At 49.2% G+C, this 144,179-nt stretch overlaps 2 protein-coding genes across 2 annotated transcripts in view; both read left to right on the top strand.

Moving 5' to 3' along the window:
• Window positions 1-7,449, top strand: part of LOC119965028 (nucleophosmin-like) — a 14,039-nt gene extending 6,590 nt beyond the window's left edge. The window contains exons 6-11 of the mRNA XM_038795236.1: window positions 1,227-1,261; window positions 1,709-1,763; window positions 4,053-4,157; window positions 5,375-5,473; window positions 6,138-6,212; window positions 7,330-7,449. Of these exons, the coding sequence (XP_038651164.1) occupies window positions 1,227-1,261; window positions 1,709-1,763; window positions 4,053-4,157; window positions 5,375-5,473; window positions 6,138-6,212; window positions 7,330-7,377 (417 nt within the window). The 3' untranslated portion in view covers window positions 7,378-7,449. The remainder of the gene's footprint in view (window positions 1-1,226; window positions 1,262-1,708; window positions 1,764-4,052; window positions 4,158-5,374; window positions 5,474-6,137; window positions 6,213-7,329) is intronic.
• A 19,338-nt stretch (window positions 7,450-26,787) lies between these two features.
• LOC119964156 lies at window positions 26,788-114,709 on the top strand. Its single transcript, XM_038793449.1, has 11 exons — window positions 26,788-26,835; window positions 33,790-33,927; window positions 37,474-37,638; window positions 53,429-53,496; window positions 67,633-67,734; window positions 71,169-71,242; window positions 81,235-81,397; window positions 90,066-90,126; window positions 91,064-91,165; window positions 109,424-109,524; window positions 114,187-114,709. The coding sequence occupies exons 2-11, from the start codon at window positions 33,852-33,854 to the stop codon at window positions 114,196-114,198; spliced, it is 924 nt and encodes a 307-aa protein (XP_038649377.1). The 5' UTR covers window positions 26,788-26,835; window positions 33,790-33,851; the 3' UTR covers window positions 114,199-114,709.
• The last annotated feature ends 29,470 nt before the right edge of the window (window positions 114,710-144,179 follow it).

Raw genomic sequence — 144,179 nt, 5'->3', positions numbered from 1 at the left:
GCATTTTTCCTCACAGATCCTTGTTGATCTCTATCACCATCCGCATCTCCTTCCTCACCGAGGTAAGTTGATCACCGTGCTGCAATAATGTCTCCTCCACTTCCTTCAGCGCCTCCCCTTGCTCCTGCACCTCCGCCACTGCGCTTGCCACCGCCGTCGTCACAGGGGAAATTGCCTCCTCCACCAGCACACTCAAAACTTCCCTCATTGTCTCCATGTATTTTGTAAACTGCCTTTCGAATTCCGCAGCCATCACCGTATTCATTTCTTCAGCCGTAAGCAATGCTTACAGTTGGTGCTCCAGCCTCCATTTTCCTTGGTGACCCCGTGATGACCTTTCCACTCCCTGGTGGACCTTCAGCTGTTGTTTACGGCCGTTTATTTGCTCACCATCGACATTTTCCTTTACTGTGCCTACTCCCTGCATTTGCTGCCTCCGTGGACGCTGGGACCGGGCTTAAAGCACCAAAAATGCCATTCCCGAACGGGAATCCTCCATTGTGCGGCTGCCTCCTGCCTGCCGTCACCAGACGTCCGTTATCCCTGTTTCTGCGTTGGTTTCCTCCGGGTGCTCCGGTTCCTCCCACAGTACAAAGATATGTGGGTTAGGTGGATTGGCCATGCTAAATTGCTCTTGCCATCCAAAAAAGATTAAGTGGGTTTACTGGGTTACGGGGATAGGGTGGAGGTGTGGGCTTGAGTAGGGTGCCCTTTCCAAGGGCCGGTGCAGACTCGATGGGCCAAATGGCCTCCTGCACTGTAGATTCTATGATTATGGGTCATTGTGGCTTGTATTTGATACATGAGCGAATGCAAAGCATCATGAACTCGCGTGCTGCCATTTTCTGATCGGCATCAGGAAACTCCAATCGCTCCCAGAGTAATGTAAACTCAGTGCGTCCATTGACATTACCTATACATTTGTGTGGGCGCTGAAGATTTGTACAGAAGTTCTGTCCAGGTTGAAATTACCAGATGATGTTTGCGTGGGTCTCGCCCTCACAACTGCAAAATGCATGTTAGGTGGATTGGCCACACTAAATTGCCCCTTAATTGGAAATAATAATTGGGTACTCTAAATTTATATAAAAAAGATAAATAACCAGATAAGTGCTTTCCTTCCTTGTTATTTTTCTCTCTGCCCCCACCTCCCCCTTCATGGGTTGCAGTTGCAGCAGTAAATATTACAGTCATGCCAACCTAAAACTTCTCTTTTTGCTCAACAGAAAAAAATGAAAGTGGAAGACTCTGACGATGATGAGTGAGTATTTTTGAGTATTGTGGCTTTAGTTGGAAGTATTGTAGAGTCTCTGGTGAAGTACTTGACCTGTCTTGTTCCTGACGTGAACTGACAGCAGCACTGAAGATAAAATAAGAACTGAGGAGGAAAAATTTAACTGATGAAGTTTAGTGAAGAATTTTCAACCCAGCATTCAATTCTTTAGGAATCCTAATGTTTATCTGATGCAGTATTTTAAATGTTTTTTTGTCACATTTTTTTCACATAGATAATAGAATATATTTGAAAGTCTTGACTTTGAAAGCAATATCAATGATGTAGATACTTTGAGACAAAGATTTGCGACAGACCTGTCTGACAACACTGTTAATGCATGGGAATATATCTTTCCAGTGTAAGAACTGTACAGTGCATGAAAATGTGACCTGGGAGTTGACTGTTTCACTAAAGGAGGTTTCTTTATTCTAGTGAGGATGACAACGATGAGGAGGAGGACATGACCCCAGCAAAAAAAGTAAAGCAGGTAAATGACATGGGAACTAAAAACAGTGACCCGTGGAGACTGCACTGGCAGATCCATAGAATCCCTGTAGTGCAGGAGGAGGCCAATTGGCACATTGTGACTGCACCGACCCTCTGAAAGAGCACTCTTAGGTCCACTCGCCCGCCCTATCCCCATAACCCCCATCTAACCTGAACATCTTTGGACATTGTGACTGTCAAAGTATATCATTTAAGGAAGAGCCAACCAGACCATTCTCAAAAGGGTGACAGGAACTGGGGAAAAAGTAGTTTATGCTAGAAATAGCCCTTTGGCCCATCACACCTGCTCTGGTCAAAAACAACCACCTTTTATTCGAATCCCATTTTCCAGCACTTGGCCAATAGCCTTGTATGCCTTGGCATTGCAAGTGTACATCTGAATGCTTAAATGTTCTGGGGTCTGCTATCTGTGCCATCACATCCCTCCTTTCATGTGGATTCCAGAACTGCACGCAATACTCAGCTGTGGCCTAATCAACTTTTTGTACAGTTCCAGCATAACCTCCCAGCTCTTCAAATCTATGCTTTGGCTGATAAAGGCAAGTATACCATATGCCTTCTTAACTACTGTATCCACCTGCTCTGCTACATTAAGGAATTGGTGTACATGCACACCAAGCTCATTCTGGTCCTTGGTGTTTCCCAGAGTCCTACCATTATCATGTTACCCTTGCTTTGTTTGTCGTGCCCAAGTGCATCACCTCATACTTATTCAGGTTGAATTCCATTTGCCACTGATCAGCCCATTTGACCAGCCTGTGTACATCTTCCTGTAATCTAAGCCTATCCTCACTATTTACCACCCCACCAATTTTCGTATCATCCACACACTTAATGATAATCCCTCCTACGTTCATGTCTAAATCATTTATATAAATCACAAACAGCAAGGGCCTCAACACTGATCCGAGCAGGACCCCACTGTGCATATGACTCTAGTCAGAAAAACACCCCTCGACCATCGTCCTCTGCTTCCTGCCACTTGGCTAATTCTGTATCCAATTTTCCAAATTTCCTTGGATCCCATGGGCTCTTATCTTCACTCTGGATCCCATGGGCTCTTCTCTTTGCTATCAGTCTCCCACGTGTGACCTTCTCAAAAGCTTTGCTAAAGTCTAAGTAGACTACATCAAATGCATTGCCCTCATCTACACACCTGGTCACCTCTTTGACATGACCTCTCCATAACAACCACCATGCTAACTGTTCTTGATTAATCCCTGCCTCTCCAAATGCAAATTAATTCTGTATCCCAGAATTGCTTCCAATAGTTTCCCCACCGCTGAGGTTAGACTGACTGGCCTGTATTTTGCTGGTTTATCCCTTCTTCAATAATGGTTATCACATTGGCTATCCTCCAGTCCTCCTGGCACTTCCTGTGGCCAGAGAGGAATTGAAAATTATGCCAGTTGCTGTTTCCTCCCAAGCCTCACCCAACAGCCTGGGATAAATTTCATGTGGCTATGGAGATTTGCCTGCTTTTAAACATTACTGACCACTCAGAACCTCCATGGTCTGCGATAATTTATTTAATTTTATCACAGTCCTTCGCCTGATTTCTATACCCATACTTTCCTTCTCACTGGTGAACTCTGACAAAGTATTCATTTAGAACCCTGGCTATGTCCTCCGGCTCCCCACACAAATTACTGTTGTGGTCCTTAATAGGCCCTACCCTTTCCCTAATTATCCTAAATCAGCATTGATTGTTTTTTCGCTCGACAACGCACTGGGGGCCAAGGTGAATGGCTGGAGTTGAGATGCTGATCCGCCATGATCACATTGAATCGTAGAACAACCTGAAGGTGCTGAATGACCCACTCCTGTTCCTGTCAGGATCCAGTTGGGGAAACTGGAGAAAAATATTCTGGGGTTGAATTAATAATGTGGCCACATTATGATTAACCCCAGGTGTTTTATAACAACCTACATTCATATAGCACCTTGCCATTAAAATAAACTCCAGTTGCTTCGCAGGGGTACAATCTGAAAAATGTTGAGTCCATGGAATGAGCTATTGTGAAAGGATGGAGGTGTGGTGGGGTGGAGTTCATTATTGGTTTTAAAAGGAGACACGGACAATGGGATATATGCAGGGTATTCCATAGCATGGGTCCTCATTGTCATGAGTGGTGAGATGAGGGATACTGAAGAGACGGGAGCTGGAAAATGAGACGGTAGGTCAAACTAACTACTTTCTGGTTTAATAAGATTAAGTCTTCCGGAAAGCTCCAAGGGTAATAGTTCTTTTCTCCAATTGTGTTTTCAGCCTCTTCAGAAAACTCCACTCAAGGCTACCCCTGGACCAAAGGGGAATCCCAGCCAAAACGGCAAAACACCCACCAAATCCACACCAGCTAACAAGCAGTCAAAGGTTAGTGACCGTTACCCACTAGTTTGGAGTGTTGCTTCTTCCATTCGACCTGTCTAACAGATGTTGGATAGCAGTTTTCTGTTGGGAGGTGATTGTACATGGATTTCAGGCAGAATTTAGTTGCATTTCAATTGTTGCTTTACATTGACTTCATTATACTACAAATTTAGCGTTTTGTGCATATTTAACATGCTTTGTGAAGCTATAAGATCAGAGCTGGAAATTCTATGCTTGAGTTCTCACCTCTTGAAGGCCTGGCCACTATCTACAAGGCACAAGTGAGGAGTGTGATGGAATACTCCCCACTTGCTTTTCTGGATGCACCTCCAGCAACCTCCCAAGCTCATCTGCAATCTAGGGCAAAGTCTGTCTGATTGACATCCCATTGACCACCATACTATACAGCAACTCACCAAGGCTCCTGAGACAGCACCATTACCATTGACCACTGCCACCTAGAAATACAAGGGCAGCAGGCATGTAGGAAGACTGCCACCTCCAATTTTCCCACCAAGCCTCACACCATCCTGACTGGACTATATTGGTTTTCCTTCACTGTCAGTGGGTCAAAATCCTGGGATTGTCCTCCCTAGCAGCATCGTGGGTATACCTACACTACAGGGAATTGCAACAGTTCAAGAAGGCGACTCACCACCTCATCTTCAAGGGGCATTTAGGGATGTGCAATGAAAACTGACCTCGTCAGATGGCTCCCACATACCATGAATACAGGAAATAGCTATAGCAGGAAATGTTTTGTGTCTACGGTCCAACGATCACTACTCTGTAGTCTTTTACCATCAAGATTTAAAAAAAAAAAATAAGAGTACCCAATTAATTTTTTCCAATTAAGGGGAAATTTAGCGTGGCCAATTCAACTACCGTGGCTGGGTTGAGGGGTGAAACCCATGCAAACATGGGGTGAATGTGCAAACTCCACACGGACAGTGACCCAGATCCAGAATCGAACCTGGGACTTTGGCGCCATGAGACAGCAATGCTAACCAATGCGCCGCCGGCCATCAAGATAATGTGATGTGGGCTAAAGTACTTGTGTTGCCCTGTGTAAAATTCACTTCCTCTTGTAACCCAAATGCTGAACTGCGAGTGACGAGGACTGAATTCTTTAGCTCTGTGTGTGCCTGTCTGTGTGGAGTAAATGGTAGTGTTATTTGTCCTGAGACCGTGCTGTGCTCATTGTTTGCTTTTCTCTTCAGACACCAGAATCCAGCGGCAAACTCAAGACCCCTAAAACTCCGAAGACCCCAATGACTATTGAAGAAATCAAGACCAAGCTGAAGACTTCAGTGGAGAAAGTGAGTAGAGAAAGCTGCACCAACTCGAGCACTGGCAGCTTTCAATGGGGAATCTGATCTTGTGTAACATCATGTAGAATACAGAAAGCATTGGAAGACACGAGCCTGATCTGCTTTTGTGTTCAACATGGCTTCTCAGGATAACTGGCTCATTAAGATTGGATTTTACATTAACGTCCAGCATAGTGACCATTCCTCATTTAGCTGGGCACTGGCTGCATTACAGCTGGACTCGGGAAAAACCCTTGCACTGTGGGGATTAGAAATGTGTTGATTTCCTTATGGTGAAATGTTTGGGCAGAATAGAATCCAAGTGTTCAACATTGAGTAGTATGATACAAGTGTATAGGGGGAAAGGTTTAATTGGTACATTCAGTAACAAAATGAATCTTAAAAGTAATTGGCAATAGAATCAGTCGGGAGCATAGAATGTTTACAGCGAATAAAGATGTAATATGCAGTGCCTCGACCATAGAGCATTTGCAGAACTATAGAGTGACAGACTAAATGGTGTTCTGTAAGATTCAGCTGCTAAGATATGATCACTGTCCTGTTTCATCACATCACTAATTAAATATAAGGATGGGGAGTAATTGTTTATCCAGAAGTTCAGATTCACTGTTGTGCATGTGCTGAAATCACTCTGCATCTCTTTTCTCCACAGGGTGTTGGTCTGCCCAAACTGGAGCCAAAGTTTATAAACTACCTTAAACATGGCTTCAGGATAGAGGACCCAAAGGTGAGTGTTTGATTTTAGGTTTGTTCATTATTATTTTTCGTTCCATGCTGACATGCTATCCATTTTTAAAAATAAATTTAGAGTACCCAATCATTTTTTTCCAATTAAGGGGCAATTTAGCGTGGCCAATCCACCTACCTGCACATCTTTGAGTTGTGGGGCGAAACCTACGCAAGCACGGGGAGAATGTACAAACTCCACACTGAGTGCCCCAGAGCTGGGATCGAACCCGAGTCCTCAGTGCCGTGAGGCAGCAGGGCTAACCCACTGCGCCACCGTGCTGCCCTCTGACATGCTATCCTTGTAGCAACTTCTTATTGCAGTTTGTTACTCGTTTCTCAGCTATTGTGTTGAACTTGGCTGTTACTGCTCATTGGGATAAATGTGTGAAGTCTGGCAGCAGCATTTCTCATATCCATAGTGCTTTAATCCAAGATTGGGCAGAGCTAGTGCTTTAATCCAAGATTGGGCAGAGCTACACCATTGAAATTGTGCAGATGCTAGAAATGTGGACAAACACAATGCTGGGAATACTCAGCTGTTCAGGCAACATCTGTGGAAAGAAAAAGCAGTTAATGCTTCCGGCCTGAGTCTGCATGAGAACTGAGGAAAGATAGAAAAATTAATATTTTTCAGCAAGCGAGCATGAGCTTCATAGTGGCCAGGATTGGCCAGTGTGAGTATTGCCCAGTGTTAGCTGCTGGGATGGAACTCCTTTTAAAAATAATTTAAAGTACCCAATTCATTTTTTTTCCAATTAAGGGGCAATTTTGTGTGATCAATTTTGCTACCCTTGCACATCTTAGGGTTGTGTGGGTGAGACCTTTACAGTCATGAATTCCATTGCTTTGTAATGGTGGGTGGCACATCAGCTAGCACTGCTGCATCACGGAGCCAGTGACCTGGGCTCAATTCTGGCCTTGGGTGACTGTGTAGAGTTCCCATTTTCTTCTCTTATCTCTGTGGGCAATTTAGTGTGGCCAATCCACCTACCCTGCACATCTTTGGGTTGTGGAGTTGAGACCCATATAAACACCAGCATAGACGTATTGGAGAGTATGCTTTGTTTCTGTGCTGCAAAGCTCTTCAAGGTATTAACTCTATTTTTGTTTTCCAGCTCATCAAAGACCTTTGGGCATGGAGGCAAACAGTGGACGGGAAGTAGGGAGAAGAATTTTATCTGTAGGAATCGGTTTACATGCATTTGTCATTGTAAATAAACCAATTTGTTATACAATTCTGCCTTATTGCACTCCAATGCTTTCCACTCCTAGGGAGATCAGTATACACAGGATGATAGGATTTGGTGCGGGTTAGGGTCCGGGCAGCAAATATTTGAGCTAAAGTTGAACGGGTGGAAGATGGGAGGCCAGGAGCATTAGGATAGTTGAGTCTGGAGTAAAAGAGCATGGCCGAGGTTTCAGCCCAGTTTGGGAGCGACTGAAATATTATAGAGTTGGAAATAGATTATCTTGTTGGGTGACCAGGTAAAAGGTGTGGCTCATTTAGCTGCATAGTGGCCAGGGAGAGGGATGGGATTTGCTGATGGGGGAATGGGAATGAAGTTTCCGTTTATCCCCACCTCAATTGAGAAATATCATTTGATCCAATACTAAATCCCTAACCATCACTGCCACAGCTCCACTATAGATAGTTCTAATATCCCTGGTTATCTCCATTGCATCTTGAAGATATGCAAGATGCAAAATAAAACTAGCTCTGTACCTGTTGCCTTATAGACTATCACATTCAATTATCTCCAGCTTCGATGTTCCCCCTTTTTCACATAGGCAAAGGTGTAGTCAAGAAAGAACAGTAAGAAGTCTTACAACACCAGGTTAAAGTCCAACAGATTTGTTTCAAATCACTAGCTTTTGGAGCACTGCTCCTTCTTCAGGTGAATGAAGAGTTATGTTCCAGAAACATATATGGACAAAGTCAAAGATGCCAGACAATGCTTTGAATGTGAGCATTTGCAGTTAATTAAGTCTTTACAGATCCAGAGAGAGGGGTAATCCCAGGTTAAAGAGGTGTGAATTGTCTCTAGCCGGGACAGTTGGTAGGATTTTGCAAGCCCAGGCCGGATGGTGGGGGATGAATGTAATGCAACATGAATCCCAGGTCCCGATTGAGGCTGCACTCGTGTGCGGAACTTGGCTATCAGTTTCTGCTCGGTGATTCTGCGTGGTCGCGCGTCCTGAAGGCTGTCTTGCAGAAAGCTTACCCGAAGATCAGAGGATGAATGCCCTTGACTGCTGAAGTGTTCCCTGACTGGAAGGGAACATTTCCAACATAAAATTGGACACTAAATTAAAAATTGGACATTTTAAATCCAATCAGCCAGCTTCAGAACTGGTCAGATGGAAATTTGGTCCGATACATAGACAAACTGCCAGAGCATGTCTGGATCTGCCCTGTCAATCATCGATCAGGAGATAATCTATCCTATTCATATGGATCGATTGTTTTGGGTTGCCCAAATAAAGTTAGAAATTCTGGCACCCAGTTTTCCCCATCATTACCGTATATTGATAGAGGTTATGTGCAAACAATGCACCCAGGAATGGAGCTCTGTAGTTTGGTTCCTGGCCTGCAGAGTTGCAATGAACAGCACCATAAGATATTGTCTCCACCTCCTGAGACCTCTGGTTGAGGGCCAGAGAACCTCCTGGTAAGGTGGAATATGGGGTACAAAGATTGACTACCAGGACCCTCCCTAGCCAAGACTTAGAGGGAGCAAAATAGATTAGACAATCGATGGAAGGAAGCAGTATGCGAGACCCACTTTAGCAGATAAAAGGCCTGAGGAATCGAGACTCAATCGGACCTGCAGTGTGACTGCATCCACTGGCTCAGGTAGTATTAAGAATCTTGGGATCATTTTGTGTAAAGAGGTTAGGGAGTTGAGACATGACAGTTCCTGGACGGTCTTGCATGTGGATTCATCTGTTGCTCTCCATGGACCTGATTAGCAAGCCCAGAAAATGGACTTTCCTCAGCCCCAATTTTGGCCGTTACCCTTAATCTAGCCCATTCAATAATTAACAATTTATGTAAAAGTCCTGTAGACAAGCGAGTTGTCTACATTTTGGATAGTTCAAGATTATTATATTCAAACATTGCAGTCCAGCAATAATCCTTGAAACCATTAGTACCAATTCTAATCTGATATTTAACCCACTGCCTTATTATTCAAGCTAATATCTCAACTTTAAATGTTTTTACAAACCGTCTACTCTTTATATATCCATTAAGCTCTCGGGGGCTGCTTGATTTTTAGGTTAATTAGAACTACTTTTAACTTGTAGATTCTCCCCGTGTTTGCATTGGTGGATTGGCCACACTAAATGTTTTTAAAATTTAGAGTACCCAATTCATTTTTTCCAATTAAGGGGCAATTTATTGTGGCCAAATTACCTACCCTGCACATCTTTGGGTTGTGGGGACGAAACCAACGCAAACACGGGGAGAATGTGTAAACTCCACATGGACAGTGACCCAGAGCTGGGATCGAACCTGGGACCTAGGTGCCGTGAGGCAGCAGTGCTAAGCACTATGTCACCGTGTTGTCCTTTGGCCCGCTAAATTGCCCCTTAATTGGATAAAATGAATTGGGTACTGCCAGCGTCCGTAAAACAGGTTTTTTGAAGTTTGCAGAAACACTAAGATAAACAGTGCCAAAACATTGTAATGATTGTTACTCCGAGGCAGTTCGATGCGGAAAACACCGCAGATAAGAGTGGATGGAGTAAAATCATTTGTGCATTCCCGAGGTAACAGTTTAAGCGGGAAGAGCAGCCATTGCAGAAGATTCTCTGACTACAAAGTGCGGAGAAAGTGAAACCAGTCCCATGCACGATGATGGGAGTAGGGTGCTGCGGTCAACAGTATCAGAGGTCGTTCCGGTTGCGGCCATGCTTAGCTAGGTCGCACGTTCGGCAGCTCCTGCCATGAACTGACTTTTGGGCCCTTTTAAGGAGCCCCAGCGGCACTTGTATGACTGTTCCCAGTGTGGGAAGGTGATGGTAAGGTTCCCCAGCACTGTATGGAGTGGAGCGATCAAAAGAGTGGTTTTGGAGCAGCGAAGAGAGCGGGGGAGGAAAAGCAAGATGGTGGCGGATGGAGATCAAGCAGCATGGTTGCAGGAGTTCCTCAAAAACTGCTTTGCGGAGCTGAGAGCAGAAATACTGGCGCCAATGAAGGCGTTGATAGAAAAGCTGGTGGAGACCCAGAAGGCCCAAGGGGCGGCGATTCGAGAGGTGCGGCAGAAGGCCTCCGAGAACAAGGATGAGATTTTGGACCTGGCACGAGGCGCTATACAAGAAGTTTGAGGACCTGGAAAACAGGTCGAGGAGGAAGAATCTTCGGATTCTGGGTCTCCCTGAAGGAGTGGAGGGGTCTGACGCTGGGGCATATGTAGTTACAATGCTCAGCACGCTGATGGGCGCGGGAGCTTTCCCGAGGAACCTGGGGCTGGATGGGGCTCATCGAGTCCTGGCAAGGAGGCCTAAAGCCAATGAGCCGCCAAGGGCTGTAATGGTGAGATTCCACCGCTTTATCGACAGGCAGTGCGTCCTGAGATGGGCGAAGAAAGAACTGAGCAGCAGGTGGGAGAATACGGAGATCTGTATCTACCAGGACTGCAGTGCGGAAGTGGCCAAGAAGAGGGCTGGTTTTAATCGGGCCAAGGCGGTTCTCCATCGGAAGGGGGTGAAGTTTGGACTGCTGCAGCCAGCGCGATTGTGGGTTACGTTTCAGGACCATCACCACTATTTTGAGACGCCAGATGAGGTGTGAACCTTTATTCAGACTGAAAAGTTGGACTCGAACTGAGGGTTTGTTGTGGGGGGGTGTTTACTGTATGGTGGGGGTGTTCTTCTGGTTTCGGGCTGGGAAGAGGGGACATGGGAAGGGGTGAGTGGATATGATGTGGGGCTGTGTTAGAGTGTGGCCGCCGGTTACTGTTGGGGCAGGTCCCTGCTGATGAAGGGGGGAGGGGGGGGGGGGGGGGGGGGCCAGGCCCGGGGAGCTGGGGTGAGGTCGCAGAAAAAGGAGCTGCGCCATTGGGGGTGGGGCTGGCTCGGATGGAAAGCGCAGGCTTTTTCCCGTGCTAAGGGAGGGGCGGGGCCTGGGGAGGAGAGCGCATATTGATCGGCGGGGGATGGCGGGAGTGGCTGGGATCAGCTGGAGTCAGCTGACTTACGGGAGCGTAATGGGGGGAGCAGAATGGCTGGACGGGGGTCTGGCTGGCGGGGGGGGGACCGGGTTGCTGCTGTATTTGCCAAAGGGGAGCTGGAGGTAGAAGAGGGAGTCGGGGAGGGGGTCCGCCGACTGGAGGGTGCGGGAGGCGTGGGCACGTGGCTGGCCTAAAAAAGGGGATGGCTAATTGGCGGCGGGCGGGGGGGGGGGGGGGGGGGGGGTGTGTGACAAGTAGTCCCCTGATCAGGCTGATAACATGGAATGTGAGGGGCCAGTCATGAGGGCCTGGGTGTGTCCAGGTGGCTGGGTGTTGGGGGGCCCTACACAAGCTCGACCTCACAAGGTTGGTGGAGCAGATGGAGGAGGAGTTTAAGAGGTGGGATATGTACTGCTGTAACTGGCGGGGAGAGCGCAGTCCGTTAAGATGATGGTGCTCCCGAGGTTTTTGTTCCTGTTCCAGTGCCTCCCCATCCTTATCCCGAAGGCCTTTTTCAGGAGGGTCAACAGGAGCATCACGGGGTTTGTGTGGGCGCATGGGACTCCGAGGGTGAGAAGGGTGTTCCTGGAACGGGGCAGGGATAGGGGGGGGCTGGCGTTGCCCAACCTCTGTGGGTACTATTGGGCTGCCAACGCAGCGATGGTGTGTAAGTGGGTAATGGATGAGGAAGGGGCAGCATGGAAGAGAATGGAGGCAGCGTCATGTGTGGGCACGAGCCTGGTGGCGCTGGTAACGGCGCCGTTGCCGCTCCCTCCAACGAGGTATACCATGAGCCCGGTGGTGGCGGCTACCCTCAAAATCTGGGGGCAATGGAGACGGCATAGGGGAGAAGTGGGGGGCTCGATGGAGGCCCTGATACGGGGGAGCCATCGGTTTGTCCCAGGGAGCATTGATGGCGGATTTCTGGGCTGGCACAGGGCAGGGGTTAGGAGGTTGAGGGACCTGTTTGTGGAGGGGAGGTTCACGAGATTGGGGGAGTTAGAGGGGAAACTTGGGCTCCCCCCGGGAACATGTTTAGGTACATGCAGGTGAGGGCGTTTGCCAGGCAGCAGGTGGAGGGGTTCCCCTTGCTGCCCCCACGGGGGGGTGCAGGATAGGGTGCTCTCGGGGGTGTGGGTTGGAGGAGGGAGGGTTTCGGACATATACCGGGTGATGCAGGAGGTAGACGAGGCCTCGGTGGAGGAACTGAAGGGTAAATGGGAGGAGGAGCTGGGTGAGGAGATTGAGGAGGGGACGTGGGCGGATGCCCTGGAGAGAGGCCGGTGTTCATAGAATTTATTTACAATGCAGAAGGAGGCCATTCAGCCTATCGAGTCTGCACTGGCTCTTGGAAAGAGCACCCTACCCAAGGTCAACAACTCCACCCTATCCCCATAACCCAGTAACCCCACCCAACACTAAGGGCAATTTTGGACACTAAGGGCAATTTATCATGGCCAATCCACCTAACCTGCACATCTTTGGACTGTGGGAGGAAACCGGAGCACCCGGAGGAAACCCACGCACACACGGGGAGGATGTGCAGTCTCCACACAGACAGTGACCCAAGCTGGAATCGAACCTGGGACCCTAGAGCTGTGAAGCGATTGTGCTATCTACCATGCTACCCCTGTTCTGGCCTTTGCATCCCTAGTAGCCCGGCGGAGGATCTTGCTCTAATGGAAGGATGCGAGGCCCCCAAGTGTGGAGGCCTGGATCAATGATATGGTGGGGTTCATAAAATTGGAGACGGTGAAATTTGCCCTGAGGGGATCAGTACAAGGGTTCTTTAGGCGGTGGCAGCCTTTCCTGGACTTCCTATTGGAACGGTCGGGAAATAGGCCGGCAGCAGCAGCAACCGGTGGGGGGGGGGTTTGGATCGGTGGGAGGGAGAACTGTGTACATGGGTTTGTGGGATGTGGCGGGTGTTATCTCTTTCCCTTTTGATGTTTGGGTGTTCTCTTGTTTTTTTTCTTTTGTTTGTAGTTGCTTTTGAAGTTGGGTGGGTATTGTTCTTGGGGTGTTATCGCGGTTGTTTTGTTAATAGAGTTGAGATGTTTATATTTTGTAAAAATTTCAATAAAAATTATTAAAAAATTTAAAAAAAGAGGGCCTGGGTGTTCGTGCACTTAAAGGGACTGAAGGCAGGTGTGGTCATGCTTCAGGAGACACACTTGAAGGTGGCAGATCGGGTCAGGCTGAGAAAGGGATGGGTAGGGCAGGTCTTTCACTCGGGGCTGGATGCGAAGAATAGAGGGGTTGGATTGGATTGGATTTGTTTATTGTCACGTGTACCGAGGTACAGTGAAAAGTATTTTTCTGCAAGCAGCTCAACAGATCATTCAGTACATGGGAAGAAAAGGGAATTGAACAGAATTCAAGAAAATACATGAGAGTACATAATAGGGCAACACAATATATACAATGTACTACATAAGCATTGGCATCGGGTGAAGCAGACATGGGTGTAGTGTTAATGAGGACAGTCCATAGGAGGGTCATTTAGGAGTCTGGTGACAGTGGGGAAGAAGCTGTTTTTGAGTCTGTTCGTGCGTGTTCTCAGACTTCTGAATCTCCTGCCCGATGGAAGAAGTTGGAAAAGTGAGTAAGCCGGGTGGGAGGGATCCTTGATTATGCTGCCTGCTTTCCCCCGGCAGCGGGAGGTGTAGATGGAGTCAATGGATGGGAGGCAGGTTCGTGTGATGGACTGGGCGGTATTCACGACTCTCTGAAGTTCCTTGCGGTCCTGGGCCGAGCAGTTGCCATACCAGGCTGTGATGCAGCCCGAGAGGATGCTCTCTATAGTGCATCTGTAAAAGTTGGTAAGGGTTAATGTGGACATGCCAAATTTCCTTAGTTTCCTGAGGAAGTAAAGGCGCTGTTGTGCTTTCTTGGTGATAGCGTCGACATGAGTGGACCAGGATAGATTTTTGGTGATGTGCACCCCTAGGAATTTGAAACTGCTCACCATCTCTACCTCTGCTCCGTTGATGCTGACAGGGGTGTGTACAGTACTTTGCTTCCTGAAGTCGATGACCAGCTCTTTAGTTTTGCTGGCATTAAGGGAGAGATTGTTTTCGTTGCACCACTCCACTAGGTTCTCTATCTCCCTCCTGTATTCGGACTCGTCGTTATTCGAGATCCGGTCCACTATGGTCGTATCGTCAGCAAACTTGTAGATGGAGTTGGAACCAAGTTTTGCCATGCAGTCGTGTGTGTACAGGGAGTAGAGTAGGGGGCTAAGTACGCAGCCTTGCGGGGCACCGGTGTTGAGGACTATTGTGGAGGAGGTGTTGGTGTTCATTCTTACTGACTGTGGTCTGTTGGTCAGAAAGTCAAGGATCCAGTTGCAGAGTGGAGAGCCAAGTCCTAGGTTTTGGAGCTTTGATATGAGCTTGGCTGGGATTATGGTGTTGAAGGCGGAGCTGTAGTCAATAAATAGGAGTCTGATGTAGGAGTCCTTGTTTTCGAGATGCTCTAGGGATGAGTGTAGGGCCAGGGAAATGGCGTCTGATGTGGACCGGTTGCGACGGTATGCGAATTGAAGTGGGTCAAGGCGTTCCGGGAGTATGGAGGTGATGCGCTTCATGATCAGCCTCTCGAAGCACTTCATTACAACTGACGTCAGGGCCACCGGGCGGTAGTCATTGAGGCACGTTGCCTGGTTCTTCTTTGGTACCGGTACGATGGTGGTCTTCTTGAAGCAGGTGGGGACCTCGGAGTGGAGTAGGGAAAGGTTAAAGGTGTCTGTGAAAACCTCTGCCAGCTGGTCCGCGCAGGCTCTGAGTGCACGACCAGGGATCCCGTCCGGGCCCATCGCCTTCCGTGGGTTCACTTTCAGGAAGGCCGATCTGACTTCGGAAACTGTGATGGTGGGTATGGATGAATTATGGGTTGCTGGGGCACTTGATAGCGGATTGTTGGTTACCTGCTCAAACCGAGCATAGAATGCATTAAGTTCATCGAGGAGGAGTGCACTGCTGCCAGAGATACTGCTCGGCTTCGCTTTGTAGCCCGTTATGTTGCTTAGTCCTTGCCACAACCGCCGAGAGTCTGCCTGTGACTCTAGCTTAGTTTGATATTCACTCTTGGCATCTCGGATGGCTTTGCGGAGGTCGTACCTGGATTTCCTGTATAGGACAGGGTCATCTGCCTTGAACGCCTCAGATCTGTCCTTCAGTAGGGAGTCAATCTCGCGGTTGAGCCATGGTTTCCGGTTGGGGAATGCACGTACTGCTTTCTTTGGCACGCAGTCGTCCACACATTTGCTGATGAAGTCTGTGACGGTGGTGACATACTCATTTAAGTTAGTCGCTGAGTTCTTAAATATGGACCAGTCCACTGTCTCCAAGCAGTCACGTAAGAGCTCTTCTGTCTCCTCGGACCAGCACAGCACAACCTTCTTAGCTGGATTCTCCCGCTTGAGTTTCTGCTTGTAAGCCGGGAGAAGGAGCACAGTCTTATGTTCTGATTTCCCAAAGTGCGGTCGGGGGATGGAACGGTAGGCGCCCTTGATTTTTGAGTAGCAGTGGTCAAGAGTGTTGTCGCCCCGGGTGGTACAGGAGATGTGCTGGTGGAATTTTGGCAGTACACTCTTGAGGTTGGCTTTGTTGAAGTCTCCGACCACAATGAACAGGGCCTCCGGGTGTTCTGTTTCATAGTTGTTTATGACTGTGTACAGTTCATCCAGCGCCTTCCTCACTTCTGCCTGGGGTGGGATGTAGACCGCTGTGATAATGGCTGAAGTGAACTCACGTGGAAGATAGTATGGGCGGCACTTTACGGTCAGGTATTCCAGGTCTGGGGAGCAGTAGGTCGCCAGGGTCACCACATCCAAGCACCAGGAGGAGTTGATGAGGAGGCAAACCCCTCCACCCTTCACTTTGCCTGAAGATGCCGTGCGGTCCGCCGCGGTTGCGATACTGGTGGGGAAGCGGGTGTCGTTTGAGGCGATGAATATTGTGGCGGATAATGAAGGTCGATATGTGATGGGTTGCAGGGGATGCGGGTGGTACTGGTGAACGTTTGTGCCCCGATTTGGGATGATGCCGGATTTATGAAACGTATGTTGAGTCTGATCCCGGATCTGGAGGCAGGGAGCTTGATAATGGGGGGGGGGGGGGGGGGGGGGAACATCAACACGGTGCTCGACCCAGCACTGGACCGTTCCAGGTTTAGGACGGGTAAGAGGCTGGCTGCGGCCAAGGTGCTCAGGGGGTTTATGGACCAGATGGGGGGAGTGGATCCGTGGAGGTTTGACAGGTCGGTGGCCAGAGAATTTTCTTTTTTCTCCCACGTCCGTAAAGCCTATTCCCGGATCGATTTCTTTATAATGAGTAGGGCACTAATCCCGAAGGTGGAGGGAATGGAATATTCGGCTATAGCCATCTCGGACCACGCCCCGCATTGGGTGGAGCTGGAGTTGGGGGAGGAGAGGGACCAGCGCCCGTTATGGCACCTCGATGTGGGACTGTTGGCAGATGAGGTGGTGTGTGGGCGGATCCGGGGGTGTATTCAAAGATTTATTTTTATTTATTTTTTTCTTTAAATTTAGATTACCCAATTATTTTTTCCAATTAAGGGGCAATTTAGCGTGGCCAATCCACCTACTCTGCACATTTTTGGGTTGTGGGGGCGAAACCCACGCAGACACGGGGAGAATGTGCAAACTCCACACGGACAGTGGCCCAGAGCCGGGATCGAACCTGGGACCTCAGCGCCGTGAGGCGGTTGTGCTGACCACTAGGCCACCGTGCTGCCCTGGGTGTATTCAAAGATACATGGAGGCCAACGATAATGTGGAGGTGCAGGTGGGGTAGTCTGGGAGGCTTTGAAGGCGGTGGTTAGGGGAGAGCTAATTTCCATTAGGGCCCATAGGGAGGAGAGGGAGAGATTGGTGGGGGAGATATTAAGGGTGGACAGGAGCTATGCAGAGGCCCCCGAGGAGGGGCTGCTTAGGGAGCGATGAAACCTCCAAATGGAATTTGATCTATTGACCACGGGAAAAGCAGAGGTGCAGTGGAGGAAAATGCAGGGTGCGGTATATTAGTATGGGGAGAAGGCGTGCCAGATGCTGGCACATCAGCTTCATAAGAGGGAGGCAGCGAGGGAGATGGGTGGAATTAGAGATAGAGGGGGTAATACGGTGCGGAGTGCGGTGAGAATAAACGAGGTATTTAGGGACTTCTATGGGGATCTGTATAGGTCTGAGCCCCGGGGGGGGGGTGGGGGTGGGGGGGGATGCAGCGATTCTTGGATCAACTGAGGTTCCCAAGGGTGGAGGAGGAGCAGGTGGCTGGTTTGGGGGCGCCGATTGGGCTGGCGGAGCTGGTTAAAGGATTGGGGAGCATGCAGGTGTGGAAGGCTCTGGGACCGGATGGGTTCCCGGTTGAATTTGACAGAAAGTATGTGGACCTGCTGGGCCCGTTGCTGGTGAGAACTTTTAATGAGGCGAGGGAGGAGGGGACTCTGCCCCCGACAATGTCCCGGGCACTGATCTCGCTGATTTTGAAGCGGGACAAGGATCCATTGCAATATGGATCGTATAGGCCGATTTCGCTCCTCAATGTAGACGCTAAGTTTTTGGCGAAGGTTCTGGCTACGAGGATTGAGGACTGTGTCCCGGGGGTGATCCATGAGGACCAGATGTGGTTTGTGAAGGGCAAGCAGTTAAACACGAATGTGCGGAGGCTCTTAAATGTGTTCATGATGCCCTCGGTGGAGGGGGAAGCGGAGGTAGTGGCGGCCATGGACGCAGAGAAGGCCTTCGATCGGGTGGAGTAGGCGTATCTCTGGGAAGTGCTCAGGAGGTTTGGGTTTGGGGAAGGGTTCATAAGGTGGGTCAGGCTGTTATATAGGGCCCCAGTGGCGAGTGTGGCTCCGAACCGGCGGAGGTCGGAGTACTTTAGATTGTACCGCGGGACAAGGCAGGGGTGTCCCTTATCCCCCTTGTTCTTTGCACTGGCAATTGAGCCGCTGGCCATGGCACTGAGGGAATCTAGGAACTGGAGGGGATTGTTCCGGGGGGGTGGAACACCGGGTGTCGTTATATGCTGATGACCTGCTGTTATGTGTTGCAGACCCAGTGGAGGGGATGGTGGAGGTTATGCGGATGTTTGGGGACTTTTCGGGTTATAAGCTCAACGTGGGGAAGAGTGAGCTCTTTGTGGACCAGGGAAAGGGGATAGATGAGCTACCGCTGAAGAGGGCGGAGAGGAGCTTTCGATACCTGGGGATTCAGGTAGCTAGGAACTGGGGGGCCCTGCATAAGCTCAATTTGGCACGGTTGGTGGAACAGATGGAGGAGGATTTCAAGAGATGGGACATGCTGCCAATCTCCCTGGCGGGTAGGGTGCAGTCCAGCAAGGTGATGGTCCTCCCGAGGTTCCTGTTTGTGTTCCACTGCCTGCCCATCCTAATCCCCAAGGCTTTTTAAACCGGTAAGCAGGAGCATTAGAACATAGAACATAGAACAGTACAGCACAGAACAGGCCCTTCGGCCCTCAATGTTGTGCCGAGCCATGATCACCCTACTCAAACCCACGTATCCACCCTATACCCGTAACCCAACCCCCCCTTAACCTTACTTTTATTAGGACACTACGGGCAATTTAGCATGGCCAATCCACCTAACCCGCACATCTTTGGACTGTGGGAGGAAACCGGAGCACCCGGAGGAAACCCACGCACACAGGGGGAGGACGTGCAGACTCCACACAGACAGTGACCCAGCCGGGAATCGAACCTGGGACCCTGGAGCTGTGAAGCATTTATGCTAACCACCATGCTACCCTGCTGCCCCAAGCATTATGGGATTTGTATGGGCGAATAAGACCCCGAGGGTGAAGAGGGTGTTTTTGGAGTGTAGCAGGGACAGAGGGGGGCTGGCGCTGCCGAATCTATGTGGCTATTATTGGGCAGCTAATGTGGCGATGATCTGTAAGTGGGTAATGGAGGAAGAGGGGGCAGCATGGAAGAGGCTAGAGGTGGCGTCTTGTGTGGGTACGAGTCTGGGGGCGCTGGTGACGGCACCGTTGCCGCTCCCGCCGACAAGGTACACCACGAGTCCGGTGGTGGCAGCGACTCTGAAGATCTGGGGGCAGTGGAGGCAACATCGGGGCAAGGTGGGGTCTCCGTCTGGTCCCCGATACGAGAGAACCACAGGTTCGTTCCGGGTAGAATGGATGGGGGGTTTCAGAGCTGGCATCGGGCAGGGATTAAAAGAATGGGGGACCTATTCATCGATGGGACTTTTGCGAGCCTAGGGGCGCTAGAGGAGAAATTTGGGTTACCTCCCGGGAATGCTTTTACGTACATGCAAGTGAGGGCGTTTGTGAGACGGCAGGTGAGGAAATTTCCGCTGCTCCCAGCACGAAGGATTCAGGACAGGGTGATTTTGGGCATATGGGTTGGAGAAGGCAAGGCCTCGGCGATCTATCAGGCACTGCAGGAAGCGGAGGAGGCCTCGGTGGAGGAGTTAAAGGGCAAGTGGAAGGAGGAGCTCGGGGAGGAGCTGGATGAGGATCTGTGGGCTGATGCCCTGAGATGGGTTAATTCCTCCTCCTCTTGCGCTGGGCTCAGCCTAATACAGTTCAAAGTTGTTCATAGGGCGCATATGAAGGGGGCGAGGATGAGTAGGTTTTTTGGGGTGGAGGACAGGTTTGTGAGGTGCTCAGGGAGCCCAGCAAATCACGCCCATATGTTCTGGACATGCCCGGCACTGGAGGGGCTTTGCGAGGACTATGTTCAAAGTGGTGAATATCCGGGTCAAGCCGAGCTGGGGGATAGCATTATTCGGGGTATCGGACGAGCCAGGAGTGCAGAAAGAGGCCGGTGTTCTGGCCTTTGCGTCCCTGGTAGCCCGGCGGAGGATCCTACTAATATGGAGGGATGCGCAGCCCCCAAGCGTGGAAGCTTGGATCGGAGATATGGCAGGGTTCATCAAGCTGCCAGTTTGCCTTCCGAGGGTCTGTGCAGGGGTTCTCCAGCAGTGGCAACTGTTCCTAGACTTTCTCGCGGAACGTTAGGTGGATGTCAACAGCAGCAGCAACCCGGGGGGCGGTCGGTTTTTCTTTTTTGTTTAGATTAGAGTGGGGCGTTTTCCTTACTGGCGTGTTTATTTGTTAAATGAGGGTCATTGTATTTTGTTGGAAATCCCATGTATAATTTTTGCTTGTTTTGTGCTTTATTCCTTTTTCTGTTTGGAGTGTTTTGTTGAAAATCGTTGAAAATTTGAATAAATATATTTCTAAAAAAAAATATCAGAGGTCAAGAAGGATGAGGTGGGCTACAACACTACTAATTCAGGAGCAGAAAATATCCAACTTTTCCATTTAGGTCTCAAACTGATTCAGCCAATCTGCTAAACTAATTTGAACAAAAATAGAATCTGGAATCTATTGACCTGTAGAATGAATTCGCAAATTGTTTATCTTCAATTTACAGTTCCATTTATTCCAATCCGTTATTGATCAACTCAGACACAGAGCAGTGATCCATTCCACCTCTATCTGAGACTACTCTGGGTGGCACGGTAGCACAGTGGTTAGCACTGCTGTCTCACAGCTCCAGGGTCCCGGGTTCAATTCCGGCCTTGGGTGACTGGAGTTTGTACTTTCTCCGTGTGTCTGCATGGGTTTCCTCCAGATACTCCAGTTTCTTCCCACAGTCCAAAGATGTGCGGGTTAGGGAGATTGGCCAGGCTAAATTGCCCCTTAGTGTCCAAAATATTAGGTGGGTTACGGGGATAGGGTGGAAGTGCGGGCTTAAGTATGGTACTCTTTCCAAGGGCTGTTGCATACTCAATGGGCCGAACGGCCTCCTACACTGTAAATTCTATGACCTGCAGAAACTTTGTATATATAATTGTTTTATATAACTTCTAGCGATTGTATTTTATTAAGAAATCAGTAAAATTCAAATTTTTAATAAATAAATGACTTTGTTTATAAGAAAACTTGTCTTGTCCAGGTGGAGAAGGTGGTGGCAGATCAGGGGGGTAGATATGTGATTGTGACAAGGTCGCTGGAGGGTAGGTTAGTGGCGCTGTTACGTGTATACGTCCCCAATTGGGATGATGTGGGATTCGCAAAGAAGGTGTGTGGGGCCATCCCCGACTTGGGCACACAAACTGATAGTGGTGGGGGAACTGGAACTTGGTGCAGGAGCCAAGGTTGGGCAGGTCACGGCTGCGCTCGCTGGTCCCATCAGGGGGTGGTGAAGGCGTTAGCTGGGCAGATGGTGGAAATGGGAGGGGTGGACCCGTGGAGGTTTCTGCACCCGAGGGAGCAGGAGTATTCGTTTTTCTCAGCAGTCCATAAGGTATATTTACGGATCGAGATAAGGTATGTTAGCAGGTAAGCTCCGGAGGGAAGCAGCGGCAAGGGAAATTGTGCAGGTGAGGGATAGGGCAGGGAAGTTTGTGGTGGTTTGGATCTGATTAACAAGGTTTTTGAGGAATTTTATGAGAGGTTGAACAGGTCAGAGCCACCTGGGGGAGACTGAAATGCAGGAATTTCCCGCCGAAAAGACTGAAATCCGCGAAACAGCTAGTTTAAATACTCACCGCTCGACTCTGTAGCTCCGCCCACTCCAACAGCTGAATTCCCGCCGAAAAGACTCAAATCCGCGAAGCAGCTAGTTTAAATACTCACCGCTCGACTCTGTAGCTCTGCCCACTCCAACAGCTGAATTCCAGCCGAAAAAGATTGAGGGAAGGATCACCTCGTTCATATGGGGAGGAAGATGGGGAAGGTAGGCAGGGGGTTTGGGTCTTCCGAACCTGATGTATTATTACTGGGCGGCGAATGTGGAGTAGGTGCGGAGCTGGGTCAGAGGGGTTGATTCCCAGTGGGTCAGAATGGAGGAGAGTTTGTGCAAGGGGTCGGGATTGAAGGCAACAGCACCGCTCCCAATGGCCCCGGGGAAATACTCAGGGAATCCAGTAATAAAAGCTACATTGACAATTTGGAGGCAGTTTCGCCAACACTTCGGGTTGGGGGCAGGGTCAAGGGAAATGCCGATTCGGGCCAGGGAGGTGGGATGGAAATTTTCGGAAATGGGAGGAGAAGGAGATTAAGACACTGAAAGATTTGTTTCCTAGGGGTCGGTTGCAGGATTGAAGGAGCTGGAAGCAAAGTGTGGGCTGGAGCAGGGGAAAATGTTTATATACATGCAGCTTCAAGGTTTTGCCAGAAAGGATATACAGAACTTCCCAGAGGAGGTGCTGACGACAGGGGGACTGGAGAAGGGGGTAGTGTCAGCGGTTTACGGAGCTATTTTGGAAGACGAGAAGGCACCACTGGAAGGGATCAAAGCAAAGTGGGAGGTAGAGTTGGGAGAGGATATGGAGGAGGGGTTCTGGTGTGAGGTGCTCTGGAGAGTGAATGCCTCCAGCTCATGTGCGAGGTTGGGGCTGATATAGCTGAAGGTGGTATGTAGAGCACACCTCACGAGGGCGAGGATGAGCCGATTCTTTGAAGGAGTAGAAGATGTGTGTGAACGTTGCGGGGAGGGGGAGGGGGAGGGGGGGGGGGTGCTAATCACGTTCATATGTTTTGGTCCTGTCCAAAGCTTAGAGGAAGGAGGTTTTTAGGGTAATTTCTAAAGTGGTGCATGTGAAACTGGACCCGGGTCCCCGGGTGGCCATATTCGGGGAGTTGGACCAGCCAGCATTGGAAACGGGTGCGGAGACAGATGTTGTAGCCTTCGCCTTGTTGATCGCCCGAAGGCGGATCCTGATGGGATGGAGGACAACCTCTCCACCCTGTGCCCTGGCGTGGCGGGGGGACCTGTTGGAATTCTTGAGAAGGTTAAGTTTGAACTGAGGAGAAGGATGGAGGGGTTCTACAATTCATGGGCATTATTCATCATGCACTTTCAAGAACTGGATAACATCGAACATTAGTTGGGGGGTTGTGGGGGAGGGTTGGGAGAGGGGGGATGGTGTGTTGATGGTGACTATGGGTGATTCCTGATTCCTTTCTATTATTTGTTTATGTGAACATGCAGGCGAATGTTTGGGGTTTAGTGGGTAGTTGGGATCATTGGTATTAATATGAGGATTGACATATTTGTTACTGATTATTGTTTATTGTTGGTGGGTGTAAATTTGGGAGAAAATGTGAAAAAGGAGGAGAATAAAGAAATATTTTTTAAAAAACTTGTCTTGGTGATAAATATCCACATTGTGGTGCGAGGAGAGACTGATTCTTTTAGTTTGAAAATGTGACCCGTTGAGATAGACCTTCTTAGATAAAAGTATTGCAAAATATGGTGAAAACCCTTCCTCTATTGTGAGCTGTGGGTCAGCTGGTGGCACACTTGTCTCTGGGTCACAAGGTTGTACATTCAGGTACAATTTGAGTACAAAAGTCAAAGTTGACACTTAAATGCAGCACAGAGGGAAGGCTGCACTCTTGGAGGTGCTGACATTTGAATAGACTACTCTCTAGATAGAATCATAGAATCCCTACCATATAGAAGGAAGCCATTCAGCCCGTCGAGTCTCCACCGGCCCTCTGAAAGAGCACCCTACTGAGGCCCAATCCACCACTGTATCCCTGTAACTCCACCAAGGGGCAATTTAGCATGGTCAATCCACCCAACCTGGATATCTTTGGGCTGTGGGAGGAAACCGGAGCACCCGGGGGAAACCCACGCAAACACGGGAAAAATGTGCAAACTCCACACAGTCACCTGGGTCCCTGATGCTGTGAGGCAGCAGTGCTAATCACTGCCACCATATCGCAAGAGATTTCATGACACTATTTGAAGAAGTTTAGGGGAGTTATTCCTGGTGCACTGGCCATATTTATCCCTTAATCGGGCAGCATGGTGGCACAGTGGTTAGCACTGCTGCCTCACGGCACCGAGGTCCCAGGTTTGATCCCAGCTCTGGGTCACTGTCCGTGTAGATTTGCACATTCTCCCCGTGTTTGCGTGGGTTTTGCCCCCACAACCCAAAAATGTGCAGGGTGTGAATTGGCCACACTAAATTGCCCCTTAATTGGAAAAAAATATGAATGGGGTATTCTAAATTTTAAAAATGATTTATCCCTTAATCAATTGCACTGAAACAGATTGTCTGGTCATTATCACGTTACTGTCTGTGGGAGCTTACTATACACAAATTGGCTGCCCTGTTTCCTAAATGACAATGACTTAAGAAGTGATTCATTTTCCGCAAGGCACTTTGAAACATCTGGAGTTTGTGAAAGATGTGATACAAATGTGAGCCTTTCTTACTGTTCAAAAATACATGTTTTTTCTTATAAATTTAGAGTACCCAATTATTATTTTCCAATTAAGGGGCAATTTAGCAAGGCCAATCCACTTACCCTGCACATCTTTGGCCTGTGGGGGTGAGACCCACGCAGACACAGGGAGAATGTGCAAACTCCACATGGACAGTGACCCGGGGCTGGGATTGAACCCAGGTCCTCGGCTCCGTGAGGCAGCAGTGCTAACCACTGCGCCACCCCAGTCTTTCTTACTGTTGAAATTAAATACAACATGGTTGGCTGTGCTGCACTGTTACTCAGACCATTTGCACTGTTACTCGGAGGCAGGGAAAAGGAGAAAATATTCTAATATGTTGAATGGAAATAGGCGACAGAGCAAAAATCCTTTGTACATTCCAGAGGTAACAGTGCCAGACGGGAAGAGGAGCCATTGCAGGAGATTCTCTGACTACAAAGTGCAGAGGAAGTGAAATCAGCCGTAGATAGGATGTTATGTTGGACAACAGTAGAGAGGCAGTGGGAGGAGGATCAACCACAGGGGTCAACAGAGTCAAAGGTCGCTGATTGAGAAGATTGAGGTGGGCTATTAAAACCAATGATTCAGGAAAAGGTTAGAGGAGTTGAAAATATCTTCATTTATTCTTTCACTGGATGTGGGTGTCAACAGCGAGGCCAACATTTTTTTCCCATCCCTAACTGTCCTTGAGCCGAATGATTTTCTAGGATTTTCGGAGGGCAGTTAAAAGTCAAACCACGTTTCTGTGGATCTGGAGTCACCTGTCAACCAGATAAAGATGGCAGATTTCCTTCCCTACAGTGAAGCAGGTGGGCTTTTACAACAATCGACGATAGCTTCATGGTCATCATTACTGAGACAGGCTTTATGTTCCAGATTCATTCATTGAATTTGAATTCCGTGGTGGGAATTTAAAATTTTTTTAGAGTACCCAATTTTTTTTCTCAATTAAGTGCTTCGAGAGGTTGGTCATGAAGCGCATCAACATAATGCTGCTTACTAAGTACAAAGTACTGTACACACCCCTGTCAGCATCAACGGGGCCGAGGTGGAGATGGTTAGCAGTTTCATATTCCATGGGTTGCACATCACCAAAAATCTGTCCTGGTCCACCCACATCGACACTACCACCAAGAAAGCACAACAGTGCAAATACTTCCTCAGGAAACTAAGGAAATTCTGCATGTCCACGCTAACTCTTACCAACTTTTACAAATGCACCATAGAAAGCATCCTATCTGGCTGCATCACAGCCTGGTATGGCAACTGCTCGGCCAGAGACCGCAAGAAACTTCAGAGAGTCGTGAACACAGCCCAGTCCATCAGACAAACTTGCCTCCCATCCATTGACTACATCTACACTTCCCGCTGCCTGGGGAAAGCGGGCAGCATAATCAAAGATCCCTCCCACCCGGCTTACTCGCTCTTCCAACTTCTTCCATCGGGCAGGAGATACAGAAGTCTGAGAACACGCACGACCAGACTCAAAAACAACTTCTTCCCCGCTGTTACCAGACTCCTAAATTACCCTCTTATGGACAGACCTCATTAACACTACACTCCTGTATGCTTCACCCGATACCGGTATGTATTTACATTGTGTACCTTGTGTTGCCCTATTACGTATTTTCTTTATATTTTATTTTCCTGTACTTAATGATCTATTTGAGCTGCTCTCAGAAATATACTTTTCACTGTACCTCAGTACACGTGACAATAATCCAATCCAATAAGGGGCAATTTAGCCAATCCACCTACCCTGCACATCTTTGGGTTGTGGGTGTGAAACTCACGCAGATATGGGGTGAATGTGCAAACTCCACACAGACAGTGACCTGGGGCATGGATTGAACCCGGGTCCTCAGCGCTGTAGGCACCGTCCCACTCTCCCGTGGTGGGATTTGAACCTATGTCCCCCGAGTCAGGGTCTCTGGATTACTAGATTAGTGACATTACTACTATGCCAACATCGACTCCTACAAATCTTTTACACTTAGGTCTCTAACTGATTTAGTCAAACTATCAAACTAATTTGAACAAAAATAGAATCTGGAATCTATTGACCTGTAGAATGAGATTGGAGAATTGTTTATCTTCAATTTACAGTTCCATTTAGTCCAATCAGTTATTGATCAACCCAAACACAGAGCAGTGATCAGTTCCACCTCTATCTGAGACTACAGAAACTTGGTATATATAATTGAAAATAACTTCTTATTATCTATCAATAGTATTTTATTAAGAAATTATTGAAACTTGATTTTTTTTTCCAAAATGTAAATTCTGAATTAATTAATATATTTATTTGTTTATAATAAAGTCAGTTTTGAAGCATAGTGTTGTGTGGAATTATCCACATTGTGATGTGAAGGAAAATGATTCCTTTAGTTTGAAACTGTGGCTCTTTGAGATAGTTTCAGTGCTGAAACTGTCATAAAAGCTGAACAAACATCTCCCCCCTCTATTATTGTTGAAAATAAACACCATGACTGGCTTGTAGTGTTATATGTAGCTTCAGCAAAGATACTGCAGAAATATCAGAATGAGGGTTTATACCATTACTCTGGGCTCCTCTATGGGGAAATCAGGAACATGTTGCTGGAATTCCTGACCAGACTTTGCTGGTTAAAGTGCTCCAACCTGACTCACCACTGCTGTCAGCCATCTACCAAACTCCTCTGGAAGTTTCATCGCCCTCTGATGATGAGCATCCAAAGAGCCTGCAATAAACCTATACACCAGGAACCTGCCACCGGTCCCTGTGAAAGAGGAAAGAGGCACCAAGCCTGCAGCTGATTGATTGCTGCCCGAGGACACTGTGTAATCTCTCCGCATAATTTAACTCTTGGAGTACTGGTATCATTCTGGTAAATCTGTGCTGCACTCTCTCAAAGGCTGGTTTTGCAAGACAGCTAGTTTTTTAGGAGCCAGAGATACAATTAAAGTATCGGAAAAGCTTGGGCTAATGGATTTTTGTTTGGATTAAAAGGGTTCCCTGTGGAGTAGTTAATTTGATACATTGTGCAGTGGAGTCGGACACTTTAGGAACCTTCAGGCGGTTATTAGATAGACACATGGAGCACACCAGAATGACAGGGAGTGGGATAGCTTGATCTTGGTTTCGGACAATGCTTGGCACAACATCGAGGGCCGAAGGGCCTGTTCTGTGCTGTACTGTTCTATGTTCTAAGGCTAATATATCCTTCCTAAGGTGTGTGATACCTGGATGAAAACCAATGAATACCTGAAGGAATGAAACTCCACACTTGAAATAGACCATTTTCAATGCCAGAGAGGTTGATTGTCAATCATCTCATTAAAATGCTATTTAGACTTTACTTAGCTATCTGTAGGGAGTTTAGAGTTATAGGCGTAATTTAATGTCGCGCTTAAGCAAGAGCAGGACAAGGCCGCTAGATTGTGGGAGAGGCTGAAAATGAGAGCTGCGCTGGGCGGCAATCGATTTGTGATCTAACCGGCCGGCTCCTGTTGGTGAAATCAGGAACCTGCTATAGCGTGACGAGAAATCAATAATCACCACGTAAGGCCAATCTCCATACAATTAATGGAAGCAACCCCCTATCTAACCGCTTCCACCTTTAAAAAAATCTGAAGCAGGCCGAAGAGCTGCTGTGGGGATCCGAGGAGGTGAGTAGCCACCTTCACTCGCGGGCAATGAGCCCGGGGACACTAGGGTTTCTGCCCCAGTGCTCGGAGGGGCAGTGGGGCAGCCCCCAGGGGGCCGGGTTTGGTCGGGGGTCCCACCACCCATGGTGGGGGTATGGAGCAACACCACACACGGTGCCCGCCCATGGTCTGGGGAGAGGGGGCTAAATGAGTTGTCTCTGTGCACGCGGGTCTACTATTCCACCCTCTGGATCATTTGTTCCCATTCTGGGGGCAACCCCAAACCCTGTGTATCTGCCCACTAACCACCCATAACTTCCACTGACAGGGCAGCATGGTGGTGCAGTGGGTTAGCACTGCTCTCTCATGGCGCCAAGGACCCGGGTTCAATTTTGGCCTCGGGTCAATGTCTGTGTGGAATTTGCACATTCTCCTCATGTCTGCTTGGGTCTCACCCCCACAACCCAAAGATGTGTAGGATATGGGATTGGCCACAATACATTGCCCCTTAATTGGAAAAATAAATAAAAATAACTGCGGAGGCCTCTGATGGCACAGCTAAAGGCTATTGCTAATTGAAACTGGCAATTATAGCTAAGTGAGCACTTCAAAGCTCCCAAGTAGATTCCTGTGGGCGGACGTGCCATCTAGCATGTGGGAATTATTGCCTAGAATCCCAATCAGACCCTGATGCCTGGACACTGTGCCTGAACACTGCGGGAAGCAACACCACACACGCAGCAGCCAACATTCGAACATCCAAGGACTGGGCCCCAGCACCGGGGACATTTTGGTGACCAGAGGGTGGGTGTGTGCACTGGGGAACGGACCAGCGCCCGGTCCAGGTAACATTATGTGCAGGTGTCTGGGGTACCCGGCCTGGTGTCCGATGAGCAGGGCCCCCCGCTGTGGCCATGGGTGCATGGGCTGGGCATGTCGGATGGCAGATGGTGTTGGGGGGAGGAGGTATGGCCATCTAAATTGGCCGCCCGCAAAGGATAATGGGAATTATGGTCAGGTTAGGACACAGGCGGTACACAGCCCCTGTGTAATGTACAGAGGGAAACCAGACCTAACTGAAACTCACACCCACTAAAGGTCAATCACCGATTTCCCCAGGAAAATGAGACACAGATCGAAACATAGCAGCAGACTCTGCGGGGCCAATTTATCTTATTTGGGAGTGCATACATGCCTTGGACAATAGCAGCAAGGACCCGCCCAGCCATCGAGGTACCCGCCCCTAATTGGCCAGAATCGATTAGGGTGATCAAAACCATATCGATCCATTGGATCCCGAGTTGGGTCCGCCCAAAAGAGCGCAAATGATCAGGGGATAAGAGGAACTGAGCCTCTTTTGGTTCCGGCCTCTGCCTCACCAATCACAGCATATCGACCAGCCAAGTTCAAGGACCCGCGATCGCTACCTGAAGGACGAGCCGCAGCCGAGACGAACCTGACGACCTCCAGCCGCCACAAGTGAGGATCCAGATAAAGGCCTTATTTAATCTGCACAGAGCTGGTCACTTGGAAGTTAAGTAAAAGTAATTTCAGTTGTTAGGTATAGTTGAATAAGTATCTGCGTGTAGATTATTACGCATAGAACCAAGCCTGTGTTTAATAATAAACTATAATTGAACTAATATACTGGTTGTGTGGTCATTTATCCAATACAAATACTCGCGTCTTGTGGTTCAGATAAAGGAGCAACAGAGGGTGGCAATGGGGACTGGAGGGTCCCGGGGTGGAAGATGGCGCTGGTTGTCGGTCTCACACCTTCTCCACACCTGGCCTCCAGGCCAGGGGAGACCCAGAGGAGGAGTCTGACGACGACCCAAGGTGTACAGACGTCGCTGGTCTTTTGAACAGATGACGGACAGCTTGTGCCGCAGGGGACTCCATCTCATCATGGACATGGTGCGGCACCTGTGCCATGTCCTCGTGGACTTGCCACCATGTGGAGGAGGTGGCCATCAAGGTCACCGCAGCCCTGAACATTTACTCCTCAGGATCATTCCAGGCCTTGAGCAGGGACATATGTGGCATTTCATAAGCTACTTCCCACAAGTGCATCTGTGAGGTCACGGATGCCCTGTTTGCCCAGGCAGAAAACTACATAAACTTTGACATGGACCAGACCCAACAGAATGCCTGGGCTACAGGATTCTCCACCATCGCAGGTGTGCCCCATGTCCAGGAGGTAATGGATGGCAGGCATGCCACCTTGCACTCAGTAGGCCATCAAGGAGTGCCCAACACCAACATGGTGCACTGCAGTAAACCCTGGAGGTTGTCGGCTTTGTGGTGGTCTGTTATGCCCTCCACAACCTGGCACAACAGCAGGGTGATGTGCTGAAGGTGGAGGAGGAGGAGGAATGTGTGGCCACCTCCAAGGAGGAGGACAAGGAGGCACCGGACTAGGAGGGGCTGGAGGACAGGGAGGCCCTCATCCTTGCCCGCTTCACATAGGACATGGCCTGGCACGTCATTCTCCCTGCCTTTCCACCACCCTCAGCCCCCCCCTCCCTCTTCTCCTTCCCCCTCCTCCCTCCCTCTCCCCTCCCACCCTCCCTCCCCTATCCCTTAACTTTCCCCCTCCCTCCCCTTAACCCCTCCCTCTCCCTCCCCCTCCCCCTCCTTTTCCCCCTTCCCCCATCCCTAAGCCTTCCTCTCCCCCCTCCCTCTCTTTTCCCCGTCCTCTCCCCCCTCCTACCCTATTCCACTCTCCCAGGGTCTGTGTCACATCACTCCAGGGTGGTGGAACTGTGTCGGCACTGTCAGCGGGTCACTGTCGCGGGCGGGGAGGTGATGATAACTCACTGAGAGCTGAGCGCGAGTACTCATCAATCTAAATTATAGTCTGACTCATGCCTGTCTGCTGAGTGCTCGCTCACACCCATCACCTCAACACGGTGTGCCCAGGGGGGTGGGGTACACAGAGGGAGAATTCAGAATGTCCAATTCCCCGAACAGCACGTCTTTCGGGACTTGTAGGAGCAAACCGGAGCACCTGGAGGAAACCCACACTGACACGGGGAGAAGATGCAGACTCTGCACGGATGGTGAACCCATGCCAGGAATTGATCCTGGGATCCTGGCGCTGTGAAGCAACTGTGCGACCGTACTGCCCATAAAATTGATGTGCGCCACCCGGGAATCGAACCCGGGTCGCAAGAATGGGAATCTTGCATGATATCACTACACCAGCGGTTGTGTATGGACTCCTTGTTAACAGCTGTGAAAGGGGTTGTCATTCCTGCAGCATTGGCAGAGAGAGTGGAATTAATGGATTGAGTTACTCGGCAAAACAGGCTGAAGTTCTCTGGCCTCTCCTGCCAGCGGGATCTTCCAGTTGCACCAATTTCAACCCACCTTTGTATGACTCACCACATTCACCGTGACAAAACCGAAAAATCCCGGCCTGAGGCAAATGAATTTCAAATATGAGGTCATCTTCTTTGCTCTTGAAAAGGAGAATTTTTTTTTTTTAAAATATAATTTTTATTGGAATTTTTTACAGAAAATATAAAACATAATGACAAACAATGAAATGCAACAAAATAACCCATAATAACCGTACCACCCCCAGACCGTATCGACGCATGTATCCCATCCCCCACCCCCCCAACCCCAATGAACAACAAAAGAACTTCAAAATAAATTTAAATTAAATAAACAAATATAGTCATCGTCCGCCCCCCCCCCCCACCTTTTCCCTCCCCCTTCCCCCCCTCTCCCCACCCCCCCCCCCCCCCCCCCCGGGTTGCTGCTGCTACTGTCCCCGTACCCTATCGTTGAGCCAGAAAGTCGAGAAAAGGTTGCCACCGCCTAAAGAACCCTTGTACCGACCCTCTCAGGGCGAATTTGACCTTCTCTAGCGTAATGAAACCCGCCATGTCATTGATCCAGGTCTCCACGCTTGGGGACCTCGCATCCTTCCATTGTAGCAAGATCCTTCGCCGGGCTACTAGGGACGCAAAGGCCAGCACACCGGCCTCTTTCGCCTCCTGCACTCCCGGCTCCACCCCAACCCCAAAAATTGCGAGTCCCCATCCTGGCTTGACCCTGGATCCCACCACCCTCAACACTGTCCTCGCCACCCCCTTCCAGAACTCCTCCAGCGCCGGGCATCCCCAGAACATATGGGCATGGCTCGCTGGACTCCCCGAGCACCTGACACACCTGTCTTCACCCCCAAAGAACCTACTCATCCTTGTCCCAGTCATGTGGGCCCGGTGCAGCACCTTGAATTGGATGAGGCTAAGCCGCGCACACGAGGAGGAAGAATTAACCCTCTCCAGGGCATCAGCCTATGTCCCGTCTTCGATCTGTTCCCCCAGTTCCCCCTCCCACTTAACTTTCAGCTCCTCTACTGACGCCTCCTCCGCCTCCTGCATAACCTTGTAGATATCAGATATCTTCCCCTCTCCGACCCAAACCCCCGAAAGCACCCTGTCGCTCACCCCCCTCGCGGGAAGCGAAGGGAATCCCTCCACCTGCCGCCTAGCAAATGCCTTTACCTGCAGATACCTGAACAGAAAAGGAGAAATTAAGATATTTTCTGAATGATAACAAACTACAAACTGTTAAGGTTCAAAGAGATTAGTAAATCTATTTTTAAAGTTTCATGAACAGGTACAGAAAGTCATCAAAAAGTCTCATGGAATGTTGACCTTTATATTTAGAAGAAGACACAGGGCTAGAAATCCTGCTTCAGCTACACAAAGCTATGGTCAGATCACGCCTGGAATGACTGTGTGCAACTCTGGGCACCACAGCTGTGGAAGGAGGGAATGCGTGTTATCTGAACTCCAAGGGTTAAGTTAAGAAGAGCGATTAAACAAATCGGGATTGTATTTACTGGAATTTATGACCTTACGAGGTGGTTTGATTGAAGTTTCCAAGATGTTAAGGGGAACAGATAGTCTGTGGAAATCTTTCCTGATTTCACTCTCAAAAGGGCTGGCTCTCATTATTTAGATTATGCCTCCTCATCCAAGGATCTGCCACGAGTGAAAATCGGTTTCCTCTATCTAGCGTAAGGGTGACACAAGTTTGAAACTCTTTTGCAAATAGCAACTGGGGTGGCACGGTGGCACAGTGGTTAGCACTGCTGCCTCACAGCTCCAGGGTCCCGGGTTCAATTCCAGCCTTGGGTCACTGTCTGTGCGGAGTCTGCACGTTCTCCCCATGTCTGTGTGGGTTTTCTCCGGGTGCTCCGGTTTCCTCCCACAGTCCAAAGATGTGCAGGTTAGGTGGATTAGCCATGCTAAATTATCCCTTAATGTCCAAAAGGTTAAGTTGGGTTACAGCGATGGGGTGGAGGCGTGGGCGCTCTTTTCAAGAGACGGTGCAGACTTAATGGGTTGAATGGCCTCCTTCTATGATTCTATGATAACTGATATTAGATCAATTGAGTGTCTTTGCTGATGGTGTGAGGGTTAGAGAGTTGGTCAGGGTAAACAGAAATTTTATGCAGCTGTACTAACTATTTTTTTTTGTTAACCATTTACCCAGGTGAGACAGCAGTGAGAACTTTTGATTGTGTGTCCATTCCCATCCTTAAACAACGAAGGAAGATGCAACCTTTACGTTCAGTGAGAAATTGTGGGGATTTTTCAGGTGGCTACAGTGCGTTGATGTGCCCTGTTAATGGTAATGCTTATCTGCATCGAACTTCAAATAAGTGAATATATCTCTACAAAATCAATTGATCTACAAAATCAGCACTTTTGTGAAAAAGTTAAAAACAAAGCATTTTCCATTTCTTTCTCTCTCAGACATGGTGGCACGGTGATTAGCACTGCTGCCTCAGGGCAGCACGGTGGCGCAGTGGGTTAGCCCTGCAGCTTCACGGCGCCGAGGTCCCAGGTTCGATCCCTGCTCTGGGTCACTGTCCGTGTGGAATTTGCACATTTTCCCTGTGTTTGCGTGAGTTTCACCCCACAACCCAAAGATATGCAGGCTAGATGGATGGCCACGCTAAATTGCCCCTTAATTGGAAAAAAATGAATTGAAATGAAATGAAAATGAAATGAATTGGGTACTCTAAATTTATAAAAAAATAAAGCACTGCTACCTCACAGCACCAGGGACCCGGGACCTGGGTTCAATTCCGGCCTTGGGTGACTGCCTGTGTGAAGTCTGCACATTCTCCCCATGTCTGTGTGGGTTTACTTCGGGTGCTCCAATTGCCTCCCAAATTCCAGAGACGTACAGGTTAGGTGGATTGGCTATGCTTAATTGCCCATGGTGTGTAACGTTTGGGTGGAGTTACGGGGATAGGGCAGGGGAGTGGGCCTAGGTAGGGTGCTCTTTCAGAGGGTCAGTGCAGACTCGATGGGTTGAATTGCCTCCTTCTGCACTGTTATTCTATGACAATGTGGCTATGGAGCCATGATTTAACTGACAATGAATTAGGACGATAAATTGTAATAAATGCCCTTCTAATTATTTCTGTGTAGTGCTGTATTAAATGGAAACAGGAAGACATAAATATTGTAAATTAACAATGCATGTGAGCTATAGTGGTGCCAGCTGTAAGGATGAAAGAGCTGCTGTAATTCCATTCGGATCTTACACCATTTAAAAGCTGAAAATTTGTATAATCTTTAGTTTTTTGGGGAAAGCAGCTGCATGTTTGTCCATTTCTTCTTATTTTCCGCAGACCTTTGACTAAGAATGCTGTGATCAATGTACCAGCTACAGACACTGATTTCCAACAGCAACGTAGTCATTGAGCTAATCTCTGGAAGATGTGTAAAAGTAGTTCAGTGTATGACTGGGGTGAACAATCCTGACTTATGACTCTGAATAGTCGGAGTTAACACCAAGCGGTTATAGTGACTATTTATTGACAACCGTCAGAGATCAACACTTTACAATGTTAACAATAGATAGAGCATCAAACGAGATGCATGATACTCATTTGGCAATGCGCAATGAGGCTTATATCAGTGGCTGAGTTCTCTTTTGTCCCGCATTCTGGGTCTTCTATCTCTATGTCCTACCCTCACTCGTGCAACCCCATCATGACATTGCTCCCTGGGGAGGAGAGGCAGCCTTGGCTCTGGTCAGCCATTTTGTTCCCCGCGGCCAAGTCCAGGGTCACTTCATTCTGCCTGTACTCATTTGCCACTTCTTTCTATTAATGTAACTTGATATAAATAGCATTTCTCTAACCTTCAATCCTTTTATAATCTCTGCATGGTTGGGATACAGTTAATGGATAGTGATATATGGGCGTTGGCATGCGGTTAGTGAGTAATGATATCTAATGTTATCTGATGTGATGGATTACAGTTAACAGCTAATTAAGTCAAATGTCTGGTGTGTTGGGATATATTTAACGGGCAATGAGCTCCAATATTATTAGGGATACACTTAACAGGTGCTAAAGTCTAAAGTTATCTGTCACTGGGATACAGTTAATATGGAATTAGGTCAATATTATCATGAGTGTTGGAATACAGTGATTGAGTAATGAAGTCTCATGTTAATTGGTACGTAGGGATACAGTTAACATGGGTTGAAGTCTTACGTTATCATGTATGGTTGGATACATTTAATGTGGAATGAGATATATTGTTTGGTGCACTAGGATACAGTTAGTGGATAACAAAGTGTAATTTTATATTAAGTATATATTAAGATACAGTTAAAGGGTAATGATGTCATAAGTTATTCAGTGCAAACACACAGTACAGTTGCTTATAATATGCGCACAGGCTTTTGCAAGAACAAACATTTGCAAAAACAAGCCTTTGCGAAAAATAATCAGGTTGTGCAAGGATCAGCACGCAGAAATTCTAAGTCTTTATTTAATTCTTTATCATTCCGCTAGAGTTCAATTGTTCTATGTTCGATTAGGTGAGTCTGTTTACAATTGATGCTCACAGTGCTTGTTCATGCCTGGGTGTGGACTCAGAGAAAAGTAAAGAAATCTGTATAAAGTGCTGGAAGCTTGAGCTGTCGCATGGAGTAGACATTTGAAAATGCTGTAAGCAAATTCTGCTACACACATAGAACAGGTGTCATCTCTGCACATCTCCGAGATATGAAAACAAAGTTGTATGCTAAAACAAAAATACTGCGGATGCTGTACATCTGAAATAAAAGCAGAGAATTCAGGAAAAACCCAGCAGGTCAGGCAGCATCTGTGTAGAGGGAAACAGAGTTAACGTTTCGAGTCTGTATAGCTCTATATCAGTGGTTCTCAACCCCTGGGGGTCCATGTAACATTACTGGGGGTCCACACAAAAAAAATACCGAATTGGGGGTCCACGGTGATATTTTAGTGGTCCATAGAGCAATTCTACTTCAGAACAATTGTTATTACTGAGAATCAAGTGGAAGAAAAAAATGTTTGTTTTCATGATGAATATTCACCTTTCTCTCTCTCTCTCTCTCTCGCACTGACAAAGGTCAAAGAGAGATTATAATCTATCTAATTTACCTTGAGGGCTGAAGGGGCTCAGAACCAAAAAGGTGCATTTGCTGTGTTTATTTTTGTGGTACTGTATTCTGAGAAAAAAAAATCCATACCGGTTGATGACAAATGGGTTTATTGTGCTTTAATGACAGTTGTTGTTGAAGATTGCCCGGGCTATTGTCCCCTAGGAACAGCCCGGAGGACCTTTAATGACAGAAGCAGCTTATTAAATACCCACGGTTGACCTGATGCTTATGCCACGTTTCTCCTAGACAAGTTTAATGAATGATTTAACACAGTAATCACTAGAAACTGTGTATATTTGATATGAATTGGTTATTTTTAGAGTAATTTAATTCAATTTAGTCAGTAAAAAGTTTTTTTCATTACTTTTCATATTAGAATAAGTTTGGCAACGTACGAAAATACCGCAAATCCGTTTCCAACCCTCACGGTAAGGTAGATGGAGTTTAGGATTAGTTTACCACGCATATAAGAAGCTTTTTTTTCTGTGGAATGGCTATGGGGGTCCACAAAAAAAAATTAAGAGGAAAAGGGGTCCATGGGTTAAAAAAGGTTGAGAACTCCTGCTCTATATGGAGTTGAAACATTAATTCTGTTTCTCTCTCCAAACATGCTGCCAGATCTGCTGTGTTTTTCCAGCAAAGTTGTATGATTGTGGAAACATTTTAACGTCGTAAGCTGCTTAGAGTAAACACAAATAGTATGCAGCTGTACTAACTGTTTTTTTTGTTAACCTTTCTACCCAGGCGAGGCAGCGGTGAGGCCTTTTGGTTGTGCAAAAGATCCTGTTGATTTCCATTCCTATCAAAAACCCATCCTTAAACAAACAAGGAAGATACAATCTTTATTTTCGTTGGGAATTCGTGGGGATTTTTCAGGTGGCTCTGGTGCATTGCTAGGCCCTGTTAATGGTAATGTTCTACCATTGTCACCTCTCTCTCTAACTTTCAAATACGTGAAATGCCTGTATAAAATGTGTGCTTTGTGTTAAAAACAAAGCATTTTTGCTGATAGAAGACAAAGGGTGATGGTTGATGTCCAGTTATGAGTGGTGTACCACAAGGATCTGTTTTGGGGCCGCTGCTGTTTGTCAGTTTTATAAATGACCTGGAGGAGGGCGTAGAAGGATGGGTGAGTAAATTTTCAGATGACACTAAAGTCGGTGGAGTTGTGGACAGTGCAGAAGGATGTTACAAGTTACAGAGGGACATAGATAAGCTGCAGAGCTGGGCTGACAGGTGGCAAATGGAGTTTAATGCAGAAAAGTGTGAGGTGATTCATTTTGGAAGGAATAACAGGAAGACAGAGTACTGGGCTAATGGTAAGATTCTTGGTAGTGTGGACGAGCAGAGAGATCTCGGTGTCCATGTCCATAGATCCCTGAAAGTTGCCACCCAGGTTGAGAGGGTTGTTAAGAAGGCGTACGGTGTGTTAGCTTTTATTGGTAGAGGAATTGAGTTTCGGAGCCATGAGGTCATGTTGCAGTTGTACAAAACTCTGGTGCGGCCACATTTGGAGTATTGCGTGCAATTCTGGTCGCCACAGTATAGGAAGGATGCGGAAGCATTGGAAAGGGTACAGAGGAGATTTACAAGGATGTTGCCTGGTATGGAGGGAAGATCATATGAGGAAAGGCTGAAGGACTTGAGGCTGTTTTCGTTAGAGAGAAGAAGGTTAAGAGGTGACTTAATTGAGACATACAAGATGATCAGAGGATTAGATAGGGTGGACATTGAGAGCCTTTTTCCTCGGATGGTGATGTCCAGCACGAGGGGACATAGCTTTAAATTGAGGGGAGATAAATATAGGACAGATGTCAGAGGTAGGTTCTTTACTCAGAGAGTAGTAAGGGTGTGGAATGCCCTGCCTGCAAAAGTAGTGGACTCGCCAACACTAAACGCATTCAAATGGTCATTGGATAGGCATCTGGACGATAAGGGAATAATGTAGAGGGACTTTAGAGGGGTTTCACAGGACGGCGCAAATTCAAGGGCCGAAGGGCCCGTACTGCGCTGTAATGTTCTATGTTCTATATTTAATTTTCTCTGAGACAACATGGTCAAACTGACAATCTTTTGGGAATGATAAATTGTAATCAACATTTTTTCTGTGCAATGCTGTTTTAAATAGAAACAGAAAAGTCATGAATATTATGAATCATCAAGAGCCACATAAATGCCAGTTGTAAGGGCGGCGAACTGTCCTCATTCTATGATGGGCTTGCACCACTTAGAGTCAACACCTTGTACAACCTTCCGTTATTTGGGGAAGATATAGACAGACTTATTTCTCCTTATTTTTCTCCTGGCCTGGATTTAGATTTTTTTGCAATGTGCAACGTGCCAACTACAGATACAAGCTCAGATTTCCAATGCCAAAGCTGTGCCAAAAAACAGTACGGTAGCACAGTGGTTAGCACTGTTGCTTCACAGTGTCAGGGACCCGGGTTTGATTTCCAGCTTGGGTCGCTGTCTGTGCGGAGTCTGCATGTTGGGTTTCCTCCAGGTGCTCCAGTTTCCTCCCACAAGTCCTGAAAGACATGCTTGTTAGGTGAATTGGGCATTCTGAATTTTCCCTCTGTGTACCCGAACAGGCACCCGAGTGTGATAACTAGGGGTTTTTCACAGTAACTTCATGGCAGTGTTAATATAAATCCACTTGTGACACTAATTAAGATTATTATTATTGACGCAACACGGAATAAGAATTGTGTCGTGCATCAAGCCACGATTCTATTTTTAGTAACTTGAGGAAACCAGTGATATGGAACAAGGATTTATTGAACTATGTACAACTCTGCCTACGGCAATAACTCTCTCCCAATCCAGTCCTTGTCAGGACAACCAACAACTGCGTGCCCTGCTTGTGCCGGCTTTTATGTGTAGGTCTTTTTAAAAAATGTACAGAATCCAGGTTTTTCTTCCAATTAAGGGGCAATTTAGTGTGACCAGTCCACCTATCCTGCACATCTTTTTGGTTTTGGGGGTGAGACCCATGCAGACAAGGGGAGAATGTGCAAACTCCACACAGACAGTGACCCGGGGCCAGAATTAAATTAGGTCTATAACAAGCTCCAGCTGGGTGGCCTCCGCCATCTACCTGGGAAGCCTGTACTCCACAAGTCTCACGGGGAGATCGACAATGGTTTCATCGTGGTCTTCATGGGGTTATGATCTTATTGAATGGCAGACCAGGCTCGAATTGTTTTAACAAACAATTTTATTGAGGTAGTTTTTTGGCATTGTAAACAGTTACAGACATCAACAGAAAGAAAGCAAAAAAGGCAAAAATGTGCAAACATCCACGTACATTCAATACTTCAGTCGTAACATACTGCACAAGCCCGCTCCTCTCACCCCCCCCCCCCCCCCCCCCCCTGCTGACACTCACTCTCCCGCAAAGAAGTCCATGAATGGTTGCCACCTTCAGGCGAACCCCTGTACAGATCCCCTCAAGGCGAACTTAATTTTTTCCATACCCAGGAAACATGACATGTCCATAAGCCACAACTCAGTCTTCGGGGCCTTTGAGTCTCTCCATGCCAATAATATTAGTCGCCGGGCTATTAGGGAAGCAAAGGCCAGAACATCGGCCTCTTTCTCACCCTGGACTCCCGGGTCTTCTGAAACCCTAAAAAATGCCACGCCTGGACCCATCGCCACCCTTGTTTTTAGCACCCGGGACATGATCCCCGCAAAAACCTCCCAGTACCCCCTCAGCTTAGGGCATGCCCAAAACATGTGAACGTGGTTCGCTGGTCCTCCTGCGCACTGAGCGCATTTATCCTCTACCCCAAAGAATTTGCTTATCCGAGCCACTGTCATGTGGGCCCGGGGAACGACCTTAAATTGAATCAGGCCGAGCCTGGCACATGTTGCGGTCGAGTTTACCCTACTCAGGGCCTCTGCCCACAGCCCGCCCTCCATTTCCCCGCCTAGCTCCTCCTCCCATTTAAGTTTCAGTTCCTCTGTCTGGGACCCTTCCTCCTTCATGAGCACCTTATAAATATCAGAGACTCTACCCTCCCCTCCCTCCCTCCTATAGACTACTCTGTCCTGGATCCCCATTGGCGGGAGGCGTGGGAAAGATGGGACCTGTCTACGGACAAAGTCCCGCAACTGTAGGTACCTAAAACCATTTCCCCTTCCCAGACCAAATTTCTCCTCCAAGCTTCTCAAACTCGCAAAGCTCCCTTCCAGAAACATATCGCCCACCCTCCCACTCCTGCCCGCCGCCATGCCCAAAACCCCCCTGCCATACTCCCGGGGGCAAACCGATGGTTGTCGCAGATTGGCGCCCAAACCGACGCCCCCGTCTCCCCTACATGCCTCCTCCACTGGCCCCATATCCGCAGGGTCGCCACCACTACCGGGCTGGTGGAGTACCTGGCCGGCGGCAGCGGTAGAGGAGCCATGACCAGGGCTGCCAAGCTGGAGCCCCTGCACGAAGCCGCCTCCACCCGCTCCCAGATAGACCCCATATCAGACTCGGCAAAGCCAGCCCTCCCTCACTGTGGTTCCTCTCAAGCATCGCCTTCTTCACCCACGGGGATTTTCCCGCCCAGACAAAGCTCATGATCATCTTGTTAACCCTTTTGAAGAAGGACTGTGGGATAAAGATCGGGAGGCACTGAAAAATAAACAGGAATCTAGGGAGGATTGTCATCTTTACAGTCTGCACCCTCCCTGCCAGCGACAGCGGGAGTGCATCCCATCTCAGAAACTCTCCCTTCATTTGCTCCACCACCCTGGCCAAATTTAACTTGTGCAGCCTGCCCCAGTCTCGCGCCACCTGGATTCCCAAGTACCGGAAATTTTCCTCAACTAGCCTAAACGGTAGCCCTCTCAATCTGTTCTCCTGGCCCCTTGCCTGTACCACAAACATTTCACTCTTGGCCATATTTAATTTGTATCCTGAGAACTGGCCGAACTTCCTCAACATTTCCAGTATACTTCCCATCCCGGCCACTGGGTCCGACAGGAGCAGGTCGTCCGCAAAAAGAGAGACCCTATGTTCTACCCCGCCCCTCACCATCCCCTTCCATCCCTCTGCGGCTCTCAGCGCAATCGCCAGCGGCTCTATGGCCAGCGCAAACAGCAGCGGGGAGAGCGGGCAGCCCTGCCTGGTCCCTCGGTACAACCTAAAGTACTCCGACACTTCTCTGTTGGTCCTGACGCTGGCCCTCGGGGCCTGATATAATAATTTGATCCAATCCACCAGTCCCTCCCCGAACCCAAACCGTCTGAGCACCTCCCATAGATAATCCCACTCCACCCGGTCAAAGGCCTTCTCGGCGTCCATTGCCACCACTACCTCCACCTCTCTACCCGCCGGGGGCATCATTATCACATTAAGTAATCTTCTCAAGTTGGCTGACAGCTGCCTACCTTTCACGAACCCAGTTTGGTCCTCCCCAATCACCTCCGGTACACAGTCCTCCATTCTAACCGCCAGTACCTTTGCCAGGAGCTTGGCATCTACATTAATCAGGGAGATTGGCCTGTAGGACCCGCACGCCTCCGGGTCTTTACCCCGCTTCAATATCAGTGATATGGTGGCTTGCGACATTGCCGGCGGCAGGGTCCCTCTGTCCCTTGCCTCATTAAAAACCCTCACCAAGACCGGGCCCACCAGCTCAGAAAACTTCCGAAAGAACTCTACTGGGTATCCATCCGGCCCCGGGGACTTCCCCGACTGCATGGCCTTTAGGCCCCCCAATACCTCCTCCACTCTAATCGGGGCCCCCAGCTCATCCACTCGCCCCCCACCTACTATTGGGAAGGTTAACCCGTCCAGAAACCTTTTCATCTCCTCCGGTACTTCCGGCGGCTCCGAAGTGTACAGCTTGCGATAGAAGTCCCGGAATACCTTATTCAATCCTGCCGGGTCCTCCACTCTGCACCCCTCCCCATCCATCACTCTACTTATTTCCCTGGCCGCCTCCCTCTTCCTGAGTTGCTGCGTTAAAAATCTGCTAGCCTTTTCCCCATGTTCATACACCACGCCCCTCGCCTTCCTAAGATGTTCCATGGCCCTACTAGTGGATAGCGCCCCCAGTTCCGCCTGTAGTCTCTGCCTCTCCCTGAGTAAAACCTCCCCCGGGGACTCCGCATGTTCCTCATCTATCCGACCCATTTCCCTGACCAATCTATCCATCTCTGCCCTGTCTGCCTTGGCTCTATGGGCCCCAATTGAGATCAACTCTCCCCGCACTACTGCCTTTAGCGCCTCCCACAGGGTCGCCGCTGAGACCTCCCCTGTATCATTCACCTGCAAGTGATTTTGCATACACCTCCGAAGCCTCTCGCAGATCCCCTCCTCCGACAGCAGTCCCACATCTAGCCTCCATTGCGGGCGTTGATATTTCGCCCCCCCGAACTGCAGGTCCACCCAATGCGGGGCATGGTCTGAAATGGTAATTGCTGAGTATTCCGTGTTCTTTACCTCCCCCATACAGTCCCTGCTTAGAACAAAGAAATCTATCCTAGAATATACTTTATGGACGTGCGAGTAAAACGAGTAGCCCCTTCCTGTCGGCAGTCTGGCTCTCCAGGGTTCCACTGCCCCCATTTGCTCCATAAACCCTTTCAGCTCCCTTGCCATTGCTGGGAGTCTACCCGTTCTGGGACACGACTGATCCAGAGCCGGATCCAGGACCATGTTAAAGTCCCCTCCCATTATTAGCCTACGAGAGTCCAGGTCCGGGATCTTCCCCAGCACTCTTTTAATGAAGTTCACGTCATCCCAGTTCGGGGCATATATATTCACCAGCACCACTCTTCTCCCCTCCAGTCTGCCCCTTACCATCAGGTATCTGCCCCCCCCCCCGTCTGCGGCTATGCCCTCCGCCTCAAATTGCACCCGCTTGTTGATGATGATTGCCACCCCCCTGGACTTCGAGTCCAAGTCCGAGTGGAAGACCTGGCTAATCCAGCCCTTCCTTAGCCTGGTCTGGTCAGACACTTTCAGATGTGTCTCCTGCAACATAATTACGTCCGCCCTCAGAGCCCGCAAGTGCGCAAACACCCGCGCCCTCTTAACCGGCCCATTCAGTCCCCTGATATTCCAGGTGATCAGCCTGGTCCCCCCCCCCCCCCCCCCCCCCCCGCACGCCAGTCAGCCATAGCCTTTCTCAGGCCGGCCCCCGGCCCGTGCGTCGCGCCATTCTTGGCTGCCTCCACCCTCGACCTCCTTTCCACTGCCTACTTCAGATCCCTCCCACGTCAGCAGAACACCCCCCCCCCCCCACCCCGCCCAGCAACATCCCCCGATAACCCCACCCCTGCCATCCACTGGCTGTATTCTTCCCCCCCCCCCCCCCCCCCACCTGACTCCCTTGACTAGCCAATCTGCTAGCCCGGTGACTCATCACTCCGGCGCCTCCCTGTCTCATTCCCATTGTTTCCCCGCCCTCCTCCCCGGTGCCCCATCCCCCTCTCCAACCCACTGGAGTAAACTCACCGGCACAGGAAGGCATGAACATCAGTAAAACAAAAACACCCCCAACCCACGTCCTTAACCCCCATTGCTGACCAGCCACCCTTAGTTACAATACCGGCTCCAGTTACCTCCGCGAGCCCCACGAAAAGCAACAATCCGCACGAAAAGGAAATAACAGAAAAAAGAGGAAGAAAACAAAAACAAAAGAAAAGAAACAGTAAACAAAAACAAAGGGAAGAGTCCCAAATGTCCCGCTTGGCGCCTTTAACCCAGCAAACCATTGAACAGCAGTCCAGGCACATTCGGCGTCCCTTCATACAGTAGTTCTCGGGCCCTAATTCATACCCGTGGGACCTCTTTTCGGGACCAGCCCCTAATCCCTCGCAAAGTCCATCGCTTCTTCAGGCTCGGAGAAGTAGTGGTGTTGGCCCTGATGCGTGACCCATAGATGGGCCGGGAACAACAGACCAACGCGCTTCTTGAACAGCACCTCCTTGACTTGTTTAAAGGCTGCTTGCCGCCGAGGCACCTCCTGGCTTAGGTCCTGGTAAATACGGAGAACACTGTTGTTCCACGTGCTGCTCCTGGCGCTCTTTGCCCACTGCAGCACCCGCTCCTTGTCCACGAACCTGTGGAACCTAATCACCATCAGGTGGGGGGCGAAGGGGGGGGGGGGGGGGGGGGGTCCGCCCGGCCGCCCCTGCCTCGCCTGCACTCTGTATGCCCCCTTCAGCTGCATCAACAGGTCTGCTACAAACGCTGCGGCATCAGCTCCCTCAGCCCCCTCCGGGAGGCCGACCATCCTCAGATTATTCCTGCGGACTCTATTCTCCAGCTCCTCCACTCTGTCCAGCAGTCTTCTCTGCCGCTCTTTCAGCCCGTCAACTTCTAGCGCCGCGACCGTCTGCGCATCTGCCTGCTCCTCCACTGCCTCTCCCAGCGCCTTAACTTTAACATCTTGAGCATCCATCCTCTGGTTCAGCTGATCCACCGCTTTCTGGAGTGGGTCCAAGCTGTCCCGCTTCAACGCCTCAAAACTGGTTTTCATTACCTGGAGCATATTCTCCAGCGCCTGCTGGATTGCTGAGTCCGAGGTCCGTGTGTCCGCCATCTTAGGTCCCGGGTCAGCTTCCTCAGCTCCTTGCCTTTGTCCCTTTTTCTCTCTCTTCCTCTGCTTCCTGGACTCCCGCGGTTCCATGTACCGCAGCCCGCTCTTCAGCACTTTCACGGCCGCCTTCCTATCGCTCCGTGGTCCCGCTACCGCGGGGAATCAGCCCCTAAAGCCCCGCCGGAGTGAGAGCCCGCCGAATGTGCGGCTCACTCGAACATCGCCGCCACCGGAAGTGCCAGAAAAAACATTGTTATGTGAATTAAGTGACTCATTAGTCAATTGGAATAGTAACTGATCTGTGTTCTTGGTCAAGAATATAGTCAGTCTTGTTTTGATTGAGTTCCTACATCTAGATAATTTATATAGAAATGGCGGTGGTTGTGAAATCATCATTCCAAATGTCAAATTAAATGGTGATGCTTTACTTTAAAAAAAATAAATTTAAGAGTACCCAATTCAATTTTTTGTCCAATTGAGGGGCAATTTATCATGGTCCGTTCACCTACCCTGCACATCTTTGTGTTGTGGGGGGGAGACTCACGCAGACATGGGGAGAATGTGCAGACTCCACACGGACAGTGACCCAGGATTGAACCCAGGTACTCGGCGCCATGAGGCAGCAGTGCTAACCACTGCGCCATTGTACTGCCTTTATGGTAGTGCTTTACCAAGTGAGTTAACATTGACAGTCAGAAATGAAAAAAGTAGGAGGAGCAACAGTGGAGGCAATGGATTGGATTCTCCGATTTTCAGGCTATGTCCTGAAGCCGATGTGGGAATCGAGGCCTTTTACGATCAAAAACTTAGCTCTAAACGGCCACCAATCCTCCGTTTGATGGGTGGCTAGTATGCAGGCAGTGTAGACCACCCGGCTCTACCTGCTGTTACAGCCGGAGAATTGCCGGGTCCACCACGCACATGCACTCGGACCCAGCCTGCCAAATAGTGTCCCCCTTGGCCAGACACGCGACCCCCGGACCACCCCCCCAACAGTGTCCCCAGCCTCTGTCAAAGTCCCCCCTGCCCACGGATTGGCTCTCCCCCAGCTGGGCTGAGACCGCAGCCACCAGAATCATCCCGACAAATAATAGCATGAGAGACTCACGCCATTGGGAATTTGGCCGGTCGGAGGGTGGAGCATCAGGGTGTGGGCCTGAGGCAATGTCCTGAGGCCATCGATACAGCGTATGGCGTACTCCTAGAGTACACCGATTTGGAGGGCGCGGAGAACGCGAAAGCCAACGTTGATTCTCCGCCCGATTGCCGAATGCGATTTCGCAGACATGGGGACTGAAGAATCCTGCCCAATATATTTAAGAGCAGAAAAAAACAGGAAGAGGCAAGTCAGCTCCTCGAGTCAATTCCCCAATTAGGTCATGACTGATCTGTATCTGAACCCCATTTTGACCTTGGCTTAATAACTCTTATCACCCTTATTGAATAAGAATCTGTCAGACTATGGTTGTGTTGTAATTCACCGACTAACCACTAGGAGTCACATTAGTATATAAGTGAATGTTGGAGTCAGGTGACCTCAGACTGACTAGGGAACTGGGAGAGAGATAGTGCTTTGTGCATGTTCATACTGTTTTTCATCTGTTGTTTTGTATATATTTGACCCACAGTTAATGTTAATAAATCGTTTATAGCTTTAGCTACAAGTGTTCTTGTAATATAAATCAGGCCATCAGACAAGAACATTACAGCCTCCACCCAGGCACCGCATGTGTGCTGTTGGCCTGGGTGGCACATATGGTTGGCGCCATCTCCTGCTCCTGCAGGCAATTCGACTCCTCCAACTCTACCTGCAGCCGCTGGATGGTTGCAGACACCCCCTCATGTTGTCCCTGGCTCGGAAACTGCATCTGCACAATAGATGGCACCGCCTTTTCCAGAAGCCAGAAACCGTCTGGACGGCAGCTAGTCCCTGAGGTTGTTGTGGGGGTGATGATACATGTGCCATGGGGGCCTGCATCTCAGCGAGGTCTCACTTGCTCACTTGATGCCCACCTCCGCCTCGGGGATTGCTCACTCCCTGAGCCCACCGATGAAGTCCAGGGTTTGCTGCTCTGTAAGCGGGCACAGGTCCGATGGTTCCCCCTCTGGTCTTTTCTAGTTCCTGCCGGCTGTGCGCTGCCTTCACCTGATCGTGGAGGGAGAAAGAAAATGCACATTGTTAGCCAGTCGGGCACATGAAGCACAGGGGGTGGGTAGCTGGTGGCCTTCATGGCCAGGGCACCCATGGCGGCTGGTATGGGTGCTTGTCGGTGGTACAAGGTGGGGGTTCAGTCATACTCTGGGTGGGGGGTTACGGGTGTGTGGGACAGGGTTAGTACCAGGCGCAGAGTGCTGCCTACTCATCCTGGCCATCCTAATGAGGTCATGCAGTTTCTTCCTGCACTGCTGGGCGGTCCTCGCGGTATTGCCCACAGCAGTCATGACCTCTCCCACATGTGCCCAGGCCTGGTGCATGGCGGCGGGTGGCAACTGCCTCCCCACCCTGGGGTGCAGGGTGACCCGCACCTCCTCTATGGCGCAGAAGGATGTCCAGTAAATCGTGGTGCCGCTTGTCTTGCTGCCATCTTATTGGTTGGGATGGTGTGTGTGGAGAGAGGATTGCTTATATGCGGCTTCAGCTTGTCAGCCTCTCGAATGCCAATCCCAAATCTGGCGAATCCGACACCATTTTTCATTGGAATTGGTCGTGTTCCACATGGCGCTGGTGCTAGCCCCTTAATGTGCGGTGAATTGATCTGGGAGCGGCGCCAGTTCTGCTGTCGTAGAACACGAGTCAGGCTCGGCATCAGCACTTAGTTTCTGGCACAGAGAGTTCCACCGATTGACTTCAGTGGCTGACACAAATCGTTCAACAAATTCAGTTTGAGTCTCTTTGGTTATTGCATCATCGTAAGGATCTCACTCGGGTCAGATTTAGTGCTTTTGTTTTCAGAATCATCTTTCCACAACAAATTATCTTCCTCTCCATACATTGAATTAGATAGTCCACAGTTTCTGAATGATCTGTTGACGCTTTGCGTATTACTAGCATCCCACAATTTGATGACCAAGCCACATAAAGCATCAAGCAGGGCAGCACACATATTTCTACTCTTTGTGAAGGGCTTTTCACTCTCAACCGTCCTCTTGTTCGATTCAGCATAAACATGACCCTTGATGGGCTTGTTGAGACACTCATCCAAAGGCTGAAGGTGATGAATGGAGGATTTTAGGAATATAGGATTCTATAGATTGGGGTAAAAACCTGGGGTTAGAGTGTGTTTGACTGCAGAGGTCATGGCCGGGATTCTCTGAGCCTCCGCGCAGAAATTGCGCTCGGCGGGGTCTCAGACCCGCGGCAGCGCGACGCAATTCTCCGCCGCCAGCCGTGCGCATGTGGCCGACGTGGCGCCGATCGGGGGCCGATGAATGAGGCCCCCGCGTTGATTGACCGGCCGTGTTTCCGGTGAGTTCTGCCGGCATGATTCCCGCATAGTTCCACCCTGCGCAAGCTCAGATTCGCAGCTGCGCTGGCCGTCCTGGTGGGGGGGATAAGACTCTGGAGGGGGACCTCCATGCCGGAGGCCCGCGATCGGGGGCTACCGATTGGTGGGGTCCAGGGGGGAGGCCTGTCTGTGTGGCTTTGCCATGTTGCGCGTGAGCCAGCGCGACCACGGCCACCACGTGCATGCGCAGACCTTCGGCTGGCAGCCACGCCCATGTGTGGACCCGCGGCCGGAAATGCAGGGCCCCATATTAGCAGCAGGAACTGCATGGAGCACGCCGGGGCCCTGCTATCCCTCTTAAAATCGGAGAATCACTCCGGACTTTTCGAAAAGGTCTGGAGTGATTCGCGCTCGTTTTCCGGCGGGCGTGGGGACAAAGCCCCGTTTTCGGAGAAATCCCGGCCCATGTTTTTAAAAAGGATGCTGTTTGGGAGCTTTTAGGAGCTGGAAGGTGAAATTGACCAGAGGAATGTATTTTTCAGTTTAGGCTAATGCACTGTGGTTTGACTGGGAGAGTCCCTGGGGAGTTAATGCGCTTTCAGACTGGAAAGTTAATTTGTTTTTCAGCTTGGGGAGATGATGTAATTGCTGGGTGGAGCAAGGAGATTCAGAGAGATTTTGAGGAAAGCTTTTGGAGAAGAGTTGGAGTCTGATCTGGCAACCCTTGTTTTGACCACAAGTAAAGACAGTTTTCTCTCCCAGTCGGATCGGCTAAAAAAAAAGAGTAATAACATATTTTTTAAAATATTTTTTATTTCAGAGAATGTCATTTATAACAAATGGAGTGTATAATATCAATAGGAAAAAGGGATGTTACAGAGAGCAATATTAAAAAAAGAGAAAAAAACCCAGCAGTAAGCAAAGACAAAACAGATACCAAAGGGAGACCCACAAGCTCTGTGGGACAGATAGCTAGTTGTGTCCCCTTGAGATAGAACCTATGTACTGGTGTGGGGGCCCCTGTTTGCGAGACCCTGTGATCTTCCGCCACCACTGTGTAGTTTTGTCCCCCCATCCTCATTGTCGCCTGTTACTAAACCATGCCATGGGGGCTTGTCCGGTGTCTCCTGGGCACAGTTTGGTCCCGGCATTGTGGTTGCTTCTGCCTGCGCTCTGGTTCCCCCTTCCTACTTGCTCTGTGTTTCCCTTGGTGTCTTTTCCCCTCATCCAACCTCCCCATCCGCTCCTCCCTGTCCATCTCCGCCCCCTCTCCTCTCCTCCCTCCCTCTCTTTCTTCCGTTGTCTGTTTTGTTCCTCCCCCCCGCTTATTGGTTGCTGGTCATGGAAAGGTCTTGGAACAGGCTGGTGAACAGTCTCCATGCGTTGCGGAAGCCTTCCTCTGATCCCCAGATGGTGAATTTTATTTTCTCCACTCTCAGAAACTCTGCCAGATCGGACAGCCAGTCTACGGACTTGAGTAACGCTGCCAATCTCCAGCCCCTCTCCCCATAAAGAGCTCTGGCTCCACCCTTACCCCCGCAACCTTGGACATGGCCTAAAAGGTTGTCCAGTACCCAGCAAGCCTGGAGAAAGACCACAACATGTGGGTGTGGTTGGCCATGCCTCCCTGGCACCGTTCACATTTGTTCTCCACCTCCGAGAAGAACCTGCTCATTCTTGTTCTGGTTAAGTGTGCCCTGTGCACCACCTTTAACTGTATTAGGCTCAGTCCTGTGCATGTGGAGGTGGAGTTCACTCTTGCAGTGCTTCAATCTAGTGCCCTATCATCAATCTAGTCCCCTTCCATCAGTGTCCCTTCGTCCTGTCTCCATCTTTTGAAACAGGATCCATCGTTGCAGGGGTGAATTTATGGTGTTTGCAGATGGGTGCCACGATGGACATCGCGGTCAGATCAAAGTGGTGCCACAGCTGGTTGCATGTCCTCAGCGTGGCCACTACCACTGGGCTTTTTCAGTACCTAGCTGGGGAGGGGGTGGGGGGGGGGGGGGAAAATGAGAGTGCGGCCATGGCCTGTGTTCGAAGGGATATCCCCGCACAGGAATTCTCCTCCTTCTTAACCTACTCTGCTCCCGGCTCCTTGACCCATCTCCGTGCCCTTTCCGCGGTAGCTGCCCAGTGGTAGAATAGGAGGTTCGGGAAGGTCAGGCCCCCCTATGTTCTTCCTTCTTTGTAGCGCCTTTTCCCTGATCCTTGGGGTTTATCTCCCACACAAACATCATGTTTAATTTGTCAACTTTGGTGAAGAAGGCCTTGGGGATGAAGTTCGGGTGGGATCTGAACAGGAAAAAGAACCTGGGTGTCTTGATTATCTGCACTCTCCCCACCGGGGGGAGCGGATGTGAGTCACGCCTTGTAGCTCCTTCACCAGACGATCCCTCCACCCTCCCCTCTCCCCCTCTATTCCCTGATTCAATCCCCCCCCCCCCCCCCCCCCCCCCCCCCGCCGGCCATCTATCCCTCCTGTCCCCCTCCTCCCCATGCTCCTGTGAGCTTCCTCCCAGCCTCTCCTCCCCTCTGACCTAGTGTTGTGCAACCCCCCCCCCCCTTCTGTCATCCCCCAGCCAGGTACTCAAAAAGCCCAGTGATAGTGGCCACTGCACTGCAGCCCCCCCCCCCCCCACTCTCCTCTTACTTCCCTGTTCACCAGCAGGTGCCCCCCCCCCCCCCCCCCCCCATAGGAGCGACTCTGCCATTCCCCACCTCTTCTGTTCCTCTCTCCACTCCCTTTCCGGTTTGGTACCTTTCTGCGCCCCCTCCCTCCCACCCAGGACATGCATTTGCACTAAAGCGAAGTGAATTCATCGTTAACAATGATCCATTTGCGTCCATTACTTTTACTGCTTTCCCAACCTGTTCTTGCAGATGACCTCCTCTGCTTCTCCTGGCGTGGTGAAGTACTGTTCTTTGTTTTGATAGGTCACCCAAAGTTAGACCAGGTATAGCATCTTGAACATTGCTCTTAAATAGAGTAGTTTTGGTCCCATTAAACCCGGCCCGGTTCTTGGCCAGGTCAGCCCCAATGTCCTGGTACACATGGATCATCGGCTCTTTGTACCTGGAGGACCCTGGGTTTCGTGCCCAGTTGAAAATCCGTTTCTTGTCCAGAAACTGGTCTCCTGTCTTGGGCTTCTGCCAGAGCGACCTGTAGGCCCTCTCCACTGTTGGAGGTTTTGGCAAGCTTTCGCCCCCGACTAGCTTACCCAGTATCCGTGCCACAGACTCTGTGGGGTTTCTGACCTCGTTGCCCTCCGGTAGCTCCACATCCTGTTTTCTTTGTCTTCCTTCTCTTTGAGTGCTTCCTGGGCCACCACCAACCTTGCCACCACTGCTTCCAGTGAGGCGATTCGGTCTCCTCGATTGGTGACTGGCCTCTCGAGTTCCTGCACCATTGCCTCCTGCATCTCCAGTTGTTGCTCCGTCCTCTCCGGCACATCTTTGAAGGGGCCAAGGAATCTGCGACTGCTGACTTTACCATTCGTTGCCATGATTTATTTTTTATGAAAACTCAGTGTTTTAGGAGCTCCTGTGTTTGGAGCTCCATCCATTGTCCTATTGGTGGGTAAGCCGGGGTTTATATCGGCGGTTCCGCTCGCTGCGCCATATCTTGCTCTGCCTCGCTTTTCATGTCCACAGCTTCATCCTTCCTTTCCTGGCTCTTGTTGCCCTTTTTTTCTCTTTGGCCACTTGTTGGTTTGGGGCATATCTTTGGGTATTTGGTGGTTTGGGGGGGAAGGTGGGAGAGGGGTAGTGGCCAGTTTTCGGTTCATAAGTATTTAGTTTGATGTTTCCAAGACAAGAACCACGTTTCCTGTGACTGATCATCATAACCCTGCCACCGGGTGTCCAAGAGCAATAATATTTAAAGCTGAGGACAAGGAAGAATCTGAAACACAATGGGTGAACCAGCTTTTTGAAGATATTCAGCCAGAGTCTTAAGGGCTAACAGGAGTAGAAAATCGGTTCTGTCAAGCAAGTATTACTCTATGCCTTGCTGATTTTAAGATGGATTGAGAGCTGTATGTTTTTTTCTTGTTGTTTAATGGGGAATTGACTAGTAGTGTTAAAGGGGCAATTGTAAGCTGTTCTTTTCAGCTGTGAAGTTAAAGAGTTTAATATTATATTCATAATGAAGTTTTGTTTTAAAAAAACAAATCTCTATTTCTTCATGAAATCACTCCTGGAGTGATTCTTCTGCACAGTCTTACAAATAAAATAAAATATTGGGGTTTTGCTTCAGTATCCTAGCCACTGTTGGGATCTGATCTGGGATTGTAATATGAACGACAGTGGTGTGGGCTACCTGCACCAACCTGCGGTCCAGGGGTCACATGTGGCCCATCAGGGTTCAGACTGCGGCCCATGAGACATTTCGTTGACTGTTGTCCACTCTCAGGGTTGCAACATCACGCTGATTTCCATCCATATAGTTTTTGCCTATGACTGAAGTGATCTGCACATAAAGCAAGGGCGACTGAAGTGAGATGCCTGCTGATTGCTCACAACATCGACTGTGAGAGCCGTTTGCGTTCTCTGCATCCAAAGTGCAAATATTTCTTTTGTTTTTGCCATTTGAAGTTGATGGTAGCTCTCTTAATATATAAATAATGAAGCATTTTCTACGACTTATTATGAAATATTCGATATTCGGAATTAATTAAATGTATTTCTCAAATCTTTTCATAATAGATTCCATCGAAAAGACTAACAAAGGTGTGAATGAAATGAAGTTGCCTGCTTCTCAGCCTCGTCACCCTGTAAGCAGCCTATTTATTATCATGGTAGATATATTCTTGCTATTGTTAATTACTGTCCTGTTTATAATGGCATCTGGTGTTATGGGGGTAAGAGGGTGACATTACTGAGAAATGACTAGTGCTTGTTTAGCTGTTACTGAATCACTATGAACTCAGTTTATGATGGTGCAGTAACTTTTTCCTGAGAGGGTGTTTAACCAAGATAACCATTGCTTACTTTTACTGCAACAGAACCCTCCAGGAGAATGACATTGTAAAGATTAATCTCCAATTTCATTTGCGACTCGCTCACGATCATTGGCATTGTCTGAATTTAAGTAAAAAAGTGAACATTTGTGTTCTTGCACATTGTAGAGTTTACTGAATTGTGAACAGGACTCATTGCATTTCTAAAAATAAATTTAGAGTACCCAATTCATTTCTTTTCCAATTAAGGGGCAGTTTAGCATGGCCAATCTGCCTACCCTGCACATCTTTGGGTTCTGCGGTGGAACCTACGCAGACACGGGGAGAATGTGAAATCTCCATATGGACAGTGACCCAGGGCCGGGATCGAACTCGGGTACTCACTGCCGTGAAGCAGCAGTGCTAACCACCACACTGCAGTGCTGCACCTTACTCATTCCATTCTTAAAGTAAACCTCTGTTTCACCCAAAGGAGTGCTTGGGGCCCTGGAGGGAGGGGAGGGAGGAGGTGAAAAAGCAGGTTGTGCCTCTCCAGGGCTTACAGGAGTAGGTGTCATGGGAAGGTAAGCACTTTATTTGCAGATGAAGGGAGAGTGGATCCAAGTGGGGAGAGGGATAACTGTCCACATGACTCTGAGTGGATGACTTTTTTCCTCTTCCTCTATATGGCCCCCATCCGCTCTCCTCTTCCCACTGCACCCGGTTGTCACCTCTGCACTGTCCCCAGCCACACCCCATGTCTGGCTAGCTTTGTCTTTTGAATAACAGTGAGAGTTCTGTGTATGCGCGTCAAGCCTAGTGTTGAGAGCACGGGTGGCATTGGTATCACTGTGTGTCCTTTTTGTTCATGCTGAAAATTTGATGAGCAGAGAACAAGAGTGGAATTTTCCTAGAATTCAGGAAAGGCCGATAGCGAGCAGGAAAAGCAGTTTTGAAGCAGCCATCAACAGTGGTTGTTTAGGGACTTCCGGTTGCGGCTATGACTAGCTAAGCCGCACATTTGGAAGCTCCTGTGACAAAGGTGTTTTTGGGCCAATTGGAGGGCCCCAACGGTGCTGAAAAGACGAATCCCGGTGGGGGAAGGTCCCCTGAGGAGAACTAGACCGATTTTATGGTCGGTACCCGGAGTGGAGCGGCAAGAAAAACGGCAGCAGCTCCCCAAAAAAAGCGGGGGAAGAAAATTAAAATGGCGGCCGGCGGCGCATCGGAGGAGTGGAAGAAATGGGCGGAGGAGCAGCAGGCCGCTCTCCTCCGTTTTTTCACGGAGATGAAAGTGGAGCTCTTAGAGTCCATGAACGCGACGGCCACCAGGTTGGTGGGAGCCCAGGCGATCCAAGAGGCGTCGATTAAAGAGCTGCAGCAGGAGATGACCGCGAGGGAGGAGGAGGCCACAGTCATCGGGGCAAAGGTGGAGGTGCACGAGGCACTCCACATGAAGTGGCAGAGCCGCTTCGAGGAGCTGGACACTCGGATGAGGAGGAAAAATTTGAGGATCCTGGGCCTGGAAGAAGGCCTGGAGGGGTCGGATCTCCCGGGATATGTGGCGGAGATGTTGAGCTCCCTGATGGGGGAAGGGGCCGGTCCGGCGCCCCTGGAACTGGAAGAGGCATACCGGGTCATGGCCAGGAGGCCTAGGGCAAACGAGCCCCCGAGGGCGGTGCTGGTGCGGTTCCAGCGGCTGAGTGATCGAGAGAAAGTCCTGAGGTGGGCAAAAAGGGAGAAAAGCAGCAAGTGGCAGAACTCGACGGTAAGGGTGTACCAGGACTGGAGTGCGGAGGTGGCAAAGCGGCGGGCCCGGTACAACCGGACAAAGGCGGTGCTACACGCGAAAAAGATCAAATTTGGAATGCTGCAGCCGGCGCGCTTGTGGGTCACCTACAAGGACCAACATCATTATTTCGAGTCCCCAGAGGAGGCCTGGACCTTTGTACAAGAGGAAAAGTTGGACACGAACTAAAACCTGGGAGCACCGGCGGTCGTAGCCGCCTGGGGACTCTTGATTGAGCAAGTGGCCCTTTTCTTTTTCAGGCCAGGTCGGAACTGGGTAACAGTTTCGTGGATTGTTTGGGGTGTTTTTTCTCGAACGGTTGACTTTTCTGAATGTCTTGAAGGTTTCGAGTTGTGGGGTGTTGCTGTATATTTGTACTGTTGAAATCTCTATTGTGGGTCGTTGGCTTCTTATGGGGTGTTTCTTCCCGTTTCCAATTTCCCTTAGTTATTTACCCCTTTTACCCTTTTCCTTTGGGTGCTTGGGGGGGGTTTTTTTGTTCTTTTTTTTTCTTTTCGGGTTATGGTTATCTGCAGTTATTTATACTGTTTGATGGAGGGTGATGGTTGGGCACACTGTTAGTTGATAGCTAGTTAATTATTTTGTTATTTAAGTATGTAGTTAAGTATTTATGTATTTAGTTGCCATTGGGTATTTATATCGTTAAGTTGGGGAGACGGGACGGGGGGGAGCGGGTTGATTATGCGGGTCTTTCTCTGGGGTTTTAAGGGGATCTTTCACGGGCGCAGATGGGGTGAACCGGGAGGAGTCGGAATGTGGCAGGAGCAGCCGGGTCAGCGGAGACCAGCTGACTCTCGGGAGCACGATGTTGGGTACATCGCGGCTAGGAGGGGTCCTAGCCAGGGGGGGGGGGGGGGGGGGGGGGGGGAAGGGGGGGGGGGGCTGGGGGGGGACACCGGGTTGCTGCTGGAAAGACCAGGGACGAGAAGGGGAGAGCCGGGGGGGTGGGGGGGGGGGGGCCATCGCTATGGGAAGCGGGTCAGAAAAGGAGGGATGACCCGGGGCGAGCAAGGGACAAGACATGGCTAATCGACAGGGAGTAGGGACGGGTCGCTCTGCGATCCGATTGATCACGTGGAGCGTAAGGGGGCTGAATGGGCCGGTCAAAAGATCAAGGGTCTTCTCACACCTGAAGGGACTGAAGGCTGATGTAGCAATGCTGCAGGAGACTCATTTGAGGGTAGCAGATCAGGTCCGCCTGAAAAGGGGGTGGGTGGGACAGGTGTTCCACTCAGGCTTGGATATCAAGAACCGGGGGGTGGCAATTTTGGTGGGAAAGAGGGTGTCGTTTGTGGCGGCAGAGGTGGTGGCAGACAAGGAGGGCAGGTATGTGATGGTGAGGGGTAGGTTGCAGGGAGAGAATGTGGTACTGGTAAATGTGTATGCCCCGAACTGGGACGACGCGGGTTTTATGAGGCGCCTGCTGGGCCTCATCCCGGGACTGGAGGCAGGGGGCCTGATCATGGGAGGGGACTTTAATACGGTGTTAGACCCTGGGCTGGATAGATCGAGTTCCAAGACGAATAGGAGGCCGGCAGCGGCAGAGGTGTTAAGGGGGTTCATGGAGCAGATGGGAGGGGTAGACCCATGGAGATTTGGTAGGCCTAGGGCGAGGGAGTATTCTTTTTTCTCCCACGTCCACAGAGTGTACTCTAGGATCGATTTTTTCGTATTGAACAGGGGGCTGATACCGAGAGTGCAGGACACGGAGTACTCGGCCATTGCGATATCGGACCATGCACCACATTGGGTGGACGTGGATATGGGGGAGGCGCGGGATCAACGCCCGTTGTGGCGCCTGGATGTAGGGCTGTTGGCGGACGAAGAGGTGTGCAGAAGGGTGAGAACGGGCATTGAGAACTATCTGGGTACGAATGACACAGGTGAGGTGCAGGTGGGGACGGTCTGGGAGGCCTTGAAAGCAGTGATTAGAGGAGAGCTGATCTCCATAAGGGCACACAGAGAGAGGAAGGAGAGGCAGGAAAGGGAGAGGCTGGTGGGGGAGCTCCTAGAAGTAGATAGGAAATATGCGGCGGCACCAGAGGAGGGGCTATTAAGGGAGCGGCGTAGCTTGCAGGCCAGGTTCGACCTACTGACCACTAGGAAGGCGGAAATGCAGTGGAGAAGGGCGCAGGGTGCGGCGTATGAGTACGGGGAAAAGGCGAGCAGGATGCTGGCACACCAGCTTCGTAAGCGAGATGCAGCCAGAGAGATTGGGGGAGTGAGAGAGAGGGGTGGGGACGTAGTGCAGAAGGGGCAAGAGGTGAATAGGGTCTTTAGGGACTTCTATAGGGAATTGTATAGGTCTGAACCGCCGAAGAGGAGAGGGGGAATGAAGAACTTTCTCGACAAATTGGGGTTCCCAAAGGTACAGGAGGAGCTGGTAGAAGGGTTGGGGGCGCCGATAGAGCTGCAGGAGCTAATTAAAGGGATAGGCCAGATGCAGGCGGGGAAGGCGCCGGGGCCGGATGGGTTCCCGGTGGAGTTTTACAGGAAATTTGTGGACTTGGTGGGTCCAGTGCTGGTGCGAGCCTTTAATGAGGCGCGCGAGGGGGGGGGTTCTGCCCCAACAATGTCGCAGGCCCTGATCTCCTTGATTTTGAAGCGGGACAAGGACCCGGTCCAGTGCGGGTCCTACAGGCCCATCTCCCTCCTGAATGTTGACGCCAAGCTGTTAGCAAAGGTCCTGGCAACCAGGATAGAGGACTGTGTGCCAGGGGTAGTCCATGAAGACCAGACGGGGTTCGTGAAGGGACGCCAACTTAACACAAATGTCCGGAGATTGTTAAATGTGATTATGATGCCAGCAGTGGAAGGGGAGGCGGAGATAGTGGTAGCGTTGGACGCGGAGAAGGCATTTGACAGGGTGGAGTGGGAATACTTGTGGGAGACGTTGGAAAGGTTTGGGTTTGGGGAGGGATTTATCAAGTGGGTAAAACTGCTCTATTCAGCTCCGATGGCAAGTGTGGTAACAAACGGGAGGAGGTCAGAATATTTTGGGCTCCATCGAGGTACTAGGCAGGGATGTCCCCTATCCCCCTTACTCTTTGCATTAGCGATTGAGCCGTTGGCGATGGCACTGAGGGGTTCAGGGGGGTGGAGAGGACTGACAAGGGGAGGGGAGGAACATCGGGTCTCGCTCTATGCGGATGATTTGTTGTTGTATGTGGCAGACCCGGAGGGGGGAATGCCGGAGGTAATGGGGATACTAGCGGAGTTCGGGGACTTTTCGGGGTATAAATTAAATCTGGGGAAAAGTGAGGTCTTTGTAATACACCCGGGAGACCAAGGGGAGGGAATTGGGAGGCTCCCCTTCAAAAGAGCAGTTAAAAGTTTTAGGTATTTGGGGGTGCAGGTGGCAAAGAACTGGGGGACCCTCCACAAGTTGAACTTTTCCAGACTGGTGGAACAGATGGAGGAGGAGTTTAAGAGGTGGGACATGGTGCCGCTGTCGCTGGCAGGGAGGGTGCAGTCAGTTAAAATGACGGTCCGCCCGAGGTTCTTGTTTTTGTTCCAGTGTCTGCCCATCTTCCTCCCCAGGGCCTTTTTCAAGAAGGTAACGAGTAGTATCATGGGGTATGTGTGGGCACATGGCACCCCGAGAGTTAGAAGGGTCTTTTTGGAGCGGAGTAGGGATAGTGGAGGGCTGGCGTTACCCAACCTTTCAGGATATTACTGGGCGGCAAATACTTCGATGGTACGAAAGTGGATGATGGAAGGGGAGGGGACAGCCTGGAAGCGCATGGAGAGGGCGTCCTGCGGCAACATAAGCTTAGGGGCACTGGTAACGGCACCATGGCCGCTCCCTCCCACGAGGTATACCACGAGCCCGGTGGTGGCGGCCACCCTCAAGATCTGGGGGCAGTGGAGGCGACACAGGGGGGAGGTGGGAGGTCTGATAGGGGCACCACTAAGAGGGAACCACAGATTTGCGCCGGGAAACACAGGAGGGGGATTCCAGAGCTGGCAGAGGGCGGGTATTAGACAACTGAGGGACTTGTTTATAGAGGGGAGGTTTGCGAGCCTGGGAGAGCTGGAGGAGAAATTTGGGCTCCCCCCGGGGAACACGTTCAGGTACCTCCAAGTGAAGGCATTTGCCAGACGACAGGTAGAGGGGTTCCCCGCGCTCCCCGACAGGGGGTTGAGTGATAGGGTGCTATCAGGGGTCTGGGTCGGGGAGGGGAAGATCTCGGACATCTATAAGATTATGCAGGAGGTGGAGGAGGTACCAGTAGTGGAGCTGAAAGATAAGTGGGAGTTAGAGCTGGGGGAACAGATAGAGGACGGGACATGGGCAGACGCCCTGGAGAGGGTCAACTCGTCGTCGTCATGTGCGAGACTAAGTCTCATTCAATTTAAGGTACTGCATAGAGCCCACATGACGGGGACAAGGATGAGTCGGTTTTTCGGGGGTGAAGACAGGTGTATTAGATGTTCGGGAAGCCCTGCGAATCATGCACATATGTTCTGGGCATGTCCGGCACTGGAGGAGTTCTGGAAGGGGGTGGCAGGGACGGTGTCGAGAGTGGTGGGGTCCAGGGTCAAGCCAGGATGGGGACTTGCGATCTTCGGGGTTGGGGTGGAACCGGGGGTACAGGAGGCGAGGGAGGCTGGAATATTAGCCTTTGCGTCCTTGGTGGCTCGGAGGAGGATCTTGATTCAGTGGAGGGACGAAAGGCCTCCGAGTGTTAACACCTGGTTAAACGACATGGCAAACTTCATCCAATTGGAAAGGATCAAATTCGCCCTGAGAGGGTCGGTGCAGGGGTTTTTCAGGCGATGGCAACCCTTCCTAGACCTCTTGGATCAGAGATAGAAACTGAGGCCGTGACAGCAGCAACCCGGGAGGGGAGGGGAGGGCGGGAGGGAGGGGGGGGGAGGGGGAGGGGGGAGGGGGGACAAAGACGAAGGAAGTACGGTAGCGGTGGTGGCACGGGCAAGGCCTGCCCGAGGACGCTGCTAGAAATGATAAGTTGGTCTGACTGTCGGTTCGCCGGCGGGGGGGGGGGGGGGGACGCGCGAGTAGGGGGGGGGGGACGGGACTTTTCTCTTTTTTTGTTAAGTAGGGGGGTTTGACTTTGTTTTGTTATAATTTAAATGTAAATGTAGGGGGGGTTAAAATGTTTGTATTTTGAAAAATTTCTTCAATAAAAATTATTTAAAAAAAAACAGTGGTTGTTTAGGCAGCACGGTGGTGCAGTGGTTAGCACTGCTGCCTCACGGCACTGCGATCCCAGGTTTGATCCCGGCTCTGGGTCACTGTCAGCGTGGAGTCGTGTCATCCCCCCCCCCCCCCCCCCCCACCACCACCAGTAATGAACTCAGCTGAACTACCAGGGGATTGGAGAGTGGCGAATGTCGTGCCCCTGTTCAAAAAAGGGAATAGGGATAACCCTGTGAATTACAGGCCAGTTAGTCTTACTTCGGTGGTAGGCAAAGTAATGGAAAGGGTACTGAGGGATAGGATTTCTGAGCATCTGGAAAGACACTGCTTGATTAGGGATAGTCAGCAGGGATTTGTGAGGGGTAGGTCTTGCCTCACAAGTCTTATTGAATTCTTTGAGGAGGTGCCAAGCACGTGGTTGAAGGTAAAGCAGTGGATGTGGTGTACATGGATTTTAGTAAGGCATTTGATAAATTTCCCATGGTAGGCTTATGAAATGAAATGAAAATCGCTTATTGTCACGAGTAGGCTTCAAATGAAATTACTGTGAAAAGCCCCTAGTCGCCACATTCCGGCACCTGTTCGGGGAGGCTGTTACGGGAATCGAACCGTGCTGCTGACTTGCTTGGTCTGCTTTCAAAGCCAGTGATTTAGCCCTGTGCTAAACAGCCTCTTATGCAGAAAGTAAGAAGGCATTGGATAGTGGGAAATTTGGCCAGTTGGATAACGAACTGGCTAACCGATAGAAGTCAGAGAGTGGTGGTGGATGGCAAATATTCAGCCCGGAGCCCAGTTACCAGTGGCGCACCACAGGGATCAGTTCTGGGTCCTCTGCTGTTCGTGATTTTCATTAATGATTTGGATGAGGGAGTTGAAGGGTGGGTCAGTAAATTTGCAGATGATAAGAAGATTGGTTGAGTTGTAGATAGTGAGGAGGGCTGTTGTTGGCTGCAAAGAGACATAGATAGGATACAGAGCTGAGCTGAGAAGTGGCAGATGGAGTTTAACCCTGAAAAGTGTGAGGTTGTCCATTTTGGAAGGACAAATATGAATGGGGAATACAGAATTAACGGTAGGGTTCTTGGCAATGTGGAGGAGCAGAGAGATCTTGGGGTCTATGTTCATAGATCTTTGAAAGTTGCCACCCAAGTGGATAGAGCTGTGAAGAAGGCCTATGGTGTGCTAGCGTTCATTAGCAGAGGGATTGAATTTAAGAGCCGTGAGGTGATGATGCAGCTGTACAAAACCTTGGTAAGGCCACATTTGGAGTACTGTGTGCAGTTCTGGTCGCCTCCTTTTAGGAAGGATGTGGAAGTTTTGGAAAAGGTGCAAAGGAGATTTACCAGGATGTTGCCTGGAATGGAGAGTAGGTCTTACGAGGAAAGGTTGAGGGTGCTAGGCCTTTTCTCATTAGAACGGAGAAGGATGAGGGGCGACTTGATAGAGGTTTATAAGATGATCAGGGGAATAGATAGAGTAGACAGTCAGAGACTTTCTCCCCGGGTAGAACAAACCATTACAAGGGGATATAAATTTAAGGCGAATGGCGGAAGATATAGGGGGGATGTCAGAGGTAGGTTCTTTACCCAGAGAGTAGTGGGGGCATGGAATGCACTGCCTGTGGAAGTAGTTGAGTTGGAAATATTAGGGACCTTCAAGCGGCTATTGGATAGGTACATGGATTACGATAGAATGATGGTGTGTAGATTAATTTGTTCTTAATCTAGGACAAAAGTTCAGCACAACATCGTTGGCGGAAGGGCCTGTCCTGTGCTGTATTTTTCTATGTTCTATGTACTATGAACTCCATTGGGAGGTCTGTTCGCCAGGTGCACATCGTGGGAGACCAGTCGGGATTCATGTCAGTCTGCCCTCACACCAATGGGAATGGACTTTCTGATGGGGGGATGATTCATGCGCAGAGGTCTGATAATTAGATGTTAATATATTCAAATGACGCAACATGTTACCTTATTGATGGGGAAGGGGGTTGGAATCGCACCCCATGTTTACTTTGGTGTGAAACACTATTTGGGAGCTTTGACAAGATTTCCATTCTCATCGCCCAACCCGCCCGACAAAAAGATGCGTGCAAAATCTCACCCAAGAGATGGAAATTTTACTCTTTTCCAGCACAAATACATTGCTAGATAATGGCATAGTGGTTTCTGATTATCCAGGGTGTTCCAATATTGTTCTATTTTTAATATGGAAATTCCCATCTGAACATTACAAAAGTAGCTGTGAAATGTTGCTCTAATCATTGAGGTCGAATATTTTGATAGTAATTGAATACTGGAGGACTCAGACGGCTGAGTTCTTCAGTGTTTGAGGGAATTCTGACAATTTATACACTGACAATGGGGGTTTTCAGCATTTTTGTCATTTCTTTATTTTTGATTTGCATTTGAAAATGAAAACTCTACACTTTTGTAAAACACTGGAGCAGTTTAGAAAATATCACTGTTGTAGTGAAAGAGTGGCCCTAAAAAATGATTCAGGATGTCTGGCTATACCACTACGGGAGCCTTGCTGTAACACATATTATGAAAATGTTATGATTGAGTTAAACTTGCGTCTAAATAGGTTATCATTTGCAGGGGGAACGAGGCTGAGGAGTGAGCCTCAAATGGAGAAATGGCGTTTGAGCCAGTATTGAAGAGAAGCTGAAATCTAGTTCTACATTTTAGTGAGAGGCTCCTGATTATAGTGACAGCTCTATTCATTGCTAGTCAGCGGAAGTCATTGTCGAGAGTTTAGATGGGCAGATGCAGCTCTCTGCTGTTCTCTATCAGTTTGACAAGAAGCTGACACTGCAATCGCTCCAACAGAATTGAAGTCATGGTTCTGTGGGGAGAGGGACTTCTGAAGTCAGCTGTCGCATAGTTTAGTTTCCCAGAACATGTTATGCTGCAGAAAGTAAAATAATTAAGAAAATATCAGTCATTCAGTCCCACGATGTGAAAAATTGCACAAGTTCATTAATACAATTCCAACCTTGGGTGACTGTCCGGAGTGTGCACGTTCTCCCATGGCCTTCCTCCAGGTGCTCCAGTTTCCTCCCACAGTCCAAGATGTGTAGGTTAGGTGGATTAGCTGTGCTAAATTGCCCCATAGTGTCCAGGGATGTGCAGGTTACGTTACTGGGATAGGGCAGGGTCGGCAGAGGAGTGGGCCTGGGCAGAGTGCTTCTTCAGAGGGTTTGTGTAGACTCGATGGGCCAAATGGCATCCTTCTGCACTGTAGTGATTCTGTCATGTGAGAGTACCTTCAAGAAATGGGTGTTTATAAATGTGTGAGTATATAAGTATCTAGTGAGAGTACCTTTAAGAAATGGGTGTTTATTGCTGCAGTGATGTCAGAGAGTGGGTGGAGCTTGGCTGTCTGTCAGCTTTTTACTTTTGTTTTAGGCTGTTTGCTGCAGGGTGTGTTTTAGTTTCATTTTCAGAGCTGGATATCTGCAGTCACAGCCAGAAGGGGTATTAGTCTCTCTCTGTAATCTAAAGAATGTAAATTGATACTTTAGTGTTTTAAAACTAATAACTGCTTTCAGTAGTGACTTTAACCTGATGTGCTTCTGTTAAAAGTTTTGTTTTAAGTCTTATGGATGTTAAAAGCACATCTTAAGGATTACTTAGTGTTGTATTCTTTGGGGGTTATATTTGCTTTGATGGTTGCTAAGATATTCACTGTATGTTTTAAAAAGGTTAACCTGAGTTCATAGAATAAACATTGTTTTGCTTTTAAAAAATACTTTTTCATTTCTGCTGTACCACACCTGTAGAGTGGGCCGTGTGCTCCCCATGCCACAATCTAGTAAAGGTTGTGGGTCAGGTGAACTCCATGATACACTTTGGGGTTCTCTAAACCCTGGCCCATAACAAATTGGGGGCTCGTCCAGGATAAAAGTCAATCTATTGGATTGTGAACATAAAGACAATGAGTGATGAGCATATTGTGGTTGCTTTTCAGGTGTGGTATTCTAGTTTATGTAGGGAGTGTGTTGTGGATAATGGCTCTTTCAGAGGCTCTGAAGTTTTTCGGGGTGGAGACGGTCACACGCAATACCTTATGGACAGAGATTAAAAGCAGACTGTTAGATTTGGCAAAAATATTGCAGTTAACATTACCTGACAAAATGCAAAAAGATTAGGTAATTATGGCGGTGGCTAAGCATTTAAAGTTGCCTGAGATACAGTTTTCCTTATTTGAGAGAGTAAAAAGAAAGAGTAAGAGAAAGAGAGAGAGAGGAAAAAGAGAGAGAGGAAAGGAAAACAGAAAGAATATCCCGAGCAGAACAAAAAGAAAGAGAAAGGGAGATACAGACCAGGGAAAAAGATAAAGAGAGAGAGTTTGAACTTCAGAAAATGGCCAGGAAACATGACAGTCAGTTAAAATTGGCAGACATAAAGGGAAACATACAGTTGATGGATAGGGATGAGGATAGTGAGAAAGAGCATCATAGCCGAAGGCTTGGTGGGAATCTATTTAAATATGTCCAAGCATTGCCAAGGTTTGTCGAGAAGGAGGTAGAAGCCTTTTCATTTCATTTGAGAAGGTAGCTAAACAAATGAAATGGCCACAGGACATGTGGGTATTACTGATTCAAACAAAGCTGGTAGGTAGAGCTTGTGAAGTGTTTGCATCATTACCGGAGGAGGTATCTGGGTCATATGAGGAGGTGAAAAAATCCATTTTAGGTGCATATGAACTAGTGCCTGAAGATTACAGACATAGGTTTAGAAATTTAAGGACAGAACCTGGTCAAACATACATGGAGTTTGAAAGGATCAAACAGAGTAATTTTGATAGGTGGATAAAGGCTTTGAAAATAGATCAAACGTATGAAGCTCTCAGAGAAATTATACTTTTGGAGGAGTTTAAAAGTTCAATTCCTGATGTCGTGAGAACTCGTGTGGAAGAGCAGAGGTTTAAAACTGTGAGATTAGCAGCAGAAATGGCAGATGATTATGAATTAGTTCATAAATCAAAGCTTGGTTTCCATCATCAGTTTCAGCCTGTGAGGGATAGAAACTGGGGACATGAGAAATACTCAAGTGGGAAAGGTAAAGGTGATCTGATGGGACATAATAAGGAGAGTGTACCTCAGATTAAAAAAGAAATCCAGGAGGATGGAAAAGAAAAGAAAAATTTCAAATGTTTTCACTAATAAACTAGGCCATGTAAAGTCACAGTGTTGGTGGTTGAAGAAAAGCACTGGGAAGGCTGATGTGGTAAAACAGGATAAGCCAGTGAGGTTTGTTAAAGTGGTAAAGGAAAGCCCAAGTGAAGCAAAGGAGATGCAAAAGATTGTACAGCCTGATCAAGAGGCAATTGATAAGAAGGTGCCACACCTCTTTAAAGGGCAGCACGGTAGCACAAGTGGATAGCACTGTGGCTTCACAGCGCCAGGGTCCCAGGTTCAATTCCCCGCTGGGTCACTGTCTGTGCGGAGTTTGCACATTCACCCCGTGTCTGCGTGGTTTCCTCCAGGTGCTCCGGTTTCCTCCCACAGTCCAAAGACGCGCAGGTTAGGTGGATTGGCCATAATAAATTGCCTTAGTGACCAAAAAGGGTAGGAGAGGTTATTGGGTTACGGGGATAGGAGGGACGTGAGGGCTTAAGTGGGTCGGTGCAGACTCAATGGGCTGAATGGCCTCCTTCTGCACTGTATGTTCTATGTTCTAAGAATTTACTTGTGTGGGTAAAGTTTACTCATGTGTATCAGGATGAGTAGGTAAAGAAGTCACTATTTTAAGAGATACGGGAGCTAATCAATCTTTAATGGTAAGAGATGAGAAGTTATGTAGTCTAGGAAGAATATTGCCAGAAAAGGTGGTAATATGTGGAATTCAGGGTGAGAGGAGTAGTGTTCCATTATCTAAGGTAAGGTTGGAAAGTCCAGTAAAGAGTGGTGAAGTGGTAGTAGGAGTAATAGAGAAACCATCTTGTCCAGGAATACAGTTTATCTTGGGTAATGATATAGCTGGATCGCAAGTGGGAGTGATGCCTACTGTGGAAAATCAGACAACTGTGGTATTGAAGGATGAATATCCTGGGATTTTTCTGGATTGTGTAGAAACAAGGTCGCAAAGTCACAGGTTAAGACAAGAGGAGAAATCAAAGAGTGAAGATGAACTTGAAGTACCAGAAACGATTTTTGATCAGATGGTTGGAAAAGAATAAGAACAGGTAGAGGATGAGGCGGATATTTTTAGTTCAAGAAAATTGGCAGAGTTACAACAGAAAGATACAGAAATAAAACGGATATAACAGAAAGCATACACGGAAGAGGAATCTGCTGTACCAAACCTGTAGAGTGGGCCGTGTGCTCCCCATACCACAATCTAGTAAAAGTTGTGGGTTAGATGAACTCCATGATACACTTTGGAGTTCTCTAAACCCTGGCCCATAACAATTCTATGAGACTACCTGAACTCATTTATGGTTGCAATACAGCCTCATAATTCTGACCTCACCATGTCATATATTTTACTCTGTCTGCCCTTACCAAAATTGGAAAGGTACATGAGGGCACACGTAGACATGTAAACATCTGCCTCAAATCGCAAGGGAGGGATTACTGTTGACGACCTGGGTTAAGCTATATTACAAGTAGCTATTGGCTGTCTGTGTTCACTAACACAGTATATAATACAAGCTAAATGTTGCGCTTGCTGGAAATATAAAATAAAAACAGAAAATGTTGGAAATGTTCTGCAGGTCTGGCAACTTCTATGGAGAGAGAAACAGAGTGAATATTTCAACTCTAATATGGCGTTTCTGAAGAGAACCGAGTTCACTGATATGCACCTCCAGCAACAACTGACTGCACCAACCCTGAGAAGGCCATTGGCAAACTTAAATTTAAACTGGTTATTGCCCTGGATTTGTGTTAATCCTCTGAAGCAATTATAAAAGCCATGAACACGTTTATTCCTGCTCATCAGTATATAATGTATTTGATTCAAAGTGTGCACTTGTTTCTATTTTGTAGGTTAGTGCTAGTCGGCTAGGAAAATTACCCTCGCAGTTTAATTTACACCCCGGCGTAGAGAAACCCTTAACCGAGAATTTCAGAAAGTCGAGACGGGAAATTGTGAGTACCAGTCAGTAGACATAATCTACTGTTGAGCCTTTGAGAAAGTTAAAGCTGGAACCAAGTAATGCAAGATTAAGAAAAATAAACCTTGAGAGAATTGAGAACAGTACAGCACAGAACAGGCCCTTCGGCCCTCGATGTTGTGCCGAGCAATGATCACCCTACTCAAACTCACGTATCCACCCTATACCCGTAACCCAACAACTCCCCCTTAACCTTACTTTTTTGGACACTACGGGCAATTTTAGCATGGCCAATCCACCTAACCCGCACATCTTTGGACTGTGGGAGGAAACCGGAGCACCCGGCGGAAACCCACGCACACACGGGGAGGACGTGCAGACTCCGCACAGACAGTGACCCAGCCGGGAACCGAACCTGGGACCCTGGAGCTGTGAAACATTGATGCTAACCACCATGCTACCATGCTGCCCCCTTGCTTATGTATCACAAGTTCCAAATATTGTATCATGAAAATTACTCCCTAAGATTTTAATTTAATTTCCAATTGTAACCTAAGCAAGGCCCTCCTAGGGATATTATAGGTCTTATACTGTATATAACCTCAACAGTGCCCCTGGAGATAGTGTGAATCTTATACTGTATATAACCTCAACAGTGCCCCTGGGACTAGTGTGAATCTTATACTGTGTATAACCTCAACAGTGCCCCTGGGGCCCACCTGGGGATAGTGTGAATCTTATACTGTGTATATCCTCAGTAAGCAGTCTTACAACACCAGGTTGACGGGGCAGCATGGTAGCACAGTGGTTAGCACAGTTGCTTCACAGCTGCAGGATCCCAGGTTCGATTTCCCGTTTGGGTTGCTGTCTGTGCGGAGTCTGCATGTTATCCCCATGTCTGTTTGGGTTTCCTCCGGGTGCTCTGCTTTCCTCCCACAGCCCCACAGTGAATGATTCCCCTGAGGAAGGAGCTGTGCTCCGAAACTAGTGATTCAAAGCATATCTGTCGGACTTTAACCTGGTGTTGTAAGACTTCTTACTGTGCTCACTCCAGTCCAACGCCGGCATCTCCACATCACACCTGGGCATAGTGTGGATCTTTGGATTGGATTGGATTTGTTTATTGTCATGTGTACCGAGGTTCAGTGAAAAGTATTTTTCTGTGTGCAGCTCAAACTGATCATTTAGTACATGAAAACAAAATACGTAATAGGACAACCCAAGGTACACAATGTAAATACATAGACACCGGCATCGGGTGAAGTAGACAGGAGTGTCGTATTAATCAGTACATAAAAGGGTCGTTTAGGAGTCTGGTAACAGCGAGGAAGAAGCTGTTTTTGAATCTGTTTGTGCATGTTCTCAGACTTTTGTATCTCCTGCCGATAGAAGAAATTGGAAGAGTGAGTAAGCCGAGTGGGAGGCGTCTTTGATTATGCTGCCCGCTTTCCCCAGGCAGCGGGAGGTGTAAATAGTGTCAATGGATGGGAGGCAGGTTTATGTGATGGACTGGACTGTGTTCACAACTCTCTGAAGTTTCTTGCGGTCTTGGGCTGAGCAGTTGCCATACCAGGCTGTGATAGGATACAGAAAGTCACATAGGATACTTTCTGTGGTGCACCTATAAAAGTTGGTAAGAGTCAATGTGGACATGCCGAATTGCCTTAGTTTCCTGAGGACGTATAGGAGCTGTTGTGCTTTCTTGGTGTTAGCGTCGATGTGGGTGGACCAGGACAGATTTTTGGTGATGTGCATACCTAGGATTTTGAAGCTGTCAACCATCTCCACCTCGGCACCATTGATGCAGACAGGGTTGTGTCCAGTATTTTGCTTCCTGAAGCCAATCTTACACTGCGTCACAGTTTTGCTGTTGAAATTGGACTCAACACAGTTGGCAACAGGTCCTTTCTGGAACACCTGCATTTGCTTTGAGGATGATTCCAGAAATGTGTGGGAATACATATCAGGAAAGGATTGACAGGCTGGGTCTTGTTTCCTCATATAAAAAGGGAAGGCTGAGGGGTGTCCTAATGGAGGTCTTTCAAATTCTGAATGGTTTGGATAGCGTGGATACAGCAGGAAGGTTTCTACTTGTGGGGATAAGCATCAATATTAAATAGTCATAAACAAATTCAATAGGGAAGTCAGAGACTGTCATCCAAAGACTGTTGAGAGTGGATGTGATAGATATAGTTTATCATTTGCAATCCTTCATAAAATGGGAGTAGTTATATGTACGTTAGGGATCAAAGACCTTGTCAGGGCATTTAGAAGTTATAGAACAGTACAGCACAGAACAGGCCCTTCGGCCCTCAATGTTGTGCCGAGCCATGATCACCCTACTCAAACCCACGTATCCACCCTATACCCATAACCCAACAACCCCCCCTTAACCTTACTTTTTAGGACACTACGGGCAATTTAGCATGGCCAATCCACCTAACCCGCACATCTTTGGACTGTGGGAGGAAACCGGAGCACCCGGAGGAAACCCACGCACACAGGGGGAGGACGTGCAGACTCCACACAGACAGTGACCCAGCCGGGAATCGATCCTGGGACCCTGGAGCTGTGAAGCATTTATGCTAACCACCATGCTACCCTGCTGCCCCTTAGTGGTATTAATTTGTGGTATTTTCATCCTTGCCGGTTACTGCAATGAGTTCCTCAACCCACCCGTGGGCCATGCGTGGTACACATCTGGTGAAGGATATTTAACTTCAATTGGGAAGGTGGCCGGAAGTCAACTTGCATGTTTTTAGCTTTAACAGCTTCCAGTATGTTGTCTTCCTGCTGCTATTAGAATTGCAATAACTTCCCTGCAGCTGTAATTTGTAGCTCCATTTCACTCACCAACGTTTCTGACTCCCTTTGAGATACTGCAGTCAACTGCACATCCTGGATATTCCACCTCCCAACCATTACACACTGCGATTACTGCTGCAAGTTCACTAAGTCAACATGAATAAAGCCCAGTCACAGAAATTGATTGGGTTATGGGTTATGCAGGTAAGGCAGCCCCAATATACACATAGCAGGAAAATCAACCCCATTATCACCCCAGCTCTGGACCTTGGGTTTGAATCCAACCTGGACTGATGGTGTGAAAGATTTTTTCCCTTGCAAGTCACTTATCTCAATATGTTGGAAACCACAGCGAGGCATGAACTGTAATGGATGTGCGGTGCTTGCACAATCTGTTCTGAAGGGTTAAAATTGTTCAGGAAGGATATGGGACCATTATTCACTTACTTATGTTACACCAGAGGTCTGAGCGTTTCATCTGGAGATCGCATGCTGTGTATTCCCATCCCTCCAATTCCTTCTGTCCTGGCCAGGCAATGTCCCAGTCTTCATTCAGCACTGTGTGCCTCACAGATATATTGGGAAATTCTGCAATGTAAGAACTGACTGGAAATGAGCACTGCAGAGAGAATCTAATTCATTCAACTTGTGTCTTAATTCCAGGCTCCAACACCCACGATTCAGGAGCAGGGCAAATATCTGGCTAAAACACCAACCTATGAATTGCCACCTCAGAGGTTTGCTATTGCCTTTCAATTTTGACTCATATTTAGATCTGGTTAGCTACTGGAAAATCAAGTGAATAATTTGCCTAAGAGTGCTGTAACAATTTGTATTTTGTCTTTGTTCTAAGTGTTGATTTTAATTGAGTCTCATTTCAGAGTCGTTTTACTTTTAGTTTACGATAATCTTTTTGTTTCACCAGAATGTGATGAATCACCTTCTGGTGCTCCTGGTTATCACTGTTCACTCCAGTCGAGTTTTCCAGGAATTTTGTGCATCCATGTTTTACGGGCAGCACGGTAGCATTGTGGATAGCACAATCGCTTCACAGCTCCAGGGTCCCAGGTTCGATTCCGGCTTGGGTCACTGTCTGTGTGGAGTCTGCACATCCTCCCCGTGTGTGCGTGGGTTTCCTCCGGGTGCTCCGGTTTCCTCCCACAGTCCAAAGATGTGCAGGTTAGGTGGATTGGACATGATAAATTGCCCTTATTGTCCAAAATTGCCCTTAGTGTTGGGTGGGGTTATTGGGTTATGGGGATACGGTGGAGGTGTTAACCTTGGGTAGGGTGCTCTTTCCAGGAGCCGGTGCAGACACGATGGGCCGAATGGCCTCCTTCTGTACTGAAATGAAATGTTCTGGGAAGTGATGTACAAAGTTGTGCTATTGTTTAGGATTCTCCCATCCAATCACAAAATTAATGAAGCTCCACTGATACAGTGACTAAAGTTGGATACTCCATAAAAGTGCATGCTACCATATACAGTTCACCTTTTTTAAATTACTGATTCTCCTTAAAATAATAACACATATGGGGTGGGATTCTCCCGATGTGGGATCCTCCTCTTCACTGGCAGCGCACTTACGCCCGTGGATTTCCCGATGGCGCGGGGGTGGCCACTTTGGGAAACCCCATTGGCCGGCTGCCGGAGCGGAGGGCCACGCCAGAAAACGGGTTTTGCGGGACAGAGAATTCCGCCCATGACTTTCTCATGGAGTTATTTATTTATTTTATTGTTTTTCACATTTTATATTACATATTTCAGTTTGAACGTTGAGTTTCAGGTGTCATACACGTGTGTAGTATTTTAGAAAGGCAATCAAGATGTGGTTATAATTATACAAGGGAAGAGAGAAAATCAAAAAGCCAACAAAATACAATGAAGTGAGGCCCGCTATAAATATTTACATTTGCCTGCTTCTTCTCCCTTCAGAGGCTGTAGGCCACATTTTGCCGTTCGGCTTCAGCTGCCCTGTCTATTGTTGGCCCTAACTTGTGCCTCCCCACTTGTTGCTGCTCCCTCTGGTCCTCCATTTGTCTTTGGATCTGTCCCCTGCGGCTATGCTCCTTGGGTTTTGAGGTCTTCTTATGGGTTTTTACCCCTAACTCTCCCTCGCCTTTCCCCCCTTCCCTTTCCTTTGCTGCTTCCCCCTCCCCCCCCCCCCCCCCCCCCCCCGCCTCACTCTATTGGTTGTTGGCTACAAACAAGTCCTGAAACAAGTTGGTGAATGGCTTCCACGTCTTGTTGAAGCCTTCTTCCAACCCACGGATGATGAAATTCCGATAGGTCGGACAGACAGTCTGCAGCTTTGGGTAGTGCTGCAGATCGCCAGCCGAGCAGGATTCTTAGGCAGGCAATTAGGGAGGCAAAGGCAAGGGCATCGGCCCTCCTCCCATAAAGAGTTCTGGCTGGTCTGATACCCCGTGGATCACCACTTTCAGGCATGGCTCCACCCTCATCCCCACAACCTTGAACATTGCCTCAAAGAAGGCTGTCCAGAACCCAACACGTCTGGGGCAGGCCGGGAACATGTAGGCGTGGTTGGCTGGGCCTCCCTGGCACCGTTCACATTTGTCCTCCACCTCCGAGAAGAACCCGCTCATTCGGGTTCTAGTTAGCTGTGCTCTCTGTACCACTTTCAGCTGCATTAGGCTTAGCCTTGCGCATGTGGAGGTGGAGTTTGCCCTGTTCAGTGCCTCATTCCAGAACTGCCACCTTATTTTTATCCCTTGTTCTTCCACCCATTTTTCCCTTGTCTCGTCCAGTGAGGAACATGCTTCTTCTGTCGCCCATACAGGTTCCCGCAGTACCCCTTTTCGAAGTCGGCCAGGTCCAACAGCTCCTCTATCATTGAATGTCCCAGCATTCATGAATATATTGTTGTCTCTTTAGGGAGGAAGTTTTTGATTTGTAAATGTCATAGTTCATTCCCTTTGGAAAGTTGCAACCTCTCGGTCAGCTCCTCTAGCGTCGCTAGTAGAAGTCTCTAACTGTCAGTGTCCACCAGTCCTGAGTCCACTGTTTAAAGGTGGTGTCCATTGTGGCTGGCGCAAACCTGTAATTATTGCAGATGGGGGCCATGGTGGACATTTCAGTCAGGCCTAAGTGTTGCCTCAGCTTGTTCCATGTCCGGAGCATGGCTATTACCACTGGGAATACCCACCCCCACACAAAAACGGCATGATAATTTTATCAATCGTGATAAAAAAGGCCTTGGGGATGTAAATCAGTATGGATCTGAACAGGGAGAGGAACCTGGGCAGTACGTTCATCTTGATCATCTGCACCCTCCCCACCAGAGTCCCACTTCTGCAGGTCCTTCTTTACTTCCTCCACCAGACTTGTCCTCAGTTCTGATTTTCTTTGCCTATTATCTATCCAGCACCGGAGTAACCCGAAGTTGAGAAATATAGGGCGGGATTCTCCGTCAGCCGACGCTGGAATTGGGAAACGCCATCCGGCGGAGAATCGTGGTGGGCGCCTGTTTCACATCAAATCGTAATTCTCCGGTGCCTCAGCAGCAGCATCAATGAGTTCCAGAATGCACGGACAGTAAAGGCCACTTGCATATCATTAACGGGCCTGACCCGGTATTCTCCGGGGCCTCCACGATGCTCCACCTCCACTGGGGGGGGGAATTCCTGACAGCGAGATTCACTTGTGCTTTTAAAAATCAGGAAACAGGCGCCGTGGCTGCTGAGGGAGAGAGAGGGGGTACGGAAAGTGTCCAACATCACCATAGTTTGATGACAGTCGTGCTGCGGGCCAGTGGAAGTAACGGGTGGTGGCCAGGAGATGGGCTGCGGATTCAGGGTGGACAGGCATGGAACACCATTGCCGCAGCCTGCAAGGCAGCCATGCAGCTGCACACACCGCTGACTGCCCACTGTGAGCATAGGGCCACAGGTTGTTTGGGTGTGTCCCCCAGGGCAACCCCTAGGTGCCCTCTGACCCCAGCGGACCCACCAGCAGGATGGGTGAGCTCCAGCACAACCAGTGCCATCTTGTTGGCTGGAATAAGTGTATGTGGGGAGTGTAATGTGTATATGCGGCTGTAGCTTGTCAGCCTCCCGAGTGTCAATCACGGATCCGGCGAATCCCACACCGTTTTTCATTGAAATCGATTGTGCTCCACGTGGGGCCAGTGCTAGCTCCTCCACGATCGCTGAATCGGTCCAGTTGCGGCGCCAGTTCGAACCCTGCACCAGCATCAACACTTAGTCTCGGGAATGGAGAATCCTGCCAATATAATTTCAGAGATCCCTTGGTGCTTTGCCCTTCAAAGATACTGTTAGGTTCTTCTCCATAATCAAAGCTGAGATGACAACATATTTGGAGAAAGATAAGAATGCTCAGTATATTTTATAATTCATTTATGGGATGTGGGTACTTATTGCCCATCCCTCGTTGCCCTTCAGAAGGTGTTGATGAGCTGCCTTCTTGAAATGCCACAGTTCTTGAGGCATAGGTACACCAACAGTGCTGTTAGGGATGAAGTTCCAGGATTTTGGTCCTGTGGCAGTGAAGGAACGGAGACTTTTCCTCAGGGTAGAGGGGTCCATTACTAGGGGGCATAGGTTTAAGGTGCGAGGGGCAAGGTTTAGAGGAGATGTACGAGGCAAGTTTTTTACACAGAGGGTAGTGAGTGCCTGGAACTCGCTACCGGAGGAGGTGGTGGAAGCAGGGACGATAGTGACATTTAAGGGGCATCTTGATAAATACATGAATAGGATGGGAATGGGATACGGACCCAGGAAGTGCAGACGATTTTAGTTTAGTCTGGCAGCATGGTCGCCACGGGCTTGGAGGGCCGAAGAGGCTGTTCCTGTGCTGTACTTTTCTTTGTTCTTTGTTGTTCTTTGTATGTTTCCAAGTCAGGATGGTGAATGACTCGGAGGGGAACCTCCAGGCAGTGGTGTTCCAAGGTATCTGCCTTTCCCGTTCGAGATGGTAGTGGTCGTGTGTTTGGAAGGTGCTGTCTAAGGAACCTTGGTGAGCTCCTGCAGTGCATCTTTTTGATGGTCCACAAGGCTGTCGCTGTTTGTCGGTGGGGGAGGGAGTGAATGTTTGAGGAAGGCGGAGCTGCTTTGACCTGGATGGTGTTGAGCGTCTTAAGTGTTGTTGGAGCTGGTCTCACCCAGACAAGTGGAATTTATTCTCCTGACTTGTGCCTTTAGGTGGTGGGAAAGCTTTGGGGGCGTCGGGGGGGGGGGGGGGGGGGGGGGGGGGGGGGGGGAGTCAGGAGGTGAATCACTTGTTACAGGATTCCTAGTCTTTGACCTGCCCTGGTAGCCACAGTATTTATATGCCTGGTCCAATTCGATTTCTGATCAATGGTCATTTTCTGGATTTCGAGAGTGCAGGACTCAGTGATGCTGATGTCATCGAATGCCAAGGTTAGATTCTCTCTTGTTGGAGATAGTCATTGCCTGGCACTTGTGTGCCCGGAATGTTACTTGCCACTTGACAGCCCAAGCTTGGATAATGTGCAGGTCTTGCCACCAACCCAGCCCTCTGGACGAGATACTTAGGGCGCAATTCTCCCGAGTTACAAAAAATCGGGAAGCTGGCGTCAAAAACGGGCGCGTTTGACGCCAGCCTCCGCCCCCCCCGACCGGGAACCGATTCTGCTCCCCGGTTGGGGCTAGCATCGCGCGGCCGTGAACTCCAGCATCGCGGGCTTAACGAATTTCGTTAAGCCCGCTAGCCAAAGTTAGCAACGGCTGACGCGTCAGATGACGTCAGCCGCGCATGCGCGGATTGGACGACTCCAACCATGCTCATAAATTGCGCCTTTTACCTTTCTAAGCTGCTCTACAGCCTTGCCTCTGTCGTTTCCTGAGTAACTCTGGCCTCGGGGATTCCACGTAACTCCCGTCCGTCCGTAGAATGTCCTTAATCAGTCGGTCCGTCTCTGCCCTATCTGTCCTGTCCCTGTATGCCCGGATTGAAATCAGCTCCCCTCTCACTACTGCCTTCAGCGCCTCGCAGAGCACCACTGCCGAGACTTCTCCAGTATCGTTCACCTGCAGGTAATTCTGCATGCATTTTCTCAGCCTCTCACACACCGCCTTGTCCGCGAGTAATCCAACTTCCAGCCTCCATGGTGGGCGCTGAAAGCTGACCTTACAAAACTGCATGTCTACCCAGTGCAGAGCATGGTCCGATATGGCAATTGCCGAGTATTCTGCCCCCACCATTCCGGCCAGCAGGTCCCGACTCACAACAAAGTAGTCAATTTGGGAATACACCTTGTGGACGCGGGAGTAGTACCAGAACTCCCTCGCCGTCGGCCGGCTAAATCTCCACGAATCTGCTCCCCCCATCTGCTCTATGAACCCTCTCAGTTCCTTTGCCATCACTGGCAACCTGCCCGTTCTTGAACATGACTGGTCCAGGCTCGAGTCCAGGACTGTATTAAAGTCCCCGCCCATGATCAGCTTACGCGAGCCCAAGTCAGGGATCGTCCCTAGATCCTCCTAATAAAATCCACATGGTCCCAATTCGGGGCATACACACTGACCAGGACTACTCTCACCCCTTCAAGGTGAGATCACATTCCAGGTGATCAGCCTGGTTGGCAGACACTTCACCCTCCCCCTTTGCCGATCAGCCATCCCCTTTCCTTGGCTAGCCCCCCAGCCATGTGTCGCGCTTCATCTGGCCCGCCTCCTGACCGGCTCCACCCATGACCTGTTGCCATGCCCAGTTTCCATCCCCGTCAGCAGAACGACTCCCCCCTTCCCCCCCAGCAATACAATCCTATCACCTAACCACTGCTCTAATCTAACTATATGCACACCACCCCACCTCGGCTTTCGTTGACTAGCCCCACTCAGCTAGCCTGGGGCTCCCAGCTTCAGCGCCAGCGCGTCTCCCACCCATTGTTCCCAGTCACCCCTCCCCCGGCCCATCCATACCACCTCCCCAGATCAGCCCTACTTAAGCAAACACGCTATACAAGTCATAAACAGCCCCCACAATAGCACAATTCAAGTTAAACAAGACAAAAAAAAAGAAAGAGATAAGAAGTAACAGGCCCTCTCAGTCCTTCCCATACAGACACAGAAAAAATTGCACAAAATTCCCCTGAAGCATCCCTCTTAACCCAACCCTTTTAACTATTTTCTTTATTATTTTCCCCCCAGCCAAGCTCCAACTAATCAAAGAGCCCAAAAAGGAACCATTCAGGTAAACCACGCAAAAAGCACGCAAAGAAATGACAAAAACGGACCCAAACATACAGGCAATTTTCAAAACAGGAGAGACACCACATATACTTAAAAGTTCTAACATGAGTCCAAACGCCCTCAGCTCAGGGCCAGCCCTTGCTTCTTAACGAAGTCCATCGCCTCTTTGGGTTCCTCGAAATAGTGGTGCTGACCCTCATACGTAACCCACAGTCGCGCCGGAAAAAGCAGCCCGAATTTCACCTTGTCTTTCTACAGTATCTCCTTCACCTGCCTCCAGCCTCCCCTTCTCCTGGCCACCTCAGCGCTCAAATCTTGGTAAACACGCAGAGTGGTATTGTCCCAAGTGCAGCTTCGTGTGCTCTTTGCCCATTGCAGCACCCGTTCCTTGTCCAGGTACCTGTGAAAGCGTACCTCCATCGCTCGTGGGGGACCCCCTTGTCGCGGCTGCCTCACCTGCACTCTGTGTGCCCTGTCCACCACCGGCGGGCACGGGAACACCTCGTTCCCTAGCAACATCTGAAACATACCCTCCACAAACGCGGCAGCGTCCGGCCCCTCTGTGCCTTCCGAGAGGCCCACGATTCTCACGTTCTGCCGACAAAATCTGTTGTCCAGGTCCTCCAGCCTTTCCAGAAACACTTTTTTCTGGTCCCTCGACCTCCGAATCTCCACATCCGCCACCGTTTGAAAGTCAGCCTGCTCCTCCACTGACTTCTCCAACTGCTGGAGCTTCTCAGCCTGATCATCGAGCCTTTTTTCCATCCAGTCAATCGCCTTCTGTAGCGGCTCCAAGTTGTCACGCTTCAAAGCCAAAACGTCCTCCTGCATAGTCTGCAGCAGCTGCTCCATTGTGGGCTGGGCTATCGGCGCCTTGCTCTGAACACCAGCCATGCTGGTCTCTCTCACAGCCTCCACTGTGCCCTTATTTGACCACTTCTTCTGCTGCTTACGGTCCCTCCGGCTTCTTAGGTCCATACAATTCTGTATGGGTCCTGTGCCTGAGTACTATTGCTTTCCATTCCGCGCTCATAAGCGCAAAAAGGTCAGAGGAAAAGTTCCAAAAGTCTGACCGAGACGGGAGCCACCAAATGTCCGATCTACTCCCTCATAGCTGCCACCGGAAGTGATCAAGGTCACATTTAACCAAGTTGACATCAAGGGGCATTTAATCTAGCAGGCGCCGGTGGTGAGTGTGCGGACGAACCGAGTGAGCTCAGACTATTTTAGACTGAGCTGGGGGATGAGGCACGGATGTCCATTCTCCACACAGTTTTTTGCCTTGGCTACGGAGCCATTGGCGATGGCGCTGAGAGTGTCAAAGAGATGAAAAGGGTTAGTCCGGGGGTGGTGGTGGAGCACAGGGTCTTGTTATATGTGGACGACCTACTCCTGTATATTTCTGATGGGAGAGATTATGCGGATCTTCGGAGAATTTGGCCGGTTCTCGGGGTATAAATTGAACATGGGTAAAAGTGAGATTTTTGTGTGTTTTCCAGTGTCTCCATATTTTTATACCAAAGGCCTTTTTTAAGCGGGATAATGCGGTGATCTCAGGGTGTGTGTGGGTGGGTAAAACCCTGCGAGTAAGGAAAGTGGTGTGTGAGCGGTGCTGAGGGGGAGAAGGGTTGGCCCTACCAAACTTCAGGAATTACTACTGGACGATAAATATAGCCATGATCAGGAAGTGGGTAGGGGGGAGGGGTCGGTATGGAAGCGGGTGAAGGCGGCATCATGTAGGGGCACAAGTTTAGGGGCATGGGAACGGCACCTCTGCCGTCGGCCCTGTACTCCACAAGCCTGGTGGTGGTGGCGGCTCTGAGAGTTTGGGGGCAGTGGCGGAAGCATATGGGAGTGGCCGGGCATCGGTGTGGGCTCCAATTTGTGGCAATCACTGGTTTGTGCCAGAGAGGTTGGATGTGGAGTTTCGGAGATGACAGCGAGTAGGGATTGAGAGGTTGGGGGATCTATTTATTGATGGGAGCTTTCCTTGTTTGGAGAATTTGGAAGAAGAGTTTGAATTGCCGGGAGAGAATGGGTTTCGCTATCTGCAGGTCAGGGACTTTGTACGAAGGCAGTTTTTGACCTTTCCGCTTCTACCGCCGCAGAGGATACAGAACAAGGTAGTTTAAAAATGGGGGTGGGAGTGGGGAGGCTCTCGGAAATTTATAAAGAGCTCATGGAGTGGGAGGGAAGCCAGTTAGGGGGGTAAAGTGCAAGTGGGTAAAGATCAGCTGGGTAAGGAGCTAGATGCAGGTCAGTGGGAGGATGCTCTGAGTAGAGTCAACACATCTTTATCATGTGCCAGGCTCAGGCTGATATAATTCAAGGTGGTTCACCGGGCACACATGACGGTGGCCCGGATGAGCAGGTTTTTTGGGGTGGAGGACAGGTGTGAGGTGTGCAGGAGGGCCGGCAAATCATGTCCACATGTTTTGGGCATGTCCGAAGCTTAGGGGATTTGCCGAAGTCATGTCCATAGCTTAGGGGATTTGCCGATGTCATGTCCATAGCTTAGGGGATTTGCCGATGTCATGTTCATAGCTTAGGGGATTTGCCGATGTCATGTCCATAGCTTAGGGGATTTGCCGATGTCATGTCCACGGTGCTAAAAACGAGGGTGGCGCCCAGTCCAGAGGTGGTGATCTTTGGAGTTTCATAAGACCCGGGAGTCCAGGGAGAGAGGCTGCCTCCTTGGTAGCCCGGAGATGGATCTTATTATCCTGGAGGGACTCGGAGCCCCCAAAATCAGGGGTATGGGTTAGCGACATGGCCGCATTTCTCAGACTTGAGAAAATTAAGTTTACCCTGAGAGGGTCAACGCTAGGGTTCGTCCGGAGGTGACAGCCATTTATCAACTTCTTCGGGGAAAACTAACCTGTTCGCAGATACAATAAGTGGGGGGAGAGGGGGGGGGGGGAGATTAGGGAAAGAGGGCGGTAGGGGGAGTTAGTTTAGTTTAGGCGGGATCAGCGAGAGGAGATGGAGCGATTTGGAAATTGTGTATATAAGTAATGTTGGCTGGGTATGGTTGTTAGTTGGGTGGCTGTTTACATATGTATTTGTATCTTTTGTTGTTATAAAATCATAAATGCCTTAATAACATGTTTGTTAAATAAAAAAAGGGGGGCATTTGACCGAGTGCGACATCAAGTCCACAGTTGACTGAATGTGGCATCAAGTCGTTTTTGCTTCTTTGGAGTTCGCTTTGCATGTGATGATGTGCCCACTGTAACGTTTCTTATTATTCTTCATATCCAAATTGTCAATGTATACCGACTAAAGATTTTGAAAGTATGGGCAATATTCCCTGGCTTTCTAGCCGCGTGTTTCCCGGCGGTGGGAAGCGGCGTGTCATGGAAGGATTCGCTGCCCCTGCCATTGTCAATGGGAAAACCCATTGAAGCCACCCCACCCTGCTGGGAAACCAGCCACCAGCAAATGGGCGGGGAATTGGGCTCTGAATTTTTCAAATGTTTTGTAATACATTAGGATAATTGTGTTAATTTTGATTGATCCCTGGAATTATTTTACAGAAAAATAAATCTTTCACCCACTTTTCCAAGAGAATCACCTGAACATGCTCCCAGAACAGGCTGTTGGTACAAGATAAGGAGTAGTCCAACAACATGTCGGATGAGTGCTGGTCATTTTTCAGCCTGGGGTGCAGAAGATGGTCAAGTTCTTTACTACATGCAGGTACACAAGACAATGGCAGCTAAAACAGTCTTCAACTTTCTCACCTCTTCCGAGGAGGAGATCCTTGAGAGTTGACAATACTTTATCCGATGGCAAAATAGCAAAGTAAATCAGCATAAAGTACAAGGCTGCTTTGAATGACTGACAGCTTCATGAAGCAAAGTGTTCTTGTGGTTGAAATGATAAAAAAATTTGATGTAAGCTTTTATAAGGATACACTGCTAAGGGAAGCATTGCCCATTCAGACCCACATTCTGCAAGGGAAGTGAAACTAGGAACTTCATGGGGCTGGATTCTCCGTCGGCGAGATCCTCCGTTTCCCCGGCAGCACACTCACGCCCATGGATTTCCTGACTGCGTGGGGTTGCCCGCAATGGGAAACCCCATTGGCGGCTGGTGGGATGGAGGATCCCGCCGCTGGCGGGGGCGGGCTGCACCAGGTGTGGCAGGACAGAGAACCCCGCCCATGGTGTTTTTGGAGACTGTCCACAGTGTCCAACATTTTCATACATGACAAAATCATGCTGTGTTCTTAGACAACATTTTATGTTAGAAGAATATGCTGATCAGTTGCTTGGTAATACAGAACTTGAATATTGCTGAAAAAAAGAGACATGCTGCTCAAGCTTTTCATCTGGCACTGATCAGGACAGATTTGCAAGAATACCAAATTTCAAAGGAAACAATAATTTGTACTGCATGAGAAGAGAGTGATGATTGGTTGGTATGTGGACTCTGGCTGGTAGAGGCGTTGCCACAGAGAATGCACTAGGGTACAATTAACTGCCAAGCTTTTGTTTAAATTCAAACCGGGCAGGTTTAATATGCTAATTTATATTAATATGCCAATTAATATGCTAATTTTATTTTGTTAGGATATCAGATCAGGCCTCAACTTTTGTTGGGATACTGGATGAGAACCCAAAACAATTTTTCGATTTGTAAAACTGTGAGGAAAAGATACTGAATCCCTTGAGTGATAACTCTGACCAATAGATATCTTTTATGTTCAAACAAACTTTAATTTAAACACATAATTAATCACATTAGTATCAAAGAAATAGCTTTACAATGATCAGTTAAACAGTTCTTAAATAAGAGGGAAAACCTGTACCGTCTGCACCTGCCACTAATTCCGATTAAGCAACACAATACAGTTCAAAGGCCACTTATAAATAAAATTAACAAAACATATTGCTTATCTCTGCAGAGACTTTTAGAGAGACCCTATCAAAAGCAGATAAAATACACTGCATTTGGCAAAAGTGCTGTTCAACTTAACATCTTACAACATAAATTTTCAACTTAAAATCTTACAACAGACTGCAAAACTACAGACAGACCTGGCTCCTCCCATTAATTACATCATCTGTATCCCACTAAGTTTCATGATCTGCTTAGCTAGAACTAAATACAATCCTTCATAAATTTTCTAAATTCCAGGGAACCATACACATATTTTTAAAAATCCATTAGCCCTTTATCTGTAACCAAGTAAGTGGTTGGAAGGAATGGTTACCATACTCTTTTACGATACCTTACTTACAGCTTTAGCAGACACACTGCCTGTATGTATTTTAAATCAGATTTTTAAAATAACATTACTGCCACAAATGTGAAATAATATGCATCAACTTCTATCTTCATCACACCTCCCCTATCAGCCATGATTGAATGGCAGAGCAGAATCGATGGGCCGAGTGGCTTAATTCTGCTCCTATGTCTTATGGTCTTATGGTCTAAGAGAAATGAACCAGAAATATGAAAAGGTAGCTTCATGTTCCAAATCCTTTTCAACTTTATGGATGTAAATTGAAACATTAGTGCAGTATATTTCAGTTTTCCTTTTCCAACTTGGAATGTTCCATTCTTCTTACATCTCAAAGTCATGATAAAGTAGCAGCAAACACATATAATTTTCAAGTTAAATGGTTGTAACGATAAACTCCATCTAAACAGTCTTGCATTTTGACCTTTAAACTTCTCCAACAACTTCAATGGATTATGGTCTGTATGAACAAATAAATATAAACAATGTTCCATTGGCCCTTTATCTGTTAGCAAGTAAGTGGTTGGAATGAATGATTACATCATCTTTTGTGACACCTTAATAACAGCTTTCGCAGACAAACTGCGTGTATGTATTTAAAAGCAGGGCTTTTAATAACATTATTGCCACAAATATGAAATATAATATATATCAATTTCTTACATTTATCCCAGTTTGTGGTGGGGAATAATTCAATTTTTCAATGTATCTGTGATCCAAATGATCAGCTGAACAATTGATTTTGCAAAGCTGTATTTTGGTTAGAAAACTAGTTCTTCCCCCTTGTTCCTGCCCCATTTCCATCCTCCCTTTCCTATGTAAAGTCAACCAAAGTCTTGTCACCTTTCAAATCTGTATGCATTTTTCCAGAACTCCAAAATGTAATTCTTCTAAACCGTTTCTAAAGCAACTACTCACATTGATATAGCATTTTTAACATGATAAAACATTCCAAGGCGCTTCACAAGAACATTGTAAAACAAAATATGACACCGAGCTACGTAAGGAGATATCAGGTCAGATGACCATAAGATAGGTTTAAAAAAAATTAAATTTAGAGTACCCAATTCGTTTTTTCCAATTAAGGGGCAATTTAGCGTGTCCAATCCACCTAGCCTGCACATCTTTGGGTTGTGAGGGTGAAACCCACACAAACACGGGGAGAATGTTCAAACTCCACACGGACAGTGACCCAGAATCGAACCTTGGACCTCGGCACCATGAGGCAGCAGTGCTAACCCACCGTGTTGTCCTACAAGATAGGTTTTAAGGAATGTCTCATAGGAGGAAAGCGAGGTGGAGAAGTGCAGGGTGGGAACACCAGAGCTTGGGGCTGAAGGCACAGCCACCAACGATCACTGAATCCCTACAGCGCCGAAGGAGACCATTTGGTCCATCGAGTCTGCACCGACCCTCTGAACAAACATCCAACCTAGGCCCACTCCCCCATCCTGTCCCCCTAACCCACCCAAACTTTGGTGACTAAGGGGCAATTTTAACATGGCCAATCCATCTAACCTGCAGATCTTTGGGCTGTGGGAGGAAAGCGGATCACCCAAATGAAACCCACGCAGACATAGGGGGGAAACATGCAGCTCCACACAAGTTAGTCTGTTGAGGCCAGAATCGAATCCCAGTCCCTGGCGCTGTGAGGCAGCAATGCTACCCACAGTGCCGCCCAACAATGATGCAGTGATTATAATTGATGTGGAGATGCCGGCGTTGGACTGGGGTGAGCACAGTAAGAAGTCTTACAACACCAGGTTAAAGTCCAACATGTTCGTTTCAAACACTAGCTTTCGGAGCACTGCTCACCTGAGGAAGGAGCAGTGCTCCGAAAGCTAGTGTTTGAAACGAACATGTTGGACTTTAAACTGGTGTTGTAAGACTTCTTACTGTATTATAATTGAGGATGCTCAAGAGGCCAAAATTATGGAACATAGATATTTCAGACGATTGTGGAGTTGGAGGAGATTACAGAGAAAGGAAGGAACAAGAACATGGAGGGATTTGAAAACAAAGATAGGAATTTTAAAATCAATGTTGGGAGAGCTCCTAGACTGTGCTAATTCCTGGCAGCTTTTCCTCATAGATATTGTGCTGTGCAGTACCAGTACATTTACAGACTCTTTTATAGGTTGCCTCAATGAACATTACATTAACAGAAATATCATTTGAGAATAAATATTTGAATGAAAACCTTCTTCTTTAAATCTGAATGTGGAGATGCCGGCGTTGGACTGGGGTGAGCACAGTAAGAAGTCTTACAACACCAGATTCACCTGAGGAAGGAGCAGTGCTCCGAAAGCTAGTGTTTGAAACAAACCTGTTGGACTTTAGCCTGGTGTTGTAAGACTTCTTACTTTAAATCTGAAAGCAGCATATTTTGATAAAGCAATTGAATGCATTAATAATATTTTTAAAAGTTAGGAAATAAACATCTAAAAAAATTAATGACTCTTTAAAAGGAAAAAAGCAGCATTTTTAAGTTAATTTAAGAAGTTTTGAAATATTAACGCATTTGTTTATATTGTGACGAAGCCCATAGAGACTGGTAACCTTTTTAAAAAAGAGAGCAGCACAGTAGCACAAGTGGATAGCACTGCAGCTTCACAGCGCTAGGGTCCCAGATTCAATTCCCCGCTGGCTCACAGCCTGTGCGGAGTTTGCACGTTCTCCCCGTGTTTGAGTGGGTTTCTTCTGGGTGCTCCGGTTTCCTCCCACAGTCCAAAGACATGCAGGTTAGGTGGATTGGCCATGCTAAATTGCCCTGATGCAAAAAGGTTAGGAGGGGTTATTGGGTTACGGGGATAGGGTCGAATGAGGGCTTAATGTGGGTCGGTGCAGACTCGATGGGCCGAGTGGTCTCCTTCTGCACCATATGTTCTATGTTCTAAAGGAATCACCATAAATCCAATGGAAAGAAAACTACTGAGCAAGATTTCACTTTTTAAAACTTTTACTGTAACAAACCAGCTAAAATCAAATGATTCAAACATTAATTAACCAGTGAAGGATATTTTAAATAAAAAGCTAAATTTCACTTTAAAGAATCAATACAACAAATATACACTCCACATGGTTATAATAACTTGCATTATTTCCTGCACAAATGTGGGACCATGGGCAATCTCATTATCTTTCCAACTCAACCTCCATTTTGTAGGATTTCTCACTAAATCATTTCAGCCTTTGAGTGGCATTCACCAGCAACCGTATTCCATCTGAAATCCCCAGACACGGTTTCCACCAACACATTGCATATCAACGAATACTCTCATACCTGGGTCATGAGAGTTCTGATGGCACAGAAACCCCAGAGACTCCCTTCTTTGACTCCTTGATAAACAGTCTCCTTGGCCCTGGCAACTGTGAATCATTTGCAATGGATCTTGTCCAATCTACAATCCATTGTTCTAAGGTTGAGCAGGTTGGGCCTATACCCATTAGAGTTTAGAAAAATTAGAGATGATCTTATTGATACATGTAAGATCCTGAGGGGACTTGACAGGGTGGATGCTGAAATGATATTTCCCATTGTGAGAGGGGCTAGAACAAGTCAGTACAGTTTAAAAAGAAGGGGTCTCCCATTTAAGATGCAGATGAGAATTTTTTTTCCTCTCAAAGGGTCTGTGTTATTCTCTTCCCCAGAGAATAGTGGAGGCTGGGTCAGTGAACATATTCAAGGCTGAGTGAGACAGATTTTTGATTAGTGAGAGAGTCAAGGGTTATGAAAGCAGACAGAAGTGAAGTTGAGGTCTCAACCAGATTAAACATAAATTTATCAAATGGCAGAACAGGCCTGAGGGCTGGTATGACCTAGCCCCGCTCGTAATGATTGTGTCCTTGTTCTTCCTGTCTTCAGTTCTCTGTTCTTTCCTGTATAACATACAGTAACACAGGTTCTTCTCTTTTCTTAGAGACCTGCTTCAACACCAGGATCTGTTTGCTGGCTGCCAAACAGAAAACTGCTCCATTCAGGGAGAGCCTTTCTTGTTTCTTTGCAAGATCTTTCAATGTGTTCATAGCTACCAAACAGAAACAATTGACTGACTCAACTCCATTGCAGTTAGCTTTCAATTTACCTTTTACATCTTGGTTGTTCATCCCCCATGGCAACCCCATGTTACATGGGCATTTCTTGGAACATTGTGTGGTCATAATCAGGAAACCAATTGGCCCTTTTTCAAAATGGTCCCCAGCCCATTTTAATCCTAACGAGGCACTGGACAAGAAAATCATGCTTTCCCAGCAGATGGGTTATCTCAACAGCAACTGCTCTGCTACCAAACTTTCCAAGATCATCAGATTTCATGTCAATAATTTTATGATAGACTAAGTGATAAAAATGATGAACAGAAGCCCCAGTTTACAGATAATCACAGTGAGCAGTATCTTGTTATTATTGTGTAAGGCCCCTTCCTGTTTATTCCCTTATTTCCCTGTTCTCTTATTTTGCCGTTATCGGTTTTGATCCATGGGTGATTAGTGGATATGTATCTTTAAGATAAGCGGCAGAGAAAATGAGGAATTCAGAAGTTACAGGAGAGAACACTCTGCTAATCTCTGCTAATTTGAACAGAAGCTTCAGACTTTTCAGCACCAGAGTGAGAGATGGGCTGGGACTCAATTTGATTGATCACCTGGGGGCCAATGAATTGGCCGAAAAGGCCATCCTCTGCCCTGTAACAGATGGTGATTGGATCCTATCCCAGTGGGAGGGCTCTCAGAGATTGCAGGTCTCAGATCTCATTTCAAATTTCCTTCTTCATGACGGTCAGCTCCTTTTTTAAGGAAAGTCCACCATCCTGAATCACATCACCAGGATGCCGAAGTACCGCTTGTTGATGTCCCTGGTCACAACGTTGTAGCGGATCTACACGCCAGCCACGGCCGCAGCACATAACCTCTGTCACCCAGGAGCCGACCCCTCAGCCGGGGGTACGCCTCGAAGATGTCAGGAACCGTCGAGTGTGCCAGGATAAAGGTGGTGTGCACACTGCCTGGATATCGGGTACAGACGTGCATGATGTGCAGCTCATGGTCACATACCAACGAGCGGAACTCCTTTCAGTTTATGATGACCGGCCCATCATGGGCCGGTGCTCATAGGGCGACATGCATCCTGTTGGCCACGCCCTGGACCAGGGGCATCTCGGTGATGACGCCGAACCCCAATGTGCGGGCATCCTGGACATCGAAATGGATGTATTGTGCTGACCAGGTATATAAGGCCTCGGTGATGGCACAGATGCACCTGTGCACCGACCTCTGAGAGATCCCAAACAGGTCCCCACTCAGCACCTGGAAGGACTCCATGGCTTAAAAGCTTAGGGCATCTGTCACCATGATGGCCACCATGAGCGGATGTTCCCCCACCCATACCCCCGTGCCAGGTGAGTGTTCGACAGCCTGCCGGTCTGGCAGGTGTTCGGATGACAGGTGCTGCTAGTACTCACGAGGCCTGATGCAGTGCCTCCTTCCCACCTCCTCCTCCTCCTGTTGGGCAGCTGGATCTTCGTCTTGTCTCACCAGATGCCTCCTGTTTGTCTGGGCCAGGCTCTGCCACTGCAGGGTCCTCCCTAAGCAGCTCCTGCTCGTACAGCCACAGTGCATCCCCCAAGGCCCGGCTGCCAGGATGAAGGCCAACATTCCTGGTGGAATTCCAATAGCCATTGTCTGCAGGGTACTGCACCCCCAGGCCCGGCACATGCCACCCCCTCCCACCCCAGCCAGCTCTGCTAATGGCAGGAGCAGCAGCCCATGGTCATGCTTATGTATGACTACAGGCTTACACAGCCTGCACTGCAGAGCCTGCCTCCAAATGTCCCTCTTCCCCCCCCCCCCCCCCCCCCAATCCCTGGTTCCCTCTGGCACCCTGTCCTCTGCACTCCTGGCCCCGTCGGTGCCCAGCACCATGGGGTCTCTGGCCATGACGCTCATCCCTGCTGCTAGGGGTGTCGTTGGCTGGCACTACACATGTCACCCCAGTCCTGTGGGGGTCACCCTCGACCCCACGGACCAAGCCCTGGTCACCCCCCCACCTCCCACTGCCTCCCATCGGGCCTGGCAGATGCCCCGTCCCCCCTGCCAGCCCTGCTTAATGGCAGGATCAACAACCCATGGCCTCACCTCTGCATGTCCTAATTTCTCTGTCGCTCATCAGCCACAGCGCGTTTTACCATTTTTAAAAGCACAAGTGAAACTCGCCGTTGGTATTTCCCCCGGCAGAGACGGAGCATCGCGGAGGCCTGGGAGAATACCGGGTCAGGCCTGCTAATGATATTCCAATGGCATTTACTATATGTGCGAAGTAGAACGCAATGACGCTGCTGTCATGGCACCGAGTATGACATTCTGTAAGGCGCCTGGCATGATTTTGGCCTCACTACTGATTCTCTGCCCAATTGCCTTTCCTGATTCTGGGGTCGGCCGACAGAGAATCCTCCCTCCCCCCTCTTAGAAAGGCTGTGAGTGCTGTATTCCTGAAACTTCAGAGGTCTGAATTAATCAACAGTAAAAATCTCGAACTGAAAGCAAATTTTGAAGGTGAGAAAGATGCTGGAAACACCCTTTTTAAACAAAGACTCATTTTCTCTTTTATTTATGTTTATTTCTCCCCCCTTTCTTCCCCTCTGTGTTTATCTGTCTTGTGTGTGTGTTTGTGTGTGTATGTAGTGGGGGGGGGGGGGGGGGGGGGGGGGGGGGGGGGGGGGAGAGGGGCAGCTAGTTAAAGTGGAGAATAGATAACAGTTAACCATTTGTTTTGCTGCATATTCCATTATAGTTCTTGTTATAAAAAAACAGTAACAGTGTTTAAACTTACAAATCTGTTGACTAATTATTGGGCAGCCATGGGCCAAAGGCTTTGGATATTTTTCTAAGAGTTATTGGTTAATTCACCTGTGTTGTGATACTGCATCAAGTGGGACAGGCATTGACCGCTCACTAGGCCAGGATGTTTTGAGAATTGGATAACATTTCCAAAGTATTAGTCAGCTGCACAAGTCAGAACTGGAAACTTTCCCAATGATGTTCTGAAGGTGAATCTTGACAAATGCAGTAGCTCTGAGCTGACAAAAGAACATTTGTTTTACTCTGTTTCTCCTTGTCTATCAGAAAGTGACCAGAGATGACCAATCTGTGCGTCCTACATTTACTCCAACACCTTCCCAAACAGGTAAAGTTAAAAAGTTTGTGAAAAGTTAGATTGTTATTAAGCTGCACATTATTCCTCCAATTTAGGAGGGGATGCGGTCATGGAGTATTCATTTTTGCACATGTCTCCAAGGGACACAGTTTAATTCTTTGGGCTGTTTTTATGAATTCCAGTTGCATCATTGTGAACTCATTTCAAGGCATGTTACATTGTGAAGTGTTTCCAATTAAAGTGGGCAGGATCAGAGATGCTGTGGAATGGTAGCTTTACCAAGCTCACCCTCTGGTCATGGGTCTTCAGTCAGGGCCTGGGGAGATTCTGGCCCCTCCTGAGTGGGGGGTGGGGGGGGGGGGGGGGGTGGCAGGAGCCGTGTCTGTAGCCCATAGATGCTCATTCAATGTGAAATGGCTGCAGAGCACTCAGAGTCAGCGGGGTCTGTCCCCCAGCGACTATGCAGTTAGTAGAAAGAGAAAACCCGTTCCAGAGAACACAACTGGAGACATTGGCTTCGCTCGGTGGGTGCTTTCCCAGCATTCCTGGTGGGCCATGCCAAGTAGGGATGCTAAACGTGGCCCCTCCAGAAAACCTTCAGCCCCCCTGTTGTCGCAGAATCTCTCTCTCCCCAGGCTGAATGTGGTTTCTCTCCCATTCAATGCCCTCCACCCAGTCTCCCCACACCCATTCCCATTCACCGAACTCCCCCCCCCCCCCCCCCAAACCCCCCGGTTGCCAGGATTGGTCTCCAAGGCTGTGGCCTGTTCTTCCTGGTGTTCCCTCCTTCAATCTGTTGGACCTGGAATCAGTTATTCCCACTGCTGGGGCTGGAATGGGGGGGAAAATATAGATTGGTGTCATGCCAGTGACCGTATCAAAAATCTAATCCCAAAAATAATTAAACACTTCTTCCAGGTTTGAATCGAGATGTTCTGAAACCCAATAATTCTTTCTTTCTCTTTAGCATTCAAATTACCACAAACCTTCCAGCGTTTCAGTCGGAAATATGTAAATGTGAAGAAGGAAAATGCCACCTCACTTGAAGTGATCCAGAATGACAAAAACAGTAAGCACTTTGCCACTTGGATTGAGAACTAACTCAAAATCAAACCCGAAGGCAGTGAAATTGGGCTCTGTAGTGCCAGTGGGTGTCAGTAAATGGTTTGTGCTTTAGAATCGTTGACTCCTACGGAGCAGAAGGAGGCCATTTGGCCCATCGAGTCCCCACTCACCCTGTGAAAGAGCTCTCCAGCAGGGTCCACTCTCCTGCCCATCCCGCCTGTATTCCCGTAACCTAACCTGTACATCCCTGGACACTTGGGGCCAATCCACTTATCCTGCACATATTGTGTCCTGCCACATGATTGGTTTGGCAGCCCAAATTGGGAAGGGTAGAGCTGTGGAGCAGGCCACGCTAAATGTGCCAGGAGTAGCCACAGTTGATGTCAAAGTGCCGTTGGACTGTGCAGATTGAGTGTGCACACTCAGCTGGACTTGAATTCAACTGCACGAGGGAGCTCTCACCAACATTATTCAAATTGCCGGTCATGTAACTTGCAGCCAAGGGGCTTCTGACTAACCTCTGCTGTAGCAACGTTTGTGGAACACCCATGGCTTGAATTTGGAGGTCTGCTGGTGAACTGGTGCAGGAGGACAGAGGCTCTGATCACCTGTCCACACCACTCAACAGTGTCCTCTGGGTCTGTAACAGGCCCTTGCTAGCTCCCTGGATGTGGCCTCCCGAAACGCCCGCGCGTACGTCCCCGCCGCACGGCAGCCCCTTGGGCAGCATGGAACCCGCCCGCAGCCGACCCCGATGCATCCCCAATCCCCCCACAGTCTTGTGCCGCGCGGCTACCAGGCAACCCCGGGGGACCCGCTGTTATTTTTGCAGGCAAGCCGAGCACCCCCGGCAGCGCTGCCCAGCCCGCTCCTCCACCTGCAAAGGGTGCGGCAAAAAGGGCCATTTTGTGGCGGTATGCCAGGCCCGGGCGGTCGCCGCTGTCTCCGCGGGCGAACTGGGGCCGCCACCACAACTCTCTCCACGGGCCATGTGTGGGCAGCGGGCGCCACCATCTTCATTTTCCCGAGCCATGTGCGGGCCCCGGGCGCCACCATCTTGCACACCCCCAGCCATGTGCGACCCATGGGCATGACCATCTTGGCTGGAGTCTCAGGACCCCGATTCGGATGACCACTCACCGCCCGAGGAAAATCTTCAACTTTTACCACAACTCGCCTTGGACCAGTCTCGGCCCGAACACTCTCGACCACGACGACGACCGTGCTCATCAACGGACACAAAACATCCTGTCTGATCGACTCCGGGAGCACAGAGAGCTTCATACACCCCAACACGGTAAGGCGCTGTTCTCTTCCCATACACCCAGTTAACCAAAGAATCTCCCTGGCCTCCAGGTCTCACTCGGTAAAGATCAAGGGGTTCTGCGTAGCTACCCTCACAGTCCAGGGAAGAGAATTTAAGAATTTCCGACTTTACGTCCTTCCTCACCCCTGCGCTGCCACGCTCCTAGGGTAATAGTAGACTTCCAATACAACCTCCAGAGCTTAACCTTTAAATTCGGCGGCCCTATACCCCCCCTCACTGTCAGCAGCCTCGCGACCCTCAAGGTCGACCCGCCTTCCCTTTTTGCGAACCTCACCCCAGATTGCAAACCCGACGCCACCAGGAGCAGACGGTACAGTGCCCAGGACCGGACCTTCATTAGGTCGGAAGTCCAGCGGCTACTGAAGGAAGGTATTATCAAGGCCAGCAACAGCCCCTGGAGAGCTCTAGTAGTCATTGTAAAGACCGGGGAGAAGCACAGGATGGTCATCGATTATAGTCAGACCATCAACAGGTATACACAGCTCGACGCGTACCCTCTCCCCCGCATATCTGATTTGGTCAATCAAATTGCACAATACAAGGTCTTTTCCACGGTGGACCTCAAATCCGCCTACCACCAGCTCCCCATCCGCCCGACGACCGCAAATACACTGCATTCGAAGCAGATGGGCGGCTCTACCCCTTCCTGAGGGTTCCCTTCGGTGTCACAAATGGAGTCTTGGTCTTCCAACGGGAGATGGACCGAATGGTTGACCGGTATGGTTTGCGGGCCACGTTTCTGTACCTCGACAATGTCACCATCTGTGGCCACGACCAGCAGGACCACGACACCAACCTCCGAAAATTCCTCCATACCGCAAAAATCCTTAACTTAACCTATAACAAGGACAAATGCGTGTTTAGCACCGACCGTCTAGCCACCCTCGGCTACGTAGTGCATGATGGAGTTATAGGTCCAGATCCCGAACGCATGCACCCCTCATGGAGTTTCCCCTCCCCTACTACCCCAAGGCCCTGAAACGGTGCCTGGTATTTTTTTTCATATTATGCCCAGTGGGTCCCCAATTATGCGGACAAGGCCCGCCCACTAATCCATTCCACGGTTTTTCCCCTGTTGGCAGAGGCTCACCAGGCCTTCAGCCGCATTAAAGCGGACATTGCAAAGGCCACGATGCACGGAATCGACGAATCCCTTCCATTCCAAGTCTAGAGCGACGCGTCCGATGTAGCTCTGGCAGCCACCCTCAACCAAGCCGGCAGGCCCGTGGCCTTCTTCTCACGTACCCTCCATGCTTCAGAAATCCATCATTCCTCAGTTGAAAAGGAGGCCCAGGCCATAGTAGAAGCTGTGTGGCACTGGAGGCATTACCTGGCTGGCAAGAGATTCACGCTCCTCACTGACCAACGGTCGGTTGCTTTCATGTTCGATAATGCACATGCAAGATAAGGAATGATAAGATCTTACGGTGGAGGATCGAGCTCTCCACCTCCAATTATGAGATCTTGTATCGTCCTGGGAAGCTAAACGAGCCTCCTGATGCCCTATCCTGTGGCACATGCGCCAACGCACAAGTGGACCGACTCCGCACCCTCCATGAGAACCTCTGCCACCCGGGGGTCACTCGATTCTTCCATTTTATCAAGACCACAACCTGCCCTACTCCATCGAGGAGGTCAGGACAGCCACCAGGAATTGCCAAATCTGCACGGAGTGCAAACCGCACTTCTACCGGCCAGAGAAAGCGCACCTGGTAAAGGCTTCCCGCCCCTTTGAACGCCTCAGTATGCACTTAAAAGGGCCCCTCCCCTCCCCCGACCGCAACACGTACTCCCTGAACGTGATTGACGAGTACTCCCGGTTCCCGTTCGCCATCCCCTGCCCCGAATTGACAGCAGCCACCATCATAAAAGCCCTTCACAGTATCTTTACACTGTTCGGTTTCCCCGCCTACATACACGGCGGTAGGGGGTCCTCCTTCATGAGCGACGAACTGCATCAATTCCTGCTCAGCAAGGGCATTGCCTCCAGCAGGACGACCAGTTATAACCCCCGGGGAAACGGGCAGGTAGAGAAGGAGAACGGAACGGTCTGGAAAGCCGGCCTACTGGCCCTGCGGTCCAGACATCTCCCAGTCTCCCGTTGGCAGGAGGTCCTCCCTGATGCACTTCACTCCATCCGATCACTGCTGTGTACCACGACAAACAAAACATCTCATGAAAGTCTCCTTGTGTTCCTGAGGAAGTCCTCCTCCGGGACCTCGCTCCCAACCTGGCTGGCAGCTCCTGGACCCATCCTGCTCCGCAAACATGTGCGGGTGCACAAGTCGGACCCATTGGTCGGGCGTACCCCGATGGCCGACAGGATACGATCTCCCTACGGGACCTGGCGCCGGCTGGATCCCCCCCCCCCTTCCCACCCCACCCTCCTTCCCACCAGCACAGATCCCTTCCCAGGTGGATCAGTTCTCCCACTGGTCCCATCTAGGGGTGATGAAGCTACCGAAGAAGCCAAAGTCACGCTCCCGGAGCCACGGATGCGCGAGCCGGCGCCTGCATCACCGCCGAAACTGCGACGTTCACAGAGGATGACCAGGGCCCCCGATCGACTAATTGCTTCATTTTGATACGTACTTGTAAATAAATACTGTAAATAGTTGTGACATGTAATAAGGCAAAACACTGTACCACCGATGGGTACCACCATAATCTCAACCTCTCCCACTGTATTACGCAGACCACCACCCCCGCCGGACTCCTTTTTTAAACAGGGGGTGAATGTGGTGGTCGGTATTAGGGGTATTATGGTACCCAGGTTGAAGCTGTAAGACCATTGGTGTGGGAGGTACCTGAGACAGCAAGATCATTGGTGAAGCCTGCCTGCTGGTTCCGCCCAGCAAGGCGGAGTATAAGAGTCTGTGTCTCCCCAGCTGCTGCATTCTGTACCTGCACTGTTGGGGGAAACATCTAGTCCAATAAAGCCTTCAATTGTACTCCAATCTCGCTTCAGGAGTCATTGATCAAGCATCAAACAGGTGACCAATGAAAGCCAATGCATTCAACAGAAACATTGTGGAGCAGTCCACCAGCTAAACAATTGTTCCACCCCCTACGTTACTCTCCGAGATTGTGTCTCACCGGAATGTGGCCGTTACCAGGCATCCAGAGACCACCTGGGGCGGGGCAGGAGACGAGGCAGGGAGGGTCTTTGCTTCATTAGACTCCTCAGACCGACTTCCCTCCTTGAGGAGAAAATCCCTTCAACTCAATGGTTTTGTCATTCCCCAGTTTATCATCGATATGGAATGACCTATTTACTCCAGAGTCTGCAGGGCCAAGATCCTGCAATTAAAACCAAACCCCAGTAACCTTTCCATAAACTGATCCAGAAACATGTCCACTTATACAAACAAATCATTCTGTGTATTCCCTTAGTGTTTGACTTTCCCTGTCTTGGCGTTAACCCAGTGACTGCAGTGTGGCAGCTGGAAGACAGCTGACTTTCACTGGGGATGGGGTTGAGGGAGATGGCCTTACTGCGTGACCTCAGGCAGCTGGTTTCACACTGCACCCTCCGGACATGGGAGGCAACAGGCTGGATTGATTGGCTGAGAGGTAAGAACAAGGTCACTGGTGGAGTGACAGTGGCTGGAGGATGAAATGCTGTCACCCAGAGAAAGGATTTGCCACTCTTACAGAGTGATGTTTCAGAAATCCTAGTCATCAATTGGGGAGCAGATTGCTGATCTACCGTGAGAGTCTGCAAGTCCCTGTGATCACTGAGACCCACAGCCATGATGGCAGCATTCTGTATCTGCACAGCAGCAAGCACGGATCTCAGAACCTCAGGCTGAACGTCCACTCATTGGGGAGACAGTGAGTGGTCTGGTGTGCTGGCAATGTCACTGACGAGTAAACCAGAAGCCCAGACTAATATTCTGAGGACACGGGTTCAAATCCCACCGTGGTGGAATTTAAATTCAATTAATAAAATTTCAAATCAATTAATAAAACCATAATAAAAACCCATCTGGAGTTCACTAAAGAAAATCTGAGACGGTATTCTCCCCTACCGGCGGGGCGAGGGGTCCCGGTGTAGCAGAGTGGCGCCAACCACTCTGGCATGGGCCTCCCCCAAGGTGCGGAATTCTCCGCTGGCTGAAAGGCCTTCGCCAGTCGGCGTGAGTCCGCGCATGCGCCGGAGCGTCAGTGGCCGCTGACGTCACCCCGGCACATGCGCGGTAGGGGGGTCTCTTCCACCTCCGTCATGGTGGAGGCGGCAGAAGAAAAAGAGTGCCCCCAAGGCACAGGCCCACCCGCCGATCGGTGGGCCCCGATCACGGGCCAGGCCACATGGGGGCACTCACCCAGGACCCTGGGGTCCACTGGGGCTGCCTGCTCCCGCCGGCACCAGAGGTGGTTTAAACCACGTAGGCGGGACTTCGGCCTATTGCAGGCCAGAGAATCGCCGCGGGGGGCCCGCCGACCGGTGGGGCGCGATTCCCGCCTCCGCTGATTCCTGGGTGGCGGAGAATTCCAGCCATAGCGGGGGCGGGATTTACGAAGGCCCCGGGTGATTCCCCGACCCTGCAGGGAGTCGGAGAATTCAGCCCCTTGTGTCCTTACCTGGTCTGGCCTCCATGTGACTGGAGGTAGATGTCTCTTAAATACCTTCTGAAATGTGCCACTCGGTTCCAGGACAATTAGGAATGGGCGAAAAATGCTGGCTTTGTCAGCGATACCCACATCCTATGAAAGAATAAATAAAAAACTGACCAAGCAGTTCTAGAATACCAAGAAGGCAGTGATGATGGTGACCCTGTCGCTGTGTGAGCTTGGAGGATAGCACAAGATGTGAGATCAGCACCTGGTGAAGCTCTGACCAAAGGTACACAGGACCCAGAACAAGGGGGCAAGGATAATACAGGTGCTATCTCACTGGAGGGTGAGGTGACAAATGAATTCTATTGCATGGAAGTCAGATGCTCACTTTGACCCGGGCGGCATGGTTGCGCAGCGGTTAGCACTGCTGCCTCATGGCACCGAGGTCTGATCCCGGCCCAGGGTCTCTGTCCGTGAGGAGTTTGCTCATTCTCCCCGTGTCTGCATGGGTCTCACTCCCACAATCCAAAGATGTGCAGGTAGGTGGATTGGCCACACTAAATTGCCCCTTAATTGGAAAAAAAAGATATTCGCTTTGATGGAGGAGGCTACAGAGAAAGGCTGATGGATATGCACGGTGGAATGGTAGGGACTACCAGAAAGCCTGTGTGTAATGTTAAGAACCATACAGAAGTCTGGCAACAACTTGGCACACGGTGTTGTGCACAGCTTGGAGCTCAACCTTTCAAGTGTGGTGGAGCACCCGAGGGCCAATGCCTCAGTTTCCATGGCAGCAGCCCCCAGCAGAGCTCTGCCTGTTACAGTAGAAGTTTGAGGTTCTCACCTCATGGCTGTGGATATCAGGGTGTCACAGCTGTCCTTCAATGGATTACTAGGATGACTAAGATGCCACCATGTAGGAGTGGTTCCATGCTACACTGCCCTCTTGCAGGATAACAACATTTATGATGTCACCTCTGCCACTTTCACTGTCCTTGCCTGTCAGACAGTAAACCAAGACTGCGGCCACCCCATTCCCCATTGCGACCAACTATACCCAAGGTCAGGTTTAGCTTAGTTGATTGGATGGCTAGTTTGTGATGCAGAACAATACCAACAGTGCAGGTTCAATTCCCATACCAGCTGATGTTACCCCTCACTTGAGGTGTGGTGATCCTCAGGTTAAATCACCACCAGTCAGCTTTCCCTCTCAAAGGGGAAAGCGGCCTATGGGTATCTGGGACGGAGGTGACTTTACCTTTACTTACTGACATCCTTCAGGCCCCCCTGCAATCTCCTCCACTGAGAGCCAGCAGCTGTCCACCAAGCACCAGGCACTGGAGTAGCATCATGTCGGAGCACCAGGACAGACAGTCAGCATCTGCCTCACCATTCCCTGTAGACTTCACCAACTTGAAAGAGTTCTTGAAAGTTTGAAACAATTGCAGAATCAAAACAACAGCCCAAAGAAATCACTTAGCAGCCAATCTCAAAGTTGATGGTCCTTTTCAGTAGTGCTGGTGGAGATTTTGTGCATGTAGCTTTTAAAAAATATATGTTTATTAAAACATTTCATAATAATCAATATAACCCAGAATAAAAGAATACAAAAGAAAAACAATGCCACAATCAAATATAAAGGTAAAACAAAAACACACAATCCATAATTAGTTTGAATACTAAACCTAACCCAAACCCCTTAACAACTGACAGTGGCTAACTTCATAAAAGGGGAAATAAATGCTGCCATCTTAGATAGAACCTCTCCACCGACCCCCTGATAGTGAACTTGAACTTCTCCAAATGCAGAAACAATATCAAATCATCCAACCAAGCAGAGGCACTGGGCGGAGTGGGAGACTTCCAACCAAGCATCATTCGCCTCTGGGCTATCAACGAGGCAAAGGCGACAACATTGGCCCCTACCCCAGGCTGCATCACCGTGAATCCGACACATGAAATATGGCCACCAGCAAACACATTTCTAAATCCACATGGAGTATCTCTGACATAGATAGATAGATAGATAGATAGATAGATAGAGAAATACAGCACAGAACAGGCCCTTCGGCCCACGATGTTGCACCGAACTTTTGTCCTAGGTTAATCATAGAATTTTGGACAATTTTTCATGGCCAATCCACCCAACCTGCGCATCTTTGGACTGTGGGAGGAAACCGGAGTACCCGGAGGAAACCCACGCAGTCACGGGAAGGATGTGCAGACTCTACACAGACAGTGACCCAAGTCAAAATCGAACTTGGGACCCTGGAGCTGTGAAGCAATTGTGCTATCCACAATGCTACCGTGCTGCCCTTAAGAAGTTAACCTACACTCTATTATTCTACCCTAATCCATGTACCTATCCAATAGCCGCTTGAAGGTCTTTAACGTTTCTGACTCAACTACTTCCACAGGCAGTGCATTCCATGCCCCCACTACTGTCTGGGTAAAGAACCTACCTCTGACATCCCCTCTATATCTTCCACCATTTATCTTAAATTTATGTCCCCTTGTAATGGTGTGTTCCACCCGGGGAAAAAGTCTCTGACTGTCTACTCTATCTATTCCCCTAATCATCTTATAAACCTCTATCAAGTCGCCCCTCATCCTTCTCCATTCTAATGAGAAAAGGCCTAGCACCCTCAACCTTTCCTCGTATGACCTACTCTCCATTCCAGGCAACACACTGGTAAATCTCCTTTGCACCTTTTCCAAAGCTTCCACATCCTTCCTAAAATGAGGCGACCAGAACTGCACACAGTACTCCAAATGTGGCCTAACCAAGGTTTTGTACAGCTGCATCATCACCTCATGGCTCTTAAATTCAATCCCTCTGCTAATGAACGCTAGCACACCATAGGCCTTCTTCACAGCTCTATCCACTTGAGTGGCAACTTTCAAAGATCTAGGAACATAGACCCCAAGATCTCTCTGCTCCTCTACATTGCCAAGAACCCTACCGTTAACCCTGTATTCCGCATTCATATTTGTCCTTCCAAAATGGACAACCTCACACTGCCTTAAACTCCATCTGCCACTTCTCAGCCCAGCTCTGCATTCTACCTATGTCTCTTTGAAGCCGACAACACCCCTCCTCACTATCCACAACTCCACCAATCTTCGTATCATCTGCAAATTTACTGACCCACCTTACATGGTATTAAAAAACGAAGGCCAAAAGCCCACAAGTTTGGGCAGGACCAGAACACATGCGTATGGCTAGCCGGGCCCAAGAGAACAGCAATCACACATCTACATTTTGAATAAATAGAGGTATCATAGAATTTATAGTGCAGAAGGAGGCCATTCGGCCCATTGAGTCTGCACTGGCTCTTGGAAAGAGCACCCTCCCAAAGGCACACCCAGTAACCCCACCCAACACTAAGGGCAATTTTGGACACTAAGGGCAATTTACCATGGCCAATCCACCTAACCTGCACATCCTTGGACTGTGGGAGGAAACCGGAGCACCCGGAGGAAACCCACGCAGATGCGGGGAGAACGTGCAGACTCCACACAAACAGTGACCCAAGCCGGGAATCGAACCTGGGACCCTGGAGCTGTGAAGCTAACCACTATGCTACCGTGCTGCCCCTTAGCCACTCATCCTTGCCCTACTTTAGTGTGTCCTGTGAAGGACCCTGAATGAAGCTCAGCCAGACACATGATGATGTGAAGTTAACCCTGTGAAAGGCTTCACTCCAAACCCCATCAGTTAGAATGGGGTCCAATTCACTTTCCCATTTCGCCCTAACGTTGCCTAACGGGGCAGAATCCGAGGAGAGAATGTGGCCATATAGATTCAAAATAGATTCCTCGCCAGGCCGAGCTAGGGACAGAATCCTCCTCATCAAGGAAGAAGGTGGCACCAGAGGATAGGAAGGAATAGCCTTATGCGGAAAATCGTGAACTTGAAAATTCCAGAAAAAGCTGGAGTTGGGCAGCTGGAATGTATCAGCTAACTCCCTAAAACTGGCAAACCTCCCCTCCACGAACAAGTCCTCAAACCGCTCCTGGCCCATCACTTCCCAAGATTTAAATGTTGGGTCCGACCAAGATGGCAGGAAAAGGTGATTGTTGCAAATAGGGGGGCTAGTGAAGAAAGGCAAAGGCAGTTCAAATGCTGTCTGAACTGTCTCCTAATCTTAAGAGTGGAGACCACCACTGCGTTTGAGGAACGTCTGGTGGGAGAGAAAGGCAGTGATTATGGCAAGAAGTGTAAAAGTAGAGCAGGACCGAGCCTCCATTTGTCCTCAAATAGACTTGGGATCACTGATCCACAATAGAATTTTTTGAATGTTCGCAGCCCAGTAATAGAACAATAATGGGGAGGGCCAAGTCCTCCGACTGTCTGTCCATTTGTCGCAGAATGCTGCGGATTGTAGGATTCTTACCCACTCAAATAAAAGAGGATATCAATTTATTGACCTTGGTAAAAAAAGAACTTGAGGGAGAAAACTGGAAGACACTGAAAAATAAATCTCAGGCACGCAATCAATTTAATAATCTGAATTCTACCTGCCAAGGATAGAGGAAGGCTGTGCCACCTTTGCAAATCCTTTCAATACTATTAACCAGACTCTTGTAGAGGGTAGCACGGTGGTGCAGTGGGTTAGCTCTGCTGCCTCACGGCGCCGAGGTCCCAGGTTCGTTCCTGGCTCTAGGTCACTGTCCGTGCGGAGTTTCCACATTCTCCCAGTGTTTGCGTGGGTTTCGTGCCTGCAACCCAAAAGATGTGCAGGCTAGGTGGATGGGCCACGCTAAATTACCCCTCAATTGGAAAAAATGAATTGGGTACTCTAAATTTTTGGGGAAAAAAAGATTTAAGAAAACCAGACTCTCGTAGTTCAACTTATTAAGTCAGCCCCAGTTATAGACCACCTGAACACCCAGAAAACCTGTCTTCGAAAGGCGAAAAGCTCTCCAATTGGACTCGCCTCACAGGGAGGGGGGTTTAACACGGAAACATTCATTCTTACCTAAGTTTAATTTATACCCTGAGAAGGAGCTGAAGGTGTTAAGCAACTTAATATGGCGTCTCTGGAGTTGGCTGGGTCTGTAATATGAAGAACTCTGTCATCCCCATAAAGAGACACACGAAGCTCCACCCCATCCTGACAAATACCCCTCCACCAACTCAAGGACCTCAACTATGGAAAGTGGCCCTATTGCCAGAGTGAACAGGATTGGAGACCGAGGGTAGCCCAGCCTAGTGCCCCTATTCAAGGGAAAATAGTCAGAGTTCAGAGCATTTGTACGAATACTGGCAGTAGGGGCATTATGTAACAGGTGAATCAAGGACGCAAATATATATATTTAAAAAACTTAAAATAAATACATTTAGAGTATCCAATTCTTTTTTTTCCAATTAAGGAGAATTTAGCGTGGCCAATTCACCTACCCTGCACATCTTTTTGGGTTGTGGGAGTGAGACCCACACAGTTACAGGGAGAATGTGCAAACTCCACATGGACAGTGACCCGAGGACGGTACAGAACCTGGGTCCTCAGCAGAATGAGGCAGCAGTGCTAACCACTGTGCCACCGTGTTGCTATAGGACGCAAATTTATGACCAAATCCAAACCTTCTAAGAATCTCAAATAAATACTCCCATTCCACTCTATCAAATGCCTTTACAGCTTCCAGAGAAACTATCACCCGGTCCGGCTTGGATACTGGGGAGGGGGAAAGGATAACATTTAACAGACAACGTTTATTGCCCGATAACGTTTGGCCCTTCATGAAGCCTGGTTGATCCTTCAAAATCATGTTTGTGAGGCAAGGCTCCAACAGCAGCCTGGTAGCACAGTAGTTAGCACTGTTGCTTCACAGCACCAGGGTCCCAGGTCGATTCCCAGCTTGGGTCACTGTCTGCGCAGAGTCTGCACGTTCTCCATGTGTCTGAGTGGGTTTCCTCCGGGTGCTCCGGTTTCCTCCCACAAGTCCCAAAAGACGAGCTGTTAGGTGAATTAGACATTCTGAATTCTCCCTCAGTGTACCCGAACAGGCGCCGGAATGTGGCGACTTTTCACGGTAACTTTCCTGCATGAGGGCTATTGCCATCACCAAGGTGGTATCTACTGTACTTCACATCAGAAGAGTATGCTCATGTTGTGCGTTACATGTTGGAACCCTAATGGCAAGCCACACGCAGCAAAGAGGCAGAACTGAGTCCAATATGGCCTCTTCTTAACCTGACGCAGAGTCAGGCGGACTTCAAACGTTTACTCTGGACCCGATTTAATGGAACTTTCAGGCGCTGGCAGCGCCGAGAATGACCCCGCTATTAAATGGGACTCTGCTTCATTTCTGGGCCTCGGCGATGTGGTGATAACCACTGTAGTTATGCGTACTTGCAGTAGGGGGTTGTATGCCTGTACCTGTAATACAGGTTCCTCCGGTAAGCCCCTGTCGGCTAGCTCCACCCATAGGGAGCTTGTGTATAAATGTATGAGAGCCACTCAGACCCTCAGTCTACAGTTGCAGATGGAGGGACAACATCGTACAACAATAAAGCCTCTATTGAACCAGTCTCTCGGCTTTGAGTATAATTGTTAGCGCTACAATTTATTGTTGTACGATTTCCCATTCACCATGGACATCAGAATCAAGCCTGACCGTCTGCAGCTGGATCCGCAGTCGCCTCACGCCAGAAAAGACTTTGTTCACTGGCTTGCAGTCTTTGAGGCCTACATCTCTTCAGCGGACCCTCCCCCGACGGAGGCTCAGAAAAAGCAACTCCTGTACTCCAGACTTAGCTCCAGTGTCTTTCCGCTAATTCGAGATGCGACTGACTACACCACAGCTATGGAACTGCTCAAGGAGAACTATTCACCATCGGCGAACACCCTGTTTGCGAGGCATCAACTTTCTACTCGCGTCCAGCAGCCGGGTGAGTCGATTGAGGACTTCTGGAGGGCCCTTATACCTCTGGTACGAGACTGCGACTGCCGGGCCCTCACAGCCACGGAACATTCTGATTTACTCATGCGTGATGCCTTTGTTACAGGCATTGCATCGGACCCCATCCGGCAACGACTGCTGGAAGAGGCCGCCCCCGACCTCGCGGCCGCAAAGGCCCTGGCGCTTTCCATGACGGCCGCCTCCCGTAGTGCACGAACTTACTCCGCTAGCCACTCGGCCCACCCATCCTACCCCTCATGGACCCCGCAAACGGCACCCCAGGCCCATCCATCCTACCCCTCGTGGACCCCGCAAACGGCCCCCCCAGCAGCCGCCCCCGCGCACTATGCCTGCGCTGCCCACCGCACCGCACCCCCTGGGGGTCCCCACTGTTACTTCTGCGGTCAACAGAAGCACCCTCGCCAACGCTGCCCGGCCCGCACAGCAACCTGCAAAGCTTGTGGCAAGAAAGGCCATTTTGCAGCGGTGTGTCAGTCCCGGACGGTCACCGCTATCGCGTCCCAGGTCCCCTCGCCTCAGCCGCTCCCTCAATGGGCCCCGCCGTCCGCTTCCCCCGACCCCATGTGCGATCAGTGGGCGCCGCCATCTTTTGCCGCCCCCGCCACGTGCGCTCCATGGGCGCCGCCATCTTCATCCACCACCGCCATGTGCGTTCCATGGGCGCCGCCATTTTACCCACAGGTACTGCAGATGCCGCCATCTTGTCTCCAGGTGCCGCCATTTTGTCCTCTCCCCGGGATGGGGCCACGGGACATGGGTCGCTACCGCTCCTCGTCGGACTCATCTGACTCAACCGCCGATCAACCGCTGCTCGCCTCCGTTACGCTCGACCAGTCCCGACCTCGCAACCTGGCACCCTCTTCCACATCGGTGCTGGTCAACGGCCACGTGACCTCCTGCCTCATCGACTCCGGGAGCACCGAGAGCTTCGTCCACCCGAACACGGTAAGGCGCTATTCCCTTGCGGTCCATCCCGCCAACCGGCAGATCTCTCTCGCCTCCGGGTCCCACTCTGTCCCGATCCAGCGTTTCTGCCTGGTTAAACTTACTGTACAGGGCGTGGAATTCGACCATTTCCGTCTGTACATTCTCCCCAACCTCTGCGTGTCACTCTTACTAGGCCTGGATTTCCAGTGCAATCTCCAGAGCCTCACCCTCAAATTCGGTGGACCCCTACCTCCCCTCACTGTTTGCGGCCTCGCGACCCTCAAGGTCCAGCCTCCCTCACTCTTTGCCAATCTGACCACAGATTGCAAGCCCATCGCCACCAGGAGCAGACGGTACAGCACCCAGGACAAGGCCTTCATCAGGTCCGAAGTCCAGCGGCTGCTTCGGGAGGGTATCATCGAGGCCAGCAACAGCCCTTGGAGAGCCCAGGTGGTAGTGGTTAAGACCGGGGAGAAGCACAGGATGGTCGTGGACTACAGCCAGACCATCAACCGGTACACGCAGCTCGACGCGTACCCCCTCCCCCGCATTTCTGATATGGTCAATCAGATTGCACAGTACCGGGTCTTCTCTACTATTGACCTGAAATCCGCCTACCACCAGCTCCCCATCCGTAAATCGGACCGTCCCTACACTGCCTTTGAGGCAGACGGTCGTCTGTACCAATTTCTTAGGGTTCCCTTCGGCGTCACGAATGGAGTCTCGGTATTTCAGCGAGAAATGGACCGAATGGTTGACCGGTACGGACTGCAGGCCACCTTCCCGTACCTCGACAATGTCACCATCTGCGGCCATGACCAGCAGGACCATGATGCCAACCTTTATAAATTCCTCCACACCGCATCTCTCCTTAATCTCACGTACAACAAGGAGAAATGCGTGTTCCGCACAGACCGCTTAGCCATCCTTGGCTACGTAGTCCAAAACGGACTACTGGGGCCCGATCCCGACCGCATGCGCCCCCTCATGGAGCTCCCAATCCCCCACTGCCCCAAGGCCCTCAAACGCTGCCTTGGGTTTTTTTCTTATTACGCCCAGTGGGTCCCACAATACGCAGACAAGGCCCGGCCACTTATCTAGTCCACGCAATTTCCCCTCTCGGCCGAGGCACAACAGGCCTTCGCCCGCATTCGATCTGACATAGCCAGGGTGGGGATGCACGCAGTAGACGAGACACTGCCTTTCCAAGTAGAGAGCGACGCTTCAGATGTCGCCCTTGCCGCCACTCTAAACCAGGCAGGTAGACCCGTGGCATTCTTTTCACGCACCCTCCACGCTTCCGAAATCCGGCATTCCTCTGTTGAAAAGGAGGCCCAGGCAATCGTTGAAGCGGTGCTGCACTGGAGGCATTACCTGGCCGGCAGGAGATTCACTCTCCTCACTGACCAACGGTCGGTAGCCTTCATGTTCAACAACACGCAGCGGGGCAAGATCAAGAATGACAAAATCTTGCGGTGGAGAATCGAGCTCTCCACCTTTAACTACAAGATCTTGTATCGCCCCGGCAAGCTCAACGAGCCCCCAGACGCCCTCTCCCGAGGTACATGTGCCAGCGCACAAGTGAACCAGCTCCGTGCCTTGCACGAGAGCCTTTGCCATCCGGGGGTCACTCGCTTGTACCATCTGATCAAAGCTCGCAATCTGCCCTACTCCGTCGAGGAAGTACGGACAGTCACCAGAGACTGCCAGATCTGTGCGGAGTGCAAGCCGCACTTCTACCGGCCAGACCCCGCGCGCCTGGTAAAAGCGTCCCGCCCCTTTGAACGCCTCAGCGTGGACTACAAAGGGCCCCTTCCCTCCACCGACCGCAACACCTACATCCTTAGTGTGGTCGATGAATTTTCTAGGTTCCCATTCGCCATCCCATGCCCAGATATGACGTCTGCCACCGTCATCAAGGCCCTGGATTCCATTTTCGCCCTGTTCGGTTTCCCCGACTACATCCACAGCGACAGGGGATCCTTGTTCATGAGCGATGAGCTACGTCAATTCCTGCTCAGCAGGGGTATCGCCTCCAGCAGGACGACCAGCTACAACCCCCGGGGTAACGGGCAGGTAGAGAGGGAGAACGGGACGGTATGGAGGGCCGTACAGCTGGCCCTATGGTCCAGGAACCTCCCAGCTGCTCGCTGGCAGCAGGTCCTCCCTGACGCGCTCCATTCCATTCGATCACTACTGTGCACCGCAACTAACAGTACACCCCATGAACGTGTTTTTGCCTTCCCCAGGAAGTCCACATCCGGAGTGTCACTCCCAACGTGGCTCACGACTCCGGGCCCAGTCCTTCTCTGTAGGCATGTACGGCACCACAAGGTGGAACCCCTGGTGGACAAAGTACGCCTTCTCCACGCCAACCCTCAGTATGCCTACGTAGAGTTCCCCGACGGCCGCCAGGACACAGTCTCGCTCCGGGACCTGGCTCCCTCAGGTGCCGATCCCATGCCCACACCCCTTTCTCTTCCCGCGCCAACCACGACGCCCCCCTATTCGTCCCCGCCAGGTCCATCCCTCATCCCCCTGCCCACCCTGGAGGACACAGAAGATTTCGACTTGCTCTCGGAGTCATCCCGCCAGCAGCCAGCAGCAGCACCGTCAACACCTGCACCACCGGTGCCATCACCGCCTGTGCCGACGTCACCACCACAGCTACGCCGATCACAGCGGAACGTTCGACCACCGGTTCGGCTCAACCTGTAACCTGCTAACCGGATGGACTCTTGATTTTCCTTGTTTGGACCCTTTTGTAAATAGCATCCTTTGTATTAGAGTTACATGTCACCCCCGCCGGACTCATTTTTTGACAGGGGGTGAATGTGGTGATAACCACTGTAGTTATGCGTACTTGCAGTAGGGGGTTGTATGCCTGTCCCTGTAATACAGGTTCCTCCGGTAAGCCCCTGCCGGCTAGCTCCGCCCACAGGGAGCTTGTGTATAAATGTATGAGAGCCACTCAGACCCTCAGTCTACAGTTGCAGATGGAGGGACAACATCGTACAACAATAAAGCCTCTATTGAACCAGTCTCTCGGCTTTGAGTATAATTGTTAGCGCTACAGGCGAGGAATGCCCCACCAAGCTCAGCCCGCCACTGCAGGACGAGACCAGGGCGTCATATCTAAATGGCGATCCAATAACTAGACCCCTCACGCGGCCTATGGACTGCTCCCAATGCTCCGATTCACCAATAAGGGGGTCAGCGAGGCCCCATCCACACCCCACCTCATAAGGGAAGGCACTCCCGGGCCTGATCGCCGGCATGAGCACAATGTCACCTGGGCATCTTAGCACTGCCAGCCTGGCACCCTGACATTGCCCCTGCCAGTGCCACCTGGGCACCCTGACACTGCCAGCCCGGCACCCTGACACTGCCCCTGCCAGTGCCACCTGGGCATCTTAGCACTGCCAGCCTGGCACCCTGATATTGCCCCTGCCAGTGCCACATGGGCACCCTGGCACTGCCAGCCTGGCACCCTGACATTGCCCCTGCCAGTGCCACATGGGCACCCTGGCACTTCCAGGATGGCACCCTGACATTGCCCCTGCCAGTGCCACCTGGGCACTCTGGCACTGCCAGGATGGCACCCAGGTGGCACTACCAGAGTTCCCGGATGGCACTGCTAGGCTGCCAGGCTGGCTGTGCCATGCTGCCTGGATGGCATCGCTGATGCCAAGGTTTCACCCTGCCCAGATTTGACCACCCAAGGGCCCCCAATTGCCAGGGAGACTGCGACAAGCACCGGTACGACTGGTCCACAATTGTGGAAACCAGTGATAAACAGCGCCCACTTGGGAGCTCCGAGGTGAGACCGTTCGGTCCCGGGCACTGGGTAGATCTGGCATGGATATATCCAAGTGAGACTAACTGCTCATCTGAATATGCAAATCTGGGTCCTGTCCTCAATGGGCGGGATCCATATTACGGCACCTTGCAAGATCTTATTAGATCTTATGAAGCGTGCGAGGCTGGTAAACCTTTACCCATTACCGGCCTCCTCGTGTCGTGAATCAGGCGAAGCCGATAGATTGTTTCTCTCTCCACAGATGCCTCCAGACCTGCTGAGATTAGCCGGCATTTCCTGTTTTTATTTCAGGGCCGGAAATCTCTGGCCGTTCGCTGGCGGTGGGATTTGCTGTTCCCGGTGGCAGCACAACTCCCCCTACAGTTTTCCCGGCAGCATGGGGTGGCTACAATGGGAAATCTCATTGACAGCAGCGGTGGGAACAGAGACCCCTACCTCCAGAGAACATTAAGCCACCTCCCACCACCAGGGCTGGGGAACCAGAGAATCCAGCCCCTCATTTCCACAATCTACAGCACTTTGCTTTTACCTTAGGCAATACCGAGCCCAATTTCACCCCAAAAGATGTTTAAATAGCATGTTGGCAATGAATTTGATCTATAGATAAGCTAGTTTTGCATAATGGCATTTTCTGGAATACAGCTTTGAAGAAGGCTGCATTTTAAAAATCTCATTGTAATTTTCTGCTAAATTGATTTCAGATTTTGCTTCTTCCAACACTCAGAGCAGTGACCGACACAATGCCATTCCAGCCATTTGGGCACTTTTCCATAAACTCTTCACTTACAACTGGACAAGTTCAGTGAGTTAACAATTCAATTTGCTGTTTGTTCTGTATCCAAAACCACAGAAAGCCCTCTCTACTAATACTAACTTTCAATGAAAAGTTTTCTGTTGTCATGTTCAAATGTCCAGTTGAAGCACATATTAAGAAGCAAAGGTCTCCAAATTTTGAGGTGAATTTAAACTTGTCGAAGTAACTAGGATCTCTGTACAGGCAGCAAATTAAAACAGTCGATGGTGTGTTAGGAAGGTAGGAATCTGTCAATGTCTACATACAAGGGGAATATATTTTGTAGCAGACAGGAATCCCTGAGGGACTGATTGATCTCCTATCAACATATGCTAAAAATCAATTGAGCACATGATAAACGCTAGATCCTGCATTTAATTATCAGCACACAGATTTCCTGGAACTCACCAATTAAAACAAGGTCAGAGGACATTGGAAACTGACAAGCAAGGAAGCAATACCCCCCTCCACCCCACCCTGATACAGGTGAGGCAGTGGTGTAGTGGTATTGTCACTGGACTAGTAAACCAGAAACCCAGGGTAATGCTCTCGGAACCCAGGTTCAAATCCCAGGTTCATCACTGCAGATGGTGAAATTTGAATTCAATAAAAATCTGGAATTAAAAGTCTAATGATGACCATGAAACCATTGACATAAAAACTCATCTGGTTCACTAATGTCCTTTAGGTAAGGAAATCTGCCAACCTTACCTGGTCTGGTCGCCATGTGACTCCAGACGCACAGCAAAGTGGGTGACTCTTAACTGCCCCCTCAAGGGCAATAAATGCTGGCACAGTCAGTGACGCCCACATCCCATGAACAAATAAAAAAAATACATACAGGCAGAGGATTAAGTTCCTTGACGTGACTGGACAGCAGAGTGCCTCAGGAGGCTCAGACTTTCCCATCAGCTGGTTGTTGACATTCACATCTTCCAGGAAAGAGACAGCTTTCCAAGTGGGCCAGGTGGACAGATGCTGCCAGTGGGTGTGCTGGGAGACAAATCTCCCAATCTGCTGCCCACAAATGTATCTCACTAGTGAAGCACATAATGTTTGTCAGCGTCAGCACTTACAAGAATGTTGCTGCTGAGGTCACTCAGAATGAGAGGGAGCTCGGATTTGCTGTTATGGCCTGGATTCCCAAAGACCCAGAGATCCATAGATTGCACACACACGTGGTGATCGAGGGATCCACAGATCACCCAGGAGTTTGCATCAACCAGGTCTCAGCTGTTAGAATCGTGGCCTTGGCTTCTTAGAACTTGTTGTTATCCCCCGCCCACCCCACCTCCCTCCGCGGCAATGTTTATGTGATGCTGGACAGTGGCTGCCGCTACAGTTTTCTACCTGTGTCACTGCTACCATCTCACCATGCAGCTAAAGAAGGGACCAGGCTCTGGGTAAAATCAGGGCCAGGAGAGGGGAGGAGCTCGAACACCTGGGAAGAACAGGCAGCATCGCAAATCTCCTTCACCTTCACCAGAGACCCCCTACAGCCAGCTGTGATGATGCAGGGTTCCAGGTCAGTCAGAACCCCTGAATTATTGGGAAGGAGATGCTTTCAGCTCTGCCGCTGCCTGGTTACTGGCAGCTGTGCTGTGGGAAACTTTAATTTAAAGCCAGCAATGCGTATAAGCAAGTCCAAGTGTCAAGGGGTCAACACAGTTAACTGCAAATACCCTGCTTGGTGTCTGTTCTAAAAGCACCATCTGCCAATAACTTAAATGTTTTATCACAAAATAGAGGTGACTGAATTTATATTTGAACGGTTTGAGGAAATGCTTGTTCAATCAGGAATCTGGAGTATCATTAACTCGCAGAGTTGCAACTGTACTGGAACAGCTTGGCTAGAGGTGCAGTTAATTCTGGAGCACAAACCTTCAGATACTGTGGGCGCGATTCTCCGCAACCACGATGGGTGGGAGAATAGCGGGAGGTCTGCTCCCACACCTCCCGCTATTCTCCCCCCCCCCAAAATGGCGTGTCCGGTTTTGCGACACGCCGCTCGGAGAAACGCGGGCCGCTCTTTTTCATGGCGGCCCGCGATTCTCCGGCCCGGATGGGCCGAGCGGCCTGCCGTTCCCGACCTGATCACGACGTCGGCAACCACACCTGGTCGCTGCCGTCGTGAACATGGTGCGCCAGTAAGTGTGGGGCATAGGGGGGGCGGATCGGGGATCGAGCACCACGACCGTGCTCGGGAGGGGACTGGCCCGCGATCGGTGCCCACCAATCGTCGGGTCGGCGTCTCAAGGGGACGCACTCTTTCCTCTCCGCCATACCACAAGATCAAGCCACCACGTCTTGCGGGGCGGCTGAGGGGAAAGACGGCAACCGCGCATGCGCAGGTTTGAGCTGTCCAACTCGCGCATGCGCAGCTGACGTCATTAGGTGCCGCCGCGGTGTCATTCTTCGCGCGCCGGGCCTTGAAGCCAGGGACAAGGCCCGGCGGCCGAGTTTCCCGGTACGGCCCTCCTATCCCCCTGGGGAGGGGAGAATAGGGGGCCGGGAGAGGCTTCCTACGCCGTCGTGAACTTCTCCGGGTTTCACGACGGCGTCGGGCCTTGCGGAGAATTCCACCCTGTGTTTGCAGTATCCAGTATCTTCATCCATTTCCATTACCATCCAGTGAACCATTCATACACATCCAGTACCATCAGCGAATAGTTAATCAAAATATCAGGAGAAGCTGTCCTTATTGGCGGACCTGTGGAGAACCAGAGGACATTAATTACAAGAAAATCTTTTCCACACAGCAGGTAGTTAAGATCAGGAATACTCTGCCGGAGAGTGTTGTAGGGGCAGATTTAACTGAGACTTTCCGGAATTGGACAAGTAACAGAAGTGAGACAATTTGCAGAGTTATAAGGATAGGTTGGGGAATGGGACTAGCTGGATTGGTCTTGTTGAGAGCCAGCACAGACACAAAGGGCTGAATAGCCTCCTTCTGTGTTGTAAACATTCTATGGAAAGGCATTTCACTTCATCAATGTTCGTTGGGACTGTACCACTGAAAGATTAGCATGCATGTCGATGCAAGGTACCCAGGAAGTTGCCGTGGTGAATTCATTTTGCACCAGTCATGTCTCTCAGAGACATTCACAGCTGAAAGCAGGGTGTTTGGAATCAAAGGCTGTTCTTGTAGATGGTGGACAGGCTTTGAGGGGTCAGGAGGTGAGTTACTCACTGTAGGATTCCCAGCCATTGACCTGCCCTGGTAGCCACAGTATTAATGTGGCTAGTCCAGTTCAGTTTCTGATCAATGATAACCCCCAGGATGTTGATTGTGGGGGATTCAGCGATGATAATGCCATTGAATGTCATGTGGCGATGGTTAGATCCTCTGTTGTTGGAGATGGTCATTGCCTGGCACTTGTGTGGCGCAAATGTTACTTGCCACTTTTCAGCCCAAGCCTGGATATTGTGCAGATTTTGCCGCATTTGGGCATGGACTGCTTCTGTATCTAAGAAGTCGTGAATGGTGTTGAACATTGCGCAGTCATCTGCGAACATCCCCACTTCTGTTCTTATAGCAGAGGGACTTTCACGAATGAAAAAGCTGAAGATGGTTGGACCTGGGATTCCTGCAGTGATGTCCTGGAGCTGCGATGATTGATCTCCAGCCTACAACCATCTTCTTTTCTGCCAGGTATGACTCAAACCAGCGGAGGGTTTGCCCCGATTCCCATTGACTGCAGTTTAGCTAGGCCTCCTTGATGCCATACTCGGTCAAATGCTGCCTTGATGTCACCTCACCTATAAAATTCAGCTCCTTTGTCCATGTTTGAAACAAGGTTGTAGGAGTGTAGAAGCTGAACAGTTCTGGCAGAATCCAAATCAGCAGTTTATTGCTGAGTAAGAGCCGCCTGATAGCATTGTAGGTGACACCTTCTACCACTATGCTGATGATCGAGAGTAGACTGATGGGCGGTAACTGGCTGAGTTGCATTTTTTCTCTTTTTTTGTGTAGAAGGCATACCTGGGCAACTTTTCACATTGCTGGGTAAATGGCAGTGTTGCAATTGTACTGAAACAGCTTGGCTAGTGGTGTAGTTACTTCTAGAGCACAAATATTCAGATACTGTGTTTGCAGTATCCAGTACCTTCAGCCATTCCCATTACCATCCAGTGAACCATTCATACACATCCAATATCATCAGCGAATCGAGTTGACTGAATGCTGGAATCTGTGCTGGTGAAGACCTCCAGAGGAGGTTGAGATGGATCTCCACTCAGCACTTTTGGCTGAAGATTGTTGCGAATGCTTTAGCCTTATCTTTTGCACTGATGTGTTGGGCTCCTCCATCATTGAGGATGGGGATATTTGTGGAGCCCAGCTTCTAGGATTATTTAATTGCCCACCACCATTCATGACTGGATGTGGCAGGACTGCAGAGATTAGATCTGATCGGATGGTTATGGGATCGTTTAGCTCTGTCCATCACTTGTTGCTTATGTTGTTTGACAGACAAGTAGTCCTGTGTTGTAGCTTCACCAGTTTACACCTCATTGGCTCTCGTCATTGGAGAAGCTCAAATCTTGATGAGATGAACTCCTCTTAAGAATTAGATCCACTCACAAAATTACCACAATAATGTAAAACTGTCAATGGATGAATTGAAATATGTCCAGTTAAATGTGTTTAACGAGAACCTTTTTATGTTTCAGACCGACAGGTGAAGTTATACATTGAACAAAACAAGTTTCAACTTTGTTAAGTGAGGCTGACATCGAAACAAGATACACAATGATAAAGTTAATGGAGCATCATTGCAATTGACATTTTCAATTTTCGAAAACTTCGATGACTCCTCAAAGTCTTTTGTCTCCACTCTAATGAAACTGTCTGAAATTAATTTAGCTGCAACTCTGTTTTGGTGGAATTCCCAAATCTTGTGGAAACTGTGGTTAAATTGACCACTTTAATGCTGAGGGTAGTCCTATGGACAGCACTACGGCTGCAGTCTGTGCTGTTTTACCGAGGTCGGGACTAATGGGATGCAGCAAATGAAGCATTTTTTGCAGAAGTTTAGACCTGACCTATAAGTATTTGCTGATCTGAAATCAGCATTTTAAAAAACTCCTCTTTTAGTTTTATAGTTTGACACCATCTTGAAGCCACTCTCCCTCTCCCCAGGCTTACTGATGTGTAATTCATTATTCTCTGTGTAACTGTGTATTGTATAATGGATATCTTGTTGAACAATTGCATGATGTAGATCTCATAGTTATGCTTTTTCTTTTTTTTTTATAAATAATTTTTATTGAAGTTTTTACAAAATACAAAATATAAACATCATAACTCTATTAACGTACACCCGCGGTAACACCCCGTAAACAATGCCCCCCAGCTGCAAGAGCAACTTCAAACAAAAGGAAGAAAAAAAAACCAAAACAGAAACCAAAAGACAGAGAAAAGAGAAAAAGAAAAAAAAAACAAGGGAGAGAGATAGCACCCTCCACAAACCCATGTGTACAGTTCTCCCTCCCCCCCCCCCCCCCCCCCCCCCCCCCCCCCCCCGCCCCCCCCGGGTTGCTGCTGCTGTCGGCCTATTTCCCTACCGTTCCGCCAGGAAGTCCAGAAAGGGCTGCCACCGCCTGAAAAACCCTTGTACTGATCCCCTCAGGGCAAATTTCACCCTCTCCAATTTAATGAACCCCGCCATATCAGAGATCCAGGCCTCCACGCTTGGGGGCCTCGCATCCTTCCACTGGAGCAAGATCCTCCGCCGGGCTACTAGGGACGCAAAGGCCAGGACCCCGGCCTCTATCGCCTCCTGCACTCCCGGCTCCACTGCCACCCCAAAAATTGCGAGTCCCCAGCCTGGCTCGACCCTGGATCCCACCACCCTCGACACTGTCTTTGCTACCCCCTTCCAAAACTCCCCCAATGCTGGGCACGCCCAAAACATATGGGCGTGGTTCGCTGGGCTCCCTGAGCACCTAGCACACCTGTCTTCGCCCCCGAAAAACCTACTCATCCTCGTCCCGGTCATGTGAGCCCTATGTAGCACCTTGAACTGTATGAGGCTAAGCCTCGCACAGGAAGAGGAGGAATTCACTCTCTCCAGGGCATCCGCCCACATCCCCTCCTCAATCTCCTCACCCAGCTCCTCTTCCCATTTACCCTTCAGTTCCTCCACCGAGGCCTCGTCTACCTCCTGCATCACCCGGTATGTGTCCGAGATCCTCCCTCCTCCGACCCACACCCCCGAGAGCACCCTATCCCGCACCCCCCGTGGAGGCAGCAAGGGGAACCCCTCCACCTGCTGCCTGGCAAACGCCCTCACCTGGATGTACCTAAACATGTTCCCCGGGGGGAGCCCAAACTTCCCCTCTAACTCCCCCAAGCTCGCGAACCTCCCCTCCACAAACAGGTCCCTCAACCTCCTAACCCCTGCTCTGTGCCAGCCCCGGAATCCGCCATCAATGCTCCCTGGGACGAACCGATGGTTCCCCCGTATCGGGGCCTCCATCGAGCCCCCCATTTCTCCTCTGTGCCGTCTCCATTGCCCCCAAATTTTGAGGGTAGCCGCCACCACCGGGCTCGTGGTATACCTCGTTGGTGGGAGCGGCAACGGCGCCGTTGCTAGCGCTTCCAGGCTCGTGCCCACACAAGACGCCGCCTCCATCCTCTTCCACGCTGCCCCCTCCTCGCCCATTACCCACTTACGCACCATCGCTGCGTTGGCCGCCCAGTAGTACCCACAGAGGTTGGGCAACGCCAGCCCCCCCCTATCCCTGCCTCGTTCCAGGAACACTCTTCGAACCCTTGGAGTCCCATGCGCCCACACAAATCCCGTGATACTGCTGTTGACCCTCCTGAAAAAGGCCTTTGGGATAAAGATGGGGAGGCACTGGAACAAGAACAAAAACCTCGGGAGCACCGTCATCTTGACGGACTGCACCCTCCCCGCCAGTGACAGCGGTAACATATCCCACCTCTTAAACTCCTCCTCCATCTGCTCCACCAACCTTGTGAGGTTGAGCTTGTGCAGGGCCCCCCAACTCCCAGCCACCTGGACCCCTAGGTACCTGAAGCTCTTCCCTGCCTGCTTCAGTGGGAGCCTACCAATCCCCTCCTCTTGATCCCCCGGATGCACCACAAACACCTCGCTCTTGCCCAGGTTCAGCTTATACCCCGAGAAACCCCCGAATTCCCCAAGGATCCTCATCACCTCCGGCATCCCCCCCACCGGGTCCGCCACATACAGCAACAAGTCGTCCGCATACAGCGACACTCGATGCTCCTCCCCCCCCCCCCCCCCCGCACCATGCCCCTCCAGTTCCCTGACTCCCTCAACGCCATGGCCAGGGGCTCAATTGCCAACGCGAAGAGCAAGGGGGACAGGGGGCACCCCTGTCTCGTCCCCCGATGCAGCCAAAAGTACTTTGACCTCCTCCTATTCGTGGCTACACTTGCCATCGGGGCCTCGTAGAGCAGCCTCACCCACCGAATAAACCCCTCCCCAAACCCAAACCTCTCCAACACCTCCCACAAGTACTCCCACTCCACCCTATCGAAGGCCTTCTCCGCGTCCAACGCCACCACTATCTCCGCCTCCCCTTCCACCGCCGGCATCATAATGACATTGAGGAGTCTTGGCACATTTGTGTTCAGCTGCCTTCCCTTCACAAACCCCGTCTGGTCCTCATGAATGACCCCCGGCACACAATCCTCTATTCTAGTGGCCAGGATCTTTGCCAGCAGCTTAGCATCGGCGTTCAGCAACAAAATCGGCCTATATGATCCGCACTGCAGCGGGTCCTTGTCCCGCTTCAGGATCAAGGAAATCAGCGCCCGCGACATAGTTGGGGGCAAAGTCCCCCCCTCCCTTGCCTCGTTAAAGGTCCGGACCAACAGGGGGCCCAACAGGTCCAAATACTTTTTATAGAATTCCGCCGGAAACCCGTCCGGCCCCGGCGCCTTCCCCGACTGCATGCTCCCTATCCCTTTGACAACCTCCTCCAACTCGATCGGCGCCCCTAGTCCCTCCACCCGCTCCTCTTCCACCCTCGGGAAACGCAATCTGTCCAGGAAGCGCCCCATTCCACCCTCCTCCACCGGGGGCTCAGACCGGTACAGTTCACCATAAAAGTCCCCGAAGACCCCATTGACCTCTACCCCCCCCCCCCCCCCCCCCCCCCCCCCCCCCCCCCCCCCCCCCCCCGCACCACCTTCCCGGCGCTATCCCTCACTCCCCCAATCTCCCTGGCCGCGTCTCGCTTCCGGAGCTGGTGCGCCAGCATCCTGCTCGCCTTCTCCCCGTGTTCATACACCGCCCCCTGTGCTTTCCTCCACTGGGCTTCCGCCTTTCTGGTCGTCAGTAGGTCAAATCTGGCCTGAAGGCTACGCCTCTCCCCCAGCAATCCCTCCTCTGGGGCCTCCGCATATCTCCTATCCACCTGCACCATCTCCCCTATCAGTCTCTCCCTCTCCCTCTGCTCCCCCCTCTCCCTATGGGTTTGGATGGAGATCAATTCCCCCCTCATCACCGCCTTCAATGCCTCCCAGACCGTCCCCACCCGAACCTCCCCGTTATCATTGGCCTCGAGGTATCTCTCGATACACCCCCGGATCCTTCCGGCCACCTCCTCATCTGCCAGCAGCCCCACCTCCATGCGCCAGAGCGGACGTTGGTCCCTCTCTTCCCCCAGCCCGAGGTCCATCCAGTGCGGGGCATGATCCGAAATGGCAATGGCGGAGTATTCCACTTCCTCCACCCTCGTCACCAGCCCCCTGCTCAGGACAAAAAAGTCAATCCTCGAGTAGGCCTTATGTACATGGGAGAAAAACGAGTATTCCCTGGCCCTTGGCCTCGCAAACCTCCAAGGGTCCACCCCCCCCATCTGGTCCATAAGTCTCCTCAGCACCTTAGCCGCCGCCGACCTCCTACCCGTCCGGGACTTGGATCGATCCAATGGGGGATCCAGCACAGTGTTAAAGTCTCCCCCCATGATCAGGCCCCCCACCTCCAGGTCCGGAATGCGGCCCAGCATACGCCGCATGAACCCCGCATTGTCCCAATTTGGGGCATAAACATTCACCAACACTACCCGCTCCCCCTGCAGCTTGCCATTCACCATCACGTACCTCCCGCCACTGTCAGCCACCACCTTCAACGCCTCAAACGACACCTTCTTCCCCACCAGGATTGCCACCCCCTTACTCTTCTCGTCCAGCCCTGAGTGGAATACCTGGCCCACCCACCCCTTTCTCAGCCATACCTGGTCCACCACTCTCAGGTGTGTCTCCTGGAGCATGGCCACATCCGCCTTCAGTCCCTTCAGGTGCGCAAATACCCGGGCACGTTTGACCGGCCCATTCAGCCCCCTCACGTTCCAGGTTATCAGCCGGATCCGAGGGCTCCCTGCCCCCTTCCCCCTGCCGATTAGCCATACCCCATCCCTTGCCCACCCCCGGACAGCGTCCCACGCTCTGCCAGTTTCCCACGGCGGCACCTCCCCCCCTCCAGCACCCCCTGCGTCCTCCAGCTCCTTCCTGACCGTTTCAAGCAGCAACCCGGTAACCCCCCCCCCCCCCTCCCCTCCCTCCCAGGCTAGGACCCCTCCTAGCCGCGTCCCCCCCTCTACAGCACTCCCGTGAGCCAGCTATCTTTTGCAGACCCCGGTGGCTCCCGCCCTACTTTCGGCTCCTCCCAACGTGGGACTGCCCCTCCTCAATAGTGCCCATCAACCAGTCCACCCTCCCCCGCTCCTGCGCGGGAAAAGAAAACCCCTGCCCCCTCCCTCTCCCAGCGCGGGGACCCCACAGAAAGCCCGCGCTTTCGCCCTGCCGGGCCCCGCCTCCTCCAGAGCCACTCCCATTGTCAGTCCCCCCCACCAGCTCCCCAAACACCCCGTTTACCCCTCAGTCCAAACCCGTCCACCCAACTCCTGCTAGAAAACCCATAAAGAAAACACCCGTACGGCATCACCCCACCCACCCTACGGCCACCCCACATCATACCCTAAACCCCGCAAATACACATAAGAACATAAGAACATAAGAACTAGGAGCAGGAGTAGGCCATCTGGCCCCTCGAGCCTGCTCCGCCATTCAATGAGATCATGGCTGATCTTTTGTGGACTCAGCTCCACTTTCTGGCCCGAACACCATAACCCTTAATCCCTTTATTCTTCAAAAAACTATCTATCTTTACCTTAAAAACATGTAATGAAGGAGCCTCAACTGCTTCACTGGGCAAGGAATTCCATAGATTCACAACCCTTTGGGTGAAGAAGTTCCTCCTAAACTCAGTCCTAAATCTACTTCCCCTTATTTTGAGGCTATGTCCCCTAGTTCTGCTGTCACCCGCCAGTGGAAACAACCTGCCCGCATCTATCCTATCTATTCCCTTCATAATTTTAAATGTTTCTATAAGATCCCCCCTCATCCTTCTAAATTCCAACGAGTACAGTCCCAGTCTACTCAACCTCTCCTCATAATCCAACCCCTTCAGCTCTGGGATTAACATAGTGAATCTCCTCTGCACACCCTCCAGTGCCAGTACGTCCTTTCTCAAGTAAGGAGACCAAAACTGAACACAATACTCCAGGTGTGGCCGCACTAACACCTTATACAATTGCAACATAACCTCCCTAGTCTTAAACTCCATCCCTCTAGCAATGAAGGACATTTGCCTTCTTAATCACCTGTTGCACTTGTAAACCAACCTTCTGTGACTCATGCACTAGCACACCCAAGTCTCTCTGAACAGCGGCATGCTTTAATATTTTATCGTTTAAATAATAATCCCGTTTGCTGTTATTCCTGCCAAAATGGATAACCTCACATTTGTCAACATTGTATTCCATCTGCCAGACCCTAGTCCATTCACTTAACCTATCCAAATCCCTCTGCAGACTTCCAGTATCCTCTGCACTTTTCGCTTTACCACTCATCTTAGTGTCATCCGCAAACTTGGACACATTGCCCTTGGTCCCCAACTCCAAATCATCTATGTAAATTGTGAACAATTGTGGGCCCAACACGGATCCCTGAGGGACACCACTAGCTACTGATTGCCAACCAGAGAAACATCCATTTATCCCAACTCTTTGCTTTCTATTAATTAACCAATCCTCTATCCATGCTACTACTTTACCCTTAATGCCATGCATCTTTATCTTATGCAGCAACCTTTTGTGTGGCACCTTGTCAAAGGCTTTCTGGAAATCCAGATATACCACATCCATCGGCTCCCTATTATCTACTCCACTGGTAATGTCCTCAAAAAATTCCACTAAATTAGTTAGGCATGACCTGCCCTTTACAAACCCATGCTGCGTCTGCCCAATGGGACAATTTCTATCCAGATGCCTCGCAATTTCTTCCTTGATGATAGATTCCAGCATCTTCCCTGCTACCGAAGTTAAGCTCACTGGCCTATAATTTCCTGCTTTCTGCCTACCTCCTTTTTTAAACAGTGGCGTCATGTTTGCTAATTTCCAATCCACCGGGACCACCCCAGAGTCTAATGAATTTCGGTAAATTATCACTAGTGCATCTGCAATTTCCCTAGCCATCTCTTTTAGCAATCCGGGATGCATTCCATCAGGGCCAGGAGACTTGTCTACCTTTAGCCCCATTAGCTTGCCCATCACTCCCTCCTTAGTGATAACAATCCTCTCAAGGTCCTCCCCTGTCATAGCCTCATTTCTATCAGTCGCTGGCATGTTATTTGTGTCTTCCACTGTGAAGACCGACCCAAAAAACCTGTTCAGTTCCTCAGCCATTTCCTCATTTCCCATTATTAAAACTCCCTTCTCATCCTCTAAAGGACCAATATTTACCTTAGCCACTCTTTTTTGTCTTATATATTTGTAAAAACTTTTACTGTCTGTTTTTATATTCTGAGCAAGTTTACTCTCATACTCTATCTTACTCTTCTTTATAGCTTTTTTAGTAGCTTTCTGTTGCCCCCTAAAGATTTCCCAGTCCTCTAATCTCCCAGCAATCTTTGCCACTTTATATGCTTTTTCCTTCAATTTGATACTCTCCCTTATTTCCTTAGATATCCACGGTCGATTTTCCCTCTTTCTTCCGTCCTTCCTTTTTGTTGGTATCAACCTTTGCTGAGCACTGTGAAAAATCGCTTGGAAGGTTCTCCACTGTTCCTCAACTGTTCCACCATAAAGTCTTAGCTCCCAGTCTACCTTAGCTAGTTCTTCTCTCATCCCCTTGTAATCTCCTTTGTTTAAACACAAAACACTAGTATTTGATTTTACTTTCTCACCCTCCATCTGTATTTTAAATTCCACCATATTGTGATCGCTCCTTCCGAGAGGATCCCTAACTATGAGATCATGAATCAATCCTGTCTCATTACACAGGACAAGATCTAGGACCGCTTGTTCCCTCGTATGTTCCATTACATACTGTTCTAGGAAACTATCGCGGATACATTCTATAAACACCTCAAGGCTGCCTTGACCGACCTGGTTAAACCAATCGACATGTAGATTAAAATCCCCCATGATAACTGCTGTACCATTTCTACATGCATCAGTTATTTCTTTGTTTATTGCCTGCCCCACCATATCGTTACTATTTGGTGGCCGATAGACTACTCCTATCAGTGATTTTTTTCGCCTTACTATTCCTGAATTCCACCCAAATGGATTCAACCTTATCCTCCATAGCACCGATGTCATCCCTTACTATTGCCCGGATGTCATCCTTAAATAACAGAGCAACACCACCTCCCTTACCATCCACTCTGTCCTTCCGAATAGTTTGATACCCTCGGATATTTAACTCCCAGTCGTGACCATCCTTTAACCATGTTTCAGTAATGGCCACTAAATCATAGTCATTTACGATGATTTGTGCCAACAACTCATTTACTTCATTCCGAATACTACGAGCATTCAGGTAAAGTACACTTATGTTGGTTTTTTTACCTCTGTTTTGAATCTTAACATCTCCAGTTTTATTCCTTTTGTTATTACTGGGCCTATTCACTGAGCTCCCCTCAGTCACTGTACCTTGTACTGTCGCCCTTTTAGATTTTTGACTATGTCTCCTCTGCCTTGCACTTTTCCCCTTACTTCCTTTTGCTTCTGTCCCTGTTTTACTACCTTCCAACTTCCTGCATCAGGTTCCCATCCCCCTGTCACATTAGTTTAAACCCTCCCCAACAGCTCTAGAAAAACACCCCCCCCCCTAGGACATCGGTTCCAGTCCTGCCCAGGTGCAGACCGTCCGGTTTGTACTGGTCCCACCTCCCCCAGAACCGGTCCCAATGCCCCAGGAATTTGAATCCCTCCCTCTTGCACCATCTCTCAAGCCACGCATTCATCCTATCTATCCTGACATTCCTACTCTGACTAGCTCGTGGCACTGGTAGCAATCCTGAGATTACTACCTTTGAGGTCCTACTTTTTAGTTTAACTCCTAACTCCCTGAATTCCGCTTGTAGGACCTCATCCCGTTTTTTACTTATATCATTGGTGCCTATGTGCGCCACGACAGCTCTCTGTTCACCCTCCCCCCTCAGAATGTCCTGCAGCCGCTCCGAGACATCCTTGACCCTTGCACCAGGGAGGCAACATACCATCCTGGAGTCTCGATTGCGCCCACAGAACTGCCTGCCTATTCCCCTTACGATCGAGTCCCCTATCACTATAGCCCTGCCATTTTTCTTCCTGCCCTGCTGTGCAGCAGAGCCAGCCACGGTGCCATGAACCTGGCTGCTGCTGCCTTCCCCTGGTTAGCCATCTCCCTCAACAGTATCCAAAGCGGTATATCTGTTTTGCAGGGAGATGACCGCATGGATCACCTGCACTGCCTTCCTACTCTTGCTCTTTCTTTTGGTCACCCATTTTCTATCCCCCTCAGTAACCTACACCTGCGGTGTGACCAACTCGCTAAACGTGCTATCCACGACCTCCTCAGCATCGCGGATGCTCCAAAGTGAGTCCATCTGCAGCTCCAGAGCCGTCAAGCGGTCTAACAAGAGCTGCAACTGAACACACTTCTTGCACGTGAAGGAGCCAGGGACAGTGGACATGTCCCTGAGCTCCCACATCGCACACGAGGAGCATGACACGGGTCTGGGATCTCCTGCCATGTCTTAAACCCTAGGTAAACTTAAACAACTAGAATTTCAAAATAAAAATAAATAAATTAGACAATGAAAAGAAAAAGAAAGACTACTTACCAGTCACTTACCAAGGTTAAAAAGCACCTCCTCACACTCTGCACCGAATTACCTCACTGCACCAAATTACCAAGTTTCAATCCCCACTCTGGATGAGTCTCACTCCGGATGTGTCTCCTGGAAAAGTGCTACAGTATAAATAAATACAGTATTCTACAGCATCCCCCATCCGGGGGACCCTCAGTTTGTGTCCAGTTTCTCGGCTTGCACGAAGGCCCACGCCTCCTCCGGGGACTCAAAATAGTGGTGCCGATCCTTGTAGGTGACCCACAGACGCGCCGGCTGCAGCATTCCAAATTTCACCTTCCGTCTGTGGAGCACCGCCTTCGTCCGGTTAAACCCGGCCCTCCGCCTCGCCACCTCCGCACTCCAGTCCTGGAAGATCCGCACCTCCGTGTTCTCCCATTTGCTGCTCCGCTCCTTCTTGGCCCACTGGATCACACACTCACGATCCACGAACCGGTGGAACCTCACCAACACCGCCCGCGGCGGCTCGTTCGGCTTGGGCCTCCTAGCCAGAATTCTGTGGGCCTCCTCCAACTCCAGGGGCCCCTGGAAGGACCCAGCCCCCATCAGCGTGTTCAGCATCATCACCACATAGGCCGCTAGGTCCGACTCCTCCAGCCCCTCCATGAGGCCCAGGATCCGTAAATTCTTCCTCCTCGACCGGTTGTCCAACTCCTCGAACCGCTCCTGCCATCTTTTATGGAGCGCCTCGTGCACCTCCACCTTCCCCACCACGGCCACGACCTCGTCCTCCCTTTCGGCGGCCTGCTGCTGCAGCTCCCGGATCGCAGCCCCCTGGGCCGTCTGGGTCTCCACAGTTCCCTGTTGGTTACCTTGATGGACTCCAGCAGCTCCACTTTCAGATCCTGGAAGCAGCGCAGCAGAGTCGTCTGCTGCTCCTGGACCCACTTCTTCAGTTCTTCAAAACTTTCGCCTGGCCGCCATTTTGTCCTTCGGGTCCCGATTTTTTTCAAGAGTTTTTCCTCCCGATTCTCTCCCTGCTCCGCTCCTGGTCTGCACCATGGGACGTCTGGGGCGACTCCTGGCCTCTTCCCCCATCGGGATTTGCCTCTTAAGCTCCGTTGGGGGCCTTTAAAAAAGCCCCGAAGTCCGTTTTTTTTCGGGAGCCTCTGAACGTGCGGCTCAGCTGGTCATTGCCGCTACCGGATGTCCCATAGTTATGCTTTTTCAGTAAATGAATAAAAGCAAATTTCAGTATAACAAACTCCTTCTAGACTGAAGATCATTATGTAAGAGTGTGCGCTATACTCAGGATTGGTAACTTCAGGATGCTGCTTCAACAAATAAATAAATGGACAATCTGTGCCAGACAGGGAACATTTTTCTGTTATGAAATGATACAGTACAGATGGAGGGCAAGGGGAAGGGAGAGAATATAAAACAAAAAGCAAGGACTGTGATAGGCACAAGAAACTCAATGACACAAGGGAAGTTGGTGCAAGGCAAAATGGGACAAATAGGGGCAGCAGGGTGGCAGAGTGGTTAGCACTGCTGCCTCACAGCGTCAGGGACCCGAGTTCAATTCCAACCTTGGGTGACTGTCTGTGTGGAGTTTGCACGTTCTGGGGCTGTTTAGCACAGGGCTAAATCGCTGGCTTTGAATGCAGACCAAGCAGGCCAGCAGCACGGTTCGATTCCCGTAACAGCCTTCCCGAACAGGCGCTGGAATGTGGCGACTAGGGGCTTTTCACAGTAACTTCATTTGAAGCCTACTCGTGACAATAGGCGATTTTCATTCCATTTCATTTCCCTGTGTCTGAGGGGGTTTTAATAATAATAATCTTTATTAGTGTCACAAGTAGGCTTACATTATCACTGCAATGAAGTTACTGTGAAAAGCCCCGAGTCGCCACATTTCAGCGCCTATTCAGGTACACTGAGGGAGAATTCAGCATGTCCAAATTACCTAAGGGTGCTCCAGTTTCCTCCCACAGTCCAAAGATGTGCAGGTTAGGTGGATTAGCCATGATAAATTGCCCCTTAGTTTGAGAAGGCAGGGCCTTTATGAATAACCTCAGCCACGGGAATTGAACTGGCGCTGTTGAACCTCGCTTTCAGTCACAGACCTGCTGTCCAGCCAACTGAGCTAAACCAGCTGAGATCCGGGCTCACATACAACTTTGACTGCATCTGCCCAATTATCCCAGAATACTGTTGCTATTTAATAGCGTCCCCTTTTCATAACTTTTACAGTTTTATCGCTCTTTGCTAATCTTTTCATTTGCAGTTTGTAAGATCTTCTTTTTAATTTTATATTGTTACTTAGCCCTATAGTTGTCCACGGTTTATTTTTACCATTCCTTGGTTGAATAAACTGCTTCCACATCATATTAAATTATCTTTGTACAACCCCACTGATGTTGCATCATTTTACCCATTAACAGACTTGTCCACTTTACTGTTCGCAGCCGCTATCGCATTATATTAACGTCAGTCTGACTGTAATCACACATCTTTGTTGTTGTTTCATGTTTCTCTATTTCAAACATTATGGGTGGAATTTTCCAGTCGCTGGGATTCATCCTTTCCCGCTGGCAGTGCACCACCGCCCGCAGGTTTCCCGGCGGCGTGGGTGTGGGATGTCTTCATTGACAAGTGGCAGGAAGAGAGAATCCCACTGCCAACAAACGGCGCGCCTCTGAGAAACACACGGCTAAGGGACCGGAGAATCCAGCCCAATGTTTCTTCAAATGTTATCATCGATGTGGGAATTGCAGGTCAGGCAAACATTTTTAATGAAGAATTTTTTCAAAATAACAAAACAATACCACGCTATATCACCAATACATAAATATACAACACAAAATTAAGCAATCAATACTTAACAACCCCACTAAACCCAACCCCTCAGACATATAAGGGCAGCACGGTAGCATTGTGGACAGCACAGTTGCTTCACAGCTCCAGGGTCCCAGGTTCGATTCCGGCTTGGGTCACTGTCTGTGCGGAGTCTGCACATCCTCCTCGTGTGTGCGTGGGTTTCCTCCGGGTGCTCCGGTTTCCTCCCACAGTCCAAAGATGTGCAGGTCAGGTGGATTGGCCATGATAAATTACCCTTAGTGTCCAAAATTGCCCTTAGTGTTGGGTGCGGTTACTGGGTTATGGGGATAGGGTGGAGGTGTTGACCTTGGGTAGGGTGCTCTTTCCAAGAGCCGGTGCAGACTCGATGGGCCGACTGGCCTCCTTCTGCACTGTAAATTCTATGATATAACTAAACCAGCCCGCCGCAATAGCTGATGGTAACTAATTCTTCGGAAAAGGAAATGAATGGCTGCCATCTCAAGTAAAATCCTTCCACCGACCTCTGTAATGATGTACTTGACCATCTCCAGATAAAGGAACATCCATTATGTCACCCAAGCAGGCCGAGACACTGGGTGGAGTAGGAGAACTCCACCCCAGCAGAACTTGCCACCGGGGTATCAACGAAACAAAGGCGAGGACATCCACGTTCACCACCTGTCTGAAGCACTGGCAGGTCTGAAACCTCGAAAATGGTCACCAGCATTTATCAATATCAAGAATCTCTCTGACTCCACCACCTCTGCTGGCAGTGCATTCCACACACCTACCATTCTCTGTGTAAAGAACCTACCTCTGACATCTTGCCTATACCTTCCTCCAACCACCTTAAAATTATGTCCCCTCGTGACAGCCATTTCCACTCTGGGGAAAAGTCTCTGGCTATCCACTCAATCCATGCCTATCATAACCTTGTACACCTTTATCAAGTCACCTCTCTGCCTTCTTTGCTCCAGTGAGAAAAGCCCTCGCTCACTCAACCTTTCTTCATACCCTCCTTTCATGCCCTCCAGTCCAGGCAGCATCCTGGTAAATCTCCTCTGTACCCTTTCATAAGCATCCACATCCTTCCTATAATGAGGTGACCAGAACTGGACACAATATCCCAAGTGTGGTCTAAATAGAGTTTTATAAAGCTGCAGCAAAACCTCGCAGTTCTTAAACTCAATCCCCCTGTTAATGAAAGCCAACACACCATATGCCTTCTTAACAACGCTATCAACCTGGGTGGCAACTTTGAGGGATCTATATACGTGGACCCAAGATCCCTTTGTTCCTCCACACTTTCAAGAATCCTGTCTTTAACCCTGTATTCAGCATTCAAATTTGACCTTCCAAAATGAATCGCTTCACATTTATCAAGGTTGACCTCCATCTGCCACTTCTCAGCCCAGCTCTGCATCCTGTCAATGTCCTGTTTATAACCTGCAACAACCCTCAACACTATCTACAATTCCACCAACCTTCGTGTCATCGGCAAACTTACCAACCCACCCTTCCACTTCCTCATCCAAGTCATTTATAAAAACCACAAAGAGCAGAGGTCCCAGAATAGACCCTTGCAGGGACACCACTGGTCACCGACCTCCAGGCGGAATACTTTCCATCCATTACTACTCTCTGTCTTCTTTCGGCCAGCCAACTCTGTATCCAGACAGCCAAATTTCCCTGTATCCCATGCCCCCTAACTTTCTGAATGAGCCTACCATGGGGAACCTTATTAAATGCCTTACTGAAATCCATATACGCCACATCCACTGCCCGACCTTCATCAATGTGTCTCGTCACATCCTCAAAGAATTCAATGAGGCTTGTGAAGCATGACCTGCCCCTCACAAAGCCATGCTGACTATCATTAATCAAACTATGTTTTTCTAAATAATCATAAACCCTATCTCTCAGAATCCTTTCCAATATTTTGCTCACCACAGACGCAAGACTGATTGGTCTGTAATTCCCAGGGATTTCCCTATTCCCTTTCTTGAATAGGGGAACAACATTTGCCTCCCTCCAATCATCCAGTACTAATCCAGTGGAGACTGAGGACGCGAAGATCATCGCCAACGACGCAACAATCTCCTCCCTCGCTTCCCGTAGTAACCTTGGGTATATCCCATCAGGCCCAGGGGACTTATCTATCCTGATGCTTTTCAAAATTTCCAGCACATCCTCCTTCTTAATATCAACTTGTTCGAATCTATTAACCTGGTTCACACTGTTCTCATGAGCAACAAGGTCCGTCTCTCTAGTGAATACTGAAGCAAAGTATTCATTTGGGGCCTCCCTTATCTCCTCAGACTCTAGGCACAAGTTCCCTCCACTATCCCTGATTGGCCCTACTCTCACTCTGATCATCCTCTTATTTCACACAAAAGTGTAGAATACCTTGGGGTTTCCCTAATCCTTCCCACCAGGGCTTTTTCATGCCCCCTTCTAGCTCTCCTCAGTCCATTTTAGAGTTCCTTCCTGGCTATCTTGTAACCCTTTGGAGCCAAGTCAGACCCTTGCTTCCTCAACCTTTCGTGAGCGTCCTTCTTCCTCTTGACTAGAAGCTCCACTTCTCTTGTCATTAAAGGCTCCTTCACCTTACCATTCCTTCCTCGTCTCAGTGGGGCAAAACAATTCAGCACCCGCAGCAAGTGCTCCTTGAACAATCCCCACATTACTGTTGTGCATTTCCCCAAGAACAATTGTTCCCACTTTCTGCTCCTCAGCTCCTGTCTAATAGCAGTATAATTGCCCCTCCCCCAATTAAATACCTTCCCATACTGTGTGTTCCTATCCCTCTCCATGACTATGGTAAAGGTCAAGGAGTTGTGGTCACTGTCACCGAAATGCTCTCCCACCAAAACATCTGAGACCTGGCCTGGTTTGTTGCTGAGCACCAAATCCAATATAGCCTCCCCCCCTAGTCGGCTGATCTACATATTGAGTCAGGAATCCTTCCTGTACACACCTGACAAAATCTGCTACCATCCAAACCATTTGCACTAAGGAGGTTCCAGTCAATATTAGGTAAGTTGAAGTCAGCCATGACAACAACTCTTCTGCACCTTTCCAAGATCTGCCCCCCAATCTGTTCCTCTATCTCTCTGCTGCTATTGGGGGTCTATAGAAAACTCCCAATAAAGTGACTGCTCCTTTCTTGTTTCTGACTTCCACCCATACTGACTCAGTAGACAAACCGTCCTCGACCTATTTTTCTGCAGCTGTGATGCACTCCCTAATTAACAGTGCCATCCCCCTTCCTCTTTTACCTCCCTCCCTATTCTTCTGAAAACATCTAAACCCCGGAACATTTAACAACCATTCTTGCCCCTGTGAAATCCATGTCTCCGTAATGGCCACAACATCGTAGTTCTAAGTACTGATTTATGCTCTAAGTTCATCTCCCTTATTCCTAACACTCCTTGCATTGAAATAGACACACTTTAACCCATTCCACTGAGTGCAACTTTGCCCTATCAACTGTCTATTCCTTCCTCACAGACTCGCTGCATACTATTTCTGCCTGTTCAACAGCTACCCTATCCTCTGATTCGTAGCTCTGGTTCCCATCCCCCTGCCAAACTAGTTTAAACCCTCCCGAAGAGCTCTAGCAAACCTCCCACCCAGGATATTGGTGCCCCTCCAGTTTAGCTGCAATCCGTCCTTCATGTACAGGTCCCACCTTCCCCAGAAGATATCCCAATGATCCACATATCTGAAGCCTTCCCTCCTGAACCAGCCCTATAGGCACGTGTTCAGCTGCACTCGCTCTCTGTTCCTTGCCTCACTTGCATGTGGCACCGGTAGCAATCCTGCGATCACTACTCTGCTTGTCCTGCTCTTTAGCTTCTAACCTAACTCCTTAAAATCACTTTTTAGATCCTCATCTCTTTTCTTAGCTATGTCGTTAGGTACAACTTTATGTCAACAATCTTATTTAGAGAGCATCAGCCCAATAGCAATTAGTCGTAGTTGGGTTTCACAAAAAGATGTAGTGGTTTCAAAGGTGGAAAAAGAGCAACTGCGAAATTAATTGGGCAACTGAATTGGTTAGGTAGACAGACTAGACCCGACGTTAGTTTTGATATCTTAGAGTTGAGTACAACAATGAATGATCCTAAAGTGGTAGACATAATGAGGGCAAATAATAGCGGGGCAGCAGGGTAGCATGGTGGTTAGCATAAATGCTTCACAGCTCCAGGGTCCCAGGTTTGATTCCCGGCTGGGTCACTGTCTGTGTGGAGTCTGCACGTCCCCCCCCTGTGTGCGTGGGTTTCCTCCGGGTGCTCCGGTTTCCTCCCACAGTCCAAAGATGTGCGGGTTAGGTGGATTGGCCATGCTAAATTGCCCGTAGTGTCCTAATAAAAAGTAAGGTTAAGGGGGAGGTTGTTGGGTTGCGGGTATAGGGTGGATACATGGGTTTGAGTAGGGTGATCATGGCTCGGCGCAACATTGAGGGCCGAAGGGCCTGTTCTGTGCTGTACTGTTCTAAAAAAAAAATACATTGGTCAAACTAAAAATGCAGGAGTGTGTTTTGAGGTTCCCGGTTTTAGGTGATCTTAGGCACTTGAAACTCATAGTTTATAGTGATGCGTCCTATGCAAATTTATGTGATGGGGTTTCAAACGTAGGAGGTTTTATAATTTTCCTTATGGGGAACAATGGTAAATGTTGCCCTCTTGTGTGGGAAACAAAGAAAATAAGGAGATTGGTCAAAAGCACTTTGGCTGCTGAGACTTTAAGCCTTGTAGAGGCGGTGGATATGGCCTTTTATATATCTCAGATATTTTACGGACGTTTTGGGATAAGGGGATTTGGGTAACATACCCATTGAGTGTCACATTGACAATAAATCTCTGTGGGAAAATGTGCACTCTACAAAAAGTGTCAATGAGAAAAGGCTAAGGATAGACATCGCAAGTTTGAAGCAGATGTTGGACAGAGGGGAGATAGCAAAAATTAAACAGGTCAACAGTAGCTATCAATTATCTGACTGTTTAACAAAAAGAGAGGCTAGCTCACAGAAACATTTGGATATTGTTAATGAAGGGCGCCTGTTTCTGTGACTGTTTTTTTTCCCTTTAAAAAATGAAAAAAGCGTGGGGAAATTGCGTCTGTTTTTGAGTTTCTTGTAATTTTGTTTTCACCAAATTATTTATTTTCTCCAAGGAAAGGGAAACTGTTAAGGAATGGGTTAAGAAATATTCCAATTAGATGTCTCATTGATCCAATAATTGGCACTGAGATGAAAAGAGGCTACACCTGGCCTTGGGAGCGTGTGATGTGATGATGTGAGTGTGTTCAAAGAAAAATATAGGTGTTTGGGAAAAGGAGCAGAACTCTTGACTCTTTACTCAATAGCAGCCGGAGGCTAACACCTGCTTCCTCAGTTGGTGCACCAGCATGCGGCTGGCCTGTCTCCAAGTTCATAGAAGTGGGGGTTGGACCCGGCCCTTCTCCAATCTCATATTTATGTAATGTTTCACATGGTTGGAGATCACTATTGCAGAGTATTCTGCCCCTCATTATCCTTGGAAGCACCATTTTCCCCATGATAAAAAAGTATACGTGAATAGCCCTTGTGTAAATGGGAGAAGAAGAAGAATTATTTTTCCCTCGGGTGATTGAACTTCCTCGGATTTACCCACCCCAAATCTGATACTTAAATATGTTTAGCTCCCGTGTCATACCTGATATGGTTCCCGTCCTATTGTTGGATGTGTCCATTTTTGGGTCTTGAACGCAATTAAAGTCCCCTCCCACCCAATGGTGAGTCGGTGGGTTTCCAGGTCAGGGATTTCAGCCATTGTTTTTTTGACAAACTCTGTATCATCCCAGTTTGGGGCCGTATCTATTTACCAAGACTACCAGGGCCGCTTCCATGGTCCCACTGACCATAACAAATTGTCCGTCACTGTATTTGATTCTGTGAACGCTACTGTCTTGCTAACTAGTATGGCCATCCCCCTTGACCTCGTGTCATATCACACCTGAAACGTTTGTCCCACCCAGTTCTTCCTTTCACGCAGTCAGTCACTCTCTCTTAGATGTGTCTCCTCAAGGAAGGCTACGTCCATCCTCAGGCTTTTGAGAAAGGCGTGGACTCTGCATCTTTTCACCAGCCCGTTGAGACCTCTCACATTTCATGTAGCTGTTCTGATTGGGGCGGGGGGGGGGGGGGGGTGTTGCCCACCACTTCTGTGGGGTCAGCCATACTCACACTGTGGGCCTGGCCCTGTTCGCACGGGTCTGCCCTCATTCTCGGGCCATTCAAGATGGCCGTTGTCTACTTCCTCTTTTTAGTCATCTTCCCGCCTACCCCCCCACACCCTGCTACCCCTCCCGACCCTCCCTTTCCATGTATTCCCCCTTCTTGTCCCCCATCTCCTTTATTTTTATCTTTCTCTCTCTGTTCTTCCCCCACTGTTCTCTCCCCTCTTACTCTTTCGTAGAATTTTAGAATTTGCAGTGCAGAAGGAGGCCATTCAGCCCATCGCGTGTGCACCAGTTCTTGGAAAGAACTTCAGCCCGAGCCTCCACTCTAACCCTATAACCCAGTAACCCTACCTAGTCTTTTTGGACACTAAGGGCAATTTAGCATGGCCAGTTCACCTAACCTGCACAACTTTGGACTGTGGGAGGAAACCGGAGCACCCGGAGGAAACCCACGCAGACACGGGGAGAACATGCAGACTCTGCAATGCCGGGAATTGAATCTGGGACCCTGGAGCTGTGAAGCAACTGTGCTAACCATTGTGCTACCGTAATTCACCTGAACCGCTGCTTTTTCTGCCCCTCCCTCCTGGGAGATGGCCGTGGCCTCTTCCTTCTTTGTACTTCCATACACCAGCCTGTTCGCTAGTGTAGCACAGTCCTCTTCCGGGGGCTTGGCGAAGCCCTCCGTGCCGACCAACTTCATACCCCCTGGGGTTCCTTCTCTCCGTGCCCTCAGGCAACCCCGCCATGAGGTCTTCCTTGATTGCTTCCCTGTGTTTCTGGAGCTCTGAGGTGATGAAACCCATCATTTTCTCTAACAGGACCTGAGCCTGGGCTGGAAGTTCTGTGAGGTTGACCATGCCGGTTCTGTGCCTGCTGAGATTTGCCTCTCCTGACTTTTACGGCTGGGTTGTTGGTTCCTCGGCGTTCTGGCTGGCACTGTGGTTGATGTGGGGGCTGGTTCGGGGGATTCCTTTTGTTCGGGCTAAAGGGCTTTAAGCAAAGTTCTTAGAGGACAGCCGCCTACTGTGTGACAGCTCAGCTCATGGCACCACTGGAAGTCCATAAATTTCCTATCTAACCTTCGGCAAACCCTCCTTAATATCTCCAACTAACCCCCCTTTGCATTGACCACCTGCACATTTCTCATTTCCACAGTTTCTATCCTTCACCATCTTGAAATTGATGTTGAAAACCCAACCTTAATTTATGAACTAATTCAAAATAATCTGCCATTTCTGCTGCCAGTTTAGCAGTTTTAACCCTCTGCTCTTCCACAAGAAGTGAATCTTCAAATTCCTCCAAAATAATCATTCCCTAAGAGCGTCATACATTTGGTCTATTTTTAATGTTTTTATCCGTCTAGCAACATTATTTTGGTCAAATTCTTTCAAATTCTGTATATGTCTGACCTGATTCTTTCCTTAAATTTATTAACTTCTGTTTGTAGACTTCTGGCACTAGTTCACATGCATTTAATCTGTTTTCTCTCACCACATCGTAATCCCTCGGTCCATCCTCTGATATTGATCACTTCACTTGCTCTACCTGCCAACTTTATTGAATCAACACCACCCACATGGTCTTTGGCCTATTAAATTGCTTAGCCACTTTCTCAAATGAGATTTGAAAAAAAGGCTTCCACATACTCCTTGTCAAACTTGGCAGTGTTTAAAAAAATGTAAACGGCTTTTGACTCAGGAGTTTCTCCTTCCTGGAAACTTTCCTCAACTTCTTCCTTTAACTCCAACATTTTAAGTTGATTTTCACTTTTCCTTTCAAACTCCCTCTCCTTCATTCCCATTTTGCGAATGTTAGACACAAATGTTTACAAATGTGAGGTGATGCATTTTGGAAGGTCTAAATGCAGGTAGGGAATATACAGTGAATGGTAGAACCGGCAAAGAGTATTGAAAATCAGAGAGATCTAGGTGTATAGGTCCACAGGTCACTGAAAGGGGCAACACAGGTGGAGAAGGTAGTCAAGAAGGCATACGGCATGCTTGCCTTCATTGGCCAGGACATTGAGTATAAAAATTGACAAGTCATGTTGCAGCTGTATAGAACCTTAGTTCGGCCACACTAAGTATAGTATAGTGTTCAATTCTGGACGCCACACTACCAGAAGGATTTGGAGGCTTTGGAGAGGGTGCAGAAGAGATTTACCAGGATGTTGCCTGGTATGGAGGGCATTAGCTATGAGGAGCAGTTGAATAAACTCGGTTTGTTCTCACTGGAACGACGAAGGTTGAGGGACGACCTGATAGAGGCCTACAAAATTATGAGGGGCATAGACAGAGTGGATCGTCAGAAGTTTTTCCCCAGGGTAGAGGGGTCAATTACAAGGGGGCATAGGTTTAAGGTGCGAGGGGCAAGGTTTAGAGTAGATGTACGAAGCAAGTTTTTTTACACAGAGGGTAGTGGGTGCCTGGAACTCGCTGCTGGAGGAGGTGGTGGAAGCAGGGACGATAGTGACATTTAAGGGGCATCTTGACAAATACATAAATAGGATGGGAATAGAGGGAGACGGACCCAGGAAGTGGAGAAGATTTTAGTTTTGACGGGCAGCATGGTTGGCACGGGCTTGGAGGGCAAAAGGGCCTGTTCCTGTGCTGTACTTTTCTTTGTTCTTTGTTCTTTGTTGACACCCTGGGCGAGTGTGTGGTGAATTCCAGCCCCATAGACCCTGGAGTCTCAACATAAGTTAATTAACCAATAATTTGTATATTTTCCTGAGATCTTCCTGAGATCAGTCAAGAGACTGCTCCAATGAGTTACAGGTACCAGATTTGTAAGTCAAATATTTTAAAACTGTATATTTGTAACAAGGAAAATGAATGGGACAAAGGTCTGCTAATCTATTTATTTCCCAAATCCCATCCCACCCTCCAGCCAGAAACACACGAGACAGACATATGGTGGGGGTAGGGAAAGGATTGAAAATAACAGGGATTAAAAGGGGGTGAGATGGTTCTTTGCTTCCGAGGTAGTGGTCTTTGTAGCCAACGGTCTCCTCATAGTGATCTTAACCCAGAACCTACAGGTTGTAGAATTATCAATGGAAAGCCACTTTCACTTTTAACAACCAGTGTCTTCACAGTGAGAATCCCCCCCCCCCCCCCCCCCCCCCCCCCCCCCCCCCCCCCCCCCCCCCCCCCCATCCACCCCCACCACCACTGTGGTTGGCTGAGTCCTGACGGGCTTCCACCGGCTTCACTCCCAGTCTCACTGAGACGATCTTAGAATTCTCTCCCTGAGAATTTAAACAAAGGTTGTCCGTCCGCCCCACACATTGACCGCCTGTCTGCCTTTTTCCCAGATAACGATTACTTCCCGTGGAACTTCCACAGGTTAAACTGACTGTAGGGGAAACTCTTCCTGTGAACTCCCAGGAATAGGCAATGGGTGAGAGAGAATTTGGGGCACTGGCGTTGCAGTTCTTTTTAAAAATGAATTTAGAGTACCTAATCCATTTTTCCAATTAAGGGGCAATTTAGCGTGGCCAATCCACCTAGCCTGCACATCTTTGGGTTGTGGGGGCGAAACCAAGGCAAACACGGGGAGAATGTGCAAACTCCACATGGACAGTGACCCAGAGCCGGGATCGAACCTGGGACCTCGGTGCCGTGAGGGAGCAGTGCCAACCACTGTGCCACCGTGCTGATCTGGCTTCACAGTTCTTAATCTACTTGTCCACAGCTCCTCTCACAGGTCACTTTTACAATCTAGCTGGAAGCACTTAAATAGCTGGCCTTTCAAACAGACTTTTACACTTTCACAGACCTGGCTAGAATCATTTAAGGCAGAAGTTACTTCCCCAGGCTGGATGGAAGCATTCAAATCACCAGGCCAAAATCTGGAAGAGAGAGGGAGAAATAGAGTCACGTGTGTGCTGCTTTCCAGGTCTGCACTGAGTGAGCGACAAAATAGAGCTTGCCTGGGTTTTCCCAGAATTTTCTGAAAGGCTCTACCAATCCCAATCATGGTCAGAAGATGTCCCAGAATTTCAGAGGCACCGATTGGGTGCTTGTCAAGCAATCAAAATGACATCATGGGCTATGCCACAGAGCATCAAGGGAGGTCCTGGGCCAGTACATTAGACCAGGGTTTTTTTCAGCTTAACCAAAGTCTGCAGTTTAAAACAAAATCTGCAAGATTGCTGGACAGGAAGTAAAAAAAGAGAAACATGAAACAGACAAGGAGTTAGCAGGTTCCTTACATGAAGATCATATTCCCTTTCTTGCCTCTTTTTTTCTTGCCATTGCCTCTCTCTCTATCTTTCCTTTGCTTCTGCCATTGCCTTTCTTTCTCTTTCTTTTTCTTCTAACTCAAGCTGTCTCATTTGTAATTAAAGTTTAGCCAATTCCAATGCTTCAGACTGTGCCTTCACCGGCAGCACCCACACCCTCAGGTTTCCCGATAGTTTGGGATGGCCACAATGGGAAACCCCATTGGCTGGCTGCCGGAACGAAGGAACTCACTGTCAGCGGGGGTGCACTGTGTCGTAAAAGGGGACTGGCGAGGTGGAGAATCCCGCCCACTGTCTTTAAATTCAATAACCCCAAGACAACCTGGGAATTGTACTTTTTAATCCGGGCAAGTGCTCCCAATTTTTATTCCAGTACCCGGACCAGATGCCAACTTATCCCAGGAAACCGCTCGCGATGCCAACAATTCTTCAATTTGTAAACTGTGATGACAGGATTTTCTTCTCCAGGAGTGATTCCATTGCCATTTCAGGATCTTTCATATTAAAACCAACTTTATCATTATCAAAGAATTAAACCCATTAACATCCAGGAAAAACAGCTTTCCAATTAGCAGTTAACCAGTTCTAAAAAAGAAAGGTCTTTGAACTTCCTTCCCCATCTACTTCTAAACCTTTGATTAAGCTAAATCCACACACACAGGTCAAATGCCACTTATTAATAAAGTTAACACTCAGTGGCTTACAGATTTATGCACAAAATCCTTGGGAGAGAAGCTTTCAGAAGTCAGTCTGAGAAACACATCTCTTTTATTCAGAACCCAAAGCAGAACTCTAAAAATCGAACTAGATACAGACCGAGGGCAGGGTTGAAAACAAAACTAAAAACAGACCCAGCCCCTCCCATGAGTGACATCACTGCCTGCCTAGCTGTTAACTCCTTAATCACTCCTTTAACAGACATATAAGCTGATACCTTAACCTAAGTTATTTTAATAACACAACTGAAACAGACACATAAAACAATATTTACATATAAAAATGTCTTACATTCATCACACCATCATTTCATCTTGGTCTTGTTGATTGGCTCACTATAGTAAACCAAAGACGTAGTCTTGACAATAGATTGTTGTTTAAATATATACCACTGTAACTGGAGCTATCACCCCATATATCCATTTGTGTTTATTATGACTCGTGTCTGTCCAAAATGAAGAAGGCTCCTTCCGGAATACGTCAAACGCGTTGTGAGACTTCGGCCAGAATGTGCAGAGATGAAGTTGATGCATCGGAGGGTGTACACAAAATCACAAAACAGCCCAACCCTTCAAGCATCATCTGCCCACACGTGGCTGAGTCCGAAGATCGGAAGTTGGACTTATTAGCCGTCTTGGATCAGATTGAAATGGATTGGCAACAAGTTATCCTCAACCTCAAGGGACAGCCTACGAAAATAAAAGCAATTTTCTATTATCAAGACTAGGATGGCGGGGGACAGGGGGGTGGGGGAACATGGGTTCTTCTGTGTTATTCAATGCACGCTCCATGTTGCATCAATGAAAATTTGTATTTAAAATTTTGTTAACCAGCAAACTGTGATTTATTATAACTACATAAAATCAAATAGCTTTTTTAATAATTGCAGTGTTTTAAACCTCCCTGGAACACTTGGAAATGACATATTTAATTTCCCAAAGGATATGTTCCCTGTTTTGAATAGGAATGTGATAGAATCTATAATGCTCAGTATTATGTATACACTACATATTCCAGCCCTGCAATAAGTATCTCTAGTTTGTCATTATGAATTGTTGCAGTGTGAAAGGAGGCCATTCAACCCATCATGTCTGCACCAGTTCTCTGAATGAGCAATTCTCCTGCCTTCCCCCAATAACCCTGCACACTCTTCCTTTTCACATAACTGTAATTCCCTTTAGAGAACTTCAATTGAATCTGCCTCCTCCACACTCTCAGACAGTGCATCCCTCACCCTAACCACTCACTGTGTGAATCTGCCCCCTCCACACTCTCAGGCAGTGCATTCCAGACCCTAACCACTGGCTGTGTGAATCTGCCTCCTCCACACTCTCAGACAGTGCATTCCTGACCCTAACCACTCACTGTGTGAATCTGCCTCCTCCACACTCTCAGACAGTGCATTCCTGACCCTAACCACTCACTGTGTGAATCTGCCTCCTCCACACTCTCAGACAGTGCATTCCTCACCCTAACCACTCGCTGTGTGAATCTGCCTCCTCCACACTCTCAGACAGTGCATTCCTGACCGTAACCACTCGCTGTGTGAATCTGCCACCTCCACACTCTCAGGCAGTGCATTCAGATCCTAACCACTCGCTGTGTGAATCTGCCTCCTCCACTCTCTCAGACAGTGCATTCCAGATCCTAACTTCTCGCTGGGTGAAAATGTTGTTCCTTATGTCGCTTTTGCTTCCGTCACAATTTCCCTTAAATCTGCGCCTCTCATTCTTGATCCTTAATAATCACTTATTGTCACAAGTAGGCTTCAATGAAGTTACTGTGAAAAGCCCCTAGTTGTCACATTCCGGCTCCTGAATCCTTCCACCAGTACCTCAGGTACCTCGGGAAGCTGCACTAGCTGTCTCACTCTAAGTTTAGAGCCTGGATGACTCTGTCAAAGTATAAACCATTAAAAGAAAAATTTAGAGTACCCAATTATGTTTTCCAATTAAGGGGCAATTTAGCATGGCCAATCCATGCACATCTTTTAGGTTGTGGGGGCGAAACCCACGCAGACACAGGTAGAATGTGCAAACTCCACACGGACAGTGATCCAGGGCTGGGATTCGAACCCAGGTCCCCAGCGCCATAGGCAGCAATGCTAACCACTGTGCCACCGTGCTGCCCAAAGTATAAACCTGATCCTATTTCCAGTTCTCTCCGGCTTTGACAAAGAGTCATCCAGACGTGAAACGTTAGCCGCCTTCTCTCTCCACAGATGCTGTCAGAGCTGCTGAGATTGTCCTGCATTTTCTGCTTTTGTTTGAAGATTCCAGCATCTGCAGTAATTTGCTTTTGTCAACTTTGTGTTGCAGTGTGGAGCTGTGATCCTGGACACTGGCTTCCTTCCCCGATGATCTGATTGAGGGAGAATGTGAATGGCTGGAAATCTCAGCTGTGATTGCGGTGGTCGGACTCTCGAACCGCGCCCCCCCTCCCCCTCCCAGTCAGCAGGTTGTGGGTTCAAATCCCACTCCAGAGATCGGGGCTAGCATTTTACTGCGGGGTTCCCAGCACTGATTGGACATTTCATCACCTGATCTCCAACTGCCCCGCCTCCAGACTCCTGCCATTGGCCAACCTGACCTGTCAATCTTCACAGTTTACCACACCCCACGACTCTTCATGACCTAATTGGCCGATGGTCAAGAATCATCCAACCTTTTCCCAGCTCCAATATTTCTGATACAAATCAGTGAAAATGTTCAATAAAATTGATTTTACATATCACATAGTGTTTACAGTGGGTGGACAGGCCATTCGACCCATCACTTCTGTGCTATTGTTCATCTTCCCTCTGAGCTTCCCTCCCACTTTATATCGGGGCCGGAATTCTCCGGCCATTGTGGTTCACTGTTCCCGCCAGCAGCACGTGCCCCCGCCCACCGTGGGTTTCTGGGTGGTGTGGGGTGGCTTCCATGGGAACTCCCATTGGCGAGCGCCAGGAGTAGAGAATCCCGCCGTCAGTGGACGAGACATCGCTGAGAAACACGCGGCTGGGGGGGGGGCTGGAGAACTCCCTCACTCCACACCTCATCCCATCAGCATATCCTCCGATTCACTTTTCACTCCTGTGTTTATTCAGTTTCCCCTTAACCACAACAGCACAATTCACGTCAACCGCTTGCTGTGGGAGCGAGATCCACATTCTCACCACTCTCTGGGCAAAGAGGTTGCTGCTGAATTACCTGCTGGGTTTACTAGTGACTCTCTGATTGTCGGATTCCTTGCTCTGGTCTCCCCCACATTGACCACTGTTTCTTTACCCAAACCGTATCAAATCCTTCCACCGTCTCAAAAACCTCATCCAGTTCCTTCTATTCCAGAGAATGTTCTCACTCAGCATGTTCGTTTTATCCTGTTGAACTCAGTTCTGATATTTTCCTTCTCAATGTGTTTTGCACCCTATTCCATTTTTCTTCAATGTTCCTCTGAATTTTCTTCCAGGTGACAATGTCAGGGGGATTATTATTAATTTATTGGGCGAGTCCAGGACAATCTCAAGGGCTTGGCATTACTCCTTCAGCTCAGAATTGAGGAGCTCCTGAGGTTGTGGTATACCCACTTCAGTGATTACTCGATCCAGAAACAATCTTAGATTGCAGTCAATGCTGCCATCTGGTGGGCTCTGTGCCCAATGGCAGCACATCAGAAATCCCTCACATTTTTCCATGTTGCCTGACGGTAGACCAGGAGAACAGAGGACGTTTCTCAGTTTTCCTTTACTCCCCTCAGGGAGGGTAAAAATCAGCCCGAGTTCTGCAAATGTCCAAACTGAATACAAGGTCAGGTCAGTTGTGACTGAAGTCCTGCCAGTGTTCACTGTCTCCATCTATAATAATAATAATCTTTATTATTGTCACAAGTAGGCTTACATTAACACTGCAATGAAGTTACTGTGAAAATCCCTTAGTCGCCATATTCCAGCACCTGTTCGGGTACACAGAGAGAGAATTCAGAATGTCCAATTCACCTAACAGCACGTCTTTCGGGACTTGTTGGAGGAAACCGGAGTGCCCGATGGAAACCAACTTTCAGCTGAGGCTGAAATATTTAATATTTAACTATTACCCCTACTACCACTTCACACGTTTCACTGGACTCTCTAACCTTACCTGATAGAGCGGCACACTACTCCTTTCATTACTAATTCCACATATTACCACCTTTTCTGGCAATACTCGTTCCAAACTACATCTTTCACCATTAAATATTGACTTGCTCCTGTATCCCTTAAGATCTTAATCTTCTTACCTTCTCTACACTGTGCACAACTTATTAATTTTCCTTCCACACCTTACCCCCACAAATAAAATCCTTAAAAAGTTCTGGAACCTGCTTAATCAACACCCTCTGAACAGGCTGTACACTCTGCTGCACCACTTCCACTGGAACCCTGGACTGGATTCTCCGTTTCAGGGACTATGTTCTCACGTCATTGTGAAAACTGGTCTTTTACGCCAGAAAAACTGGCGTCAAAAGGCCACAGATTCACAGCCCTGCAGCTCCAGCTGCAGATACGACCCCCCCCCGCACTTCTGGGCCAGAGGCCGCGCACGCGCACAGCAGCGGCCTCCAGCGGCTGCGCCATGCTCCATTGCAGACTCAGACCGCGGACCTGGACCGCAGAAATAGTGCCCCGATTTGCAGAGTGCACAACACGGACCAGCTGCACAATAAAGGCCCAGTCCCGTATGAGGCCCCTCTGCCCTCCGATCGGCCCGCCCCCAACCATGGCGATCGCAGACTGAGTCCGCAGCCGCCTCGCGGGTATCCCGAATGGCAGGACCAGATTAGAAATACACCGTCGGGACTTCGGCCAGTCGGGGGCAGAGAATAGCGGGCGGGCCTGTCATGAGAGTGTCTCTTTAAAAAATGTTTGCTTATCAAATGTTTTCAGTGAGGTTATTGTGTGGGCGAAGCTGGACTGTGGCCCTGAGTTTTACTTTCGGTTTACACGGTTGGAAGATGGATTCAGACAAAGAAGGTTTATTTTGTCCCTCTCTCTCTCTGTATGTTAAAAGGTGTCCAGATCACTTGATAATTTAAAAGTGATAACTGTTTTCTGTAAAGAATTCAAACCTACTGTTTTGGTAAAAAGGGTGTTTCTGGTATTGGATGTTGTTATCAAATTGAAACATTTGAAAGGGAAGTTTTTAAGGGTTATATATATAGAGAACTCTAGCTGTGTGGGGTATTTATGTTTGTAGTTGATAAGCGCAACACGGTAGCATAGAACATAGAACATAGAACAGTACAGCACAGAACAGGCCCTTCGGCCCTCGATGTTGTGCCAAACAATGATCACCCCACTTAAACCCACATACCCGTAACCCAACAATCCCCCCATTAACCTTACACTACGGGCAATTTAGCATGGCCAATCCACCTAACCCGCACATCTTTGGACTTGTGTTAGCACAATTGTTTCACAGCTCCAGGGTCCCAGGTATGATTCCCGACCGGGTCACTGTCTGTGCGGAGTCTGAACGTTCTCCCCGTGTGTGCGTGGGTTTCCTCCGGGTGCTCCGGTTTCCTCCCACAATCCAAAGATGTGCAGGTTAGGTGGATTGGCCATGCTAAATTGCCTGTAGTGTCCAAAAAGTGGGGGTTGCTGGGTTGCGGGGATAGGGTAGATACGTGGGTTTGAGTGGGTTGCTCTTTGTAAGGGCCGGTGCAGACTCGATGGGCTGAATGGCCTCCTTCTGCATTGTAAATTCTATGATTCTATGAAAATGCTTACAGTGTGTTAAAATGTTAACTGAATTTATAGAATGAACTTTGTTTTGTTTTAAAATGCTTAAGGTCTCTGTTGCATAACACCTGGAAAGTGGGCCCTTGTGCTCCTCATAACTAAAATCTATAAACAGTTGTAGGTCAGGTGAACTCCATGATATACTTTGGTGTTCCTTAAACCCTGGTCCATAACAACTTGGGGCTCGTGGGATAAAAGTCTATCTTTTGTGATTGGGTTGGCTTAGTGAACCTATAGACAGTGAGAGGTGAGCATATTGTGTTTGCTTTTCATGTGTGGCATTCCAGTTTAAGTAGGGAGTGTGTTGTGGACAATGGTTCTTTCAGAGGCTCAGACGTTTTGGGGGAATGAGAAGTAACATGCAGTATCTTACAAACAGAGACTAAAAAAACAGGCTTTTAGATTTGGCAAAAACATTGCAGTTAACCTTACCTGACAAGATAGAAAAAGAGGTAATTGCGGCGGTAGCTGAGCATTTAAAATTGCCTGAGATACAGTCAGAATCATTGGAAATGGCAAGAATTCAATTACAGATCAAGCAGCTTGAACATGAAAAAGGATTAAAGCAGCTTGAATACGAAATGAGGGAAAAAGAAAGAGAAAGAGAGGTATAGATCAGGGAAAAAGAAAAGGAGAGAGAGGAAAGGGTAAATGAAAGAATAGCCCTAGCAGAACAAAAAAAAAAGAGAAAGGGAGGTGCTGCTCAGGGAAGCAGAAAAAGAGAGAGACTTTGAACTTC

The sequence above is a fragment of the Scyliorhinus canicula genome, chromosome 4 (genome assembly GCF_902713615.1).
Source record: "Scyliorhinus canicula chromosome 4, sScyCan1.1, whole genome shotgun sequence".
Taxonomy (NCBI): domain Eukaryota; kingdom Metazoa; phylum Chordata; class Chondrichthyes; order Carcharhiniformes; family Scyliorhinidae; genus Scyliorhinus; species Scyliorhinus canicula.
Note: the sequence above shows the minus strand (reverse complement) of the source record. Positions and strands in the feature narration are given on the sequence as shown.

Bases quoted from the DNA above. Each gene is read 5' to 3' on its own strand.
- LOC119964156 (XM_038793449.1), top strand. From the start codon at position 33,852: ATGCAACCTTTACGTTCAGTGAGAAATTGTGGGGATTTTTCAGGTGGC. The intron at 53,497-67,632 runs GTAAGCAGCCTA...TCTATTTTGTAG, and splicing joins CTTCTCAGCCTCGTCACCCT to GTTAGTGCTAGTCGGCTAGG. The intron at 71,243-81,234 runs GTTTGCTATTGC...ATTATTTTACAG, and splicing joins TATGAATTGCCACCTCAGAG to AAAAATAAATCTTTCACCCA.